The following is a 121,896-nucleotide window of genomic DNA, read 5'->3' as shown; positions in this document are numbered from 1 at the left end:
GAAGGAGAAAGGTGTGGGCCTGGAAGAACTCCCCAGTAGGAAAGCCCAGACACTGAAGAGGGCACTGCCCCCACAGGCCTCAGGAAAGGGGAGACGCAACAGCAGGAGGTCAGCTAGGAGCTGACAGCATGAGAGAACTGAGAAATGGCAAATTATAATCCCCAGGAAGGCAAGGGAAAAAAGAAATAGAGCAGCAGGAAACAGCAGAAGGGGCGGTATAAGTGGTCCGTAAGCAACAGTTACAAGACTGAGGCTGGCAGAGTGGATTACAAACACCTGCCACTCCGTGCCGTCCACAAGCAACTCCCTTCAGATAGGACACAGGTGGGCTGAAAGTAGAAGGATGGAAGACGGCACATCACACATCACACAGACATTAGGGAAAAAGAGCTGGGCTTTGTTAGTATCAAAGTAACACTTCAGAGCAAAGACATTAACTAGGGTCCAGGGTCCTAATGACAGATCAGTCCAAGAAGACACGGTGGCCCCCAGTGTGCGTGCGTTGGACATGTCCCATTAGGATGGGGGTGAGGAAGACCGCGGAGGCCCTCGGAGGTGGCCAGCTGCACCTGTAAACACCCCGTTTCTGCACTCGCATCTAACGTCAGAGCCTTTCCTACACTGAACGTGTCTTTACACTCCCATCCTGTGTAATAAACATAGTGAGCTTCAGCTGGGAAAAGCAGCTGCTCCAGCCAAGGAAATCCTGGTCTCAGATGAAAGGCAGAGGGAAATTGGCTCTCTTCTGCAACTCCATCTCCTGGAAGCTCACTGATCTGCCCAGGGGCCTGGTGGTTGCTTTCTCTCCACCAGACAGCCCGTCCCCAGTTGGTCCCGCAAGCCCTTCTGGGTGGAGCTGCTCATCCCTTGCTCCTGGGCTCAAGACTAAAGGGTGACTGCCTGCATCAGGATCCTCTTCACAATCTCCTACCCCATCCTGGGCCCCACAGCCCTCCAGCTCCACCAGGGCAGGGCTTAGCTTCTCTGGCCAGGTATACACTCCAAGGCATCACACGCTTGGCTATGGCCTGTGCTGTAAGTTCCATACACCACCTGAAGGGCCTCTGGCTAAGCCACTGCAGCTTAGGCTGCGTCCTTCCTTCCTGGCCGTCGGCTTCACCTATCTCCCTCCTCTCCATGGTGGAAACACCCACACACACCTTCAAGAGACCAGCAGTTTACTCAGATCAGAAATGGCCTGTGCCCAATCAGGTCCAGCAACACACGTGGTCCTTATTCAGTTGTTCAATCCACTGCTTTAGAGGAAAACAGGATTTTAGCACTATTAAAAAATGTGGCTAGAGCAAGGAATGGAATACAATCCCAAACTTTTGGTGGAGAGGGGTGGCATGAAGTATGTAAACCTTTAGGGTTTGGGTCTTACACATCTCCCGACAGCCATGAGGAGACTAAGCCCTGGCTCTTTTGTGGGACCTGCTGAGTCCAGCAGAGCCCTGCAGCCAATCCACAGATACATGGTGTTCACTACCAGCCAGGGAGTTCGGGGTTGGGGGGTGGGGGATCTGTTATGTGGTAATAGCCAATCAATACTTCATCCTATTTCTTCCCAGGGCAGTGCTGTGCACAGAGAAGACACAAAGTATACTCCATTAACACACATTTACCGTGTATCTGCTGATTTTCAGACATCATGCTAAGAGGAGGGAAGGCTGGTGATCCAGAGGACATAATTCCTGCCCTCAGGGAGCACAATTAATCACACTGTGATGAGTTCTACGAAGGAATTTCTCTGCAACACAGGATGACAGGTGAGTTAAATTCTATGGTGCTAGGACAGAAGGGGAAAGAGAGAGGCAATGCAGAACAGAGAGCCCAGGGAGAGACCCATGCACACATGGGAAATCTGTAAGTAACAAGAGCGGCACTGCAGACCAGTGGAGACAGTGAACTCACTGGTAAGTGATACTGGAGAAAGCATCTTTCCAAATGGCAGCAAGTAAAACTGGGTTCCTGTCTAAGCACACACACCACACACACATGATCAAGCCCAGCTGGATTAAAGGCACACACACCACACACAAAATTATCTTTATGACTCTGGAGTAGGAAAAGCCTTCTTAAGCAAGTCCAAGACACTCAAACAATAAAGGAGAAGACTGATAAATATTACTACATAATAATTAAACATCATACGGCCAGGCGCGGTAGCTCACGCCTGTAATCCCAGCACTGTGGGAGGCCGAGGCAGGTGGATCACGAGGTCAAGAGATCAAGACCATTCCTGGTCAACACGGTAAAACCCCGTCTCTACTAAAAAATACAAAAATTAGCTGGGCATGGTGGTGCACGTCGGTAGTCCCAGCTACTAAGGAGGCTGAGGCAGGAGAATTGCTTGAACCCAGGAGGTGGAGGTTGCGGTGAGCAGAGATGGCGCCATTGCACTCCAGCCTGGGTAACAACAGCGAAACTCCGTCACAAAAAAAAAAAGATTAAACACCATAATAGATACTATTCTAAATAATGTTAAGAATTAAGACAACTGGTAAGTTGAAAGAGAGTATTTGTAGCATATATAACAAAGGATTAGTAGCCTGAACAGATAATTAATTCCATCACAAAAAAAAAACAGTGAAAATGGGAAGAGAACATTAAAAAGCAATGGTCATTCCATCATCTTTATCAGACCCCTGTCCACTCAGTGCCTGGCACAGGAGGGGCCCGCCTCCCGCCAGCCTCTTCCTAGTGCAGGCATCACCGCTGAGGATGAGTCTGTCACCACGAGGACCCAACGTCAGTTCCAAACAGCTTCAGGGACACAGCTTTGGAGAGAGTGCCATTTTCAGAAAACCAATGAAAGCCCTGACACAGGAACATCTAATTTGTGGTAAATCTTGGCGGTCAGGGTAATGACTGTCTCCCCACGAGCACTTGATGTTAATGCCAACTCAGAACCCCGAAAACACAAAGGGTGAGCCCCGTGTGCCACAGCCAGCCCCAACGTGGGTGAGAAGCCTTTAGGATCCAATAATACATGAGGCCCGTCTTTCTTTCTTTCTTATGCACACTTATGGGAACAGACAAAAAACTATGTTTAGAAAAGATGCATTCTTGAAGAAATTTTAATTAAAAAAGAAAATCAAAAGAAAAATTGAACAGTGCCTAAATCTTTATTTTCATAACCTACATTTTTTTTTCAAATTAGACAGTTTTACACTGAAAGACACAAAAGGAAACTTAAATTACCAATAGTTTACATGTAAGCTTGATTCCAGTCTTAAAGAAAAGAAACAGAACAAAAACAAAACCCTCAAAGAGTGTCCACGCGGCGCCTCTGCGCTGTGAGCTGCCGGCGGCCAGCGCCCTTGCCTGGATTGTCTGCAGCCCTGTAGTGGGCCGTGAGGCATGCAAGCCGCAGCTACAGCTCACCAGCGGGGCACGCTGACAGGCATGCACCACACTACCCATCGCCCAGGTACACTGAACTGGTTTTAAGCCTGAACTGCAGAGATCCTGACTGACACAACAATGCAAGACGTTTACTGCCAGTGCCAGCGACAGCGACAGCAGTGATGTGATGACAGACAGCTCGGGTGGAAACGTCAAGACTCTAACTCTCAGAGAACAACTACTCCACTTGAAATTCATGTTTGGTGAAATGGCCAGGTTTTTATTCTTCTATTTCAAAATGATAAGCATCATCACACGATTTTACAAGTTAAAATGCCATTTGTCATTGCTGCATCTCTGATTCTATAACCTGAGATACCGCTAGGGATAAAGGAAGGCGTTAACTTAAAAATAAAAAGTATGAAAGACACTCTCATCGCTTTGTGTGACACAGCACAGTCTGCATGCACCATCACAGCTTCCTGTTATAATTCCCATTTTCTTCTCAGTGGAAACGCTCAAAGTACTATCAGGTTTTTTTGGACATTATATAGCTATCTGGTATTTCACCTTCGCTTAATTAAAAACGATGCTGTCAAAATGAGCAAGGTTTCAGTTCTTGAGCAGAGACTGTTGCTGGCTGGGCAGTAACTACAGTGTATTGTCCAGATGGCAGCAGAGCCCTCCAGCGGTGACTGGCTATTGCACGCACTGCCCTCCTCACGCAGCTGGTGAGCTCACACTTCAGCTGACAAACAAAATGAAGGACTAAGCTGGCTCTAACCACACACACTGCGCTGCAATGCTCACACCTTGGGGGAAAGGACTTCTCATTATTAAAAACCAAGGACTCACTGGGGGTGGGGGTGGGGGTGGGGGTGTGATCTGGGAATGGCTGATGGTGCCCTGGCCCTTCCCTAGCAAAGATGCACCTCAAAGGCCCAGGCCTCAGGCTTGCCTCCTAGCTTTTAGAGTATTGAATTTGGGTTTCAGAGATTAATTATTTCTGATTTTTTTTTGGTGGTGGGGGGGGTCAGTGAACTGACAACTACAAAAAAATAAATCCCCGTGTTTTCTAAAAATGCATTTGATAAACAGTAGCCCTGTGGCTATTTCTCTGTATCTGAATAATGGCAATTGCTTTAAAGGAAATGGTCAAATATGTCAGGCATGTTATCCTCTGGCAGGTAAATCATGCTTAGCTGCAGGTGATCCTAACTAGATTACTTTTTACCTTTACTTATGATCCTGCCAGGTTTTGCTCTCTATATTATACTTTAAAACTCTTTCACATTAGATATGATTAGTATGCATTTCATACTTTTTAAGAGTACGAAAACATCTGGAGGCTTTTAATAAGACTTTCCAATTCCCTTTTGTAGCAAAGAGGCAGAATCAGTTCAACACACCCATGTAAGAGAAAAAAGAAAATCTCAACAAGTCAAAATAATATTCAAACCACAACATTTAGTTTATCTACATCCAGCTCAACAGCAACATTTATAATATATCAATAATTTTTATCAGAATTTTCTCTGTAGGGTACCTTTTTAATATGTTCTGATTATTTACAACTGTACAAGCAAAGCACACTCCCAAGTGCACATATTTAATACAGTATTGACTATTTGCATTTACAGAATTTTCCAACATTCTGAAAAAAAGATCAACTGTTTAAGATCTTTAAGGTATATTACAAAAACTACTGCTAGCTCTTGTACTACAGTATGCTTACTCAGTAAAACTAGCGACAGGAGATCCACACGGTAACTGAGTAACTCTGACCCACTCACGCCAACCCAGGGCCGGGCTCCATGGACTCTAAGCTGTCTTATACAAAAGTTAAGGCAAAGTCATTTTCAAGTTTAAATAAAATTCAAGTCTTTAAATATTGGATGGAAATAATTTTTTCTTAAAAAAAACCCTTAGTCTTGTTAAATATCATTTTGTGGAATAAAGTATATGGTTACATTTAGCAGGAAATATTCTTATTTTAATGTTTGCTGCTTAGAATACTTAAAGAAAAATTTCAGGCATTTTAAAACAAAATAATTTATATTTAACTTTATTATAAACTTGCTAACTTTAGTGCATCCTTGTTCTTCAGAAGTGCAGCACTTCTGTAAGTGAATCAATGAGGCCCTCGTCTTGGAGGTAAAAGAGCAGTAACTTTAACCTCCACCAGCCAAAGAGGGGAAAAACCACAAACACCATTCTCTCACAATTACATAACTCTTAAATTCATGTGCTGATGCAGAAGTACAGAAGACGTCCACATGGAGCTGACCAAGACGTGGACTCTCTCCAACCAGGGTGCTGGGGAACACGGACAGAAACGTGCACAGAGCAGGGCCAGGGCTCAGCTCACAGGGGCCAAAACATCATGGTACAACTTCCAGTAACACGTCAGTGGGCAACAGTTTATGTTTTCATTTAGGTTCTATTCACAATGTGCTTTGAATTTATATTACATAATAACCACTTGAAACTGGAGTGAGAAGCTGGTTACTTGCTTGCAGTGCATCAAAACCAAGGTTCCGCGTTTCCCTGGGGTGGCCCCTGCAGGTTCGCTCTGCCCACAAGATCAAAAAGGACGCGCTCTCTACATTCTTAAATGCCAGAGTCCCCTACTAACGGCTTAGGTGGAAGCACAGCTCCCACATCAGCACTGATGCCCTGGCGTGGCCAGCACTGCCTCTGCCAGGGCCACTGGCCCTCATTCATCTGAGGGGACGTTCTAGAGATACGCACTTGCAGACTAGTTACGAAAAAAAAAGTAAGCATAGTTCCCTTAATTTAGAAAAACTCACTATATATAGCTTGCTGAAGTTCAGAGCCACATGGAGGCTTAATAAAAAATATCAATTTGTTAGGATAAATGCATTTTCTATCTTGGAAAAAAAATCAGACTTATGCATCACCTCCAGTTAAGCACCAACCTAAAATAAGGTTTGTATTAATTAAATCCTGAAAAATTGATTTTTTTTCAAGAGGGGGAAAATCCAACTCACAGAAGAAAACCAACTTGAGGATCCCACGGGCCTCAGACACTGCAAGCTCCTAACCAGCGGCTCGCCCTCGCACTGAGTGGGAAGAGTGTCTCATTTGTGGTTAACACAGCGTTCTGTGACCCCTCCCAGACATACGGTTTTCACTGAGGAGACTTGGGGGGAGTGCTCTGCTCTCGGCTGAGACGCTTCCCCATGGCTGAGGGAGAGGGTCGGCCTCCTGCTGGCCGCCTCTGGTCTCTGGGGGCTCCAGGTGTGGATTTGAGGGCTGGGGGCTCCCGGTATCTATCTGCGGGGTCTGCCAGCTTCTTTTCCTCCTTCCCACAACCAGCAGTGTTTGGCTTTTGTTCTTTTTGGGGTTGCAATGGGGAAGAAGGAGGCTCTTTACTCGTTCTCTGACAAATCTCTGCGTAGCTGGGCTTTCGCAATTCCTGAAAACAGACAATTCTGGGTTACCTGTGTGAAACTGTGCCTCAAGGGACAAGAGAGGAAATCAAGTTCACTTAAGATAAAAGAGTTTTCAACTGTAACTAAGTATCCATCTTCACTAGTGTTTTTAACTTCTAGAAAGTTCATAAAATTCAATGATTTGGTGTCCTCTGCACTGTAACATTCCCTCTGTGCTACTCTAATAATACCTAAAAAAATGGATAAAATTAGAAAAGGCACGAGAAGAAACGGGCTGACTGAATGCCATGCCCTATCCAGCCCTATGCCTGCTTGCGTAATGTGGAAGCCTAGGAGGAGTCCTGATGCTGCCTGCGCTCGCCACCCCACCTCACGACAACAGAGGGCTGTCCTGGGTGCCCACAGCGGGCAATGGACTCTCACATGGTACCCAACCTTGAAAGGTAAACTCCAAAAAATCGTCTTTAAATAAAAATGGTCTGAACATTTCAAACTACAAAGAACTAAAAATGTGTAAGAATGATGAAGGCAGCTAAAATCTTCACAGAAATGTGTAATAGGGTTTTCAGATAAGTGGAAGCATAAAGGCTAAAGTAAAATATTTCATTCACCTACAAAAACTATTGCCTTAATAATATTTTGGCAAGGGCAGGGAACAACAGAGTCTCGCTCTGTCACCCAGGCTGGAGTGCAGTGGCACGATCTCAGCTCAGTGCCTCCCGAGTAGCTGGAACTACAGATGCATACCACCACGAATGGCTCATTTTTCATATTTTTAGTAGATATGGGGTTTCACCGTGTTAGCCAGGATAGTATTGATCTCCTGACCTTGTGATCCCCCTGCCCCAGCCTCCCAAAGTGCTGAGATTACAGGCCTGAGCCACCACACCCCGCCCAGCCTTTAATAACTTTACCTTATTAAAAAATCATTTTTAAGACTCAGCCCAGGGGACAGCAATGGCTTAATCTACCAAATTCAAGGAAAAAGCTCATCCAAGATCAAACTACAGAGGACACAATTCAGAGTAAGTGAGGCCATGGTTCACCCAGTAGGGAAACAAGCAGAAAGAAGTTGCTGAGGTTCAGGCCTGCTGGGCCCACAGGGATCAGAGGGTGGTTAGGCCACCATCTTATTCTCCCTTTCTCTTCATCAGACACACAACCTGTGTTTGCACACACACACAGACACACACATGAAATGCTGAAATAATACTAAAGTCTAAGAAGAAACAGGAGCTGGGGTCTTGTGACTTCTCAAGAAACCTCTACTGACCAACACTGAAATTAAGGACTACGTTGTGGTCCAAGAACAAACTGGAGCAGTGGGAAATTATTAGCAAATATTAAAGGTATTTTGTACAGGAAACACAACACAGACACAGATGCAAATAAAAACCCACCAAATTAGATGTGATTAAAAAACGAGCAGGTGCAGGAGTGCGCAGCATCTGTTCACACCAGAGCCTCGCGGCTGTCGTGCAGGAAGGCAGGCACGAGGTACGTACCGTGGCGGCTCCGTTCACCTGCACCGATTTACATGCTGTCGCAGTGAGGGCAGGAGGAAGTCTGTCCACACTGTGGGCTTCCCTCTGTTTCTCCGCCACCTTGGAATCACTGTAAAAATGCCACCCAATATTTGAATCTCATGCAACATCACAGGCCACTCAAGTCAGTAAACACCAAGGTGCTGGTAGAATACCAATACTCACTCAGGTAAATGAGCTGGGGAGGGGGATCGCTCATATGTTGCTGATACAGCACAAGAAGCCGGCACCGAGAGCTCTCTGGAAACCACTACAGGAAGGGTATTCATGCTCGAATCTGCACTGAGGGTCTGAAACAGGGTCAAGAGTGTTCATCAGAGTCCTGCCGGCAGTAAGTGGAGCTGGCATCAGTGCCCGTTCACCCCACCTGTGAACAGCCTTGGGAGAGAGGCACGAGGACAAAGGGAAAGAGTCTTCTAGCAAAAATGTCACAAAGAGCCCAGGACTGTCCTCTGCCCCACAGAGCACTCACCCTTCTCTTTCTTGGCAAATGCCCCATTGTTCTTCCGTCATAGGCCCCTATCTGCTCTCCCGAAATGATGATCTACAAGCTTATTTCTTCTATATATATATATAATTGCACTTTAGGTTCTGGTGTACATGTGCAGAACATGCAGGATTGTTGCATAGGTACATACATGGCAGTGTGGTTTGCTGCCTCCATCCCCCCATGACCTGTATCTGGCATTTCCCCTCCCCAACCTCCCTACCCCTCACTGTCCCTCCCCTATTCCCCCTCAACAGACCCCAGTGTGTGATGCTCCCCTCCTTCTGTCCATGTGTTCTCACTGTTCAACACCCGCCTATGAGTGAGAACATGTGGTGTTTGATTTTCTGTTCTTGTGTCAGGTTGCTCAGAATGATGGTTTCCAGATTCATCCATGTCCCTACAAATGACATGAACTCATCATTTTTTATGGCTTATTTCTTAACTGAACAGTCATCAAACACATCTTACCCACCTGGTACTTTGGGCCCGGCACGGTGTGGCACAAAACCACACACACACCTCCAGGGTGTTGAGTCCTAACACAGTTCAACATGACTCATTCACACAGCTGATAAAAACCGATCAGTGTCTCCGCATCTGCATAAATGTGGACTCCCTGAGGCAGGTGGCAGGCACTGACAGCAGCTGTCCCTGAATTCACAACAACCCCAGGAAGCAAGGTGGGCTAATGCCCCCATCTCAACAGATGAGGAAACTGAGGCCCAATACATCTAAGTTAATCCATCCAAGGTCAAAAAGCTAAGGACTGAGTGAAACTTATTCTCTCCTTATTCCAGCCAGTGAGCCTCTGTGCAGTGGCTATTTTATTTGTGCTTCATCTTATTCACACGGGACACCATGACACACTTGTCATGCAACTTAAAAAAGGCAGGAGGGCAGGTGATCTTCACACTTCTGCCCTTAGATGAAGGCAGACGACAGACTGAAAACCCTTCAAGCCTGAGAACCAGAATCTGCTGCGACTCCTGTGCTTGAGCAGCAGGAATCCAGCTTGGTGGAAACATGATGGCAAAGGACTCCTTTTGTAAAAGCTCATTTTAAATTCAGGGTAAGGGTCGGGTGGCGCAGTAGTTCATACCTATAATCCTAGCGCTTTGGGAGGCGAAGGTAGGCAGATCACCTGAGGTTAGAGGTTCCAGACTAGCCTGTCCAACAAGGTGAAACCCCCTAGCAACACAAAAATTAGCAAGGCATGGTGGTGCCTGCCTATAATCCCGGTCCCTCGAGAGGTTGAGGTGAGGCAGGAGAATTGCTTAAATCCGGCAGGCAGAGGTTGCAGTGAACCAAGGTCACACCACTGCACTCCAGCTTAGGTGACAGAGCAAGATTCTAACTTAAAAAAAAAAATCAGGCTATGTTCCGTCCCAGTGCAATTGAAATGCAGATCCACAACTGCACTCATGAAGCAAGTCAGGGTGACCATCACAAGGTCCATGTCAATAGGGGAAGGGCTGAACCCCATCATTTCTGGAGTCTCCACCCTACTTTGAAACTCATGGGCCATGCTGTCGACTTAAGAAGCTCCCAAGCAGCAGTAACAGCAATGGAGCCTGCTGCACCTGGCTGGTGGCATGAGGCTCAGGGTCAGGCTTTTCAAAGCAGCAATTCTTTTTTCAAGAGAAACCTTACATAGAAACTCAAAATGGGCACGGCAGTAGCTGCTGTTTCTGAAGCAGGGGTGGAGGCCTGCGACTCTGAAGCACAGCTGGGGAAAGGGCCCCTGGGACAGGAGACGAAGGCAACCATGAGTGCTTAGCAGATTCTTCCTGTGCACAGCAAGTAACTGGGCAGAAAACTTTCTCTGCACCTTCCAGAGTCTTCAAATGCCAGGTGTGGCAGCTGGACCAGTCCCACTTTCATCTCGCTAAGCACATTAGAGGCCAGGAGCGATGGGCTAGGTGTCCTCTGGCATCTGCAGCTCAGAATGGCTCCTGGGATGCTGTTCACTGCCGCGGAGGGAGCACCCCATGGGGCAGCCCAGGCCTCACCAGAAACCACCAACACTACAGTGAGGTCCTCCCGGGCTTCTTGCTCCTGTCTCACATAGATCACTACACATCTTAATGATTTCCAATGTAATTCATATTTTTCTATTTCATTCTGCTTTTTCTGTAAAATAAAGGCAGGTCTAAATGAAAATGACAACAATGCAATCTAAGTTTCTGGGTGAGAGAAAGGGTCTATACAGCTTATCACGGCACAGCTTTCTAACTCTGACTTCATCAGACAGCAAGGTTCAGTAGGAGGCCCAGCCCTGGGTTCAAGGCTGGCCTTACTCCAAATCTGTGTGACCTCTGCAATCACCTGGCCTTCAAGCCTCTTCTGAGTATTAAAAACAAACATGTATAAAGAGCCCAGCAAAGAGCCTGACATAGAACCCATACCTAGACACTACTGACAACCATTAGACATGTAACAGATCCCTCACCCTTTCTTTGGATGATCCTATTATCAAGCTAGATAGCCTGTTTTCAAACAAGTCCTCTGTCTTCAAATTGCCCGCAGCTCCAGGTAACGGAGGGAAGTTGGATAGCCCCAGCTCGAAGCTTGGCGACGGAGGCTTTGGTGGCGTTGGAGACTGTGTCTGGCTGCTCTGCAACAGAATGACACCCCAGGGTCATGGTATGGAAAGAGAAGGCCAAGCAGCTTCTCATTTCCACATCTTTGGGAAAACATCTGTAAAAACAATGTGCAGATCATTCAACCCAGACAAGAGCTTCCTTGCCCAATCAAAGGTCCTCTCCCTAGCAACTTCAACCATCTAGAGCAGAGCTGTGAAACTGAAATCTCAAGGCTTCTGCTGCCGCCCAAGAAACGTGTCAAAAAGGACACAGTAAAGCTAAGGTGCCATCCAAAGAGCCATCCACCCATGGCTGCCAGCACTCACGAACAGCAGGGGCAGCTGAAGGCAAGAGAGACGCTCTGGAGTGACTCCAGCCCACCAGATGGAAAGCAGGGCAGACTGAGTCTAGACATTAAACTTTCCCATTATCAGACAAGTATTGTTATTACAGCATAGCTTTTCATGTAAGTCACAAAGATAATTGTAAAAAACAAAATATGACACTTTCTCCACTCTCTACAACCTGTGTACGAAACGTTACACACATTTGTACCCAAAAAGTGGTTTAACAAAAGGGGAGCTTAAATTCTCTGAAAATCAACTTAAAGGTTATATATATATATATATTTTGAGACAGAGTTTCACTCTTGTTACCCAGGCTGGAGTGCAATGGCGCGATCTCGGCTCACGGCAACCGCCACCTCCTGGGTTCAGGCAATTCTCCTGCCTCAGCCTCCTGAGTAGCTGGGATTACAGGCATGCGCCACCATGCCCAGCTAATTTTTTTTTTGTATTTTTAGTAGAGACGGGTTTCACCATTTTGACCAGGATGGTCTCGATCTCTTGACCTCGTGATCCACCCGCCTCGGCCTCCCAAAGTGCTGGGATTACAGGCGTGAGCCACCACGCCCGGCCTATTTTTAAATAATTAAAACCACAGTATTTGATAACAAATTCTGATTCTTTGACTTCAAGAAAGCAAACTCAGTATAATAAGAAGTGAGTATAATTTGTAAGCCCAAATAAAAAGGCAATGATACCTTTTTATTGGAAAATGATCTATCAACCTGCTTTAACAAGCTTGGCAGTCATTTTGTGAGTAAATAGTTCCTTGGCTGAAGGACACGTGGCACAGAAAGCGGAAATGAGTTTCTGTTTAGTTTAGAAATGAATTTATATCAACTAAAGAATACAAGTATTTTTGGTTGGAACAATGAGCTACTTCAACTAGGATGCAAAGCTCTCATGGAATTCACCTAACTTGAGAGTGTCAATATTTTTCCAAAATTTATACCACAGGAAGGTGATTCCCTACATTAGTAGATTCTAGAGAAAATATGCATGCCAGAACTCAAGTGAAAGCAGGTCAAAGGACGAAAATGAATTCAGGCTGATCCAAACCCCAGTCTGGGCTGGGCATTCCTCTTGTTTCTCTGCTCTGTGGTACTGGGGCCTAATTTTAACTTAGCTTTTCCCAGTTAGGTGCCCTTGGAAATAAGTTTGTACCTACTAAGCAGCTGGCAACTGGCTCTATAATCTAGTATTGTGAACACGATGCTCAAAGTAATCCTGCAAAGCTGTAAGTTACACATGGTCACTATGATGGCAAAGCAGTTTCAAACATCTGCACGTTGCTGAGGTGAACATAGCTTTTCAGAAGATAAGCATTCTTAGAGACAACCTTCCCCCAAAATGTATTTAAATCTCAACTCGTAGAAGTAAAATTGGCAGGCAACAACTGCCCTGATGTTAGGGTTACAAAATGCCATCATCTGCAGATGGGGCTTCACTTGGAAGGCAGTGTTAAAATTCTCTAGAATCTGAGTGCATCTAGGTGAGGTCCGAGTACTGCTCAGGTCCCATGAGCGTGGTCAGACCCAAGGCTCACACACTTCTCAGCATCTGTACCTTTCTGAGGTCCTGAACGCACGTACTGAAGACAATGAGTGTACGCTCTGTCATCAGTACAACACAGGGCCACACGCTGAAGCTTCTACACAGGTCACAGTCATGAACACATGTATCAGCAAAGCAAAGCAAAACAAAATGGAACAGAAACGGCTATGGGAAAACATCACGGCAGGCACAACAGTGCCCCTGCGTTTCACAACCAATGTTTAGATGCTCGCCTTGTTAGTCCAGATGGTTACAGGAATTCATTAAATCCAACTGGAATTAACTGATAAAAACCCTACCTTACCAGGTTTGTTTGGTATAAATTAGATTTAAATATCTTGTGAGGGGGCATATGCTTTATGTACTCACTGTAAACTTCTCCTCCCTTTTCTTCCGGTAGCCAAAGGAATTCTTTCTAGAGGAGTGAAAAATGAAAGATTGTTATTTTTTTTCCCCACTTGGAGAATTTATTGTTGAGCACGTTTGTGCTCACATAATCAAAGTACACATTAATTCAGGCTTTAACACTATCAAAGATGACTTTTGATTCTAAAATCCCAACTTTAAGAAGCATAAGCAGAACAACACAAAGTTTACAGCAACAGGATAACACAGGAGTCCAGGCAAGTAACAAAGAAAGGAAAACACTGACTGGAGCCATCTCCCTAGTGCCTCTTTGGGATGTCTGTTGAGACATGAGTACTGAAGATCTACTGGGTTGAAAGGACAAAGACACATAAAATACGAGCCTGAGTTCCATCAGTGAGTTGTTTAAAATGGTGGTGAGAATTTCTCCAATGTATATTTGCTTTACATCAGAATTTAAAAGACCCCGAACACCCTGTCCCATCCCTTCCTTTGCCCTCTCAGCTTCCTCCACCACTACCTCAATGATCCCTTCCATGAAAAGCACGAAAGGACCTCTGTGCCCCAAAGACTTCCTGTCCCCTCCTGCCAGCCTCAGCAATCATGTTCCGGACTTGCCCCTGCAGGCAGCAAGGCCGCACCACATACACAGTTGTAACCACATGGACAGACACTGATTAAGTGGTGACTTCACATGGAGCCCTGAGAAACTAGGATGGCCAAGACATTCTCATTTCCCTGGATAGGCTTATGTAATCTAACAAGTCACGTGACACATATTAATTTCACTTTATAATTTAATAGAGTGCAAAGACTCCCCCATGGGTCTTGTATTACATAACCTGGAAAGGAGTTAAGAAACAGTCTTAACTAATTCCTTCATTTACAGAAAACCAAAAAGTAGTCTTGCCTAAGATGGCCAAACACTAGAATACTCCATGGAACCTTAGGCCAGCCTCTCTGAGGAAGGAAGCACAAACCTTTAGGATTCTAGAGCAAACCCACATTAGCTCCTACAGAAAACATTATAGAAATAGCTCCTGGCTTTCTACTGGGCCCCTGAGGAGACTGCAGGCTAGAGTATGGGATATGGATGGGTACTGAGCCACAAGTGGGGCACAAATCCTGGCAACCCTCCCTCCTGTAGGAATAGGTAGCTTGGTGCTCCTTGTCCTGGCCTGCATTATGGACAGCTACCGCAGTACACACCTAGCTCAGCACCACTCCCAAATTGAAAGTGCTCCCAAAACGCAGGGAGCTGAACTCCCACTCCACTGTGCCAGGACTCAGAAGTATTGGAAAGGTGGGGCGACACTGGCTCATGACCAGAGCTAAAGTAACACCCGGATCAGAGTCTTGAGTGGGACAGGACTCAGCTGGCCACGGGGACCTGGGAGGGGTGTGAGATGGATGGTGCCAGCACCTGCTTGCCCAGAGTCATCACCCTGAGTGCCAAATGGAAGGATACCAGTCACATGGGAGAAGGGCTTGGCACAGGGCATCCCTCTGCCAAGGGCAGCCTGCTCATCACTACTGACTGGAACACAGGAGCACCATCCCTTGGAATGCAGTGGTGTCCAGGACACATACCTGCCTGCCATGGGGTCCTATCCCACTCACCATCAGTGGGCCCAGCCAACACTCCCACACCCTCACTGGGCTCCACGTAACAGTCTGTGTCAGACTCAGAAGCCCACCTGCGGCCTCAAAACACTGTCAGCTGTCAGTGCCCATTCATGCAGAGAGCAGGCTGACCGAGCCAAGGCTCAGTAACAGGGCCATAGTGGGTTCCAGCTCATAAGGGGCAGCAAGGGACCCATGGTGGACCTGGCACCACAGAGGAAACATCACTGTGACACCTGCGACTCTGAACGTGGTGCTGTGAAGGCCTGAGACCCTGGAGAGGCATGCTTCCCCCAGCTGAACCTAACGGTAGCTCCCCAAGGAAGCAAGACACCTTGCGCCGGGGACGACTCATGCTATTCAATCCAGCTCCCACACAAGGGTAGGGAAGTGTGTCTGGACTCTAAGGGGTTCTCCAGGGCATCTTAGCACTTTGGTCCAATAGAGGAAGTTAATGGAAACAGAACAAAACCTCCCAAAAAGGGGAGGTTGAGGCACAGCTACTGTGGATCAGGTTTCTCAGAGGAAGCAAGGCCTGGAGCACCTCCCTGCGAAGCAGCACAAGCTCTTTCTAAAGACAGAGGGAAGGAGGAGGTTACAAAGGTCAGCTCTGGCTTCATGACCCAGGCTGTGGGAGCTGCATGCACTTTCCCCTCCCATTGTGTCCATGTGATGTATGCTTCCTAAACCACTCCCTGCTACAGTGCTTAGGTTTCAAGTGGGAGAACAGTCATCCTCATTTGGTGGGGAGACAGAGGGTCTCCACTGGTACAAAATCTGCACCTGTTAGGCAAAAGCATAAACCTGTTACAGCTGCATTTGGAAGTTCAAATATTATTGAAAGGCATCCTGTGTAGACCACATTCGTTAGCAAGGTTTGGCCTCCCACCTTCAAAGCCACCTGTATACACTTTGCGAGGTGGCTGGAATTCAACAAACCCTACTCTCATTTGCCAGGAAGCTTCAAGTGATGCTCTTATGAACAGGGCATGCTGAAGGGCACAGGAGGCTGAGGCCAAGGACCTTGTCAGTCCAGTCTGCTTCCTTTTACATCATGCCCACAACTGATGCCCCTCAGAGGGAGCCAGATGGCTGCCCCAAGTCTGAGACCCAGCTCTATAGGCCCCCTTCCTCCAAGCTTCTGGGCCCTAAGAACCCCAAACTAAGCCCCAGGGATAACAGCTGCTCCCTGAAGTCACCGACTCTGCATGACACAGTGGGCCCCTTTTGGCTTTGAGTCTCCAAGGCCTGTTAAGCCAATCTGACGCTGCGTTTCCTGTGAGACACAGCCCAGGGCCGGTGCTCCCCGACCATGGTGCCTTCCTATGCCACTGTGCAATCCCCGCAGGGCCTGTCATGTGCTCATTTAATCATCACAGGCAGGAAATGAGATGCTTCTGATGCCTCTTTATGTTGAATTCTCACTGCACAGAGCATGTGCACTGTGGCAGGTGGGAAGAAGAGCTTGTGCATGAGGCATGGTGCTGTGCACTTTGTGTACAGAAAACTTAGCAAAGCTCAGGAGGTCGAGTCACTTGTCAGTTGTCACTTAGGAGAGGAAACTCCTGACGATCCTTATCAAGGCAAGGACTGAGAAGACTAACTGGCCTGATCAACAATGGTCACATGAAGTGGCTCACGCCTGTTATACCAGCACTACGGAAGACCAAAGTGGGAGAATGGCTCTAGGCCAGGAGTTCAAGACCAGCCTGGGCAAAACAGTGAGACCCTGCCTCTACAAAAAACTTTAAAAATAGCCAGACAAAAAAATAAAATAAGATAAAAAATAAAAAAGACACAGGGTGGGGGGCTGGGTCAATCAAACAAACGAAAATAGGCAGGCATGGTGTTGTGGACTTGACGTCCTAGCTAATCAGCACGCTGAGGCAACAGGATTGCTTGAACCTAGGAGTTCAAGGCTGCAGTGAGTCATGATCACACTACTGTACCCCAGTCTGGGCAACAGAGCAAGACCCTGTCAAAAAAAAAAACGAAATCAAAAACCTGCTAGTCTTGATGCCCACCAAAATTAAACAAAACCAAAAACAGTGGGCAGAGAGCACAGCCACGACCCATCCTGGCTAATCTCAACGTGGATGAAATGGGACTTAAATGCTAATCTGCCTGGTTACCTGCTCCAATCTCCACCTGCAGTGCTGCTGCACACTCAGCTGGAGGGTGCCAGGCTAGGAGCCATGGGGCAGAGCCTGGACGCCGCACTCATAGAGGGGCCTTGTGAGCCAGGGACACTGCCAAGTGAAGACTGCAGGCACACAGGGTGGAGTCTATGACTGCTGAGCTCCCATGTTTCTACAAATAATGATCTAAAATATCTACAGTTCTCACCGAGCTAATTTATATTACAAAGAAGATGAAGACATTTAAATCTCAGCAATTACATAAATCCCTTTATGTTTATAGCCTTCTACTAGATTCTGCGATATTTAAAGACAATTATAAAACATAACTAAATTAAGGAATTTCTAAAATATTAGTAGTTTATGATGGTACACAGTAGCTGCTCAACGACTCACCTTCCCCTCCCTAAACCAGGAGAGGATTCGAGACTGCTTGGCTCCACACGCCCAGGTGCAGCCTCTCTCTTGGCATATGCTGAAGGGTTTTGTATCCGTGTTCTAGTTTGACCTGCTTGCCTTGTTTGTGGACTCCGGACACCATTAATTAATCGATCTGCAGTGAAGTTAAATATTGAAGGACTTTCTAGTAACCCAGGTCCTCTCTCTGCACTAGGAATCACATGGCGCAGATGAGATTTACTAGGATTCCTGTAAATAAAAATGGTTTCATGTGTTCAGTTATAAAACAATCAAGGTATTATATAACCTGACACAGAATATTTAAGCTGAAATCTGCTGTTTAATAAAAACAGGCTTTGGAATGGTTAACTCATAACGTATAGGACAATGCAAATCTATTAATGATGTGCCAACATCCTGCTTAGCTGTTTTTCAGTCCAGGCCCAAACTAAAAGCAGGCACATCTAATGTGTACAAGCTGCCCCAAAGCCTCCTCTGAGAGAATTTATCCTTTGAGCAGGAACCTATGGCAGACTGTGGTGCTCAGTCTTTACAGAATGCAGCTGTGTGCTTTCGGTGGCTCTGTCTGCAAGGAGCAGGACTAGTGATGAAAGCTCCCTCATTCCGGCTCTGGAAGGGCAGTAGGGTAAAGCCCAAAACCGCTAAGACTACCTTGAAACTTGCCTGCTTCGAGGAGGATACTGTCTGAGAGAAGTCAGAGGAGACGCTGCAGGCTTGAATGTTGGAGACGTAAACCCATTTATAAATCCAGTATTTGGAAATGGAGTTACCTAGATTCATTTGAAAACAGACAAGTAAATAAACTATAAAACAGACTTCAATTTGATTGATACCAACAAATCTGTGGAAAGCAAGGACATTTCTTGATCTTGTCAGGGTCACAACCCCTGTTGAGACATGTATCTTAAAATTTTAATGGATGTTGTTTAGAACAACCAACGGGTGTTGTTTATAAGTAGGCTAGAGCTTTTCTACATCTGTCAGCCAATCCTTGCAACAATCCAGTGAGGAGGAGGAGCGACAGACACATGCAGAAGCTGGCACTGAGAGAAAAGATGTGGTCAAGAGTGCGTGGGCTCCAACAGGTGTTGTGACCTTTAATACAATGGTCTGAAAAAGTCCAAAGGCTGTACTATCTCCATTACTGGCAGGCAGTCAACAGTTCTTGATTCCTGATGGCTTTAATACAACTCATCAACGTCCTGAAGCTCAGGAAACCTGCACACTTACTTACTGCTGCTCATTCAGCTTTATACACCCACAGCCAGGGACGGCACTTTTACCTTGACCTCGACATAAGTCCTGCTCTGCAGATCAGGGTATTTTCAGATCATCATTATTCCCTAAGTCACAAGGTAAGTATGGCAGGCAAATATACCGACATAAGATTCAGAAGAACTTTAGAAAGGGTCACAGAACCTCTAAAAGATCTTAAGTAGTTAAAAATATTAAGCATAGAATTTTAAGTATTGGTGAACTATTTCTAAAATCTAGACATACAAAATGAAATAAACTTAGAGTTAAAACAGTTCCTTTAAAAAGAAAAAGAGATCAATCACTCCAATTCTCTGGCTTCTGGACCCATGGTTTCCAGTACGTTCTGAATCACTGACATTTTGCTCCTAATGCTCCTGACGCAGGGCACTTAGTTCCTGAGGGCCTTCCAGTCCACACCTTCCACGTCACTAAAGTGACAGAGATATGCATAGACCCCTTCTTGTTTGGGAAAAAAAAGAAAAAGAAACACAAAAGGAAAAAAGGAAGTAATTCTTAATTAGAGGTAACTGGAAGATAGAACAGAAAAAGAATACTACAGATAATTTAGGACCAAAATAAAATCATACAAAAGGGAAACACTTAAAACTTCGTTAGAATCTCCAATGTGCTACTTGAGAAACTCTATATTCTGTAAGAATCAAAGTATTTAAAAATAAATCACACAAGAAGAGTCATTAATGCAGACTAAGATATCAGGCTGTAAATCATGGTAAGAGCAGTGAAGACTAATTATTTCATGAAAGGCATTTTACAGACAGACCCCTGATATTCAAGTAATTTTGCTCAAGCTAAAAAATAAAATTGGTCATATATAAAAAATAAAGTTGATTATTAACACAATAACTTCCTATTATAATTTGTTGGGGATTAATAGACATGATCTCTTCAGCTGCAGAACAAGGGAACGCACGTTTTAGAGCAAGTAAAAGGCTGCGATGGAGAACCCAGTTTCACAGACCCAGAGCAGGACTGGGCGGCTGTCACACACCAAAAGCAGAACGCACAACATGAGACAAGGCCGTAAACTGACCCAGGACCCCATGAAATCCCAGTCAGGGTCAACCATGATTAAAGAAATGAGAGAAGCAACTGCTGCAGGAAGAACGAAATAGGATAAGCATGGCAAGCCACGTGCAGGGATGATTCTTCAACAGCCAGAGCCTATGGACTCAAGTCCCTCTGAGGTTCTCTCGTGGTATGTTTTTGGGAAAAAGAAGTATTCAGCTATGGGTTCACTTTTACAGAATGAACTACTTCAAAAAACCAGAAACTTTTCTTACCATTAGGATTTACTCAAAAGAGCAGAAGGAACTTTGCCAAAGGTTCTTCCACTACAGTTGTTCCAGACTCAGGAGGAGACGGGGAACCTCTGAAAATCTCTCTTGACACATCCTGTCCCTGCCTGCCCTTCACATGGCCTTAGGACCTATTTTCTATTTTTTTTTCTTTCATTTTTTAAGAGGGGGGGTTTCACCATGTTGGCCAGGCTGTTCTTGAACTCCTGACCTCAGGTGATCTGCCCGCCTCAGCCTCCCAAAGTGTTGGGATTACAGGTGTAAGCCACTGCGCCCGGCCAGGACCTATTTTCTAAATGGAGTATGGTTTCATTTCTCTGCTTAGAAACCTTAGACAACTTCCCACAGTACCAGGCCAAAGCACACATGCCTCAGGATAGTTAAGCACCTGCACGGTTAGGCCTGGAAACATCCAGCTGGCTCCCCAACTCCCTGCCACTGGTCTATGCTTCAGCTCAGACGCCCACAAATCCAGGACCATCTTCTGTTCATGCAACTTCTCTTTGATTCCTTCTGAAAAAACTCAACCTGAAAAGCTCGACTTAAGATTACAACATGATCCCTGATGACACTGTCAGTTTCTGGCATTCTGTACATGTGTCTCCCTGGCATGCTTGATTTTCCAGCCTGAGTTGTTTCATGGACCCTTATCTTTACTTTACAGTGTATACAGGCACTGTTTTCTCAAGTTCTCTGCTCTGAACCTACCCTCCTTTTTTGCCTGTCAGCAGCGATGTCCCTGCACATCAGGGGTGCCTGACTCCCAGCCATCCGACCCTGAGGGCCCACCCAGTCTTTCCCTGACGTAGTCCACAGCAAAACCCCGGACATGAACTCTTTTCAGAGTCAGTAACTCAATTTCTGCTTTCTGACCATAACCTTCTACGTGTTCTACCTTTCAATCTCTCTAATTCCAACTAACCTGCATTGCTACCTCATGCAAACCTCTAGTCCACAAACCATCTTCACTTCTTCACCTACACTTCAGTTTTAAGGACATGTTCATCAGTGTATTGCTGACTCTCATACATCCAGGGCCACCAAACTCATGCTAATTCCTACCCAAGACCCGTCTGATCTTGCAAGCATCTACAGCAGCACACACAGAGAAAATGTCTAGACCCAGTACAGACTCAGGAATTCCAACCATAGGCCGTGAAGGCCAAAAATCTACAAAAATTAATCATGTCAACCAACCCTAAGGCTGATGAGGAGTGAGTAAAATAAGGCTGGTGAGACAGCAGGCCTTCTTGTCCTTGCTGTCAGAAGCCTATTCAACCCCTCTTCCTCCTCAGTTAACCCCCCTTGCACTGTCCTCCGTGTAGTGGACACCAGGTACACTACAGCTCTTATCGAATTCTGTGTCTTGCTAAGAGCTGCATGTCAAGAGGGGAGAAGGGCTGGGCAAGGACTATGATCCCAGCAATCCAACGTTCTTTATGCACAAGCTCTGTTCTCAGCTAAATTTAAAATCCCCCACATAACTTGAAGGTCTATTTTACTATGTCAGACACACATGTGTCTGGCTTCCTATTAGATGAGGATTCAAGTATCTGGCATAGTGTCTACAACACAAATTCCAAGTAAAGAAAAGACGTACCAAGGGTGGGTCGAGATAGCTGTGCGTTGCTGACCACGTCTGGGGCGTGATCAGGCTGTACAGAGGGAACTGCTGCTGGGGGCTGTACATGGGAGGGAAGTAGAACGATGTCGCATAGCGCTGCTGGGCGTACAGGCTCACGTCCAGAGGTCTAAATCCATTCTTTGGCAAAAATGTGTTTATAGCTATCGCCTTTGCTTTTATCCGCGCCTGTTTGAAAATATGCAAGTTTCTATTCGAATACTTAAGAACACCAATTTGCAAATAAACTAAGTATAACCAATGGTCTTGCTTACCTTAATTGGTTTTCCTTGAAAAGTTTTGACTTCTTCTCGAAGATATTTATAAGCCTAAGGGCAAAATTAAGGGTAAAGTTCCATTCAATTAACCTCATGAATAAGATGCACCAATAATTCACTCAGTAGTTCAAACAGGGAATTATATAATTAAATTATGGTGAACAGAACCTAGAATAATGATTCTTGACACTCTCTGGGTCACAGATCCCTTAAAATAATGGTGTAAGAGCTATATAATGTATACCCCAAATTCTCACGAACAAGATTGTATACAATTTTCTAAGTATTAATAGATACCACAGAAGTCTCCCAAAGACCACTGGCTAAGTATCTTGACCTGGCAGAAAATGAATACTTAGTCCTAGCACGAATCCCAATTTCAGGTTAGGAGTATGCAGTTCAGGAAATACCAGACAGGAAGGAAAAGGATTATGATCATAACATTCAGAAGTCATTCTTTACATATCTCCTTGTTCTTCTCCACATTAATTCTACATTAAACTCCTATAAAACTGTGAAGGCTCTGCATCTCTGATGCAATCTCATCCGACCACATTCGCCATGCAGGCTAGCAGAGTTCACACTCTGCTCCACAAACATGGTTATCTTCCATTCCCCTTTTCCCCTTCTATCTAATTAAAACCCATCTTTTAGGTTTCTGTGCTTTCTTTTCGGAACCCCAGACATTGTTTATACCATTTAACCCTTTATAATATATGTGTTAGTTACCCCACAAATAAGATGCTTCCCTTAAGGGGAGGAAAACTACTAACCCCTTACATCTCCTTACAGAGCTTACTTCTCAATACCATTAAAAGCGTCTTCCAGCATACAGTGATGTCTGCTGGAAGATGAAGATTAAGTTCAAATTTCCCCCCAAACACTTTGCAATTAGCAAAACTTTTCTGTGCCCAGACAGAAGAACAAAACTGATTTCCAAGGTTGCTTTGCTCACATGTCCTTAGAAAGTCACATGTGTTTTATATTGCTATAAAAACTGTCTATACAAAGACACTCATTTAAGTTTCTACAACTGGATTTCCTCTGCCGATTATATTCCAACTTCCCATCACAAGTCAACTCAATGCCCAAGTGTAGTCCCAACAGGTACCAATACCAAAGACAGGTGAACTATGCACTTCATATGGTGACGGTGGAAAGAACTTACCTGTTGTGCATCAGCTTCTGTTTCAAATGTAATAAACCAATTATCATTATAGGCAAATTCACAGTTTATAAATTTCGGTAAATTATCTCCTTTAAATAGTGCTTCTACTTCCTATGGGAAATAGAGATATTAGCAATTAATTTTCAACAATGCCACTTTTTGTCCTCACCAAAAATGTTTTAAACAAATGCATTCTCTTAAGGAACTATCCTTAAACAAAGTCTAACATACCATGATGCCTAGTAAATCTGTCTTCCAAAAAGGATGAGGATTCAGTGGGGCTTCCAGAATCAGAATCACAATGCCATAGAGAAAAACAGTTACACAACTTAGAGCTTCTCCAACTCTCAAGACACCATTGAGCAAATTAATGTGAAAACTATCACATCATTTTCTGGGCTAACTGCATGACTTTAAAAAATAAAAGGTAATTTAAGAAAAAAAAATTGCTTGTACTTTTGTTTCTGACCGTGATGAGCTAGATTCACTCTCCCAGATGACTCAATTTAAAAACCAAAGAAAAAATACATGAAGTAACGGTTTCAGGCCCTGAACCCCAGGCAGTACATGAATGTGATCCCTGAGAGGGACATGAACAAGAACAAGGCGGGTGGCCCTCAGTGCCTGGGCTGCAGAGATGGCAGGGTGAGCCTGCAGATGGCCTTCCCCCCATCTTCAGCCTGGAGGATGAGAGGAACAAGCCCAGAGGAGGCTCACCCAGAGAGGAATGGTTTGTTTTCCCAGTAGCCACAATGGAAAACTCTCCTAAACCCACAGGATAGCAGGGACAGTACTCAGAAGGGCACTGCTTCAGCAGTGGGGAAAATGAGCCCTAGAGAAAAGGCTGCTCTGATTCTACCTAACATGTTGGTTCCATGTAACTTAACTGCATTTCAAAACAAAGCTCAAGAATGTTTATTAGAATACAAAAATATTCAGTAAAGTGAAATTTAAAATATCAATCATCTCCTCAAAAATTACAAAGCATATAAAAAAAAAGAAAATTTATAATGCAAAAGGTTAGACCTAGAAATGATAGATGATACACTTAATACACATAAAACACGGACTATATATACATTCCATAGTCCATAAAAGGAAAGACTAAGTATATTAAATATATATGGAAGATTTTTTTTAAAAAGACCCAAATTAACTTCACTGGAAATGAAAAATACAATGTCTGAAATTAAAACTATAGTAAGTAAGATCAACAGCTGACTAGACACTTTCTGAAGAAAAGACAAAAGGGAGAAGAAAACATTTAACAAAATAAGGGCTCAATAAATTTCAAGTACCAGAAGCTTGAAAACTATACCAAAGCATATTACAATCAATTTGCTTAAAACCAATAATAAAATCTTCACAGCAGCCAGAGAAAGACTTATTACATACAGAAGGACGGAGGTAACAACAACCACAGAAAACTTTTACCAGAATAGAGAATATCTTTAAAACACAGAAAGGGAGGAAAAAACCCCATCAATCCAGAAATCCATATGCAGCAAACATATCTTTCATAAATAAGGGTGAAATAAAGATTTTCCAAACATATTAAAGCTGAAAAAAAAATTCATCATTGGCAGACCTGTACAAGACACGCTAAAGGAATAACCAGGCAGAAGGAAAGTCCAGATGGACATAAAGCACTATAAATGGTAAATATTGAATATACAACACATTTTTCTTATTTTTAATTTCTTTTAAGAAATGACTTGTTTAAAGCAAACATAACAACGATGTATTGTGAGGCTTATGACTACATAGAATTAGAATGTACGACAACAGCACAGGTCAGAAGTGGAGAATGGGAGCGCATGGCTGGACAGTAAAGAGGCAAAGTGCTCTGTGAATTACAGACTCTAGTCAAGTTAGGGAGTCAGCTAAAAACCCTAAAGCAGGGGCGTCCAATCTTTTGGCTTCCCTAGGCCACACTGGAAGTAGAAGCACTGTCTTGGGCCACAAACAAAATATACTAACGATAGCTGATGAGCTTTAAAAAAAAATCTCGTAACATTTTAAGAAAGCTGATGAGTTGTGTTGGGCCGAATCGGGTTGGAGAAGCATGCCCTAAAGCACCATTAAAAAACAAAAACAAAAAATTATACCTAATAAGCCAAAAAAAAAGAAGACAAAAATACACATTTAATCCCAAACAAAAGGAGGGAAAGGGGAAAGAAAACAAAGAACAGAAGAGACAAACAGAAAACAAACAGCAAGATGATAAATTTAATCACATCATTACATCGTTAACCTCTTAAATGCAGATGGGCTCCAAACCCAACTAAAAGACAGAAATTTTCAGATTGGGTAAGAAAATCAAGACTCAATTAAATATGAAAACACAAATGGGTTAAAAGAGGACAGAAAAGACATACTATGCTAATGTCAATCAAGGATAGCGAGAGTGGCTATATTCATACCAGATTCCAGAGGAAAAATAGCACCAAGAAAAAAAGGGCCATTCCATAAAAAATTACTAGCCAGGTATACTCCAAAAAGTACAAAAGGAATTGAACAACCAAATGAACTCCAAAAATGATTTCCAGGGATTCTAATGCCTTAATTTGTTGTCTCATCTCTGGCAAATGCTTACTTGTTAAAAGATAAAATACACACACACACATCAATGCAAAAGTCATACTTGACTAATGGTAAATTAGGATTATGACTTTTAAACTCAACCAATAATGCTTCAAGGCCACTAGACTATCAGTCTACTGGTGGCAAAAATGGTTTACTCCTCTGCCTCTGGGAAAATCCTACTTTTAAGAAAATCAGAATCAGTATTTAAAATGTACTAATCACTGACAAGCACCTAGTTACATCTAAGGAAGAATTTTCTGGAAACTCCTAGCCTACACTTCTAAGACCCAGTAAAAGGGTGTTATAGAGTCTTTGGGAACTTACTTTCTTATGTGGATTGTTTTAGCCTATTTATTTTCCTTCCCTTTTTCCCACAAATTTTAATTTATCAAAGAGTTTTCTTTAAGCCTTCTCAAGACTTTCATTGCTCAAGTTTTGCAACAGACATAAGGTCAGCAGTTTTGAGTAACAGAACTCCAAAATCAATGTCTACTGTTAAATGCAGAAAATTCTTCTTGGTTAAAGTTTTATAAACATTTCAAGTCTTAAAAATTAGGATCTATGTTTTAAGTATTACTTTGAATTAATACAGATGTCCAAATTAGTCGTAAGAAATATGCTGGTCCTTCATATTCAGACCCTTAATAAAAAATATATATATAATCCTAAATTCTTTTTCTCCACATTAGAACTAGTAAAGACAGCCTGTGTTGAAAAGAAGGTAAAACTTGCTAGAATAAGACCATACTTATATGAGAGTAATAGAATTTCTTATGCTAGGCAGACAACATTGTTGGAATCCTAACCTTTGTCACATGCGAGAATTGTTTTCCTTAAATAAACCCTCACACACACTAACCCACTTGTACCGAAAAACTAAATCTTGGAAGCCTGAGCAGTAATGTCTATTTGCTCTGCAGAGAAGGTGTGTGGGAAGATGTAGCATGAATGACTGAGGCTGAAATCACGTGAGATGTAAGACGAATAACAAACCAGGATTCCTGTGTTCTGCAAGTCCCCAGAGCAGGCAGATTCCGTTTTCTGAGGTAGAATAAACTATGTTCCCAGCACCTTACATGAAGACTTTACTTCATGATCTCAAGCGTTACTAACCATCAGTGTGTTTACTACATAAAACAACTTAGTTTAGTCATTTGGGCAAATAGCCGATTTCACAGCAACATATAACAGTAGATTGCTTTTCATTACTTTTAAGCTATCAAATACTACGGTTCCCTAAAATTACTGCCCAAGTTACTGGTTCTCTAAGAGTGGCTGTGCTGGCTTGGACTAGGCCACACTGGTGGCTCAGAGAGTTATTCACAATGCCCTTCTGTCATAAAAATACTTGTTTTGAAAAGTTATTGATCACAAAAGTGCTCTTTATCGTGTTTTGTGCGTTTACTAATCTTATTTTTAAATATTTAAATGTATTATTTTTAATTGCCGTAGTAATGGATAAACCCTCACTATCTTTAGTATAAAGGAGTCCTGAGATCAAAAGGTTTGGGAATCGTTCCCTCCTACTCTGTAACTGTCAGTGTGTGTAAATCCTGGGAAAACAGTATTAATGTAAGAATTCAGTCTACAAAACATACAGCCCCAGAAAACATAAAGGTAAAAAATAAATAAATAAATAAAAATAAAAACCAACAAAGACCTTCGGGAAAACATCCAAGTAACCTTCAGAGGAGAAATTACTTACTTCCACAGGGGTAGATTCAGATATTTCACGCAATATTACTATGCAGCGATTTTGATTTGGCCTTACTTTTTCTCCCTTTTCATCCACTTGGACTAAAGGTAAAGCTATAAAGAGAAGAAAAATCAATGGTAAAACAAAAATACTAAAAGGTGATATGCCAGTGGAATGTATTACACTGTATTACTAAATAAACTAAAGAATTCTGCAAATTCTGGGCAAACTGTCAAAAATTTTGCTAGCCTAACACAAAAGGTTTAAACCAATCTCACCTGTTAAATTTTTCAAAACTATGGACATTTAAAAATCCTACAAGAGCTATAATGTATGCAACAGTATGAAACAAAGGTTCTAAACAGGTCAAGTACTAAAGGCAGATTAAAATATAGGGTTGATGGCTTTCTCCTTTCCACAAGTACCTAAAATGAAATAATCTTGTCTTATTATAACTGATTCGGGAAGCCCGTTGCTGGCTCCCTGATGATAATCTCTTACCTAACAGTCATGCATTGTTTACACTAGGATGCTCATGTGGCTGCAGTAATAGGCCTAGTTTAGATTTTGCCAGTTTTTACGTAAACCTTTATTGTGTTCTGGTATCACATCTATGAAATTATGCAATGCACAGATTCGAGTCACGGCACGAAATGATCATAATTAGGGCTCAGAGGTGCCCAGTATTGCAAAGACACAAACTACCAGCATCAGGAATGGAAGTGGGCGACATCATTACAGGTTCTATCAACAGGAAAAAGATAACAATAGAATATTATGAAAAAGTTCACACTAATAAATTACATGAAATAGAAACATTTCTTAAGACATAAAACACCAAAGCTTACTCTACAAGAAAGGTAACCGGTGCATGACTATAACTTAGTTTTTATATCTTAGAATCTGACAAAGGTATCAAAGACTTGAATGCTGAAAAGTGCAAAACACTGCCAAGAGAACATTTTAAAGACCAAAATAACAACATACTCTGTGCTTGTGGGTTGTAAAACTTAACATCGGTAAAATGGGTAACTTCTTCTCAAGTAAATTTACAAAATCAATGCAATCCCAATAGAAACAGAAACAGGACTTTTTGAAAAACTGTCACAATTATTCTAAAATTTATACACAAAAGCAAAACATTTAGAAAAACCACAACAAAGCTGGAGGTTCCGTACCTACTTTAAGACTTATTATAACATTACAGTGATCAAGATACTACAATGTCTTTACTAAATCAGACAAGTAATCAAGGGAATAGAACACATGTTCCAGAGATCAGCTCCCAGGTGCTTGGGCAATCAATACAAGGGCCCAGACACGGGTGGTGCTATAACAGATGCACTCAGGATCCACACCCCACACTATGTACAAACATCAGCACAACACAGATCACAGACTCCAATGTTCAAATGTAAAACATAAAACTAATATAAGGAAAACTATCATAACCTTGGGCCAAGCAAAGATTTCTTATGTGCAACACCAAAAGCAAGATCTGTAACAGGAAAAAAATTAACAAATTAGACTATATAAAGAATTACTACTTCTGCTTCTTGAAAAACACTGATAGAACAACAAAAAAAAAAACACCAGTTGTAGACTGAGAGAGCGTATTTGTTAACCACGTGTGTGATAAGGACTTGTATCCAGAATACCTGAAATACATATTAACGTGCACACACATACATCGTTGACAATGTGATCAAGGAGCAAAGCAGCATCTTTTTCAGTAAGTGGTGCTGATCTACTCAACATCCATATGCAGAAAATTAGTCTAGATGCAGACCTGGTGCCACCATTCATAAAAATTAACACAAAATGAATCATGGACCTAAGTGTAAAATGCAAAACCATAAGTCATAGAAAACATAGGAGAAAATCTATAAGACCTTGGGTCTAACAATAACGTTTTAGATACAACACCAAAGGCTTCATCCATGAAAAACTTCATTATCATTTAATACGTCTGCTCTGTGAAAGGCAATGTCAACTGGATGAGAAGACAAGCCATTGACAGATGGATTGTTGCAAAAGATACATCTGATAAAAGACTGTTAACATCAAAATACAAAAAAATCTAAAAACCTCAACAATAAGAAAATGAACAAACTTGGCTGGGCGTGGTGGCTCACGCCTGTAATCCCAGCACTTTAGAAGGCCAAGGTGGGCAGATCACGAGGTCAAGAGACTGAGACCATCCTAGCCAACATGACGAAACCCCGTCTCTATTAAAAATACAAAAATTAGCTGGGCGTGGTAGAACACAACTGTAGTCCCAGCTACTCAGGAGGCTGAGGCAGGAGAATCGCTTGAACTCGGGGGGTAGAGGTTGACGTGAGCTGAGATGGCGTCATTGTACTCCAGCCTGGGTAAGAAAAGCAAAACTTAGAGAGAGAGAGAGAGAGAGAGAGAGAGAGAGAGAGAGAGAGAGAGAGAGAGAAGAGAGAGAGAGATAGAGAGAGAGAGAGAGAGAGAGAGAGAGAGAGAGAGAGAGAGAGAGAGAGAGAGAATATGCAAATTAAAACATCAATGAGATGCCACTGCATAACTATTAGCACGGCAAAAATCCAAAACAATGATACCAACAAATGCTGGCAAGGATGTAGAGCAACAGGAACTCTTTTACTGCCGATGGGAATGCAAAGTGGTACATCCACTTTGGAAGACAATTTGGTGGTTTCTTATTAAACAAATCATATTTTTAGCATATGATCTGGCAATTGTGCTACTTGGTATTTATCTACAGGTGCAAAAAAATTTATGCCCATGCAAAACTCTGCACACAGAGTTTATAGCGACTTTACTCATAACTGCCAAAACTTGGAAGTAATCAAGATGTCCTTCAGTGGGTAGATGGATAAACAAACTGTGGGACATCCAGACAATTAACTATTATTCAACACTAAAAGAAATGATCTATCAAGCCGTGAAGACATGGAGGAACCTTCAACATATATTGCTAAGTCAAAGAAGCCAATCTGAAAAGACTATGTCCTATAGAATTCCAACTCTACGACATTCTGGAAGAGGTGAAACTATGGGATCAGTGGCTTCCAGTGATTAGGGGAGGCAGGGATGAACAGGTGGTGCTCAGAGGATGTTTAGGTCAGCACAATTATCCTATATAATTCTGTAATGGTAGAAACCTGTCACAATACAGTTGTCCGAATCTACAGAATATACAATATGAAGTGAACCCTTATGTAAACTGTGGACTCCAGGTGATAATGATGTGTCAGTGTTTCATCAGTTGTAAATGCTCCTCTGGTGGGGAATGTTCTTAAGGGAAGAGGCCATACATGTGTGCAGGTACTATATGGGAGATGTCTCTACTTTGCTCAGTTTTGCTGTGAGTCTAAAACTGTTTTAAAAAATAAAGTCAACTTCTAAAGAAAGGACTCAATTGTTACTAAAACTAATAAAGTATGTGTGGGACATCTAAACAGACATTTCTGCAAAGAAGAAAAAGGAAGGCAAATAAGCACATTAAAAAAATGCTCACCTTCATTAACCATTAGAGAAACAGAAGTCAAAACCTCAATAAGATACCACTAACCAGTTATTAGAAAACATAAAATTAACATGACTACATACCAAGCATCAGAAGGATATGGGGCAACTGGAGCTCTCATCCCTGCTGGTGGTGGCCAACTGTAAAATGGTCCAACCACCTTGGAAAACAGATGGGCAGCTTCACAGTTAATCATATACCTAACCACACAATCCAGACGTTCCGCTTCTGGTTATTTACCCGAGACAGAGGGTAGCACATGGTTACACAAAGACTTTTACACAAGTGTTCACAGCAATTTGTAGTGGTCAAAACCTGGCAACCTAAATGCCTGTAACTAGTAGGTGTGTAAACACTACAAACTAATCTGTAGTGACAGAAAGCAAATCAGTGGTTGCCAGGAGAGGGAGCAGAGGAAGCTTGGTGGGGGCAAGCTGTGGTGGCTATGTTTGGTATCATGATAGTGGTAGTTTCATGGATGTATAAATATGTAAAAATGAGCAAATGTACACTTAGAATGTACAGTTTATGGTATGTAAATTCCACCTCCATACAGCAGGGGTGATAACCTCTGCATTTCACTCCTCGCCCAACTCACTTTCCCATGATGCGACAATGAATCCCATTCATGCTTTCACATCACCTCTGTGCTCCTCTGAACCCACAAAAATCCCTGTGCTTCAGCTTTACACATCCCCAAGCTTTATATACACAGTATCATCTTGCACAAATTTGGAAATATGCTTTTATAAACATTCTCATTTTAAAATTTATTCTTGTTGGAATATGTAGTTCTAGCTCACTGTAACAGCTCTGGTACTCACTGTGTGAATGTAACACAATGTATTTATTCTGGTAACAAATATTTTAGCATGTCTTTTTAATTGGCAGTTTCAGTTATATTAGGGGTAAAAACAGTACTTGAATCAGACATACTGGGACACACACTGTATGTGCATTATGATATTAAAAATAATCTAGAAATGTAACTTACACAAAACTTAATATAAGAGCTGCAGTATTCAAATTAAAATCATTCAGACAGTCTTGAGTTTAATTTTTTAAAAGATAAAATTAAATACTCATCGAGTATCTGCTATGTGTCTGAGTCTTTGCTAGGTATTTTGGGCACAAGATTTAAACATAAGATGAGACCAGGCACGGTGGCTCTCAGCACTTTGGGAGACCGAGACGGGCAGATCACTTGAGGTCAGGAGTTTGAGACTGGCCATACTACATGGTGAAACATTGTCTCTCCTAAAAATACAAAAAATTAGCTGGGCATGCTAGGGCACACTTGTAATCCCCAGCTACTTGGGAGGCTGAGGCACAAGAATCACTTAAACACGGGAGGCAGAGGTTGCAGTGAGCCAAGACGGCACCACTGCACTCCAGCCTGGGTGACAGAGTGTGATTCCATCTCAAAAATAAATAAATTCATTAATTTAATTTAATTTAAAAAATATGAGAACTTTGCTCCTGTGGACCTACTGATGACATCTCCATCTTCTTCAGAACTACAATTAATGTGATAAACTTGCTAACTATGTTCTTATCACTCAGGTTCTTACAAAGGCATGTACATTTCTGTTCAAAAATTGAGTGAAAAAAGACAAAATGAGAAACTAAAGGGCCGAGTGCAAATGGATAAAAGGTTAACAGTCATAAAGAAGGTGGGAGCAGCTGGCGTAAAACAGGTGATGAGGCTGCCCTGGATCGCCCATGGGAAGGTGGGCCCTCTTAAGCAACCACAGAGAGCAATTTAATATCTTCATGGTTGGTGGAAACATCCCTTGCCAGTAACAACTGAGAAATCATTCCAGTAGGGTAGCAGCGTTTGCAAGGTCTGTTCTAAAAGGAATAACTAAACCTGGAACTCCTAATCATAACCAAAAAAACTTCAGAGTATAAACAGGGACAAAAATGCTGCTGGCCTTTCAAAGACAGAGCCAAATTCAGCTGGCATAGACAACAGCTTCTGTTCTGCACAGTGACACCAGGGAGAACAGCGCCATCCTGGGAGACGGCAGTGCCACTCTCAGAATTCACAGTCAATGGTAATTATGTTTGCCAGTTTCCTCGCTGTCTCCAATAATTTAATAACCCACAACATTTGTCTAAAAACAGAAAAACAGAAGATTTTATTTGTGGAAAAAAAAATCCAACTAAGTTCTAAGGTAAGATGCTCTTTTTATACTACATGTAAAGTCAAATCCACACAAGAAAAAAAATCTGCAGTCTTCAGTACAGCTGCTAAGCCAGGGACAATGTGAAAACCTTCCATGTTAGTGTAGGCAGTGGACTTAAATGAGACTTCAAGTCAGGCTTAGCGATGTCCAATCACTCAAAACTTAGTAGGCACCATCTGCACTTAATGCTTAAACACTGTTTGATATTGCCAAACTTCAAATAAACAACTTCATCCACAACATAATTTTAAGAAAAATGGAAAAATATTTCATGAAAACATTAACGGGAAGTTGTAATTTGAAAGAAACTCCTTTAGTGGTAAAACTGTAATTAAAATGTATTTTACTTTAACTATAAATGTTATTTTTATTTTGTTTTAATGAATGAAACATCTATCTCTAAAATCCCCATTAAAAGTATTCCTTTACTACTTCATATAACCAAAAACTTGCTTGAGGTTTCATGATGGATTCAATTGGTACTCCCCGGGACTATCAGGCACTATTCCAGAATTACTGGACCTAGGCAGGAAGGAATGAAAGTCCAGAGAAGGATCTGATTTGCCATCAAGAACCTTAACATTTGATGGCTATAGGTTTAAAGGTTCACACTGATAAGACAAATGATCTAAAGATAAGTACTATTAATTTAACGTTATCATTTACTTACATCTTAGCACTTCCACAATCAAGTCCACATCAGTGCTGAGCTTCTTGATGTGGTCCAGGTTAGCCACCGTTGTGATTGGCACATACTGGTCACTATCCATCTGTGATATAAGATACATGTCACTAGCAAGGTTCTCCCTGTTGAAAGAAAACAATCTCCTTTAATCAATATTTCTTTAAAAGGAAGTTGCACCTATAGCACTTCCAGTTTCACAAGAGACGTAAGTGTGGCATGGTATCACTTTGGAGTTAAATCTGAGCCCAGGCTTCATCTGTTATTTGCTGTCTCTCTGGCCTCAGGTAAACTTTTTCAAAATCTCTGCCTTGAAGAGGCTGGGAGAGCAAAAGTAAAAGTATACTGTACTTTCTACAATCAAAATTCATGAGATGATGATTATTTTTAAATAAGATGTAACTATTTATAGCTCTGATTTTTGTCCTAAAAAGTATTTGAGGAGTTTACTAAAAACACAATTTCGTTAGGCCAGGCACGGTGGCCCATGCCTGTAATCCCAGCACCTGGGAAGCCAAGGCAGGCAGATCACCTGGAGTCAGGAGTTTGAGACTCACTTGGACAATGTGGTGAAAGCCTGTCTCTACTAAAAATATAAAAATTAGCCAGGCGGGATTGCAGGCACCTGTAATCCCAGCTACTCGGGAGGCTGAGGCAGGAGAATCGCTTGAACCGGGGAGGCGGAGGTTGCAATGAGCCAAGACTGTGCCATTGCACTCCAGCCTGGGAGACAAGAGTAAAACTCTGTCTCAAATAAAAAAAAAAATTTTTTTTAAAGTAAAGAAATCCAGCTGAATGAACAAGGGAAAACATAAAAAGCCATGTGAAACAGCATGGGCCAGGATAATTCCCAAAATTCTTCCTGTAGACTCTGGAGTACTCACTAGAGAGGTTATATCCAGCCCTGGTTTCCTAGCAGCCAGAATTCAAAAGAAGGAAACAGAATCAGTAACTTTACCCACAAAATCCAAAGGTGAGCCACAAATAATCAGCAGTTTGGGCCAGGATGAGCTATTTTCTGGTGTTTTGGCCAAAGATTAATGTTTCCTGTGATTTCTCAAGAAAAGGCATTGTGTAATGTAGTGGACACGGTCCAAAAAAAAACACTTCAAAACTGAGCATAGTGCTGGGTTCCTGGGGCCTCTGCTCAGTGTCCCTCGGTGAAGGCCCATGACTGCCTGCCCATCAAAAGGAGGACATGCAGAAAGAGGTCCTGCTCCACCCTTATCTCCGGGGCCTTCCAGTTGTAGCTGATTCTGGCCCCGTGGGACTACAGACAGGCGTGAGTGGCAGAGAGCTCACACTTGGGCTCCACTAGGGTGCTCAACTGGTGCCCTAGGACCTTTTGTGTCATGGTGCGGGTTCGCTACGGCTCCAAATGCGGAACAGCATGGGCATGGGGAGGAGGCCAGCAACGCCCCACCCACCTCCAACCTCACATAGCCACATCAGCTTCAAGGAGCCCCTAGCAGACACCTGTGTGGAATCCTCAAGGCTCCAGAGGAAACACGTAGAAAATCATCATCACTGACAGAAAACCTTACACATGGCCAACTGGTTATCATCATACTTGGAGAAATTACATTAAACCCAATCCCATTTTCCTTTATGTCTAGTTCTGCCATTGGAACTTTAAAGGTTTTACTAAGAAAAAGGTATTATTCAGGTGAAAAATTATTAAAAATGAGTGTTACATAACTAAAACAACTTGCTATCTCAGTATGAGGTGTGTTTTCAGAAACAATGTAGCACATTTATCCTCAAACTTCAGTGTGATGAAGAGTCTGATTCAGCAGCACAGGCCAGGCCAGGCACGGCACTTCAGACAGCACTTCAGACAGTGACCGCCAAGCTCACTGTGGCCTCAACTCTGGGGACCACTGACATGAGGGTTACCTTTCATTCTCAAATGTCAAAAGACAGTTATTACTCAATATTCCACATCATATATATATAGATATGAGTAGATACATACTCTTTCACAAAATCTTACATTTGTATATAACTTAACTATTTGTACAATATCAGAAAAATCAGGTACTAGAAAAACCATCACCAGCCTCACCTAGATAAGCAGAATTCCAATGTTTTTTTAAGTACTTCTCGGGGGTCTTCCTGGTTTTCTGGTTGAGACTCATTTCCTCCTACAGAAAAGTAATGATCAACTTAGGAAAAATAGCTTAAAATTTAGGAAGCAGATAATTATTCAGTACAGCAGTTCTAATGCTTTCAACTTCTGACACAACTACATATGTGCATACTGAGTATGAAAAATGCTATTTTGCCTATCAAAAAGTAAATCATGTAAAAAAAAAAAATCTATCCCTTTATTCCCCAAAACAAAAACAGCACAGTTTAGAAGAATAATCTACATCTCATAAGCAGTTTAGCAAGGGCTTTTTTTTAAAACGAGAAATCACAAGTGTAAGCTTAATGTCTTGTCTCAAAAAGAATTTTCAAGTAACCTACACAAACACAGACACTAAACAATAATAAAATATAGAGGAAAAAATTGAAACAATAACAAAACAGATAACAGGCAAAAACAAACAAACAACAACAAAAAAACCCAAGGCTGGAGATCATAAACACGGTCCCTAGGACCAGATAATTTCTACAACAGAGGCTTAAATTTGTCTTTAAAACTTTCAGATAGTCAGAGGAACAACTGAGAAATTGTTGTGTTATAGAGTTCTTATAAGAGAATGATAAATAAACCAGATCTTCAAGAAGAAACAAAAGCTGGTTCTGAATCCGGGAAGAAATTTCTGAGAGGATGCCAGAGGGCATGGTGTGTGTGGTCACGGGAAGCATGGGGCTGTGGATGTAGGAGCTCTAGAAGATGGAGCTGAACTCTGGACACTGAGTAAACAGGTACTTTAATAATGTTGAGATGACAGGCATTGAAATGCTAAGAACTATGTTTTTTCCTATGTTCCTATACAAATTAGCATGGTACAATCATACATGAGCCATTCTAACACAAGACAGACTTGTATCTTAAAAGTCAAAGCTAAAGACCATGAAAAGGCAAAGACAAAGTGGAGAGTTCAGGACAAATAAGAGGGACAAGAGAGTTTGCATAGTGTTATACAATGAGCTAAGTAAAATCCACACCATCAGCAAAAACAAACAAACAAAAAACTGCTAAAGCAATCATAACACAAAACCAAACCATGGGACTTAATGACACCAAAAACTGAAAACACAACCTGATGCAAACTGTCCATCTAGAAGGTGTCTCTGGATCACTCATTTAAATTCACACTCCACGCCCCCATATTTAATAGGTATTCACTAAGTATTTCTATGTGCCAGGCACTGTGAATTCAGCCTGAATAAGGCAAAACCTCTGCTCTCATGAAGCCAACACTCTAATGGGAGAGGCAGATGACAGACAGTTAATCAGCAACTATACACATCATGTCAAAGAGAAACTGACACTGAGGAAACAACCCAGAATGAGGGGAGGCAAAGCCTGGTGCCCTCTGGACAGGAGGTGCCATGTGAGCTGATGGAGGAGGGGTGGGACATGCAGGAAGGTAGGAAGTGTGTTCTAAGTGGGGTGCTTCAAGCACAGGGATCAAGTCCAGCAGTAGGAGACCGGCAGAGCTGAGAAGAGGGGTGACGGACACAGTAAGAAATGGGGTCACAGAGGCTGATGTATATGAATGAGATCAAGTAGAACACTAGAATAACCTAAACTTAATAGAACACCAATTCAGGGCTGACATTTTGAAAAGATCTCTGGGTCTAGGAAGAAAATTCTTGAATGAAAAAAAAAAATGAAAAGATCTCTGGTTCCATGGTATAGACAGACAGCCAGAAGCTAATGCAATCATCAAGGACAGACCACTAGACAGGACTCTCCAAGTGACAGGTGGTGCTGAAGCCACGAGGGAATAAAGAGAAGCAGTCCACGAACGAAGCCAGGACACTCCCACCTTCCGCAGGAGGCAAGCGCATGAGGGCCAAAGGACACAGGTTCACAGTCAGCAAGGTGGGAACACCATTAGGGTACTGTGCAGTTAGAAGCCAAGAGAATCATCCACAATAAAATAACACAGTAGAGCCAGGTAAGTAAAGAAGCTGGAACTACTAGATCTTGCTGCACCAGCGTCATTAAAGAGCTTGACGAATGCCACTTAGGACAACGGTCTACCTAGATTGGATTCAAGAGAATGGAAGAAGGAGATGGGGAGAGCAAGCAGATAGCTGAAGTGTTCTGCTGTGAAAGACAGGCTGCCCAGGGTAGTTTCACTTAAGATGGGCGATAATACCACCTTAGAAAGATGGGGAATGACCCAACCATGCAAGTAACGCCTGGCACTGCAGACAAGACCGAGAAGCAAAGTCAATGACAAGGAAGTGAGGCGGGCTCTCAGGGAGACTGGAGATTCGGCATGCGGTGTCACCAAGACACAGGCAATCTGCCTCCAGGCAAGATAGGATCACAGGGACTAGGTTAACTTTCCCTTTAAAATCACCAAGAAACCAAGTAAGATAGATGAAACGATGGTTTTCCAGATGTGGGACATAGGGCAACAAAGGACATGGATTCCTATGTAACATGAGACACTAAAGTAACCCCCACACATCCAGCCCCACTCCCTTGGGGGAAGTCCCAGGCTGTGCCCAGGGAGTGAGAAGTCAGGTGGGAACCCAGCTTATAGCTGTGATGAAGAGATCAAGAGAATGCGGAAGATGGAGGAGTGTACAGGACAGCAAGAGAAGCTCCAGAGAACCGCAGGGGCCCAGGCCCCACCAAGTAGTCAGAAAGGTTCTTTGCAAAGCAAGGATGTGATGAACTACCCCACACTCATGGAAGAACGACCCGAGAGGATCAGAAGTATAACAATATATGTCATTCACGAGCAGGGCCTAAAATGGTAACTGTCCCCAAAAGAAAATCCTGTGATTCCCAGAGCCCTGCCTCTGCAGTAGAAAACAGGCCCCACACAGCATGGCTCCACGCACGCCTAACACATCTTTAAAAACAAGATATGAAAGGATCACACTGTTTCCAAGAAACTTAGCTGCATCCCAGAACAAAAATCAAGTATTTAAAGTACTACAAAAATGCTAAGCCCCAAATAAAGTAAGATTTGATCTAACTAAAACTTAGCATGCATGCAAATAAAGCAGCAAGAATATCTGACCCATGACATTGAGAAACGTCAACCAACAGAAATCAATCCAGAACTGACATAGATGTTAAAATTAACTGTTAAGGACACACTGAAAGTTACCATAACTGTATTCCATATGTTCAAAAAGTCAGGTAAGGACATGAAACTTACCCAAAAAAAAGAAAAGAAAAAACCGCTACAGATGAAAACTCTAATGCCTGGTATTAAAACTACTTGATGAGATTAACAGGGTGGGCATTGTGGCAGACTCAGGAACCTAAAGATACAGTAACAGAAACTTCCCAAAACTAAACACAGAAATGAGATGTATGACCAACCAGCACAGAGGATCAGTAAGCTTCGGACAACATCAAGCAGCTCAGCTCAAGTGTAACAGGAGACCCTGCCACAGTCAGCCCCAACACAGAGAAAATCTACACACAGGAACAGAGAGCACCAGAAACTACCACGACATGGATAAATACGTACGCTTTTTTTGCTTCTTATAACTTACATCTCTTTTAAAAATAACTGACTTAAATACAAATAAAAACAATATATTGTCAGTTTATAGCATAACTGTAAAATGCACTATGACCAAAGCATCCAGGCCACCAGAAATGATAGCAGACTGCCCTGATGCTGCATTCTACGTGAAGCAGCACGCAGCCATCTGAATGAAGGTAGACTATGTTAACCGAAAGAAGTGGAGTAAAATGCAAAGAAACCATTAAAACAGCAAAACAGGAAAAAGAAGCCTACTCTAAAGGAAAACAGAGAAAGAGCGAAAGAGGATCAAAGAACAGATGGGACAAAAATAAACAGAACACACCTCGTACTCAATCTTGAGTTCTGGTATCACTCTCCAATGAAGAAGCCAGCGCTCCTTGGAGAAATGACCCAATCTAGGGCTGAAGCAAGGAGAACAAAAACCAAACCAAAACAAATAACCACGAAAAACCTACGTTGATGGGGTATGTCAAAGGGAGCCGACCAGAAGAACTCCTGATGGCCAAAGCAAGAACGATAATTTGAACAACAAAATAAAGCAATATTGGATTATAACCAAAAGTATAAAACAAACATTCTTGAACCCATACTGCTATAAATAGTTGAATAAGTAAATAAATAAAGGAGAAGAGACGAATCTCCCATACTAAGAATTTTACATAACTTACGAGCATTTGTGTCCTCATGGAGGGACGATAAACCCCCACCCTTATGTTTGGACTGTATGCAGCGACTTCTCTCCAAACAGTACAACATGGAAACAGGGAGGGAAAGGGTAACTTCAGAGTGAAGAGCCCAGTAAACAGCCAAGTGATCAAGGTCACACCAACAGTGATAAGTCACGATGACAGTGTGCACCCTTGATATATGTGATAGAAATGGTGTTTTACCTTCTCAAACCCATTAATACTGTAATATCATAACGAGAAAAACATATTCTAGCAGAAGGGAATGTTACAAAATACTTGACCAGTACTCTTCAGAACTATGATATCAAAATTACCAAAAACAAGAAAAGCCTGGGAGACTGTTATAGCCAAGAGGAGCCTAAGGAGACATAAGATTAAATAAAATGTGGTTCCTAGCTGGGATCCTGCAACAGAAAAAGGACATTTAGGTTAAAATGTATCACTACTGGTTCAGTGATTGGGACAATGTACCATATTAATATAAAGAGTAAGGAAAAACTGAGTGCCAGCTATAGGGGAACACTGTGTTCAATCATCTCAATTTTTCTGTAAGTCTAAAACTATTCTAAAACAAATAGCAAGATGAGAGATCTAACCAAAGCAATTACCAGACTAAATGTTAACACTCTAAACACTTGAATTAGGAGACAAAAAAGCAAAGCCCAAATGTTATCCATAAAAAATATGGGCGCCACAGTAGCTCAGGCCACTTGTCCTGGCGCATGAGGAGGCGAGGCTACGTGTTGGAGGGCAGCCTGGGCAACATAGAAACCTCTCATCCATTAAAAAAATTTTTTTTGACATACTTTATTAAATACACAAATAGGTTAAAAGCCAAAGGACAAAAGAAGATATACCATGTTAAGATTAGTCATTATAATGAAGTGATTATATTAAGAAGTGATTATATTAATGTGAGACAAAGTAAATTGAGAGCAAGAACTATTACTAAAGATAGAGAGGGGTCAATTAATCAAGAGGCCAAAAATCTTAACAAGGTTTCAAAATACATGAAGAAAAAACTGATAAAACTAAAAGGATAGACAAATGCAAAAATTAACAGAACCCTTCCTTCAATGGTTGACAGAAGAATTATGCAGAAATCAGAAAGAGTACAGTAATCTTGAACACTATCACTCCACTTGACCTCATTAACACTGACAAAATATTCCCCATAGCAACAGCAAAACACACATTCTTATCAAGGGCAAATGAAATATTTAACAAGACAGACCATATTTGGAGCCATAAAACAAGAATTAATACATTTAAAGAAATTCAAGTCATACAAATCATACAAAGTATGTACTTTGACTACAATGAAATTAAACTAGAAATTAGTAAAAACTAGGTCCCTGGAAAATCCCAAAATATTTGGATACTAAATTAAATATCTCTAAATTACCTACGAATCAAGGAAATAAAGTATTTGGAAGTAACTGAAAATGAAAACAATGCATCAAAATTTGAGAGATTCTCTTTCAGCACTATTTATGGGGAAAATAATAAAACTACATGGTTCTATCAGTAAATAAAAAAGGCCTCAGATTAATGAGCTCTGCTTCCAACTTAGTACACAGGAAAAAGGGTAAAGAAAACCCAAAGAAATCAGAAGAAAAGCAATGAAATAGGAAAGAGTAAAACAAATGAGAAAAATCAATAAAATGAAAACACTAACATTTTTTTGGTTTTCTTTTTGAGATGGAGTTTTGCTCTGTCCCCCATGCTGGAGTGCAATGGTACCATCTAGGCTCACTGCAACCTCTGCCTCTCGGGTTCAAGCAATACTCTTGCCTCAGCCTCCTGAGTAGTAGGGACTACAGGTACCCGCTACCATGCCCAGCTAATTTTTGTATTTTTAATAGAAATGGGGTTTCCCCATGTTGGTGAGGCTGGTCTTGAACTCTTGACCTCAGGTGATCCACCAGCCTCAGCCTCTCAAAGTGCACGGGTGAGCCACCGTGCCTGGTCGAAAACACTTTTTGATAAGATCAATAAAACTGAAAAACCTCTAACCAGATTGATTAGGGTTATAAAGAAGACACAAATTACCAATTAACAGGGATGAGTGATGTAACAGGACTACAGATTCCACAGGTGGTAACAGAGCATTATGAGCAACTCTGTGCTTAAATCCCATGACTCAGATGAAACAGACCAAGTCTTTGTAAATATATAAACCAAAGCTCCCAGAAGAAGAAATAGATGAGTAGTACTATGAAAAAGGAAACTGTAGTTGAAAGCTCTCCCACAAAGAAAACTCCTGCCCAGGCAGGACGCAGTGGCTCACAGTTGTAATCTCAGCACTTGAGAGGCTAAGGTGAGCAGACCCCTTAAGCTCAGGAGTTCAACAGCCTGGGAAACCCTGTGTCTACAGAAAATACAAAAATTAGCCAGGCGTGGTGGTGTACTCCTGTAGTCCCAGCAACTTGGGAGGCTAAAAGCAGGAGAACTGCTTGAGACTGGGAGGTTGAGACTGAGTGAGCCATGGGTGACAGAGCAAGATCCAAGGAAAGAAAAGAAAGGGAAGGAAGGGGAGGGAGGGCAGGCAGGTAGGCTGGGCATGGAGGCACATGCCTGTAGTCCCAGCTACTTGGGGGGCTGAGGCACAAGAATCACTTGAACCCAGGAGGTGAAGGACTGTGCCACTGCACTCCAGCCTAAGTTACAGAGTGAGATTCTCTCTCAGAAAAATAAAAATAGAAAGTCTATTGCTGGAAAATGTTAATTTTTATCTCAGCCTTCAGTAAATAAATAATAACTTTTTTGCTAGTCCTTGACTTGATGTTGAGGGCTGATTGTTCAGGATGGTGGTTGCTGGAAACTTCGGTGGCTGTGGCAATTTCTTAAAATAATAAGACAACAGCAAAGTATGCCAAGTAGATTGACTCTTCTTTCGTGAAAGATTTCTCTGCAGCGTGTGACACTATTTGGTATCATTTTGTCAACAGCAGGCCTTCTTTCAAAATTAGTCAATCCTCTCAAACTAGGATTATGCTGCTGCTTTATCAACTAGGATTATGGAATATTCTATATCCTCTGTTGTCATTTCAACAATATTAACAGCATCTTCACCAGGAATAGATTCTAACTCAAACCATTTTCTATGCTCATCCATAAGAAGCACGTTTTACACAATCAAGTTGTACACGAGATTGCAGCAATTCAGTCATGTTTTCAGGCTCTACTTCTGATTCCAGTTCTCTTGCTATTTCTGATACTCTTGTAGTTACTTTCTCCACTAAAGTCCTGAACCTCTCAAAGTCATCCATGAGCACTGGCGTCAACATCTCTTGTTAATGTTGACATTTTGACCCTGCCTCATGAATCACAAATATTCTTAATGACATCTAGAATGGTGAATCCTTTCCAGAATCCATCAGAGGAACCATGATTTATGGTAGCTAGAGCCTTGTGAAATGTATTTTGTAAATAAGAAAATTTGAAACTCACAATGACTCCTTGATCCATGGCCTGCAGAATGGATGTTGTGTTGGGAGGCATGAAATCAGCATTAATCTCCTTGTGCATAGCTCTGTCACAGCTCTTGGGTGACTAGGTGCATTGACAATGAGAAATTAAAATCTGAAAAATATCTTTTTTTATTTTTTCCTGAGCAGGTCTCAACAGTAAGCTTAAAATACTCAGTAAACTATGATGTAAATAGATGTTCTGTCACCCAGGCTTTGTTGGTCCACTTACAGAACACAGGCAAAGCGAATTTATTATAATTCATAATGGCTCTAGGATTTGCAGAATGGTAAATGAGCACGCATTTCAAGTTAAAGTCACTAGCTACATTATCCCCTAACAAGAGAGTCGGTTTTTAATGTTGAAAACAGGATGAACTTCTTTTTTTTTTTTGAGATGGAGTTTCGCTCTTGTTACCCAGGCGGAAGTGCAATGGCGCAACCTCGGCTCACCGCAACCTCCACCACCTGGGTTCAGGCAATTTTCCTGTCTCAGCCTCCTGAGTAGCTGGGATTACAGGCACGCACCCCCATGCCCAGCTAATTTTTTGTATTTTTAGTAGAGACAGGGTTTCACCATGTTGACCAGGATGGTCTCGATCTCTTGACCTCGTGATCCACCTGCCTCGGCCTCCCAAAGTGTTGGGATTATAGGCGTGAGCCACCGCGCCCAGCCTGGATGAACTTCTTTACTTTAGCTATGAAAGTCCCAGATAACCTCTTCTAATATAAGGCTATTTTGTCTCCACTGAAAAATCTGTCATTTACTATAGCCATCTTCATCAAGTATCTTACCCAGATCTTATGGATAATCTGTTTTGCCTTGCCTTTTTTTTTTTTTTTTTTTTTTTTGAGACGGAGTTTCTCTCTTGTTACCCAGGCTGGAGTGCAATGATGCAATCTTGGCTCACTGAAAGCTCCGCCTCCTGGGTTCAGGCAATTCTCCTGCCTCAGCCTCCTGAGTAGCTGGGATTACAGGCACGCGCCCCGTGCCCAGCTAATTTTTTGTATTTTTAGTAGAGACGGGGTTTCACCATGTTGACCAGGATGGTCTCGATCTCTTGACCTCGTGATCCACCTGCCTCGGCCTCCCAAAGTGCTGGGATTACAGGCGTGAGCCACCGCGCCCAGCCTTCACCTTGCATTTTTATGTTATGGAGACTGCTTCTTTTCTTTAACTTCATGAACTTACCCCTGTGAGCTTCAAACTTTTCTTCTGCAGTTTCCTCACCTCTCAGCCTTCACAGAACTTGAGTTAGGGTCTTGGTCTGGATTGGGCTTTGGCTTAGGGGAATGTTGTAACTGGTTTTTCTATCCAGATCAAATTTTCTCCACCTCTGCAAAAAGGCTGTTTTGCTTTCTTATTATTTCTGGGTTCACTGGAGGAGCACTTAATTTCCTACAGTAACTCTTCCTTTGCATTTACAACTTGGCTAACTGGCTCCAGAGACCTAGTTTTTGGCCTATCTTCTTTAACATGCCTTGCTCACTAAGCTTAATCATTTCTAGTTTTTGATTAAAATTGAGATACGAGCAACTCTTCCTGGAACGCTTAGAAGAGGGAATGTAGGGTCATTAGTTGGCCTAATTTCAATACTGTCATGTCTCAGGGAATAGGAAGGCCCAAGCAAAGAGAGAGACAGCGAACAGCTGGTCTGTGGAGCAGGAACAACGCAAACATCATTTATAGATTGTTTGCCATCTTAAATGGCTTAGCTCCTGGTGTCCCAAAACAATGGCAGTAGTACAAAACACTGAAGATCACAGATCACTGTTAGCATGAATAATTATGAAAAGGTTTATAATATTGTGAGAATTACGAAAATGTGACACAGAAACATGAAGTGAATACATGCTACTGGAAAAATGGTGCCAATCACTTGCTTGATGCACAGTTGCCACAAACCTTCAGTTTATAAAAAACGTGGTAGCTGCAAAGCACAATGAAGACTAGCACAATAAAGCAAGCTATGCCGACAATCCAAGCCGTGCACTATTGGAGTCAAAGCAGGCTAGCGGATCAATGAAACAGAAGAGACAGTCCAAAAATAAATCCAGACCTACACAGACAAATGACTTCTGACAAAGGTGCAAAGGCAACACAGTGGAGAGAAGACTTTCAACACATGGTGCTGGAATAACTGCAGATTCATATGCACAAAATGAAAATAACTTTGATCCTTATTTCATAACTTTTATAAAAACTAACCTAAAATGGACCTAAAAATGTAAAATCGAAAGCAATTAAACTTATAGGAGGAGACTTTTGTAACCCTGACAGATTTCATAGGTATAAACCAAAAGGAAGATCCATTAAAGAAAAAAATGATAAACTTGGTTATAATTTAAACTACTTTTCCAAAATACTCTTAGGAGAACAAAAGACAAGAATATATCTGTACAGCACATTATCTGATAAGGACTTACATCCAAAACATATAAATAACTATCAAAACTGAGTAATAAAACAACCCAATAAGAAAACACACAAACAGGCACAACACCAAAGAAGACACATGCATTACACAAAGACGCTGCAACTTCAGGTTCTGTGTGTGAGAAGCCTGGAAGTCACCACTCTGGATTGACAAGTAAAAAATCTAGAAAACAGAAAATTAACAACTCTTCTTAGATCATAAGATAAGTAAGGTCACAAGGAAAACAACTGGTACCAAATATGGACAGACAAACATATGAATAGAGAAGCAATCACAACGTAACGTACAGAGCAGACACCATTGCAGGAATCAGAGCCAGGACAGAAAACACTGCACTCTAACTGATGAATTGCTGGAGGTTCACGGTGGACAAGTCTGAGAGTTAAAAACTGCAGGAAGTCCTAGTCATTGGGGGGCGATGGGGGACGCACACTTTTGTGAGTTATACTTTCTGGAGCTCAATCAGGTCCAGACAGTGCATACTAGAGAAAAATCCCTTTGTGCTTCTGGCAGTAGTAGGGAAAAGTAACCATTTTGAAAAATACCAGAGTGCTCGTTCTTCTTGACAAGGTCTGCCCTCAGGAAAGACAGTTTAACCAGAGTCCAACTTGGTGGGGTTTAATCAGAGCAGAACATACTTAGAGGAAGGGAAATACACAGCTCCTGCCTCCTTTGGCCATCCTGCCCCCTCTAAGAGGGGAGGAAAAGAGAGAAGCTCCTGTGAGCTTCACAGTCCAGGGCCCCAGCTCACTACAGACTGAGACTCCCAGGCCTCCTGTAGAAGGTGTCCCCTGCCCACACCTCACCCCACAGCACTGAAAGCCCAGTCACCACAACAGTGCCTTTCACCAGCACGCCACCGCTGGCTCTCAAGAAAGATACAAGGCATACACAAGGAAAAAAACACAGTGTCAAGAGTAGAGCAAGCATCAGAACCAGGCATGACGGATGTTACAACTATGAGACAGGGAATTTAAAACAACTAGGATAAGATGCTAAGGCTCACATGGATAACAGAGACAGCAGGTAAGAGCAGATGGGCAACGCAAGCAGAGAGATGGAAATCCCAAGGGAAAAAAAAGAAGGGTGAGAGATCAAAACTACTCTAATAGATAAATAGACTGCCTCTGATGAGCTTATTAGGAGACTAGACATGGATGAGGAAAACAACCAGCTTGAGGATCTATCAACAGGAACCTCTGTTGAGACTCAGAAAACAATATCCCAAAATGAAGGCCTTAGAAACAAAAGTGTTTTGGGTCTGGTTTAATGTCCTTGGGAGCTTGAACTGTGACCAAATGGGAGCACTCTTTGGTCTCCACCATCAGGGGAGGCACAATTTTCAGATCAGGTCAGGTGGCTGGTCTAAAAACAGGAACCCAAGACTTTTTGTTCTGCGTACGTCAAGCACTCGGGAGTTTGCCTTAATAAGAGGTCCCATGTATATGGGGCTTTTGTCATCTCAGCTCTTATTGCCTGGTTATTCTGTGTCAACAAGAGTCTTTGCTAATCGAGCCCATTCCTGGGAGTGAATGTTTTGCATGAGGTATCTTTGGAATTGCTTCTTCTATGTCCTCTCCAGGATCTATCCTGGACTTTCCATCAAGTGGCTATCAGACTGAGTCACTAATGGAATAAATACATCACTGAAAATTCTAATTGTCCAAAAAGATGGATCCTGTAAATGAGAATTCTAAATTTAAAAAAGGATTTTAGAGATCTCATCCTAAACAACTGATAAAAACATCAAATTTCTAGAAAGACCCAATAGTGTGCTATGGCTAGCCTTAAAAATTCTCTTTAAAATTCAAAAATCTGACCTACGACAAAAGTAAAATCTTTTTTTTGTTTGTTTGTTTTTTTGTTTTTTGGAGACAGAGTCTTACTCTATTGCCAGGATGGAGTACAGTGGCGTTATCTCAGCTCACTGTAACCTCTGCCTCCTGGGTTTAAGTGATTCTCCTGCCTCAGCCTCCCGAGTAAGTAGCTGGGATTACAGGTACCCACCACCACACACAACTAATTTTTGTAATTTTAGTAGAGATGGGGTTTCACCATGTTGGCTAGGATGGCCTCGATCTCTTGACCTTGCGACCTACTCGCCTCGGACTCCCAAAATGCTGGGATTACAGGCATGAGCCACTGTGCCCAGCCCATTTTTTTTAAAGCTTAAACTGACAACTTTGGATCCCCTTTGGGTTAAGAATGAAGGCGGCTCTAGCTTCTTGTAGAATGACAGTTAAAATTTTAGGCTCTCCCTACGGTGGCCTGGTTAGACATAGAGCAATGGAATAGAATAGAGAGCCCAGAGACAAATCCTTGCATATATGGCCAATTTCTTTTAACAGGAGTACCACAATTGTTCTATAGGGAAAGGATAGTCTTTTCAACACACGGTGCAAGGACAACTAGATACAGACATGCTAAAACCAAGTTGGATCCATACTTTATACCACAGACAAAAATTAACTCAAAATGGATCAAAAATCTAAAATGTAAAACAGGAAACTATAAAACTTAGATGAAAACATAGAAAAAACCTTCATGATATTGGATTCAACAATGTTATCTTAGCTATGACACCAAGCGCATGGACAACCAAACAAAAAATAAACCGAACAAACACGAAAATTTTAAATTTTGTACATCAAAAGACAATTATTTGAACAAAATAAAATGGTAACCCATATAATGGAAAAAGATATTTGCAACTGATATATCTGATCAGGAATTAACATACAGAATATATTGAGAACTAAAGATATTAACAAAAACCTGATTCAAAAATAAGGCAAAGGACTTCAATAGACATTTATCCAAAGAAAACATACAAATGGCCAATAAGAACATGAAAGGGTGCTTGGCATCAATAACCATTAGGGAAATGCAAGCCAAAACTACAAAGATATACCCATTAGAATGGCTATTATAAAAAAAAAAACATCAGAAAATAGGCTGGGCATGGTGGTTCATGCCTGTAATCACAGCACTTTGGTAGGCCAAAGTGGGCAGATAACCTGAGGTCAAGAGTTCAAGACCAGCCTGGCCAACATGGTTGAACCCTGTCTCTACAAAAAATGCAAATGTTAGCTGGATGTGGTGGCTCACTCCTGTAATCCCAGCACCCTGGGAGGCTGAGATGGGCAAATCACTTGAGGTCAGGAGTTCAAGACCAGCCTGACCTACATGGTGAAACCCATCTCTATGAAAAATACAAAACTTAGCTCAGTGTGGTGGCACATGCCTGTAATCCCAGCTACTTGGGAGGCTGAGGCAGAAGAATCACTCAACTCCAGGAGGTAGAGGTTGTAGTGAGCTGAGATCACACCACTGCACTCCAGCCTGGGCAACAGAATGAGACTCCATCTCAAAAAAAAAAAAAAATCAGAAAATAACAAGTACTGGTAAGGATTTAATAAAACTGAAACCCTTGTACACTGATGGAGAGAATGTAAAATAGTATGGCCTGAGTGGAAAACAGTATGGTAAAAAAGTTAAACATAAGAATTACCATATGATCCACAAGTTCTACTTCTAGAAGGCAGTTTGGCAGTTTCCTATAGAACTAAACATACTCTGACCATATGATCCAGCAATTACACTCTTGGGTATTTACCCAAGGAAGTTAAAACCTTCCAATCATATAAAAACCTGCACAATGAATGTTAACAGCATCTTTATTTGTAATTGTCAAAATCACAAAACAACCAAGATGTCCTTCAGTGGGTGAATGGATAATCTGTAGTATATCCAGACAATGGAATGCTATTGAGTGCTAACAAGAAATGAGCTATCAAGTCATGAAAAGACGAAGGAAACTTAAATGTATGTTACTAAATGAAAGAAACCAACCTGAAAAGGCTACATCCTGCAGGATTCCAACCCTATGACATTCAGGAAAAGGTAAAACTATGGAGACAGTGAAAAAACCAATGGCTGCCAGGGGTTGGGGGAGGGAGGGGCGAGTAGGCAGAACACAGATGATTTTTAGGGCAGGGAAACTACTCTCTATGATACTATAATGGAGGGTACATGCCATTACACATTTCTTCAAACCCACAGAATGTATAACACCAAGAGTGAGCCTTCATGTAAACTGTGGACTCCAGGTGATAACGATGTGCCAATATAGGATCATCAATTACAACAAATCTACCCTCGGGTGGGGAGATGTGAATAGTGGAGGAGGCCATGCACATGTGGGGTTAGGCAGAGGGGAGTATATGGAAGATCTCTATACCTTCCACTAAAATTTGCTGTGAATCTGAAAGTGTCAAAAAAAAATTTTTTTTTAAAAGATGTTTGACATCATTAGTCCTTAGGGAAACATAAGTTAAAGCCACAATAGGATTCTACTGTCTACATTTCACAACAGCTAAAATTAAAGACTGAGCCTAAGTGTTTATAAGGATGTGGTGCTTTAATCTACCATTGGTTGAGAACAGAAAATGGTGCCACCACTTTGGAAAATCGCTTTACCATTTCTTAAAAGGATAAACATGTCTACCAGCAAATCAAGCTACTCCATTCCAAGGTATTTACCCAAGAGAAATGAAAGCATGTTTATATGAAATATTGCTTATAAATGTTCACTTTGGTAAACACTTTATTTATTGGTAAAGCCACATTTTGAAAACAATCCCAAAATCCATGAATATATAAATGGAAAAATAAACCGTTAGTATGTCGATTTCATTAAATATTTCTCAGCAATAAAAATGAGTAATGTATGTTACAACACAAATCACTAACCTATGTCAGACAAAAACAGTACACACTGTCAAATTCCATCACAGGTCACTGTCCAGCAAATTGGGGTCTGAGGCAGGAGGATCGCTTGAGCCCAGAGTTCAATTTTTTGTTTTTTAAAGAGAAAAAAATCTACAAATGCAAACTGATGTATACTGATAGAAAGTAGACCACTGGTTCCCTGGAGAAAGGAGAGGGCACAGGAAGCTCTTACTGGTGACTGGGATGTTTGTGATCTCAACTGTGATGAGGATTTTAGAGGTGCTGAAAAACTGATCAAACTGGGTAAACGAAGCAATGAGGAATGGAAGAGGCAATAAATCAACAATGTATTGAATATTTCCTCAATTCTCTTTAAGCTATGGAAAATCTGGAGTACACCTGAACTATATGATGTTTATTGTACATCAGTTATGCCTCACTCTCGCTTTAGAGGAACGGGGAAAAGAGTAGAGGAAGGGAGATGAAGGAGAAAGACAAGAGCAGAAAGCATTCTTTTTCTTTTGAAAATATTTTTAAATACGCTTGTTAAAAAGAATCACCTTCTTTTGAAATTAAACTTTCGAGAATATACTTGAACATGTTGCTATTTCACTTTTGATAACGTTCCCTATCTTGTATCTTCAGACAGATTCTCATACGTTATTTCACTTTTGGTAATGTTATCTATCACCCATCTTCGGGTGGATTTTCACCTGCTCTTTCACTGTTGATAACATCTTCGTCCTCAAGACAACTCTTCACATCTATCTACTGCTTATCTATCTTCCATCTTCTGAATACACTGTGACCCCAGTTCAAGATTAGGCCATTTCAATATAGTCTGAAACTTAAATTGTTTATTTTGAACCCCTTTTACTTCCCGCCATTAGATTCTCACTCCCTCAATGTATAATGCCTTTTTATCTATTGTAAAAATCTGTTTTAATGACTAGCATTCCTTTCCTTTGCCGTCTTAAATTCCAGTGGACTCTAACATGACTCCAATTTATCCCAATGTTCTGCCATTCCCAAGTCATTAACCAGTTATTGGTGAACAAGGGAGATGTAACCAAATTACATTGCTGAATACTGGCACTTCCTCAGATTTAGAAAACTGCTCATGTAGATGGGTAATACACTTTAAGCAAATTCAAGATTGCAAATTTATATTTACAAGGAATGAACATGACTTAATTTTTGTGCCTTTATAAATACTTACTTGATTCATTTTACTCATTATTTAAAGCAGTAAGTTTCACTGAAGTTTAAAAAAAAACTGTTAAAGAATCTCTACACATTTTCCCTCTCCAATGACAGTTTCTGATTTTGACAGCCTTAAGCAAATGACATTATTCTACATGGCTGTACCTTCTAGCATCAAGGCCTGGCCTCTCTGGCCCTACCCAGTGCATTCCCGGGTCACTGGGATAATGAAATGTCTGAGGCAAGTAGAGTGGGGAAGGGACAAGGACTGGTTAAGAACCACTGAGATCATTACATAATTGTGGTGATAAAAATGAAAACATGAAAAAATTCCCACAGAGGTTTGCTCTGACAAGTGCATTTCCAGTAATGTGTGGTATGCTGCATAACTGGGCCTGAACATCTCCTCTTCCCACCTACTCTCTTCCTTTCCATTTTTATAGCCACTACTCCATACTGAGGTCCTTACAACCCTGCACGAGAATAACAGCTTCTAACCAGCTGATTTTAGGTTTGCTTTCCTCCAACTCATTGTCTGACACTCCTGCAAAATTTGTCTTCCCCAAATATCTTATTTTCTTCATGTCACTCACTCCCTCATCAACATGTTCAAATGTGAATGGCTTCTAAGACTCGCAAATGCAGCCTCAATTGCCCTGACCTATAATAAATACCACAGCATTCCCTCTCTATCGCCCTTGCTTTACCTAAACTGTCTTACTCTCAAATCCAACATTAAAGTTCCATCTCTGCATTTTTACTGACACTTCGCACTACTAAACTAAATAGGATTCATCTTTTGAGACCTTACATTCTCCATGGCACCCTCACTATCCAGGGCCTTTCATCCTCTCTGCATCCACATAAGAGTGAGTTTAAAGTAGCATTAAAAGGAGGCAAAGAAAGATATATTGTTTAGAGAAAGTTAATAAGCTAAATAAAAAACAAAAAATAAAGCAGCTCATATTCTCTGTAAAAATGAATCCATAAAACATGTTTACCTGTTTCGCTACTTTCAGGGAGAGAGTCATATTCTGCAGGACCTAGAGTGAGAGCGTTCATGCCTGCTGGGTCCGACTCCTGTGGGTCTGGCAATGCTGCATTCTCATGGCTGTGGTCACCATCACCACTGGCATCCAATCCTACAGTTAGGAGTTTACCCCAAAAGGGCAGGGTAAGAAGAATAACTTTCTCTTAAAACAAAGCTTACTCTAGCAGTTACTCGACTTCTTTAACTGGATTGTAAAAGACCTGTGGGCTCTTCTTAAGCACTGTCAACCATGACACAGTTGTGAATGAACATCTTAAAACAGATTAAAGTGGAAACAAAAGCACAGGCCTGAAAGCAGGGCCACTGCGCACCACAGCCACACTCAACTCACCCTGCCGGCCACAGTCTGAGTGGTGGCCACGCGCCTCCTCCCACGCGGCACTCACATTTGCACTGCTTGCTTCCAGATGTAACACAGGGGCCCCCCACACTTCTGCATTAGGGTTCAGCTCTGAAACCTTAGTTGCTGGTACCTAGAAAGAAATGTGAGATAAACATTTGTATCCAAATGTCAACCAAATACAATTTTGCTCATTAATGCAAAGTTAAGAGACATCTGATTTAGGCTCCAAAGACTGAGTCAATCTGTTTACACACACCTTCAGGGTAAAATCAGGTTCAGAATTTAAAAAAAAAAAAAAAATGCAGTCAAAATTCCTTTAAATTATCCACAAGGTTTAAGTTCCTCCTCCCAATACCAAGACTTGCAGAGATGGGGAAGGACAGGCCTGCCATCAGAAAGATTCAGTGTTCCACAAACTGTGTACCTGAGGAAGAGCTGGTGACTTCCTATTCTACCTAATAAAATCACAATTCACAGTTTTACAAACTTGAATACAATGTAGATGAACACAATTCTAATTAGAAAGCTTCAAAAAGTCAGCCGGACATGGTGGTTAACACCTGTAATTCCAGTACTTTGGGAGGCCAAGGCGGGCAAAACTAAGGTCAGGAGTTCAAGACCAGCCTGGCCAACATGGTGAAACCCCATCTCTACTAATACAGAATTAGCCAGGCGCAGTAGCGTGCGCCTATAATCCCAGCTACTGAGGCAGGAGAATCACTTGAAACCAGGAGTTGGGGGTTGCAGTGAGCCAAGATCACACCATTGCACTCCAGCCTGGGTGACAGAGCAAAACTCCATCTCAGAGAGAGAGAGAGAGAGAGAGAGAGAGAGAGAGAGAGAGAGAGAACTTCAAAAAATCACAAACAAAAGGTGTAGAAAATGAAAATTGCTCCTAAGAACAAAGGTGTTCTAATAGGTCTGTCGGGGGTACTATAGGATAAGAAAGCTCAAGCATCCTTTGAAAAAGATTAAAATATCTCACATTTTTTCACAGAACTACTTATTCCCATTCCCAATAGAGCTTCAGTTTCACCTTGAAAGAGAATCCACAGGTGACCATGAGGCTGCCAGTCCAGCGTTCTGGACACAGGCTCTCAGATCGCTGGGGCTGAAGCCAAAGCTGCCATGGGCAGCTGTGTAACCTGGGCTCAACCTCACCTGGAAGACAAGATTCCCTCTAATGGGGTTGCTGACAGCACCATCTCCCACCATCAACCTGATGGCTGGCACATACCAAGCACTCGTTACATCCTGAGCTCATCAGCCATCATGATAGTCAGGTATGCTAAGTTAGTCCAACAGGGCAGCCCTCTACCCAAAACCCTCCCCCATCAGCTTGGCTCATTTGGAGTATAAGACAAAGTTCCCACTATGGCCACAGCACCCTCCTGTGCTCACTGCTCCCTGGCCACATCCACTTCCAGGCACACTGACCTTCTTGCTGTCACTAGGCACAATGGTACTTGTGCTCTTCCCATCTGTCCAGAACATCCTGACCAGAGATCCGGGACTGGTAGTCCTTCCTGACACATCATATAAACCCACAACAGTCCCCCACCATGTGGAAACTCCCTAAACCCCTGATTTTTCTGACACAAGCTGGGCTTTCTTAATGTTTAAATGAGGACCTATCACTAATTCTTTTCATTTTGTTAAGTACTGGTGATAGGTCAAAGAATCGGGTTCCTTCAAGAATGCTATAATCAACAAACACCAATTCTTCAATTTTCCTGCTTGCATCACATCTAAACTTTGTGTTTGGCCTCTGGTTGTGCAGTGTTTCTTGCTCTCTTCTCTCTCATCCACCCACCTGTCCAACAAGTGCCTCGATACTTGCACCAGCATGGCTGTGACAGGCACAATGCTAAGCAGGCAGGTGTGATGGTGAATGAAGCAGACAGGAGCTCATGGAGCTGCGTGACGGTGCAGATGACAACCACAAGTCACCCATGACACTCCCTCTGGCAGCATTTCCGCCTTTCTGCCTGTTCTGTTGTCTTCGTAAATTCATTTCTCTATTCTGTATCCTACTCTAATTCTTCCACACATGGTCTTTCCTAATTAGACCCACTCTCTTTTCACCACCACCACGCAATGCAGTTTTCCGGCCTTGGTTCCATTCCATCCACTTAGGTGGCTCCCCTCAGTTCATGCACATACTATACATGCTTTAAATTCCCAACACTAACTAACAGTAACCTTCTCTATTATTAGTACCATTTGCAGTTGACTGCCCTATAGTACCAAAATACATTTTGTAGTTTATTAATACAGACCAACAGCACTTTGAAAGCAGTGGCAGCAAGGCTGCTGCACTCCCATAGTTCTTGTGGCTAGAATAGTGTCTCTGTACCTTTCATTCCAGGGTGGTGGTCACCATGGGCTCTTTACTCACTGCAGCACTGCTGATAGCTAGCATAGTCCTGAATTCAGGAGGGAGATGCTCAAGACATATATATCATGAATGAATCAATGTTTAATAAAAAACAGGAATTTTGCACTATCTGACAACTTCTGCAAGGTTCTATGCCATAGATTAATAGGACTCTACCCTTAAACAATGACTACCTCTTAGAGAAGAAGTCCAAATCAAGTGTATGCAGTTAGCAAATGTTCAATAAATTCTGTGACAGAAGAGATGTGACCAGGAATGACAGAATGAAGATGTCTTTTGAGGCTTAATAACATTCAAGGATTTACAAAGTACTGAGCACATTCTATGCACTTACCTGTACTGAATCAGAACAAGTCTTGGAGGTGGTTATTAACTAGACTCATTTCACAAATAAAAAACCAAGGCAGAGAAAGGTTAAGTAACTTGCCCATAAAAACAATGGTAATTGTGTTCAGCAAAATATAACATTCATCAAGAGTTCATTAAACTTATAATTTACAAGAGAAATAGTTTGTATTAAACAAAGATCTGGATCTCCTACTATTTCTATAAAATATAGTAATTCTCTTGCAGTCATATGGAACTCTAAATGATCATCAAGAACTCCAGCGTCGGCGAGGTGCGGGTACACCTGTAATTCCAGCACTCTGGGAGGCCAAGACGGGCAGATCACTTGAGGTCAGGAGTTCAAGACAAGCCTGGCCATCATGGTGAAACCCCATCTCTACTAAAAACACAAAATTCAGCTATATGTGGTGGCACACACCTGTCCCAGCTACTTGTGAGGCTGAAGCAGGAAAATTATTTGAACACAGGAGGCAGAGGTTGCAGTAAGCCAAGATGGCACCAATACACGCCAGCCTGGACAACAGATCAAGACTCCACCCCCCCCCCCCCCCCCAAAAAATAACAAACAAGAAGAACTGCAGTGTCGTCTGCTTGGCTGTAAGTCTTACTTTTCCATTAAAAATGTATGGCTAAGCAATGGTTATTAAAACTGGAGGCAAGCTGACCTTAACAGCCACATTCCTAAGTGAACATCCCTGAGTTCTGATGCTTTAAATAAACTCTTCTACCCCACCCCACCCCAGGCAACACACTATGCTCCACTTTGAAATATAACATATCAATTAGTAAGTGTGTACATTATGGACATGAAACAGGGTCTCTCCGACAAGTTACTAAGTAGGAACTGGAGTGACTGATGACAGCAAAGGGGTACTGGCAGGTGAGGTAACAGAAAGGAGGTGAGAGACTAGGGAAAGACACATGCCATGCAAGCACAATCCACTCCTAAAGTTGCACTAAAAAGTTTAGAAATTCAAGGCAATTTGCTGACTTCAGAACCAACCAAGGCTCTCCCCTCAGTTCTTTATTTAGGAAATGGAATTAACAGCTGCTATATTAAGATTTAGTATTAAAAAAAAAACACCTATAACAGCACTTTGAAAATTGAAGTTCTGAAAGGCAAAGCACCATCGTTAAATGTGGTAATGCCTCACAGTAGAATACTGTTTGGGGACACCTCACAATGGAAAAGCTAACTGAAAACTGGAAGCAACCTCTCACTTAGCCATCATTCATGCTCTGTGATGATGGCTAGGCAGTGACACTGACAGACAACTGCAAATTAGGTCACTTCTGTAAAAGATTAACTGCAGATTATCTTAAAGATCCAGTTTTATACTGCTGTGCCTCCACAACCATTTAAGGAGCAAAACGCATGAATTTGAACGTAACTCTTTCTGGAAAAACTCCCAATGGGGGCATGGAAATAAAAGAGGTTGACGGATTATTCCTCACACTGTAGAATGAGATTTCTGCTTATTTATTCCCATACAGAAGTGTTGACACTGGAGTCATCTCTATCTCCTTAACATCAATGCTTTTTCTTGTTTCACTGCCCAAAAAAAATCACTAATAAACCATCAGTTGAATAATGAGATCTTGGTACTCTGAGGATGTGCTTTCAATCACACTGCTTTGATAAATGTCTGTTTTGTAAGCAAAACTAATTTCCTGTTGTTGAATGATGGTGGCATTTATTACAGAATTTCTGGAAAGATGATCAAACTAGCTACCCATAGAATCACTTGCTAAGCTTCTTCCAAACCAGAGGGGCAGCCCCATCTCGGGGTTCTAAAAGAGCTCCACGGTGATTCTAACTGCAAGAAGACAGAACCAACATTTTATAGCCAGTTAAAATCAGCAAATTCTATCTGCCTCAGATACAGACAAAGATATCATGAAGCACCAATTTTTAGCTAAGTTTGTCTTCTGCAGTGTGACTGATACCTTCAATGGGCTCACATGCTTACTGAATCAACTACACTGCTCATGCGGAAAGATGCCCTCAAAGGGCTCTGAACAGCTGGCAAAATTCAGACAGAAAAAAGTCAACACAGAGCTGCACAGGACAACTAGCAGGGCATGCCTTACTGCTAACAAGAGTTTGTACCCAAACTCTGGCTTAAATACACCAAACAAGGAATTCATATTCTCCTATTTGGAAATCATTAATGGTATAGTTATTCACAGCCATATGTAAGCATTCAAACTGCCCAATGTTCAGAATAAATCTGCATTAGTTTTAAGTTAAAAACAATTAAAATGGGCCAGGCCCAGTAGCTCATGCCTATAATCCCAGCACCCAGGGAGGCCAAGGCGGGTGGATCTCCTGAGGTCAGGAGTTCAAAACCAGCCTGGCCAACATGGTAAAATCCCATCTCTATTAAAAATACAAAAATTAGCCGGGCGTAGTAGTACATGCCTGTAATCCCAACTCCTTGGGAGGCTGTGGCACGAGAATTACTTGAACCCCGTATCACTTGAACTCAGGAGACAGAGGTTGCAGTGAGCCAAGATCATGCCACTCCAGTCTGTGTGACAGAGAGAGACTCTGTCTCAAAAAATAAGTAAATAAAAATAATTAAAATGTATAGCCTAGCATACTGTAGCACAACAGTAAACACAGATGAAACATACTTACGAACTGTCCATCTCTATCATGCCATCCCCAAATAACACCATCCTCTGATACCGGTAGCTGAGGAGTGTTTTCTGAAAACGAAGCAATTTCCAAGTCCTGTGGCTGATGGTATAGATCCTCACTAAATATTTTTCCAACTTCTAGTGCATCTTTTGTGACTGTATTAGTCCAGAGATAGCCCATTTGATATCCACCACAACCACGGGCCAGTCTTTCAGAAAATACTGGATTTGCTAGCCCTCCCATTGGGTAACAGGAAAATTCACCCAAAAAATGGGAAACTCCTTCTGGGAAACTCTGCCAATCCATTTTTGAGGGATGTTCTGATCTATTGAGGACACCTTCTGTGAGTGATAAAATGCGGTCACTATTTGATACGACAGCATCTTTGCTGTCCATGGGGACAGCAGGAGTCCCCTGGGCTGTATCACAGTGGGGAGCTGTGTATCTGTCCACTAGGGTGGGATCAACACCAACCAAAAATAAATGCCCATTGGAAGTGCCATGTGACTCCATTTTTTCAAAAATCACCTTAGTTATTCCCATAAAACCCACTTCACCATTTAAAGTAGATTGTTTAAGAGTGGACTTGGCATTTCCTTCTTTGAAATGGTATGCACATTCATTTGTCCCACATGGACCCAGGCAGTCCAAAATTTTGGGGTCAATACTATCTTTCTCCAAATAAAGTCTCTCTTCCTCTTCTTTACATGTTAGTTTTGGTATTCTCAACCCTGATGTATTAGTACCAAAGACAACAGAAGCCTCTTCAATTGATTCAGAGTAAATTCCCTTCCATTTTGGGCTTTCACCACTACTAACAGATTTCTCTACTATTTCTGACTTCTGTATAACTGGATTAAAACTTTGACTTAAAGGTGGTAACACATTAAGACCACTGTATTTGCTGGCATATACTTGGTGTGTTTCATAATTTTTTTCTATTTGATTAGTCTCAAAATCAGGGTTCTCTGTCGTACTAAAACTAACGCAGGAGAGTACATCCTGACTTGGCACTGCCTCACATCCTTGTGTACCTGTTTCCCACTCACAGGTCATTTCAGAATCTGACTTGACAGTCTCTGTGTCATCTTCACTTGTCTCTCTATACTCTGCTTTCTGTGATTCTTTTTCACCACTTTCTAACCTTTGGGGGTCACTCAGCTGGTCTCCTGACACACTGACTAAACTCTTCACACATATTTCACCCTCTGTTTTGTCACTTGGGCTTATTTCCCTCACTTCTTCCTCTGTGCAGGTGAAAATCAATGCGGAGGAAACACAGTTACTCTGAAGAGACCTCGAGTGACGGTGAGACTTGCCATCGGGGGGCACTCCTTGTGCCATGCTAAGCTTCCAGCTGTCTGTCCTCTGCACCGTCCCCTCCATGTCCACCACACGCTCCACACAAGTTAGGTCACAAGTCTGTGTCGAAGCCTCATCTGCTTGACACCAAGATTTCAACTGAAAAGTCCTTATACCATGACCCTTAGCCCCAAAAATGCCAATTTTGTCCTCTTCCTGGTAAAAGGCACTATTTTCAGATTGCAGAGACAGCTCTCCTCTGTCTGCCAGTAAGTGACCTCTGGTCTCCAGGCCACAGTCTCCTCTGCGCTGCGCCTTCCTCAGTGGCCCAGGGACAGATTCCGGCTCCCAGCAGTCATCAAGCTGGCTTGGGGCTGCTTCTCTTGAATTAGTGTGACCTGAGAGACACCCACTTCCAAATCTCACTGCAGTGACAGGCCTCTTGGGACTTAAATCAATGCTATCTAAACCAATGGGAAGGATACTATCGAATTTGCTAATATCCAGGTAGAAACAATCATTGTCTCTTAGTGGTTTGATAGAGTTATTTTCTCCCTCCTTTTTAGAATGTAAATTCTGGTCGACACCAGCCTCCTGGTCATCACTCCCTGCAACACACGCAGTGTCAGTAAGGACGCTAACAGGAGAATGATCCATCTCACTTCCTACTCCTGAGTTACGGCTCTCACGTTCTTCCAGAAGGACACACGGAAGTCTCAGTGAGTCACTGTTCATGTTATTATTTACTTCAGGGAGTAGGTCAATATTATGCAGTGTACTACTTTCTGTGTAATTTTTAGGGAATTCAGTGCAAGCTTCTGCCTGTACAGCCTCCACCTGTGTGTTATGAGCATTTGCTTCACAAGGTGCATGGCTGAATGCCACAGGCTCAGGGCAAGGCTGGGTTTTCCCACTGCATTTCCCTGTCCGTTCACCTGGACCCAGTGTGTCCCGGGGCAGGAGCTCATCCTGCCATGGCTCTGGCTCGTCAGCCCCTGACACGGAACGCAGGGCTGAAGGCACAGCAGAGCGACACTCTCCTTTTGCAGTTACTCTGCCTGCCCAGGTGCCCAGCTTCTCTCCTACACTTGGGAAGGCAGAGTCTGCAACACAAATGCTGTGAAACTCGTACTCCCTTAAATCCAGATATTGCTGATGATCAACACAAACGGGGTTTCTGTCTTTCTTCTCCCTACTGGATATGTCTGAAGACTTATTCTCATCACCGCTACTGAGGTGAATGCTGACCACCATTTCTTCCTCTACTAAAGAGTGTCTACAAATAACTGGGTAATAGTGCAGATGGCCACTCACAAAAGTTTTCTCCTGCAGGCCTCGGTCAGAAGGCACTGGCACACATGAGAAGGGTTCCTCTTCACAACAGCCTTGGCTGCCAGTACCCACGCACAGTGGGTCACAGACTCCCTCAGAATTCTGCTCATTAACAACAGTATCTGAATTCTTGTCACTCTCATCCAAGTTTTCAAACCTTGTTAAGAATGTATATACAAGAGAGGAAATAGGGTTCACCAACTGCGTAGGTCTATGACCCTGTTTGTGCTCAGACTCTGCAAAAATACTTGTCCACGCACTAAGGCCAGCAGCTTCACTGCTGGCTCCAATGCCAACACCGTGAAGCTCCTCACCCTCAGAGGTACCATATAATGAAGATAAAGTTTTACTTATCTTGTTTTCTGGTTCCTTCTCCTCCACAGATTTTTGTAACAGGCCAATTTTTTCACTGTCATTGTCACTACTTAGTCCTTTGCTGAAGCAACAGCCCATGTTTGAGAGCTCACAAGCACACAACACGGGTGCCAATCCCAAGCCTCCACAGACGTACCTCACACTAACTTGCTATGCTTTCTGAGGAGAAGCCAACACCCAGAGGCCAAAAATAACCCCTTGTACAGCAGTCACATGTTCCTGCCACTCAAACCCAAATCCTAATGACAACAGAGTCTGACCGGACAAGGAGCATACTCCATGTGCTCAATTCCAAATATGACCGGGAATCCAAAAACTCAGAACAATAACAGAAGAATGCTGCATTGTATTTTTTCCTTACTCTCATAAACTCAATAAAATGTAACTTAAAATATTATTCCAGTCAGAAAGATTCCAGGCTTATGGTTTTTCTAGTGTTTCAGTATTTCCCAAATTACATTTCATGGGATAGTGGTAACTAAATAGTTCACAAATTCCCCCCAAAGGAAAACAGTATCAGAATTTTGTCCCTTAAAATATATAGGTACTTACAGTTATATCTAATTTTCTAGCTTTAAGAAATAAACAGCAGGGGCTGGGCGTGGTGGCTCACACCTGTAATCCCAGCACTTTGGGAGGCCGAAGCGGGTGAATCACGAGGTCAAGAGATCGAGACCATCCTGGTCAACATGGTGAAACCAGGTCTCTACTAAAGATACAAAAAATTAGCTGGGCATGGTGGTGCGTGCCTGTAATCCCAGCTACTTGGGAGGCTGAGGCAGGAGAATTGCCTGAACCCAGGAGGCGGAGGTTGCGGTGAGCTGAGATCATGCCATTACACTCCAGCCTGGGTAACAAGAGCGAAACTCCATCTCAAAAAAAAAAAAAAAAAGAAATAAACAGCAATTAAGAACTGAAAAAAAAAAAACAAAGGAGACACCCCCCAAAAAAAGCAATTAAAAAAATGTCTGTAGATAAGTGTGTCAGGTATGAAAATGGCATTATGTCAGAGATACATGCTGAAGCATTTGGGATAAAGTGACACATTATCTACAATTTGCTTTAAAATAACCTAGCACATATAGTAAATATATACACACACATAAAAAAGTTAAAACAGTTGTGTGCATAGGGGGAGGAAAAGACTTAAAAACAGTAGTCCACATCAGACATGATAGCACAAGACTTTGGGAGGCCGAGGCAGGTGGATCACCAGAGGTCAGGAGTTCAAGACTAGCTTGGCCAACACGGTGAAACCCTGTCTCTACTAAAAATATAAAAAATTAGCCAGGCATGGGGATACATGCCTGTAGTTCCAGCTACTTAGAAGGCTGAGGCAAGAGAATCACTTGAACCTGAGAGGCAGAGGTTGCAGGGAGCCGAGATTGCACCACTGCACTCCAGCCTGGGTGACAAGAGTGAGACTGCATATCAGAAAACAAAAACAAACAGCAGTCTAATGTGGAGATGGGTAACTGTTGAAGTTCACGATGCTGCATTCGGTTCATTATATTCTTCTCTCCACCTCCGCAGATGTCTGAGCACTCCAATCAAGAGAAAGGAAAACAGAGCTCAAGCCCTAGCACCAGAATCAGAGTCTCCTGAAAGCACTTGATGCAGGAACACACAGTCTGCCATCTGCTGAAAAACAGGTGTCTACAACTAAACAAGTTGCCACTGCACTACGTGGTCTGGGCCCTGACTCTGGACTCACATGATGGCTCCAGATGTCATAAGAAACATAAAACAAGACCTTATGACATCTGTAATACTTTGTTCTTAGTATAAGTAATTCTTTTTCACATTATGATTCTGACATGCTATCTGAAAAACAAAGTAATTCGTTTAATTCCTCTGTAAGAGAGATTTTGCTATTTAATCTATGAGTTATAACCGGTGTCCGATTTTTTTTTTTTTTAAATAATAACATTTTGGCTGGGCACAGTGGCTCACACCTGTAATCCCAGCACTTTCGGAGGGTGAGGTGGGTGGATCACGAGGTCAGGAGTTCAAGACCAGCCTGGCCAAGATGGTGAAACCTTATCTCTACTAAGAACACAAAAAAAATTAGCCGGGCGTGGTGGCGGGCACCTATAATCCCAGCTGCTCCGAGGCTGAGGCAGGAGAATTGCTTGACCCAAGGGGCAGAGGTACTGCACTCCAGCCTGGGAGACAGAGCATGACTCCATGTCTAAATAAATAAATAAATAAATTTTATCATTAAAATATTATTACAGTTTATCATAAAAAGTTTAGGAATTATACTTAAACATAAAGGCAACAGGAACACTTCTGAATATACTTAAATTCAGGTACTGAAATCACAATAATAATGATTATGATAATGGTAGTAAACACTTTATATAGCACTATATGCCCCAAAATATTAATTACATATATGCATCCACTTTGCCGCAAGTGTTAATTTGTACTCTTAACGAACCCCAAGGTAGATACTACTAATCCACTGTACAGATAAGGGAAATGAGGCACCAGGAGATTTACTAGCAGTTTTGGATGAGGAAACAAAACTCAGACCATACACTGACCCTAGTGTTATGCTACTCAAAGAGAATTAAATATCTACATGGGAAAAACATTCCCATGTTTGTATCCTTGTTTGCACTAAGGATACAAACAATTCATACCAGCTGCAGGGGGAAAGGGTACAGTAAAGCAGAGAAGCTCATGAGATCACCTGCTTGGTCTTGAAGTCTCAGCTCCATTTTTACTACACGTGTCATCTCTGGCAAATTATATAACCTCTCTCTCTCAGTTTTCTCATTCGTAAAATGGAGCCAACATCGACACCTATTTCGAAGAGCTGTTGTGCTGACTTTAAGTACTTGGAAAAGAATCCCAATATAACTTCAAAGTCCCCATAATCTGGCCCCAGCCTACCTCTATGATCTCGGCTTCTAAGATACCATTCCCCCAACCTCCTCTGTCTCATGCAAAAAGATCAGCTAACCAACACCAGCACGGCGCCTCAATGCTGTTTTATTCTCCAATCTCCTCCCTGCACTTTTCAAGCCGTAAAGTCCTTTGTGAAACCACTCTGTGCTGCTTTAACAGAATAAGGCTGGAACAATTTATAAAGAACAGAGATTACTTCGCACAGTTCTGGAGGCTGAGTCTCAAGTTGAGAGGCTGCATCTGGAGAGCCCTTTGTGCTGCACATCATACGCACACCTGAGGACATGGAGTCATTCCTGTCACGATGGCACTTATCCACTCATCCACTTGAGAGGGCAGAGCCTGGTGACCTTATCATCCCTTAGAAAGCCCTACCTCCAATGCTGCTGCACGGCAGACTGAGTTTCCAACACATGAACTTTGGGGGACACACATGCAAACCACAGCATTCCACCCCAACTCCCACATTCATTTCCTTCTATAATGCAAGAAACACTCACTCCATCCCAATGCCTCCAATAGCCCAATTGTCTTAACACATTTCAGCATCAACTTAAAAGTCCAGGGTCTCGTCTGAATCAGATATGGGTGAGACTCAAGGCACAATTCACCCCAAGATCATTCCTCTCCAGCCCTGAGCGTGGAAATTAACAAGGTATGTGTATCCAAAATAAAATGGTGGGACAGGCACACACACACAAAATTTGCTTTCCAAAAGGGAAAAATAGGCAAGAAGAGGCAAGAGGCTCCAGGTTAGTCCAAGACCCAACAGGGCAGACAGTATTAAATATTAAGCCTCTACGGAGAATCATCTCCTCTGACTCCATGTCCCAACCCTCTGGGCACACTGGTGAAGGATTGGGTCCCAAGGGCCTCAGACAGCCCCACCTCATGGCTTTGCTATTCAGTTTAATTTCTATGAAGGCATTTTGTTCAACAGTAGATTTACAAATCAACTTTGTGTGGCAGTACTGTGCAAACTGTTGTACTGAGAGAATAGTCAAATCACTGGGAGGAAGTGACAGATGTGTCCGAATTCTCTGCCTGGCAACTGGCTGCTTTCATAGGCACTGGAGTTCAGCTGTCAGGGGCTGGAGTCTCCTGCCCACAGCTCTCCTAGGCTGATGATGCAAGCTGGCAGCTACAGAGCTGAAGGCTCTCAGGCCACTCCCACAACTCCACTAGGCCTGCCCTGTTGGGATTTCTCTGCAGCAGGTTCGACTCCAAATTTCTGCTTGCCATTGCCCGAGTACAGGCTCTCTGCAGTTGTTCTGCTCCTGTGACAAGTCTCTGCCTGGGCCCCCAGACTGTCCATGACATCTTTGGAAATCTAGGTGAAGGCTGCTCCACAGCTCTAGCATTCTTCTTGCCTGAAAATTAGCAACATGTGGATGCCACGAAGGTTTATGATTTGTACCTTCTGGAGCCGCGCCCTGAGCCACCACTGGGCCCACTTGAGCCACAGCTGGGGTGACTGAGAAGCCATGTACCAGACATGGGGAGCAGAGGTCGAAGGCAGCTCTGGGCAGCAAGCCTGTGGAAGGCCCCCAGTACTCATCTACCAAAGCCATTTTGCCCTCCTAGAGGGCAAATATGATGCGCCTGTGATGAGGGGACAGCCTTAAAGAACTCTGAAATGGCCTCGCCAACACAGCAAGACCCCATCTCTATAAATAAAAATAAAAAGTTAGCGGGGTGTGGGGGAACTTGTCTGTAGTCCTAGCTACTTAGGAGGCTGAGGCAGGAGGATCACTTGAGCCCAGGTGTTTGAGGCTGCCATGAACTATTATTGTTCTACTGCACTCCAGCATCGGTGATAGAGCAAGACCCTGTCTCTTAAAACAAACAAAACAAAACAAACAGCTGGGTGTTTTTAATTATTTCCTTCTTGTTTCTCTTTTTAAATGAAATAACAATACCAAATAGAAAGTATTTCCTCTTGAGTTTGGATTCTGAAGCCAGGCTGCCTGGGTTCAAATCCGGGTTCTACCACTTTTTAGTTCAGTAATCTTGGGGATAAATTACTTAAGCCTCTTTGTGCCTCAGTTTCCTCCTTTGCAAAATGGGATAACAGTACCTAGTGGTAAGACAGGTGTAGGGCTCACAGGAATTAATGAGTAAACTTAAGTGTTAGGTGAGTGCATAGTAAGAGCCATGATAGTCTGCAGTGATAACCACCATATGTGATATATTCTTTTATACCGGAGATATTTATGAAGCACCTGTCTGTCAGGAAGACACTAGGATACAACAATAAACAAAACAAAACCCTAGCATTCTAGTCCAGAGAGATAAACACTACGCCTAACAAATAGCTACCATTGTTAGAAGATGCTAACTGCTACACGTAAGGGGTCTGAGGCAAGCCAGAGGAGGTGGATGTGGATAGATAGGGCTCACTGAGAAGGTGAGGCCGAGACTGAGAGAGGTAAGAGAACAAGCCTCGAAGACTGCTGGGAAAGGGGCACACCAGGACTAATTGAGGCAGACAACCCTGTGGTGAGGTGACGCTGGCATGATCCAACGGTCAAGAGCCCACTGGGGCTGGCAGCGTGCCAGGGGAGAGCCAGCAGGCAGGAGAGTCAGAGAGGACAGGTAGGGCCCTGCCAAGACACAGGCTGACTCTGATGTTGAGCACAGAAGTGTAGGTTCTGAGTTGGTCTTCTCGAAGGAATCCTTTGGCCACTGTCTTAGAACAGAAGGGTAGGTTGGGGACATCAGGGAGGAGTGACTGCAGCTGTCTAGGTGAGAAGCACTGGCTTCATGAGATCAGAACTCCAAACAAAGAATCAAACAGACCAATCATCTCAGAAGCTTTGACACCACTGTATGACTCTCTCAAGTATCTCTTTTTCTTTTTTCTTTTGGAGGGGGAGGGAGATGGAGTCTTACTCTGTCTCCAGGCTGGAGTACAATGGGATCTTGGCTCAATGCAACCTCCAACTCCCTGGTTCCAGCAATTCTCCTGCTTTAGCCTCCCAAGTAGCTGCGATTACAGGCACCTGCCACCATGCCCAGCTAATTTTGTCCTATTTTTAGTAGTAATGGGCTTTCACCATGTTGGCCAGGACAGTCTTGGTCTCCTGACCTAGTGATCTATCCTCCTTGGCCTCCCAAAGTGCTGGGATTACAGGCGTGAGCCACCGCACCCGGCCTCAAGTATCTTATCTGCAAAAGTTCCCTGATTTGAAGATACACATTTCTGCTATTTTCACAATTTCTAGAATTGTGACATGTAGTCAAATTGCTGCCAAAAACTCACAGGACTCTTTGAGGATCTTGGCAGTGGATTACCTACATGTGTTTATTTTGCAGAAAAACACTGATTTATACTTTTATGATCTGTGCATGTAGCTATGTGTATATGTAAGAACACTGATGCCTATGAAGGTAGCCAGGTGCCAGGCAGAGAACTCTGACACATCTGTCACTTCCTCCCAGTGATCTGACTATTCTCTCAGCACAACAGTTTACACAGTACTGCCACACAAAGTTCACTTGTAAATCTACTATTGAACAAAATGCCTTAATAGAAATTAAACGAAATCCTAAAATGAAAGAATTTGCAAAAGTTTCTCATATTCTAAATGATGCAAATACTAAGCAGCAAAATTACTAATTTTTTTAAAGAAATTACAAAATGTTCTAAGTTGGAAGATGTTTTTACTGATCCCTGTGCCTTGAAAGACTGCTATTACAATACATCTACAACAAGAGAAGTTTTAGCAGCATATAACTCATTTACACAAGGATAAAACTAAGAATAGTAAGCCAAACAGGGAATGAAGAAATCCCTCTATTTTTAAATATGCCTTGGAACTAAAAAGATCAGGGGTATGTGTTATAGAAAGCATTCCTTCTGCCAATGACCAAAACGCTACAATCAAAATGCTACAATGCTATCTCATCAAAAAGAAATTTTCTACATTAAAAAGGATCTACCAGCCTTCTCAGCACAAATATATTAAAAGAGGAAAAGATGGCACCTGGTCAAAGAGTATCCTTCATCCTGGGGCAAGTTCTAAGAAGTTACCAGAAGACCAAGAACCGTGCATACACTCTGGGGGTAACTGGAGAAGAACTGGATTGTTTTGTAATTAAATCATTCTGATGTAAAGGCAGCTTTACAGTTTCTGGTATAGTAACAAACATATTTCTAAGACAGGAAAAGGTATCAACATCCTTAAGGAAAGTTCTTAGGTCTTTAGTTTTTATTTATTTATTTTTTTTTAGAAACAGGGTCTCCCTCTGTCACCCAGGCTGGAGTGCAGTGGTGATATCACAGCCCACTGCAGCCTTGACCTCCTAGCTCAAGCAATCCTCCCCCATCAGCCACCTGAGTAGCCAAGACAACAGGCAAGTATCACCATGCCTGTTTTTTTTGTAAATACAGGGTCTTGAACTCCTGGGCTCAAGAAATCTTCCCACCTTGGCCTCCCAAAAAGCTGGAATTTATAGGTGTGAGCCACTGCACCCAGCCAAGTCTTTTCTCAAAACAGACTGACAAGGTGGCAACAACCTGCCAAAAGGCTTAACCTGCAAGATAACATGCTAAGAGGAGCCACATGTCATTTGCATACAAAAAGAGTTGGATATTTTCATAGAAATTCAAGTTTTCTGATTGCTAGCCTACTGTTATTCAAAATAAGGACTGCTATAATTAATTTGAACTGCTAATTAATAATTATTCATTCAGAAGCTGTGTCATCAAAAGGCAAAGGTGATTTTCAGGCAAAGGCGACTGAAGAGGAGGCAGCTGAGGCAGTAAAGGAGTTAAAAAAAAAAGATTCTGGGATGGGCACAGTGTCTCACGCCTATAATCCCAGCACTTTGGAAGGCTGAGGCAGGCGATCACTTGAGGCCAGAGTTTGAGACCAGTCTGGGCAACATGGCGAAACCCCATCTCTACTAAAAATACAAAAATTAGCCAAGTGTGGTGGTGCACACCTATAATTCCAACTACTCAGGAGGCTGAGGCCGAAGAATCTCTTGAACCCAGGAGGTAGAGGCTGCAGTGAACAGAGATCGCGCCACTGCACTACAGACAGTCTGGGTGATGGAGTGAGACTATCTCAAAAAAAAAAAAAATTAATTCTAACACAGATTTTTGCTGAACTGTATACAGAGTTTAGTATGAGGACGAGTTAGAGTTCCAATTTCAGCTTTCCAGTTTCACACTATGATTATAGAAAAGACTTGATATGACTTCGCATCTTTCTTCCGAGGAGGTAATTTAACATAAAACACTTCTACCTAGTATTACCTGTCCCTAAACATCATGATTCATTCATATTCCTCTCTCAAACCTGCTGCTGGTTTATGAAAAAAACACAACAGGATCATTCCGATAGAAAATGAATTCAAGGATGATGCAGTGTCTCCAAGGGAAAAGCAGCTGCTTGGCTGGTCATATGCAGGAGTAAGAACTGGAGTCCCTGAGTGGGCTTCAAGAGGGGCAAAAAACCACCAATGAGGTTTGCTATAGAAGAAGTTTGTGGCCCTAACAGGGAAGGTAAAGAACCTTTAACGGAAAAACACTGCTGCTGAATGCCAGTGGTTAGATATTTTTTCTTCCTCAAGAACACGTCATAGTGGCCCACTGCCAGTAGTCACTCCTCATCATACATACCCTCGAAACCCTTTCAATCCCCTCTCACCATCCATCGCCTTACCTTCAAAGCCAAGTTCTTAGGAGGCATGTCACTGTCCAAGTTGTGTCTACCACTGCTGTCTCCTGCCCACTGCAACCTGGCTTTTGCTCATATCAGTCCCAGGAAATACTCTTGCTAAGACCCCAACTGACCCCTCACTTTATACCAAATCCACCTTACTATACTTCACATGAGTTAGCCTCTCTGCCTCCACCCTACACTGTCCTCTGGCTTTCCTCCCATTACCAGTTTCATTCCAGTTTCTGAAATATTGAGGGACTACAGTTTCATCACTGTCCCTGCCTAGAACTCAGGGAAACTTAATGCAAAGTACTATGATCAGTACTATTAGAGTAATATACTTCAAAATCAGTAGATCCTTATTACATCAAGGTGAGAACATTGAAAAATGACCTTCCTTGACTAGGGGCAAGATAAAGAGTGCATCTTCTAGACTCACCTAGGTCTCAGCGCCTCCCTCCTCCAGGTGTATGCTCAGCCTCTACCTAAGGCTCACGCACAACATGGTCATGCTGTGTTAGGGCCCCTTGAAGACATGTGTATCCCACGCTCATCTCAACAACTTCGCCACAGAAAATGTCTGAGTGATCATTACCAATTGCACTCAGTTTTGTTGAATTGCTACTCAAATTTTATGCAGGGAATACTAGCTGCCTGCCTACCAGACAGAATGCATTGAGCTTGCCACAGAAGGGAACAGACTTGGAGACACAGAGCATATCTGTGGCTGCCCAAGGCTGGGGGAAAAGTTCTAAGACTATATTATGGTGATAGTTGCACAATTCAATAAATCTACTAAAACGTAATTCAAAGGCATATTTCAAATACGTGAATTTTGCGGAATACAAGTTACACTTTAATAAAGTTTTATGTTTAATGAACAGAACACAGAACCAGAAGTTTAATGGAGAAAACATATGTACACAAATGTAAGTAATTCTGACAATCACATCACTCATTATAATATATTGTTCTAATACTAAACAGGGAAACTATATTCTAACAGTCTAATAAACATTGCTTTTTTCTTTGGCTAATCCTGTAAATAGTTACTAGCTCAATAAATTTTTGTGAAAGGGCAGGAAGCTGTATAATAAATGCAACTAAATAGTACCAGTGGATAAATGCAAACCTGCTCCTGAATTATTCAGTATTTCTTTGGGTATCTCTCTTGCAAGTCTCTTCCTACTCAAAGCAAATGTAAAGGCTAAACTGTAAACAGCCTGGTTCCTCAACCCTGACTACTAAATATATTCACCTGCCCGTCAGAACAGCTGGAGACTACTGAGCACTGACTGACACCTAATCGCTAAGCCAGTGCAAACTCCTGGTCAACTATGAAGGATGGAACTGTCCCCACTTTTAGGTGCACTACAAACAATGCTAATTAGAACTCATAGCAATGCCTCCAACAGGTTTCTTAAGATGTCTAAATATTATATTGTGCTGCAAGTCAACCATGAGGAGGATAGAACTTGTCGAAACAAATAAAATCTCTTAAAGATTTATATTCAAGGGATATCTAATTTATGTCTTACATAATTTGCATCTTAGACTACCAAAGGTCTCATATTTGGATTTAAAATGACTTTAAAATATTATAAAATTCATTTTAAAAAAATCAATTTAAAACAGAATACACAAAAACTACATAAATAATAAAATTATAAAATATAATAATTTGGAAGATATCTTTTGTTTTTTAAACATTCTTCTCTATTAAAAGCTGGCTAGGCATGGTGGCTCACGCTGTAATCCTAGTACTTTGGGAGGCAAAGGCGGGAATATCACTTGAGCTCAGGAGTTAAGAGACTAGCCTGGGCAAAATAGTGAGACCTCAGTTCTATTTAAAAAACAAAATTAGATAAACAATCCAACTCCTCCTTTGATTCCTACATGAACTGCTATAATGGGGGGAATAAATAAGATTTATTGTAATTTTTGTTTTTTTACTTAAAAATTTACTTTTTAAATTTTATACAATTTATAAGATCCTTAGATCAAACTGAATTTCAAGTAGTAGTTCTCTGAAGCACTGTACATATGCAAATGACGAAAGGCAGGATTTTAAAACCAATAAATTTCCACTTCTTTATTCATCACAGCTAAAATATGAAACAAATTTTCCGAGTAAAAGCTTACTATTCAGGCTGGGTGCCGTGGCTCACGCCTGTAATCCCAGCAGGAGGGGAGGCCAAAGTGGGCAGATCACAAAGTCAGGAGATCGAGACCATCTGGCCAACAGGTTGAAACCCCAACTCTACTAAGAATACAAAAAAAAAAGCCAAATGTATGGTGTGCACCTGTAATGCCAGCTACTTGGGAGGCTGAGATAGGAGAAAAATTTTATGAACCCAGGAGGCGGAGGTAGCAGTGAGCCGAGACTGCACCACTGCACTCCAGCCTGGGTGACAGAGAGAGCAAGACTCTGTATCAAAAATAGAAAAAAGCTTACTATTCAATTTATGTGGTTTAAGGAACACAAGCTACCAGAATGTAATGCTAACCATATACATATAACAGATTATCAATGACACATGAAAATTTTGTGATGAATATTTGACAACAAATTAATCTATGTGGTACACTGTCGAATTTAGAAAAGACATACAGTATTGACAGTTACTGTACCCAGGCGGTGTGGTGATGAATGGATCCCCTACAACTTCTTGAGAAATAGCTACATTTTCTAATTTTTGTTACAATACACATTTTTCTTAAGGAAGTTGTCCCTGAGCTTTGACTGTGATTAAACAATCTTTGATTAATCTCAAAACTGAATTACCTGACTCAAAGGTGGGATGGAACTTGTCTGAGAAGTAGTTTGAGATATAGGACCATTCATCTGTAAAATTGAAAACAAACACAACATCAGTACAATGTTTAAAAAACAAACAAACATATTTTCAACCCACAGTAATTAGGCAAAACTAAACCCTCCAAGAAATGCACATTTTACATGAAAATTTGTGAATTCACAGATATTCAGAATGAAGGAGCCTTAAAATTTTTAAATTCTGAATGAACATCACAGGAAAGTTCTTTGCAGTTTCAATGGGGAAAACTAAGAAAAGCTACTTTTCTCAAAGCTGTTTTGAAACTTTAAATATTACTGCTTGACATAAAATTTTTTTTTTTTGAGACAGAGTTTCACTGTTGTTACCCAGGCTGGAGTGCAATGGCACGATCCCGGCTCACCGCAACCTCTGCCTCCTGGGTTCAGGCAATTCTCCTGCCTTAGCCTCCCGAGTAGCTGGGACTACAGGCGCACTCCACCAGGCCCAGCTAATTTTTGTATTTTTAGTAGAGACGGGGTTTCACCTTGTTGACCAGGATGGTCTCGATCTCCTGACCTCATGATCCACCCGCCTCAGCCTCCCAAAGTGCTGGGATTATAGGCGTGAGCCACCGCGCCCGGCCTGACATAAAATTTTTAAATGAACAAAAGTAGTCAAAAAAATTTATATTAAAACCAAACTCTTTAAATACATTCTACCATAAAAACTATAATGTTTAAGTATTTACAAATCACTGCATTTATTTGATTTAAAAAATAAAAGGCTTTAAGCATCTACAGCTCTAACAAATTTGTTGTTGTTATCACCTACTACTTATCCTCTACTAAGCTACCTATACATTTTTCAGACTGATGGGGCTCAGGATTTGCCCCCAAAAAATATGGAACATTGACATTTGAGGAAACAGCAGAATCAGGCCATGGAATCTAGAAAGAATTCTCCTCACCCTTTTTCCTTGAAGCAGGCCATAAAACACAGCTGACATTCCCCTGAAGACCCTTCTGGAGGGGCTTTGCTTTATACCAGGAGGAATATCACAGAGGACTGTCAAGAAAAACCTGAACACACAGCCTTGCTAAGTTCCTCCAGTTTATTACTTCTAGGTCACATTGCTTTTGTCCAATCATGCTTCTCAACAACTATCAACATCTGCATCACTTAGCAAAAAAAACATACAGTTTTCCCTATTTCTTTGGTTCTTCCTTTCTGGAGGATCCCATGTCATATACAATTTATTATTAAATAAATGTGTATGCTTTTCTCCTGTGCATCTATCTTTTGTTACAGGGGTCTCAGCCATGATCCTCAGATGAGTAAGAAATCTGTTCTCCCCTATAGACTCTAAATTCTATATGCAGATCCTAAGATGTGCCAGTGTTTCTGTTTAGAGCCTCTTACTAAATCCAATATAAAATCCTTTATCAAAAAAAGCAATGGACTCCCCATCACCCCACTCGACAGCACCCACCAGATGAGCGCCGTCCTTGCCCTCCTGGACTCTCTGTGTCTGCGGTTCAGCCACGACCTTAGTGTCCTGATCAGAAGTCATGGGCTCCACTGGGACAAGTTTAATGCTAACCTCAGGATGCTGTAAAATGGCAAAGACATTAGTCATTTGAAGGGCACAGTATGATTCTTTAAATAAAATTAAAATCCTCAAGTTTTCCAGGACATATGTTTACCCCTCTTAATTCAAAATACCTTACTTACCAAGAAGTGATACTTAATTTTTTAAATAAATAAGTTTCTTCCTCACACCATTTTGGTGAGACCACACTGGAAAACTTGAAACCCATGCACTAACACAAAAAAACCCATCTGTGCCTGGAAACTCAATTCTTTTAAAACACAGAAAATTGAGGGATTAATATCTAAGATCTATAAGAAACTCACACCACTTGATAGCAAAAAAAAAAAAAAAAAAGATAAACTGATTAAAAAATGGTCAAAGGCATGAATAGGCATTTTTTCCCAAGACGACATAAAAATGACAATAGAAATACGAAAAAGGTGCCCAGCATCACTAATTACTGGGAAAATGCAGAACTAAACCACAGTGGTATTTCACCTCACAACTGTCAGAATGGCTATTATCAGTAAGACAAGAGGTAACAAGGTCATCAGAGAAACAGAACCTTTGTGCACTGTTGTGGGGATATAAATTGGTACAGCCATTATGAAAATAGTATGGAGGTTGCTCAAAAATTTAAAAATAGAACTACCATATGATCCTTTCCGAGTATATATTCAAAGGCAATGAAATCGCTACCTCATAAGAATATCTGCACTCCCAGGTTGATTGCAGTATTTTTCACAATAGTCAAGATTTACAAACCACCTACTTGTCCATCAATGGACAAATGGATATAGAAACTGTGATGTGTATATGTCTATATATACTATGGAATGAAATATTATTCAGTCTTTAAAAAGGAGAAAACCTCATTGTATGCTATAACATGGGTGAATCTGAAGGATATTATGCCAAGTGAAATAAGCCAGTACCGAAACAAATACTGCATGATCTCACTCATATGTGAAATCTAGTATCTTTAAAAGTCAAATACAAAAAAAAAAAAGAAAGTCAAATACATAGAAACAGAATAAAATGGTGACTACCAGGAGGCTAGAAGGTAGGGAGGAAATGAGGAGATCAATGTCGAAGGTTACCAAGTTACAGATACTATGAATGAGTAAGTCCAGAGACCTAACGTACAATGTGAGGCCTACAGTTGTAATATTGCATTATACACCGGAAACTTGCTGAGAGTATATTTTAGGGGCTCTTACCAACACAAAAGAAGGGTAACTATATGAAATGATGGCTTTATTAATGGGCTGGACTCTCCAGTAACCACTTCACTATATATATCAAAACATCATGCTATATGACTTATATATACACAATTAAAAAAAAAAAAAAAAGCCAGGCACAGTGGCTCACACTTCTAATCCCTGCACCTTGAGAGGCCAAAGCAGGCAGATCGCCTGAGGTCAAGAGCCAACATGATGACACCCCGTCTCTACAAAACATTTCAACATTATCTGGAAATGGTGGCAGGCATCTGTAGTCCCAGCTATTCAGGAAGTTGAGGCAGGAGAATCACTGGAACCCAGAGATTGCAGTGAGCTGAGATCATACCACTGCACTCCAACCTGGGCAACATAAACTCCCTCTAAAAACAAACAAACAAACAAACAAACAGAAAACTGGCCAGGCGTGGCGGCTCACACCTGTAATCCCAGCTCTTTGAGACCAGGAGTCCAAGACCAGCCTGGTCAACATTGCAAAACCCAGCCTCTACTAAAATTACAAAAATCAGCCAGGCATGGTCGCATATGACTATATATAATCCCAGCTACTCGGAAGGCTGAGAAACTAGAATCGCATGAACCAGGAAGCAGAGAGGTTGCAGTGAGCTGAGATCACATCACTGCACTCCTGCCTTGGCGACAGAACAAAACTCTGTCTTAACAAAAACAGGCCACACGCAGTTGGCTCATGCCTATTATCCCAGCACTTTGGGAGGCCGAGGCAGGCAGATCACCAGAGACCAGGAGTTCAAGACCAGCTGGCCAACATGGCAAAATCCCATCTCTACTAAAAATATAAAAATGAGCTGGGCCTGGTGGCACATGCCTGTAGTCACAGCTACTCAGGAGCCTGAGGCAGTAGAACTGTTTGAACTTGAGAGGCAGAGGTTGCAGTGAGCTGAAGATCACACCACTGCACTCTAGCCTGGGTGACAGAGCAAGACTCCATCTGAAACACACACACACACACACACACACTACAAAGTTAATAGAACTCCTGAAATAAAAGGTCACTGATGAATGCCAAATTTATATATATTTAACTGTCCTCACTTAACATCATCAATAGGTTCTTGGAAACTGACTTCAAGCAAAAGATGTGTAACAAAATCAATTTTACCATATGTACAAACAAAAGTTAGGTTCTTAGAGCATATTTCCAGTCATAAAAACATCACCAAACTTCTAAATAAAGACCCAAAACTCCTTCTAATATTTAAAATGGCAATAAATATGAGCCATACACATTTTTAAGAGATTAACAAGAAAGACAATTATGTATGTAATTTCTGGTGAGTCGGAAAGTGACAGTGGTGATAGTGGTGGTGTAACCACCACTAGATTTAACCAATCAAGGAATAAATGTTTTCAAAGTAAAAATTCTAAGAACATTACGGCAGAGTACAGTGGCTCACATCTATAATCCCAACACTTTGGGAGGCTAAGGCAGACGGAACGCTTGAGCCCAAGAGTTGGAGACCAGCCTCGGCAACATAGCAACACCCATCTCTATATGAAACACAAAAATTAGCCAGGTGTGGTGGCATGTACCTGTAGTCCCAGCTACTTGGGAGGCTGGGATAGGAGGATTACCTAAGCCCAGGAGGTGGAGGTTGTAGTAAGCCGAGATCGCACCACTGCACTCCAAGCCTGGGGGACAGAAAAAGACCCTGTCTCAAAAAAATAAAAAAAGAATATTCCTACCATTAAGCAGTTGAAAAACAAACTAATGATAACAAATAGGGCAGGCTTGCTGAGCACTTTATTTGTTGTGCATTTATATTATTATAGTAGACTTTATGAATTTTGTTTCACAATAATTTATATGCATTCATTCATTTCCCAACCTGATTATTCCAGTTCAGCGTGACAGGTGGCCAGAGCCTATCTCAGCAGCTCAAGGAGCAAGATGGGAACCAGCCCCGACAGGATGCCATCCCAACACATGGTCACTCACATACACACCCACACTCAGATTGCAACCAGACAGACACGCAAATCCACCCAACATACACACCTTTGCAATGTGGGAGGAAACTGCAATACCCAAAAAAAACCCGTGACATGCGGAGAACATGCAAACTTCAAACAGACAATGGTCCTGGCCAGGAACTGACTTCTTTCTCACAATGTTGAAATGACATTGAAAGAAATCATGTTTTTCACAGTGGTTCTTCATGAAGCATTTACTCAACCCAATGTCTAGCCACTAAACTTCACATATTACATTTCATTCAATTTTCCCAAACAACCTAAGAAGTAACTAGATCATCAGCACTTTGGGAGGCCGAAGTGGCAGATCACCTGAGGTCAGGAGTTCAAGATCAGCCTGGCCAACATGGTAAAGCCTCATATCTACTAAAATACAAAAATTAACCAGGCACGGTGGCACCCACCTATAATCCCAGCTACTCGTGAGGCTGAGGCAGGAGGCCTCACTTGAACCCAGGAGGCAGAGGTTGCAGTGAGCCAAGATCACGCCTAATTACACTCTAGCCTAAGAGACAGAGACTCTGTCTCACCAAAAAGAAATAACTGAATCAGTAGGGAGTAACTCTCACAATTCCGTATCACAAGGATTCCTAGACATCTAGGCCTGACTTCAAGGCATTTCTTCTTTTCACTGCAAGCTACAATGCTTTAAAACAAGATAAATATTTTAATTTAACCCAGATTATCTTTTAAGGAACATCTGAAAACATCAGACTGTCAGAAAAATACCTTTAAAAGTGAAACTATTTTTCTCTTACTAGGTAACCATACAGGTGTTTCACAGTATAGTGGCGCTCCCTATTCTCAATAATCTGCTTGTGATAAATTCTCAAAAACCTTGTTAATGAAATAATCTGATGATCAAAGGCAATCTCATCCAATTGTGTAATGTGTATCATCAATCACAAAAACATCTAAATGCTATAAAACAGAGCTGGAAATGTAAGCTACCAGAGAAGAAATGGTTGAAGTAAATGCTTCACAGAGGTTGCTGTTTTCCAAAGTATGGGATATATGACAAATGTTAAATTTTAACAAATACATCTTAATTTTAATGTACATGTGTCTTTTTCTAAGCCTGTGTGGTACCAACGACTTTTTATTAAACTACGAAAAAAGCAAATCAATTTAAGAAAATATATTAAGTACTAGTATAAATGCTATCAGGACTCAAAACAACTTGAAAACAGAATGTAACTAAATTTTAAGAGACACAGATTTAGGGAACATCTGGACTGAGATTCTAAGTGCTTGGTTCTCAGTCCTCAGATACACTGAAGAATCACTGGAGAAAATTGTAATTTTGCAGTTTTATAGTTCAGACGTTTGTATTTTTTTTAACTATGCAGATGATTCTGAAACACCTGAGCAAATATTTCCAGGCAATGTTGAAGTAACACACAGGAAGAGTAGCTCCTACTCCCTGAGGTGGTTTTCTAGAAGAGAACAGATGGATTCCGTTGTAAAAGAAACCTACATCTCATTAAACATCAATTCTCAGACAACCATCAAATCCAGAAACTAAAGACATATTAATAGATTAACAACCAAACTGGCAAGTCCCCTGGCTCTTGTATTTGCATTTAGTTTGTAATAAAACTAATCTAAAAGTTATCCCTTCAGATTTAGTCTGTAATAAGATTTAGGGTAATGATCACACATATGCCACTGTTACCACTGATGTCCTTTTTCCTATTCTAGGCTCTGATCTTGGACCTCATGGTGCACTTAGCTGTTCTTCTATTGAGTCTCCTTTATACTGCAACAGTTCCGCAGTCTTGCCTTATTCATCTACACTTTTCCAGAGTACTAGTTAATTACTTTGTGGAATGTACCTCAATTTGAGATGAACCTAGGACATCTTAACGGGAAGCAAGGAAGCCATGAAGACAACTGATCTCATCAGGAAGACACGGAGGCCACAGCAAAGTAAGGGAGGGGTTCCCAAAAGCCATGCAAGGGACATTAGGATCAAGAAATATGAACAGAAAACAAGTCAGCAGCAATCATGAGAGCTACCACCACCACCACACTGCTCACCTTGGGATTGTAGGACACCCACTCATTATTCCAAAGATCACTAAAGGAAAACGATCATTCAAATTGCTGTTCCTGGATGACCTGCATTTCCAAATAACCAAAAAGCTGATCAGGGCAAGAACTACAGTCAATGCGGAGTGAATGACAGCATCAGAAAATCAAAATATCCCAATATCAAATACAATAATGAAGTCAATAATCATTGATGTCTGCTAAAATTAATCAAGTAAAGAACTGATGAAAGGTTTCCAAATGGTTTAATGAGACATTGACTGAAGCTATTTTTCAGTATTATCATTAAACCTGGGCCACCAGGCATTGTATTTTTGATGTGATCAAAGACTACCATCCACAAAGCACTTATGCCAAAAAGAGCCTGTATTTAATCACACCTCTACATCTTACTCCCAATTTAAAAGGAATTCTAGGGAAATACATGTTAAATCATACCAGCACAAAGCCATCATCTAAATCCAAAATGTGGGCAAGAGAGGTAACTTCATTTCTATACCAAATAAAAGATACTTAAAAGGAGTTCTTTTTATTGCCACAGAATTGAAAAGCCTTAACCAAAATAACCCAATGTAATGTAAGAACTGTGTTTGGATCCTGAGTCAAATAAATGAGGTCTAAAATGGCATTTTTTTTTTAAATGGCATTTTTTACATAGGAAAACTTGAAGGTTGCCTAGGTAATAAAGACCTGATAAAATTAGTATTAATTTTATTAAGTTGTAAACATAGTATTGTGATATTTATTTTAAAAGATCTTGTCTTTAAGAGATAGAAACTAAAAGACTCATGAATAAAGATACACATCTGGAATTTGCTTTAGAATACACCAATAATGTTTTTAAGTTTAAGGGGAGCGAAGAAACAAAAAAACATGAATGGTGGCAAGCTGACGGTAGCTAATACTAGATAACTGGTAAATTGAGGATCACTATAGCATCTGCTCTACTTCTGTGTGTTTAAAATTGTCCACAATAATAAGTAAAAAAAAAATCTAACTTGGATATATTATTGGTATACACTTAAGACTTCATATGCTTATTTCTATTTAAAATTTGTATTAATGAAATAATACTAACTGTACAAACAAATTTATCAACAATGTTAATGGAAGCTTAGCAAAAAAAAAATGTTGGAAATAAAAACATAGGAAGTAGGCTCATGCCTATAATCCCAACACTTTGGGAGACCAAGGTGGGGAGGTTACATGAGGTCAGGAGTTAAAGACCAGCCTGACCAACCAGGCTGGTGAAACTGTCTCCACCAAAATAAATACAAAACTTCCCAGCTACTAGGGAGGCTGATGCATGAGAATCGCTTGAACCTAGGAGGTAAAGGTTGCAGTGAGCTGAGATTACACCACTGCACTCCAGCCTGGGACAGAGCAAGACTCTATCTCAAAAAAAAGAAAAAAAAAAGTAGAAACTAATGCAATATATTACACTTACTTAAAATATTCACAAAGACTGCATAAAGATTAAAAAAAGACATAAAACTGTAGATACTAAAGTTGTTACATATTTATAAAAAAGTCACACAACAAAGTTTGCAAGTACTTAAAAACAAAAGAAACTGGAATATACCAAAAGACTAACAATGTGTGGTACTTTTTACTTCACTTCATCTCCCAGAGTACCAGTTTTTTAAATAACGTATTATTCTTATTACACATCTTAATAAAACATCCAGCTTGCTGATTCCACCAGTCACTGAGTTCCCTGCCATCTTTCCTACAGAAAGGGCACTGCTGCCCAATGCAGAAGCATCTAAGTCAATTTGCAGTTGTTTTTCAAAATAGATAAATCAAGTGAAATTCAGTGGGCCAATTTTCTTGTGAAACTACACTGCTCAGTCCTGTTCAGTAAGAATGGTTCTCAACATGTGGTCTAGGCATAGTTCAGAGTCCCAGAAGCCCTTCCAGTGGGGCCACAAAGTCAAACTATTCTCAAAATAATCCAAAGATGTTATTTGCTTTTTTCACTCTCATTCTCTCCTGACAAAAGCACAGTGGAGTTTTGGTATAGCATCAGAGAATACTCAATATTCATTTACATAAAATTACTACTAAAATAAATTACCTGTGTGAGGCCAGATTTCCTTCACACTTCAACCAAAATAACACCCTACTAAAAGATGAAACGCAAAAGCAGGTAAGAATCCAGCCAAGATCCTATTAAGTCAGACATTAAAGTTTTACAAAACATGAAAAAACAATGCCACTCTTCCCACTAAATTATTTTTTTGTTGCGGAAAAGTACTGCTACCTTTCATAAACAATGTTATCTACATTGCCTAATGGGTTTGTTATTATTAAAAATGTATATTTCTAATATTACTGATTCTTGATCTCTAACACAGTAAATACAGATAGAGATAAACCATAGACGGAGACAAATCATATGAACTCAAGCTTTTAGGTGTCTTCTGTAATGTTTAGTGGCACAAACAGATCCTTAGACTAAAAGCTTGAGAACCACTCCTCTAATATAAACTCTTAAAACCTAGTGTGATCACAGCTCACTGCAATTTTTACCTCCTGGGTTCAAGCGATTCTCATGCCGCAGCCTCCCTAGTAGCTGGGAATTTTTTATGTATTTTAGTGGAGACAGGATTTGCCCTTCAAAGCACACTATCAAGAAAGTGAAAAGATAATCCAAAGAACAGGAAAAAAGATTTGCAAATCATACATACAATAAGGGACATACATCTAGAATATATAAACAATTCCTAAAACTCAGTAACAATGAGACAAATAACCCAACTTAAAAATTGGCAAATGAAGGCCAGGCACAGTGGCTCACGTCCGTAATCCCAGCGCTTTGGGAGGCCAAGGTGGCCAGATTAAGATCAGGAGTTCAAGACCAGCCTGGCCAACATGGCGAGACCTTGTCTCTACTAAAAATACAAAAATTAGCCCAGCATGGTGGTGCACGCCTGTATTCCCAGCTACTTGGGAAGCTGAGGCAAGAGAATCACATGCACCCAGGACACTGAGACTGCAGTAAGCCAAGATCACACCACTGCACTCTAGCCTGAGCAACAGAGCAAGACAACATCTCGAAAAAAAAAAAAAGGTAAATGATCTGAATGAACATTTTCCCAAAGAAGATATACAAATGCCCAGCAAGCACATGAAAAGATCTTCCACATCATTCATCATGAGGGAAATACAAATCAAAACACAAAATAGCACTTTGAAATGAAATTAAATAAAATGAAGTAAATACAGAAAATTAAAAAAAAAATTCCACTTTGCATCCACTTGGATGACAATCATAAGACAGGTAATAGCAAGACTGGTGAGTACATGTAGAAATTGCAATCTCCACATACTGCTGGTGCAAATGTAAAATACAGCAGCCTCCATGGGAAACACTCTGACAGTTTCTCACTATGTTAAACAGTTACCAAGTGACACAGTAATTCTACTTCTAGGGATATATCCCAGAGAACTGAAAACACGTATCTGCCCCAAAAACCAGTAAGTGAATTTTCAAAGCAACATTATTCATAAAAGCCAAAAAGTAGAAACAGCCAAACAGTAAACTATTAGGTTAAGAGCCTCCCTTTTGTACGTGTGTCTATCATAACTCTTTGGATTTTCAAGTAGCAAAATCATAATTTCAGACCTTGATAATTTCTAAGAAAATCAAAGAGGGGATTCTCATAAACAGCATATAATTCTCTCCTTAGTATGAAAGGATAATGTGGAAACACAAATTATTTGTATCTGAATCAGAAACCTGCAAAGAAAGAGTTTGGTAAGAATTTGGTAAGGATTATTCTAAGTGCTTTCTTCCTATGTTAGCAAATAAATTTAATTCTGTTAGTTAGGTTCCATGCCCATTTGGCAGAGTAGGAAACTAAGATCAGGGATGACTTAAGGTCACAAAGCTAGTAAGTTCAGTGAGGCTAAATCAATGCACATAATTTTGCTACTCACCTATCTATGTTTGGTTATCATTTAAGTACTACAGGCAATTCACTATGAATTCCTGCAAGTAGGTACATGTTCTATCATAACATGATCTCAGAGAAGTATTCCTACAGTTTCCTTAGCTGGACTTCACTCCTCCTTCCCTTTTACTGTGATATGCACTGCACCAATGTACAGATCATGATTTTAGCACGTAAACCATCCTTTTTCTTACAATATGGTACTTAAATATAAGCTAAATACTTACCTTTTTATACAACAAAAACATTGATGTGATTCAATGACAGAATAAAACTGGTATTGGATCAATTGTATCAGTGATAATATTAAATATATTGTACCTTACATGGGGATCTTCAAGTATATTGATAAATTTTACATTACAGGTTGACCTTAGAATATACATTTCACATGAGAATGCATTATATGGGAGCCAAATATAAAACCTCTCTCCTGAATCTAAAAACATTATTCTGATATCAGGAACTCCCTACTCCCAAAAGATTACTTCCAGTTCCATTTGCCATGTTCTACACATTCTATTCCCCTTTCCTGGAACATGGGTATCCGTGTGTTTCATCTTCTTATCTATAGCGCATAGTGATACTGAGAACAGGACTGATATATATCCTACCCATGGTATATTACAACTTACCTCAATGATCTTCCTTTTGTTAGTAATATCCAAATACATACGGTTTTACTATAGTATTGTTTAAGTACTCCATTTCTTTATTTGTAAAATTTGCTAAGTTCTCTTGTAACTCTAATTGTCTGTGATTAGGGGCAATGAGTTAAGGGATGGAGCATGAGCAGAGATAGCACAAGATGCTCCTAAACAGACATGTGTTCCAAGAACTCCAACATAATTAAGACCATTTTATAAAAATCTGTAAATAATCAACTAGGTAAGTAAACAGAGATTATCCCAAATAAGGAAAAAAGGCTGTTAAGAATTGCTCTAATTAAGTACTATATAATCTCCTTGGGAATCAATCAGATAAAGTCAAAATGCCTTACTTTCAATGTCCAAATATAATTTGTAGAAAAGACAGTTTACCATCCAGACTTTGATCCCTTTGAAGCTACATAAATTCATCAGAAAAAAAAAAAATCAAAGCAGCTAAATCAAATCATTAAAAAGCACAATCATGGCTGGGCAGAGTGGCTCATGCTTACAATCCCAGCGCTCTGGGAAGCTGAGGCGGGCAGATCATCTGAGGTCAGGAGTTTGAGACCACCCTGGCCAACATGGTAAAATCCCATCTCTAGCAAAAAATACAAAATTCTTTTTTTTTTTTGAGATGGAGTTTCACTCTTGTTGCCCATGCTGGAGGGCAGTGGCACGATCTCACAATCTCAGCTCACTGCAGCCTCAACCTTCTGGGTCCAAGTGATCTTCCTGCCTAAGCTCCCTAGATGGCTAGAACTAGAGGTGCACGCCACAAAGCCCAGCTAAAAAGAAGGATATATTTCTTAATAGAAACATTTGTCATGATTCCCACATGTCCATCTCTAAATACAGAAATACAGAAAATAAAATATAATAGAAATTACAGTTCCTCATTTATCTGCCTTGTGCTGTTGGTTGGATGGTATGGTTTATCTCACAGCTGCCAGCACCACTCTATAATTTTTAAAATGCACATTCTTAACTTACAACAGAATAATTCGAGAGTATCTTAAGGTAGATTATGTACCTTATATAGATTATATACTCAAGTGAATCTGTATGCTTGAATAGTGAGAACATTTACAGAACAGACTGCTGTTTCCAACGAAGCTGTTATTTTACTCTTTTGTTTTTTCAAAAATCAGTATCTCCATATAGTCCATTCTTTTCATTTCATGTTCTTATAGTAAATGCGTCACTCAAAGATACTGATGGATAAAAGAAATGAGTCTAATCTCAGAGTAGCTGTTTAATTATACATTTAAACTGGCACTCAGCACTATAAACATACAAGAGTCAAATACAAACTGATGACACTAAAATTTTTAATTTGATTTTTAAAACAAATCACTAAAGAAGTTCCTAAGGGGCAAAAACATACTAAAACACGTGAATACAAAACACATCTGAATTGGTACAAAAAAAAAAAAAACCTGGCCGGGCGCAGTGGCTGACACCTACAATCCCAGCACTTGGGGAGGCTGAGGCAGGTGGATCACGAGGGTCAAGAGATCGAGACCATCCTGGTCAACAAGGTGAAACCCCAACTCTACTAAAAATACAAAAATTAGCTGGGCATGGTGGTGCGCGCCTATAGTCCCAACTACTCAGGAGGCTGAGGCAGGAGAATTGCCTGAACCCAGGAGGCAGAGGTTGCAGTGAGCTGAGATCGCGCCATTGCACTCCAGCCTGGGTAACAACAGCGAAACTCCGTCTCAAAAAAAAAAAACAAAACCTAAAACAGTTATCTGCATTGGGGGATGTGAGCTTGTGAAATTTGTATTTGGTCTTCCATTTCATGGCATACAATTCCTAAATTCCTTGGAATCTCCAAATAAACATCTTTCTGTACATTAATGAGATGACAGGGCTGGTAGTCCTAAGGTAGCTTCAGGATAGGGACTAGTCACACCACAAAGACCAAGGCACAATTAGACAATTGGGACTTTCAGCCCACTCCCAATCTCCAGGTAGGGGAAAGTGACAGAAGGTTACATTGATTACCAATGGCCAATGATTTACATGCCTATGTAATGGAGTATCCATAAAAACTGAAAAGGAATGGGTTTGGGGAGCTCTGATAGCTGAACACATGAAAGTTCCTAAAGAGCAGCAGCCCAAAGAGGGCATGGGAACTCCTTGCCCTTCCCCCACACCTTGCCCTACGCATCTCATCATCTGCTCCTTTGTAATATCCTTCAAAATAAACCAGGAAACATGTTTTCCTTACTTCTGTGAGCCGCTCAAGGTAAGTAATGGAACCCAAAGAGGGGGCAGCCATGGAGATTCTGATGTGTAGCTGGTCCCTTAGAAGCATGAGTAAACCACTTGTGGCATGGGAGTGGCATCAGAAGGTGCAACTTGTAGGACTGAGCCCTCAACCTGTGGGATGTGACACTATCTCTAGGTAGTGCTGAGATTGAGGGGAGGATGCCCCACTGGTATCTGCTGTAGAAAAGGATTAGTTGCTCATGGGGAGAAATCCCTGCACACTTCTTGGTGACTAGCAGTCTGTTGTGATGTAAGAGCAGAGAAAAAAACTGTTTTTTCTTCAGGAAGGAAAGGTCAAAAAATTATTTTCAAAATCCACTGAAAGCTACGATATAGACTAAAATCTTCAAATATAAATTCAGAAGTTCCAGGACTCCTCCATGTCCATCTAAACAAGAAACGGAAATGTCAAGGAATGCAGTATGCAGTACGGGGCCTCCCTTGCCAGGTGGTGATGGGGCCAACCCACTTCTCCCCCTTCCGAGGGCACCAGAAGCAGACAGCACAATGCCTGGCATACAGCACGTGTTACAACACCTACTCATGGGTATTAACAGAGCCAAATGGCAGGCAAGAAAGCTATGAAATTCCAGGTTGCTGAGATAGTCAAAGTCACTGATTCCAAGCACAGAATCTTCAAATATTAGGCATTACACCTGCAGACAAGAATTATTTCCAGACAACAGGGCAAACTGTTAAACATTAAAATATAATGAATATCCCCTAACAAAAGCGAGACTGCTTTTTTAAAAATAGGCAGGGCATGTGCTGGCTCATGCCTGTAGTCCCAGCACTCTGGGAAGCCGAGGTTTATGCAGGCATTGTACTGTCTGCTTCAGGTGTGCCCCGAAGGAGGAGAGGTGAGTTGGTGCCATCACCACCTGGTAAGGGAGGCCCCCATATTGCATCCTGCATTCCTGACATTTCTGTTTCTTGTTTGTAGATGAACTTGGGAGTAGTCCTGGAACTTCTGAATTTATATTTGAAGATTTTACTCTATATCATACCTTTCAATAGATTTAGAACGCCTCATCTGAGGTCAGGAGTTCAAGACTAGCCTGGACAACATGGTGAAACCCCGCCTCTACTAAAAGAACAAAAATTAGCCAGATGTGGTGGCTGGTGCCTTTAATCCCAGCTACTTGAGAGGCTGAGGCTGGAGAATTGCTTGAAACTGGTAGGCGGAGGTTGCAGTGAGCTGAGATCGCGCCACTGCACTCCACCCTGGGCAACAAGAACAAAACTCCATCTCAAAAAAAATTAAGAACTTTTAAAAATCTTACTTTGGTTTATTATTCCAAATGATAAAGTATCTGAGACATAGCAGTACCATCTCCATTCTATAAATAAACCGAATTACAACTATAGGCCAGTTATGGTTATATGCCTACTTCAATAGACAATGTGACTGAGAAAATAAAAATAACTGAGAGCAGTTGAGCTACGTGAGGTATGCAGGCCCAGAGAGACATGAGCGTGGGACTTCTGTCATGCCTCCCGCCCCAGATCCTTGCTGGACTAATTGTTTAACGTCACTGTGTTCCAAACTGGCTGCCTTACCCTTTTCTTCATGTTCCTGAAATCTATAACAACAAACAATGCCCAGCCAATCAACAGCTTATGTTATTTTGATGTAAATTTTTTTGTAAACAACTCAGGAACTGCCTTTTCTTCCTTTAAAAATCTACTCGCAACTTCTGCTAACTGAGTGTATACTCAGAGCAACCTGAAGCCACACCTGGGCTGCAATCCTCAGGCTTGGCCCAAATCAACTTTCTACTTACATTAATTTTGCCTCAGCTTCTTCCTTTTAGACTGACATATCTGATGTAAGACAGCAGGATTCAGAATGTCTCCCCTCAATCACTTGGTTTTTCTGAGAACAGCGCTGGGAACCAGTGTGAAACTCCATCTTCATAGGTCTCATGTGGTGTTTTATGTGAGGTCTCCTGAAACTGAAACTCCCAATTTTGGCTGAACATCTAGACTTCACTTGAACTGTTTTTCAAACTCCCTCTTTCCTTTAAGGGTAGGGCTTTGCTGTTTTTGGACAAGAGATTTGGATAAAAAATTCCGCAGACAACTGCCTTTTTTCTGCCATTGCTTCAGGGCGAGGATTTTGAGCCAAGGTTTTTCCCTCTGTCTCACAGCGGAGGTTTGGGATGAAGGACTGGCAGTTAGATACTGGTGGTTACATTTTACATAGCATGCCTTTAAGACTGCAGCCTTTCATTTGTGACCAATTCCTGTTAGTTCGCAACCGAAAATGCAGTCTTTTTGCTCCTCCAGACAGGTGTGAGGGTCTGGTCCCCTGCACCTTGCTTGAGCAATTCCCTGCCACCTGCCAGTTAAGGACAATTCAAGACACATCACACTTAAACCCTAAATACATTCCCAGCCTTTGTCACTTTTCAAAAGTTACAAAATTATACAAAATCAAGACTTTACAATTTGAGCACTGTTTGTAGAAACATCAGCTGGATTTATGTGCACTTATGGGGCACTCTCTTACAGATACCTAGAAAGTGGACCCACCTAATACAGGACAGTTGTAAGCAGCAGCAGCCAAAATGAGGATCCTTTGAAGTGTCTAAAATAATTCATTTGCATACCTAATTGGGAAACTAAATGGGAGACTACTTTATGTTTGTGCTGAAATCTGACAGTAAGATGTGAAAAGATTCTTTTCAGAGTTATATGGTCAGAAGTATAAAAAGCTGATATTTTGGCTATCATTTTTTTTTGGAAGAAAAGCCTTTCCGCTTTTTCCTCTTTTGGATCTTGTTTCTGAGAATTTTTTTCAGTCAACTGAAACTCATCTTAAAATGTGCTTGATCCATATTTGCTTTCTGTCTTGTTGGCATGATTTTTGCTGAGGAAAATACGAAACCTCATTAGCGCCTTTCAGAAAGCTTTGTATCTCCCCAAAATGGCACCTCTAAGACTCGGTCTGTTTCCTTCCACTTCTACTGCTTCTTCCTTTTGCCATATTTGATACAGGAAGAAATCTAGACAAGACTTCTAATGATTCTGAGACTCCCTTAGGTACGCAAAGAGGCAACACTCACCCCCTCTTCGGGGCGGGGGAGGTCTTCTGTTTTCCTTGCCAACTCTCTAGAGTTGTAGTAGTTTCCTCTCAGGTCTAAAGCGCTCTGTTCCCTTTTGCATTGCACTGTCCAATTTCATTGGTTTTGGGGGGCTTTACGGATTACTTTATGAGAGAGAACCTGACTTTTGTGTGTTAAGATGGTGGACTGCTCACTAGGGAAAGCTGCAGTTTGGGAAGTGGCTGACAGTGAATGGGTGCTATTGCAGGATGTCTACTGTTTCTTCATACATTTAGATAAATGCAGTTTGAACACTTGGAGGCTGTAAGAGTGCTCACCTGCTTCAGGTAATGGAGGAGTAATATAAAAAATTAATATTAAAAAAAAAAGAATGCTCACCACCAAGTGATAAGATTCCCATGTGGGATGAGCTGGTCAGAGTGGGCTGACTGGTCACTCATCAGCCTTGAGGTACCATCCCTGCAGTAAGGAGCACTGTGGAAGCTCTGCATGGCGGGTGTTACAGCGTTTCCCTCCTTTGGGGAACACAAGATTCAATGTATTAATAAAAGTGGAATCCCTGATTTTTAAAGATCTAGATCAGGAGTGTCCAATCTTTGGCTTCCCTGGGCCACATTGGAAGAAGAATTACCTTGGACCACTCATAAAATATACTAACACTAAAGACAGCTGATGAGATGCTTAAAAAAAAAGGAAAAGAAATCACCAAAAAAACAAAAAACCTCTCATAAACTCGTAAGAAAATTTTTTTTGTTTGTTTATTTGTTTTTGTTTTTGTTTTTTGAGATGGAGTTTTGCTCTCGTTACCCAGGCTGGAGTGCAATGGCTCAATCTCGGCTCACCGCAACCTCCACCTCCCGGGTTCAGGCAATTCTCCTGCCTCAGCCTCCCAAGTAGCTGGGACTACAGGCATGCACCACTGTGCCCAGCTAATTTTTTGTATTTTGAGTGGAGACGGGGTTTCACCATGTTGACCAGGATGGTCTCGATCTCTTGACCTCGTGATCCACCCACCTCAGCCTCCCAAAGTGCTGGGATTACAGGCGTGAGCCACCGCGCCCAGCCAAGAAAATGTTGTAAGAACATTTACCAATTTGTTTTGGGCCACATTCAAAGCCTTCCTAGGCTGAGGGTAGGACAAGCTGGATCTAGATGCTCTGTCTTTCATCTGTTCCTGCTTTTCAAATTTAAATATTAGGCCCCTGGAAACTGCAAATACTTTCTTTTTCCACTCATTAAAGTCAGTTATCTAATCAAGAAGCAAGGTAGGTTGGAAGACCACCTACCTAACCAGACTGCTCTGCAACATACCACTTTCTATGACCAAGCGCACTGCCTCACATCTGTAATCTTAGCACTTTGGGAGGCTGAGGTGGGCAGATTCCTTCTGCTCAAGAGGTCAAGACCAGCCTGGGCAACATGGACAAACCTCGTCTCAACAACAACAAAAAATACCAAAAAAAAAAAATTAGCGGGGCATTATGGTGCACGCCTGTGGTCCCTGGGACTACGGAGGCAAAAGTGGAAGGATTGCTTGAGCCTGGGAGGCAGAGGTTGCAGAGGTCATACCACTGCACTCCAACCTGGCTGAGTGTGAGACTCCCTCAAAAACAAAAACACAAAATGTAACTTTCAGACATTTAGCTAAATAACCTGAACCTCTTTATAAAAACTTACACGTGTAGAGTAAATGTCCTTTTGTAAGAGCATCTCCTTCCCTGCACTCAAGCCACTATAAACTTTTACAATGGGAAAAACATTGCCTAAAAGTTTACAGAACCAACCTTACATTTGCTTAATGCTTTTCCTGGCAATTCCTAATTATCCCTTTTTGATTCAACAAATAATAGTGTTTAGATCTAAGTTCTCTGCTTTTGGGATGCAAGTTTTCACCAGAGTTTCATGTCTTTGGAAGTGAAAATTTAGGGTTGCCTAGCAACTTGAATTGTTTAGAGCAATGGAACAGATAATCAAGAGACTGACAGTCTAAAGGAGGGGGGATTATTTTAACATTAGCAAATGAAAAATCGTATTAAAAAAACTCCAAGATCTGCTGTTAGTGCATCTGCATGTCTTTACTTTTATGTATCATGTATATGTAATATTTCACTACCAAAATATGTGAAAGAGCTATAATTAACTGGCTTAAAGAAAACACAAGTGCTTAAATCAAATATTTTATCAAATAGAAACTCAAATGTCTTTTAATTCATGACTTGAGTAAATCTCTGGTAAATAAAGACTAGTTTGTCTGTTTAATGAAAGCAGCTGTGTCTTCTCATCAGCAAATATTCATTTAACTCTAGGGTTCGAAGGCTATAGAAATGGTAAACAAAGAAATAACTATTCAAGTACAACTGTTAAGAGTGAATAAATTAGAGCCAGGTACAGTGGCTCACACCTGTAATCCCAGCACTTTGGGAGGCCAAGGCATGCTGATCACTTGAGGTCAGGAGTTTGAGACCAGCCTGGCCAATAGAGTGAAACCCCTCTCTACTAAAAATACAAAAATTAATTCGGCATGGTGGCACACATGTAGTCCCAGCTACTCAGGAAGCTGAGGTGGGAGGACAGCTTGAACCCAGGAGTGAACATTGTAATGAGCCAAGATGCCACTGCACCACTCCAGCCTGAGCAAGAGTTGAGGCTGCATCTCAAAAGAAAAAAAAAAATGAATATATTACATGAATGTAAATGAGATATTTATAAACAAACTTTTCAAAGTTTCACACATCCTTTTCAAAAATTTAATCGTAAAGTCATGTTATGTGAATTAACAGATAATCACAAAATACATCATTCATATGGTACAGGAGAAAAGTTAAATATATTTAGGTCTGTTAATAAACAAAAATTGAGGAAAAATTGCCAGGCGCAGTGGCTCACACCTGTAATCCCAGCACTTTGGGAAGCTGAGGCGGGCGGATCACCTGAAGTTCAGAGTTCGAGACCAGCCTGACCAATATGGTGAAACCCTCTCTCTAAAATAAAATAAAATAAAAATTAAAAATTAAAATTAAAAATTTGAGGAAAAATTAAATTGTTTTCATCTCGAATAAAACAGTTCAAAGTTACTTCCTTGGTTTTTCACTAAAAATTAGAGTTACTAAGAGTTAAAATTGAAGTTATTATATGTAATTAAGACTATTAGGTATAAGAAATAATGTCATATACAGAGCATATTTTAAAAGTAAGATGTAAGTTGAAAAGAGAAAGTAATTGTTTTTCCCTTTTACACGACAGATCTTTATGTGGTCAAAATGATAAGGCGGAAAGGAAAGTAAGTTTTTCTCTTAAGGTAAAATGTCAGTATAAAAAAGAAAGGTATAGGTCAAAACCAAAGGCTTAAGCAAGTTGTAGAACATTTGTGGAAGATTAATCTTGTGGAAAAAATGTTGTGTGCAATCAAGTCGGCTAAATTAGAAGAGAATTATTTAGTTTTGCTAAAATCGAACGTTAATATACAATGCACACTAATGCAGGGCCAGAGTCTGGGCCTGGAGCATTGATCTGCTCTTTAATAAAAAATGTTAAGTAGTTGTAAGAAGTTTACAGAAATTTTATCTTGCATGGTCCAAGCTGATTGAGATTTGATGGACAGTGTTATTAAAACAGCTTTATACTTAGGGGTCTGAGGTGGGAGGATCACCTGAGCCCAGGAGTCCAGGATGCAGCAAGCTATGATCACGCCAATACACTCCAGCCTGGGCGACAGAGCATACCCTATCTCCAACAACAATAAAAAAGGCTCTGGCATTGATAATATATGATGAAATGGTAAAATTTATTTTTCTCTTTTGAACAAGATGTTCATATAAATCAACGAGGATAACAAAAGATTTTGTTCACTTTTTGAATAAGCTGCAAAATGTTGGTCTCATGCTGTCTTTGTTAGGTCTTTTGACTGTTTAGAAAACTGAGTATCAAAGAGTAAAGGTTTTCGTTTCTTGAAATCTTTCAATTATCTGCTAAATAAATGACTATTATAGTGGCCTGTAATCCTATTTTGAGCAAGTATTTTAAACCTTTAATATCTGACATATTTTCCAAAATCAACTTTCAAATTCTAAAATTAAGTGTTTTCTAAAAGAAACCCCTGGAAGTCCAAGAGAGACCTATTAGGCTTAATTGGCATGTTAAAATCACATGTGAAGGTTTGTCAAATAAAACATGGTGTTTAACTTTGGGTTATATTTATATGAATGTTACTAATGTGTGTTCCAAAATTACATGAGATTTCTGAAATCCTGGTATGTCTTGATCTGTCAGACATAATTACAGTTATTATTTAAATTGCTGTGTGCCACAAAAATAACCAAATTTCCTTGTAAATTGTGTCTTTAACTGTAGCTACTCTAAGTCTTTTGGCATCCAAAATTATTGCTCTACTTTAACTCTTCTCAAAAAGCAGTTTACAATGGGCTACAGTTGAAAGTTTGCTTTTTCTTCAAGGGAATTCAGGGGAAAAAAAATTTTTTTTAAAGAGACAAAGTCTCGCCCTATTGTGCAGACTTGAGTGCAGTGGCACCTTCTAGCTCACTACAGCCTCAAACTCCTGGGCTTAAGCGATCCTCCCACCTCAGTCTCCTGAGTAGCTACAACTATAAGCAGGCACCACCACAACTGGCAAATTTTTCCATTTTTTGTAGAGATGGGAGACTTGCTATCTTGGCCAGGTTGGTCTTGAACTCATGGCCTCAAACGATCCTCCCTTCTTGGCCTCCTAAAGTGCTAAGATTACAACCATGAGCCAGTGCTCCTGGTGGTAAGTACTAAGTATACTTGAATACAAGTTTCTGATAATTTTGGAGATTGTATCATTGGACTTAGTAAAAAAAACTTTCAGAACTCTAATAAACTGTGTTCATGAAGACTGCTAACTGTATGTATATCAAGTAGAACAAAACTTAATTACATGGGACTAAAATTATAGATGACTGAAATAATTTTTATGACTTTTTGTTTGAAACATTGCTGATTCTTTTCATGTTTTGTTTTCCAGAGTAAAGAAAAAGCTTTTTATAGCTTATAGAAAATGGGTAAAATACACCTTTATGGGCAAAACTGAAACATTATTTGCCTTTCTACCTGATTCCTCCAAAATGTGTAAACTATTCATGAGTATTCTTATTTTATGACAGTCTAATTATATGCATAAGTTCAATAAGAATCTGTTTATTGTAACAGGACACAATTAAAGACGCTGATTATTCTACCAACACTCTTGACTGGAATGGTGTATTTTAAGATATGACCAGACTGACTTAAAGAACTGAAGTTGACTGTGTAGAGCCAATAAGAAGCCTGTTGGAAAGACTAGCCTGGTAACTTGTTTACATGGCTCCTATAGGTTCCTGATGTGTAGCAAGTAAAAGAATCTTACTTTCTGACATGCCCAGGAACCTCCAGATATTTTGGGACCTCAAGAAAGAAAGGAATTCACCCAATACATGCAAGTATTACCTGCACAGACCTTGGCTTGGCTTCCCAGCCTTGAGGCCTTATAGTTCAATCCAAAATTCCTTAGGAAAGTTCCAGCAAAGAACAACTTAAAAGAACCTATATGGCTAATCATTATTCTTGTTGTATTTTACGCAAATAATCAGCCCAAGTATAATACTAAAACTCATTTTACAAGTAAGCTGGTCCTCATAAGATTTTTATCTTTGGTAAAAATGGGGACTGGACAGAGAAAAAAAATTATGCTTCATAAGAAAACTATAGTACCCACGTTATTAGATTCCAGGCTTGACCACTGTTTTATGAGTTTTTATTGTTTTCCCACAATTTGGAATGAATCCCCAATTCAATAGGTTTTTTACTATGTATCTTATTATTTTACCTCTAAGAAAACCAAAATCATGAAATTCGAAGACTATGGATGATTTAACAAGCAATGACAGTTACATAAATCAGTGACTTGGGCTGGGTGTGGCAGCTCACGCCTGTAATCCCAGCACTTTGGGAGGCTAAAGGCGGTGGACCACCTGAGGTCAGGATGATTTATCAAGCAATGACAGTTACATAAATCAGTGACTTGGGCTGGGTGTGGCGGCTCACACCTGTAATCCCAGCACTTTGGGAGGCTAAAGACGGTGGATCACCTGAGGTCAGAAGTTCAAGATCAGCTTGGTCAACATGGTGAAACCCTGTCTCTACCAAATATATAAAACTTAGCCTGGCATGGTGGCAGACGCCTGTAATCCCAGCTACCCGGGAGGCTGAGGCAGGAGAATCACTTGAACCCAGGATGGGGAGGTTGTAGTGAGCCGAGGTCAAGACATTGCCCTCCAGCCTGGGTGACAAGAGTGAAACTCTGTCTCAAAGAAAAAAAAAAAAATTCAGTGACTTGACTGAGGACTATCTAAGAATGAGCCTTCCCCAGCACCATCATACACCATTCCATCACAAAAATCCATCTGTAACTGCCACTAATCAAGATGTATATATATTCAGAGCAACTTGAATCTATGCTCCTGGTTTGCAGTCGTCAAGCTTGGCCCAAATAAACTCTCTATTCAGCTTCTTCATTTTAGGTCAACACTAACATCACAAAAAATATTCAGACAAGCCGGGCACGATAGTGCATGCCTGTAAACCCAGTCCTTTTGGAGGCCAAGGCAGGAGTACTGCTTGAGTCCAGGAGTTCGAGACAAGCCTAGGCAACAAGATGAAAACCCATCTCTACAAAAAAAATACAAAACCTAACCAGGTGTGGTAGCATGTGCCTGTAGTCCCAGCTATTCAGGAGGCTGAGGTGGGAGGTTCACTTGAACCTGGGAGGTCAAAGCTGCAATAAGCCAAGATCATGCCACTGCACTCCAGCCTGGGCAAGAGTGAGCCCCCGTTTCGAAAACAAAAACAAAAAAGTTTCAGGTAAGCTATCAGAATCAGCCATTGAAAATTCCAGGCCAGGCGTGGTCACTCACGCCTGTAATCCAAGCACTTTGGAGGCCAAGGCAGGTGGATCACCTGAGGTCGGGAGTTCAACACCAGCCTGACCAACACAGTGAAACCCCATCTTAAAAAAAAAGAAAGAAAAGTTTTAAGGGGCCAGGCGCGGTGGCTCATGCCTATAATCCCAGCACTTTGGGAGGCCGAGGCGGGTGAATCACGAGGTAAAGAGATCGAGACCATCCTGGTCAACATGGTGAAACCCCGTCTCTACTAAAAATACAAAAATTAGCTGGGCATGGTGGCGCGTGCCTGTAGTCCCAGCCACTCGGGAAACTGAGGCAGGAGAATTGCTTACACCCAGGAGGCGGAGGTTGCGGTGAGCCGGGATCATGCCATTGCACTTGAGCCTGGGTAACAAGAGCGAAAACTCCGTCTCAAGAAAAAAAAAGAAAATTCCAATCAGTTCCAATGATTCTGAATTACTGCTCAGAAAGGGAGATAATTTTTCTCAATCTTGAAGTATAGGATAACTCTGGCTTCAAATATAACCACGATGAAAATTACTATTAATACTTTAATAGTAATTATTAAACTATTATTAAATATTTAAACAATTAACTTATTAACTTATTAAATACAGAGCCTGTATCTCTGATGCTTAGCTATGATATATGACTTAAACCTCCAAACACATCATGTTATTTGGATCCAAGGTGCTGCACAGAACGCTGACCCTTTCTAAGAGTCAAGTATTACTTGCAACAGGCTTAGAAGCAAGAAGCTAGAAAGATCCCGTTTTCTGTTTTTCCTGTATTGGATGATGTAAAGCAAACTGTCACCAGGACTCAGTTCCCCCAAACAGTAAAACAAGTGTTCTGAAGAATGAATGTGGGAAAATGAGGGCGGAGGGTGGCGGGTGGCTTCAGTCCTCTGAATTACAAGTCAAATACATTGCCGAGGGTGGGAGCTGTTGCAATTTGCAGTCAGTTCTTACTGTGAGAAAGCTGTGTAAGATCCTGACACACACCAAGTTACCTGAGGTCAGTAACTCAAAAGCCAGGAGAGCTCACAGCAAGTCACATTCTCTCTAGCGTGAGTTCCTCTACACAAAGGTGATGGGTATGAACACAGGTGTTGAAGCTGGATCCAAGCCTGAACACAGACTCCTGTGTTAACAGCATGGACACTAAAATAACACCCTCTGAATGTTTTAGGAAGAAAACCATTTAATTTACATGAATTTCTCTTAGACTTTCTCAAAGATGAACTGTAAGCTACAGTCTGATTACATGATACAAACTGGAAAGTGTTACCTACAACACCAATTAGCAACTCCCTATCTCGATTAAGGTTAATGGATTATCTAAAATTACAAAACATTTAATTTTCCTGGAGTAAATACATTTCAATCTTTTAAAAAGTATACTCTAATAACTGCTTTAAAAAAATCGACCTCAAAAAATTGAAACACTTACTTAAATTCTTTGACATAAAGTTAATGCTTTCACCAATTTATTTTGATATAACCACACAGTGGAGGATACACCTTCATAGTGACCACAGTAAGCTCTAAAATTATAGTGCAAAGGGATGCTGGGCTTACAGTGGAAACCCATTACAGTCCTAGCTCTGTCACCAACTAGCCAGCTGTATCTCTAATTAATTTTACCTCACGGGCTTCAGTTTCAGAGTCTTTAGAGATCTAAAATCCTAAGACTGCAACTGCAATATTCCACTGCTTTTCTGACAATTATTTTCAGAAACTAGTTACCAAATCTCAGTTGACAAAATAATGTAGAACAAAACTCAGTCTTAGAATATAAATGTCCTACTTCAAAAATACTACTTAATTCACACCTAACACTGTATGAATTAAGAATTAATCAGGCCAGGCATAGTAGCTCAGACCTGTAATCCCAGCACTTTGGGAGGCTGAGCAACGCAGGTGGATCACTTGAGGCCAGGAGTTTGAGACCAGCCTGGCCAACATGGAGAAACCCTGTCTCTACTAAAAATATAAAACTTAGCTGGGTGTGGTAGTGTGCCTGTAGTTCCAGCTACTCTGGAGGTTGAAGCACGAGAATCACTTGAACCCAGGAGGCGGAGGTTGCACTGAGCCAAGATCCAGCCACTGCACTTCAGCCTGGGCAACAGAGTGAGACTTCTGTATCCAGGGGAAAAAAAAAAAAAAAAAAAGAATTAAAAGTTCCTTCAGTCTTGTAATTCCACACTGATAACAATGGCACTGATACATATATATATAAAAAAAATACTCCATGCAACTGGGTTAAGGCTGATTAATGTTCACTATTATTATTAAAAATTTTGTAAATATATGCTTTTACAATAAATTTACCTAACCACACCTCCCAAGATCAAACTGAAAACTGGAAGTTAACGATCCAGCATTTATTTGCCTTGATCATATAATTATCTAATACAATTTGTGGCCATATAATGACTTTGGGAAAACATGTGATCTATAGCTATTCACATTGAGCTGTAACTTCATGTGATTTCATGAAAAACCTATTCTCAACAACAGATTAAAACTACCACTTGTTTCTTTCCCTTAAGGTTGGCAGGGGGTTGGGGGAACTACCACAGTGACAAACACACTTCCACCATTCTGAACTTATAGGAAACAGTATGCCAAGCGTCTGTGTGGCCTTGCCTGAAAGAAACTAAAACTTGTGGTCACTCAGAATCCCAAGGCACACTGCAAAAGTTTACTCTTAACTGGAATTTTGCCAGGTCATGGAGATTTTTAAGTGCCTCAATGCTTCTACAGTTAATTTGGCAGTTCTATGTCCCATTTCCAGTCCTTTCATGCTTAGGTTTAACCCTCCTGCACTGAGTCCTAAAAGATAATGACTTCAGCAGAAGAGATTAAATTCATCAGCATATATAAAGAAATGGGAAGAGTGTGAAAAACTGAAGACCATGTGCACATACAGCACCACTGGTAATAATGCTTCCCATCTTTGGTCTTCACTGACAGTGTGAAGAAGCAACTACTGCTGATTCATCAGTTACTCACTTTCACAATGGTCAGTACTCCAGGTCAGCAGTACCTAACCTTTTTGGTACCACGGACTAACTGGTTTCATGGAGGACAATTTTTCCACAGAGCAGAGGTCAGGTGGTGGCGGATGGTGAGGAGGATGGTTTCAGGATGAAACTGTTCCACCTCAGATCATCAGTCTTTCTCATAAGGAGCACGCAACCTAGATTCCTCACATGTGCAGTGCACAATAGGGTCCGTGTTCCTATGAGAATCTATTGCAACTGCTGATCTGAGAGGAGGTGGAGCTCAGGCAGTAATGCTCACTCACCTTGCTGCTCCACCTCCTGCTGTGCAGTCCAGTTCCTAATAGGCCACGGATGGGTATGGATCCATGGCCTGGGAGTTGGGGACCCCTGCTCCAAGTGACCCACTGGAAGGCAACCTGAACTCACACTTTAGCCTGGTAACAATTGTCACTGGAGCAAGGCACAGAGGCTCACACACACACTCCCAGAAACTCAGGAGGATGAGGCTAGAGGATCACTTGAGGCCAGGAGATGAAGATCAGCCCCGGTAACATGGCAAGGCCTCATGTCTCAAAAAAAAAAATTTAAATAGCCAGGAGAATTGCTGGAGCTGAGAAATTGGAGGCTGCAGTAAGCAATGGTCATGCCACTGTACTCCACTCTTGCAGCCTGGGCAACGGAGTGAGATCTCTCCGTTGTCTCTCAAATAAATAAATAAATAACAAGTATCACTGGAGGTATGAATATTAACCACAGAGGAACATGGAACATAGAACTTAAAATCATGCCACCCAAAAATCACCCCAAAAAGACTTTCACAATAAGCTGCTGCATTTAAGGTACTCAAGAAACACTAAATGCCAACCAATGCTCTATCAATGGTTTGACTGTTTTTAACCTCCTAAAAGCACAAGAAACAATGCTTTCATCCTTCCAAACGTCTAGATTTTTAGAAGGTAACTTTCTTTAAAGTCAGGGCTGAGTGGTTAAGGCAATAAACTAGAAATCCATCAGAATTTCCCAGCACAGGTCTGAATCCTACGAACTATGGTGTCTTTTCCTTTGCAAAGGTGATCTACTGACCGCCCCACCCCCCAGATGGAGAACCTCACCTCTCAGGAAGAAGTCTGAATGCTCCCTAACCTGACTAACCTTTCGCTCTTTATGGGCCCAGTTAAAAAAAAAAAAAAGCCTGTACTTGTCTCCTAAAGGTTACTTGTATTCTCTGATAGGCAAAAATTACAGATGAAAATCTCAAGAATGAAATACAAAGATGTAATCAATAAAGAGAAAGAAAAATAATGTCAAGAAAAGCATGAAGTCTTTAAAGAAAATGTGAAAGGACTTAATTTTTTTAAAAAAGAGAATGTTTCAGATGTTAAGAGAGATAACAAGCCGGTCACGGTGGCTCACACCTATAATCCCAGCACTTTGGGAGGCCGACACAGGCAGATCACGAGGTCAAGAGATCAAGACCATCCTGGCCAACATGGTGAAACCCCATCTCTTAAAAAAAAAGAGAGAGAGAGAGAACAATCATTGAAGCACTTTGTGAATCTATGTGATCAAATTGGTCACTAGGTTTATATCACTGACAATAAAGGTTCTCTGAAATGTGAAAACAAATGTTCTCCTTTTTTAGAGACATTCCTAAAAAAGGAATGTTAGTTTCAATATCTGAAATAAATATACTTTCAACAAATGGCAAATATTAGCAAATTTAAGACATTTTCTAAACTATTTTTAAAGTATTTTTAGGCCAGTTGAAATGGCTCTCACGCTTATAATCTCAGTACTCTGGAATTGTTTGAACCCAAGAATTCAAGACCAGCCTGGACAATACAGTATTACCTCCACCTCTATAAAAAAAAATATATTTTTCGGCCAGGCGCGGTGGCTTAAGCCTGTATTCCCAGCACTTTGGGAGGCTGAGGCGGCTGGATCACGAGGTCAAGAGATTGAGACCATCCCAGTCAACAGGTTGAAACCCCGTCTCTACTAAAAATACAAAAAATTAGCTGGGCATGGTGGCGTGTGCCTGTAATCCCAGCTACTCAGGAGGCTGAGGCAGGAGAATTGCTTGAACCCAGGAGGCGGAGGTTGCGGTGAGCCGAGATCGTGCCATTGTACTCCAGCCTGGGTAACAAGAGCGAAACTCCGTCTCAAAACAAACACACAAACAAACAAATTTTGTTTTTAATTAGCCAGGTGTGGTGGCATGCAACCGTGGGTCCCAACTACTCGGGAGGCTGAGGTGGCAAGATCGCTCAGCCCAGCAGGTCAAGGCTGCAGAGAGCTGTGCATGTGCCACTGCACTCCAGCCAAGGTGGCACAAACTGTCTCAAAAAATATTTTTTAAACACACACCATTATATGTAATACAAATTATAGACATTTTAAGAGAGCTGGTCTCATTTAGACTAGGGATTGGCCTTTTCAACTACGAAGAGAGACAATACAGAAGAAAGAGGTTCCCTACCTTGCCGCCCAGTAACACCCACCTTATGCACCACTCCCTGCTTCCATACCACTCTCTACAAAGCAGATCATTTTAAAATAACAATTCTATCCTGTAAAACCCTCCAACTGCTTCCCCTGGTCTTAGGATAAAGGGCAAAATAATCAACCCACATGGTGACCATCCCAGACTCTGTAAAATAAAGCTCCCCACCTACCTCCCACCCTCATTGTCTTCCTTCAGCCTTGTTCACACTAGTTCCTTCAGAGCACTCTGCACCTGCCCACCTGGGGCACACAGCTAACTCTCTCCGCTGACTGACCTCTAACTCCACCACCATCTCTCCAACCTCAGTGTCACCACCACATCCTTAGAGAAGCCTCCTGATCCCTCCAGGGTGGTTCTTAGTGCACTGCACTTTCCTACTGGATTATGTGATTGTTCACCTGTCTCAATGGACACTAAACTCCAAAAGAGATGGCAGTTTATCCCTTTTGTTCACCATAACCCTGGATTTACTCATCAACTATTTAGTGGATGCTATGTATACCAGATATTGAAGGCCTAGGTTCATATTGAGGAGCAAAATATAAATCTTTATTTCATATCAAGTATGAGAAGATGAGCATACATAAAATAAGCAAATTATATGGCACGTTATACAGTATCATAAGTACTATGAAGAAAATACAGCAAGGAAGGGAGACATGGAGAGTCCAGGGCAGGATAATATATGTGACTGTTGCAGCAAACTATCCAAAGAAGCATGGAGCCGAGAGCCACCCACCTGCAAAGGCCAGCCTCTATGGCTTTACACAGAATAGTGCACTTTCCTATTCCTTCTGGATGATGGATCTTACAGGAAAATCCTGTTGCCTTTCATCTTTGCATCCCTGGTGTTCAACTGGTCAGAACACTTGCCACAGGAAGGAAATAAACCCTTTTCTTACCTCTCAGTGGCCCTCCTTTATGCCAAGCCCTGTAGCAATACTTAACAGAAAATAAAAAAATGGAAAAACACCCATTAATGTTTAAGAGATACATTTTCAATATTGCAATTGTTTTATTTTGGTTAATATAATGTTTTCACCTTAAAGCAAAATAAAAGTAAGAAATTCTTATGGCTATCACAAGGGGACTTTTTTTTTTTTTTGAGACAGTCTTGCTCTGTCACCTAGACTGGAGTGCACTGGCATGATCTCGGGTCATTGCAACCTCCACCTCCCGGGTTCAAGCAATTCAACTGCCTCAGACTCCCAAGTAGCTGGGATTATAGGCATGCACCACCACACCTGGCTAATTTTTGTATTTTTAGTAAAGACAGGGTTTCACCATGTTGGCCAGGCTGGTTTCCAACTCCTGACCTCAGGTGATCCACACGCCTCGGCCTCTCAGAGTGCTGGGATTACAGGCAGGAGCCAAAGCGAGCGTGTTTTTAAAGACTGAGAAACAGTATAATCTAGAGGTCACGTGGTTAAATTACTCCACCTGAAAATACTTCATGCACTGTATGTAGCTATGAAAAGTCAGTTGAAAATTTGCAAATATAGTTTTTATGCTCTATAAGCAACTTTCTAACGCATACTTTTTGAGTAAAGGTTTTCCTATTTGTTTACAGAACCATCCAAGTATACGATCAGCAAACAATTTCTCTGGAACACAGGTGCAAGATGTCTTTAAGCATTCTTATCCCTTTACTTGAATTAATTTCACTAAACATCTACAGGTTACCTGGCCATGGGCTGGGCAGAGGTGACAAGCATAAAAAGAGATCTCACTCACAGGGAGCTTACATTATGTGCTAAATAACACAAAGGTACACTTACGTTGCTACAGAAACAGAGAAGTATAACCTCAGAAGTTAAGGCAAACAAGCTTGGAGGACTCCTAAAATATCTTTTTAAGGTTGGGTTAAGGAGCTAAGTAAATATTTTTAAATTTTTTTTAAAAGGAAGAGGATATTCAATCTCAGGCAAAAAATCTACCAACAGCAATGGCTACAATGTTTGCAACACCAAGGTAGGAGGAAGACAGGGAGGGATTGTCCTGCCTGAAAGGTGGGGCAGGGCAAGAAGGAAGATGCAGAAGTAGACCACACACAGGGCAAGACCCAGGGCAGTCCTGATGAGTTTCTGAAAAGAGGCCAGCCATCAAGCTATGCCCGTAAAGTAACCTCTGGCTATAGTTTTTATTTACACAAAACGATTTGTGTAAATAAAAGTATTTTATCAGGCAAATTTATGCACATCAGACTTCATAAAGATTAAGTCTCATCTCTATGATTATCACACTCCCCCTAAAAAAATCAAGTAGTATACTTTCAAATTTGTGTTAAACATGGCCGGGCGCAGTAGCTCACACCTGTAATCGCAGCACTCTAGGAAGCCAAGGCAGGTCCATCACTTGAGGTCAGGGGTTCAAGACCAGCCTGGCCAACATGGTGAAACCACACTCATACTAAAAATACAAAAATTAGCTGGGCATGGTGATGCACACCTGTAGTCCCAGCTACTCAGGAGGCTGAGGCAGGGGAATCACTTAAACCCGGGAGGCAGAGATTGCAGTGAGCCAAGATCACACCAGTGCGCTCCAGCCTGGGCAAACGAGCAAGACTCGGTCTCAAAAAAATTGTGTTAAACATGAAATTCTTTCAAATATTACAACATACTCCATGGCTTAGGTCTCCTAACTGGGCAATGGGGCTGATGGGAAATAAAGAACAAGACTACGAAAGAAGATGTAAAACCAGTAGCATCACTGAACTGCAAATGCTTTATGGTTGAAATAGGAGCCATGACAACTTCGCCAGAACAATTGTGAAAAGACAGAGTTTATAAAGCCATTGAGGGGACAAAAGGTATTAGGTATGGGGTTAAGGGGGGGGGGCAATGAGAAGGAAGAGGAAAGGAAAAACAGCCGAGTTAATAATTTTCCCTGTTCCTAAGGAAGACATTTACACACAGGAAAAACAAAGCATTAGAATGTTAGGGGAAAAAACTTCTAAGTTGGAATTTATCTTCCTTCTTTTGAGAACCTAGCAGTTTTCTACCTTGCAATTCCATGTTCTAAAAAAAGAATTCATTTCTAATCAAAATAACTCTAGAAGTAGACTAGTTCCAAAGATATCAACAAGTATGAGAAAAAAATTTAAACTGAACTAAACTTAGGCCGGACAAGGTTAACCCTGAGTGCTTCATTTACTTCATTCTCTAAAATTAGCTTTTAAGGAAAAAGGAGTACTCTTCACATCAGTAAATTTTACAAGAGTATAAGCAAGCACACCCTTAAAGTGGTGTCTGTTTTTAACAAGGCATTTTCCAAAAACATTACTTCAGTGTTCATCTCTTCTATTAGAAAAAGGTTTTGAGAATTTTGTATAAGAAATTACAGGAATATACTCCAAGATTTTTGTGCAATTTATCCATCTGAAAAGAATAACCCTAAATCTGAGAGAATCTGTAAGACTACTGCATGAATGATAAAAGCATATTTAAAACTTGTACCTTTGGCCAGTGCAGTAGCTCACGCATATAATCCCAGCACTTTGGGAGGCCAAGGCGGGTGGATCACTTGAGGTCAGGAATTTGAGACCAGCCTGGCCAATATGGTGAAACCCTGTCTCTACAAAAAAAAAAACACCCCACCAGGCGTGGTGGGAGGGGCCCATAATCCGAACTACTCCCAAGGCTGAAGCAGGAGAATCACTTGAACCCAAGAGGCAGCCGTTGCAGTGAGCCGAGAACGCCCCATTGCACGCCAGCCTGGGTGACAAGAGTGAAACTCAGTTTCACAAAAAAAAAAACTTGTACCTTTAACACTAGGATAAGAACGTTTGGCATTGATGGTAACACAGCTATACAGCTCTTTTACAACCTCAAGAGACCAAAACATAGACAATACATTACTAAAATTGAAGACCTAGATTATAATCCTAGTTATCACTATTTTGATGGAAAATAAGCATTTTAACATGACAATGAAATAACAGAAAGGAGTTTGTCAGCCACTCCTTGGCTGGTAACATCTACCACAACTCACTACAAAAAATTTGCAATTCTATGTAGAGTAGCTGCAGCTACCGAAGGCACAGTTCATTGTAAACACCATTAACAATTTAATGTTCTAATTTGCATGTTTTGGGGGTGGGGAGAGACAAGGTTTCCCTTTTGTCCAGGCTGCAGTGCAGTGTGACAGGATCACTGCAGCCTCATCCTCCCAGGCTCAAGTGATCCTCACACCTCAGCCTCTCCAATAGCTTAGAGTACAGGCATGAGCCACCATGCCTGGGTAATATTTTGATTTTTTGTAGAGATGAGATCTCTCCATGTTGTCCAGGCTGGTGAACTCCTGGTTTCCCAGATAAACTCACCTAGGCCACCCAAAGTTGGAATTACAGGGATGAGCCACCCCACCCAGCCTGTATGTATTTTAGAACAGTATTTTAAGATAATTTGAAGACTGCTTCATAAAAACAGCTTAAATGTATACTTGCCAAAACTTGTGCTTACCTACAGAAATTGGATTAAATTCAATAAATACTTTAAGTATTTTTAAAAGGGCAATCTTGACCAGGCGTGGTGGCTCACGCCTGTAATCTCAGCACTTTGGGAGGCCAAGGCAGGAGGATCACCTGAGGTCAGGAGTTCAAGACCAGCCTGGCCAACATGGTGAGACCCTGTCTTTAAAAAAAAATAAAAATAGGCCGGGCGCTGTGGCTCAAGCCTGTAATCTCAGCACTTTGGGAGGCCAAGGCGGGTGTATCACGAGGTCAAGAGATGGAGACCATCCTGGTCAACATGGTGAAACCACGTCTCTACTAAAAATACAAAAAATTAGCTGGGCATAGTGGCGCGTGCCTGCAATCCCAGCTACTCAGGAGGCTGATGCAGGAGAATCGCTTGAACCCAGGAGGCGGAGGTTGCAGTGAGCCGAGATCGCGCCATTGTACTCCAGCCTGGGTAACAACAGTGAAACTCCGTCTCAAAAATAAATAAATAAAAATAAAAATAAAAAAAATTAAAAGGGCAATCTTCTCAAATATTAAATCAAATTGCATTTCTCTCTGAATTTGCTGCCACTTAATTTCAGCTACCTACAGAACTGTACTCATGTTATCTTTTTTCTCTCTGGTTACTACTCAAAAATAGTGGAACTGCTTTCTTCAAATACACATTCTGTGCTCAGAACCTGTTTTCTCTGCCCAGATACATGTAAACAAGCCAAAAACAAACAAACAAACATAAAACTTTCTGCTAATAAACTGACAGCTACAAGGTAGAATATTTTAAAAATTCAGTAAACTGGGCAAGGTGGCTCACTGGAGGCCAGGAGTTTGAGACCAGCCTGGGCAACAGGGTGAAATCCTGTCTCTTCTAAAAATACAAAAATTAGCAGGGTGTGATTGGCAAGTGTCTGTAATCCCTGCTACTAGGGAGGCTGAGGCAGTAGAATCGCTTGAACTAGGAGGTGAGGCTGCAGTGAGTGGAGATCACATTGCTACACTCCAGCCTGGGCGACAGAGCAAGACTCCATCTGAGGGTGGGGGGGGGGGGGATCAGTAATAGCAAAAAGAGCCAACATTTTCATGTTTGTGTTACAACAGTCCTAAGAAAATGAGATTATCATCATCCCACTTTTTTTTACAGTTGACAAGATGTAAGCAACACAAGGATAACTTCTAATGAATAAGCCATGTTTCTGTTTCATGTAAATAAGTCAACTTACACTAACTTTTCAAAATATGGGATAAAATTTGTTTCTAACCAATGCCAGTTTCAAAGAGAAGTATACAAATTAAATTTATGGTTAAATAATAAGCTTGTTAATCTGATGCCTTTCGGAACGTATTTCACTTAGCAAACCTCAACCTATTTCTTATAAGGTTTGATTACAAAACTGCTTTTCAGCATATTAAATACATGGGGAAAAAACTGAAAAGTCACAACCATTTCAACTTCTGTAAATTACCCTGACTGTAATGAGGGGCGCCAGGCAGGTTGGGGAAGTATGGAAATTGCACACTGCACACATCACCTGACCACGAAGGAAAAAGAGGACACCAGTCTTCCCCACTGTGGTCTTCAGAAACTACAACTGAGCGCCTATTTCAAGTGCCTTTAAATATTCAAACAACTGAAACTAAGAGGAAAAAACTTTTGAAAGGGAAAATAACTTGTATGTTCACTTCAGTGTTCATCTTGGAGTAGTTCTTATCTCTATAAAAGGCCTCATGCAAACTGTTTATACTTACAGACTAACTCCACTGCCCTGTCAAGGAAAACCTTCCTGTTTTCTCAGTTATTCAAAACCTCAAACTTCCAATTTTCGATTAAGACAAGTTACTGCGCATACACTTAAGAGAATCTCAAACGAAAGCCAGATAAGAGGTAGTTTTCTACAGTTAGCTTTCTCAAGTTTCATCTCAGACAAGTTTTAAGATCGTTTTACGTAAAAATAAGGAGAAAAGCGAGATGATATTCGCATGAAGTTTCAAAACACAATGGCACTGAGGCGGAATGACTCCTGACGTTCCCAAGCGCACCCCGAGAGGCAGGTGCAGCAGCTTCCCGACCCGCTCCTCCGCCGCCCGCGTATCCCAGCCCTAAGACCAACACCAGCAATCTTCACATCCGGCTGTTTTTTTAACTCCTTCAGAATCTACCTCTGCTCAAGTCTAACAAGAGAAAGACAGGAGCGTTCCAAACACACACCGAGCAACAGGATCCCAACTTCCTGGTTCTAAAGGAATGCGATGCCCTGATGACCCGTCCCGCCTCGCACGGCCGCCTACCCGGGACCGAGGGGCGAGGAGCGAGGCTGGCTCCGCACTGCGGGTGCCGGCACCCGCCGGGCCTGGGGGCGCTCGCGGCCCGCGACCCCGGCCCCGCCCAGGCCCTTCCCGACCTCAGTCCTCGCCGCCTTGGCCCTGCCCCGGCCGCCCGACCTGACCCCGGCCCAGTCTTCCGGGCACCCAGCCCTGTCGTCTGCCGCCCCGCCTCAGCCGATCCTCACCCCGGCCCCCACCTTCCCCGGCCCTGGTCCTTCCTAGCCGCCGCCATCCCCTACTCTGGCCTGGTCCTCCTCAGCCCCGCCCTTCCCATGCCCCAGCCCTGGTCCTCCTCAGCCGCGGCCCTGGCCTTCCCCTGCCCCGACCCAGGCCCGGCCCTGCCCGCCGCGGCAGCGTCCTGCGAGAAGATGGCGGCGCGGTGACAAGCGGCACCGCGCGGGTCCGAGCTGGGCCGGGAGGGGCCGCCTACCGCAGCCCAGGGTGCCTCACCTGTCAGCGCCGCCGCCCCGCCCGACCGGCCGCCCGCGGGCTCCTCGCCTAAGCCCCGGGGCCCGGTGGCCGCGCCACACGCGGGGACGGCGAGGAGAGAGACAGCAGGGAGAGGCGGCGCGGCCGGGCCGGGCCGGAGATAGGGAAGAGGACGGGCGCGGGCTGACGGCGGCGGCAACAGATTCTTCCCCTTTCGGGCCTGAAAATGTCTCAACCCCGGGACTCCAGATCCCCAACGCTCCTTCCCGTTCGCATGAGAACACACAGATCCCACTTCCGGGGCCCTACGGAAGTCCCGCCCCCGCGCGGATCCGCGCCCCGGCCCTACCCCAGCGCACTCACCCTACGGGATCGCGGACTGGCGCTCGGCACCCGGGAGAGCACCGCATCACGGGGTTGCGGCGCGCTGATTGGGCGCACCCAACGCCCGGCCCGCCCCTCCGCCTTCCTGGCCTCTCTGCGCTCACACCCTGCTCGCGGCCCTGCGATTGGCGCGCGCGCGCACATCGCCCCGCCCCGCGCACGCCATACACCCCCGGGGCGCGCACATCGCCCCGCCCCGCCCACCGTCCCCGGCGTGACCAGTGCCTGACGCTGCGGAGCCGTCCGGGCCTTGACTTCCGGGGGGTGGGTCCTGGGCCTCCGTCACCGCGTACTCTCTTTAAAGACCCCTGCTGGCCGCCCAGGACGGACGCGATCCCAGCCCTGCCACGAACTCCCCACCCACACCAGGGATTAAGGCCCCGGCCCTGTCCCGAACCCCCACCCCACACCCGTGACCAAGAACCCGGCTCTGCCCCCAACTCCCAACCCACACCCAGGATTAAGGCCCCGGCCCTGCCCCGAATCCCCACCCCACACCCGTGACCAAGGCCCTGACCCTTCCCCGGACTCCACCGCACACCCGTGACCAAGATCCCGGCTCTGCCCTGAACTCCCCACCCACACCCGGGATCGAGGCCCCGGCCCTGTCCCGAACCCCCACCCCACCCCACACCCGGGATCAAGGCCCCAGCCCTGTCCCCAACCCCCACCGCACACCCGTAACCAAGGCCTTGGCCCTGCCCCGAAACCCCCAACCCTACACTCGGGGACCAAGGCCCTGGCCTCACATTTCCCAGAGGCACTGAGTTCGGAGGGTCCGTCTGGGGTCCGGCATGCGTTGGAACGTGTCAGATGCTCAAGGAGGTGTTCGCACTCCCTGCCATTTCTTTGTGGATGGTGACGACTCTGAACTGTAGCTGTACACTTTCCCTAGAAAAGGAAAGCAAAGTGTTGCATTTCCCTTAAGCTTGCCTGATTTCCGGATTCTTGCTCTTGAAGGACTACATATACACATATATCAGTCATTTCAAAGTTTAGGTTTCTTCTCCCATTAAAAAAGATTTTCAGGGATACTATGTTCATGGTTAACTGTGTACCTGTGCTTATAACTGCTATTTATTTTTATTTTTGATACAGGGTCTTGTTCTATGCACTATCATAGCATACTGCATCTTCCCCACTCCTGGGGTCCCCAAGTCTGGGATTATAGACGAGAGCCACCCTGCCCAGCCAGTGCTTATAATTTTTCCTACTGACAGTGTTCAAATGCTGACAATTCTGCGTTTTGGAAGAAAGCCTCTACGATTTCCCGTAGTTGGTAGACTGTGTATTGCCGTCAAGGTTGGGTGCCTTCTTTGTGAAACCTTGTTGCATCCTAGCTTTAAGGCAATTTGCAAGTTAAATAACTATATCCATTGCAATGTTTTTAAAGAACATTTAACCACATAAGACTGAAATTTCCTTTAATATTAAAAGTAGGTACATACTTCAGAAAACTTGCTTACCTGGACAAGCTGCCCTGCCCAGTAGCCATAATGTACCTGCTTAGGTGCCTGGTTCCTTTACCTCCACAGGTAACCTGCAGAGAGCTTACTCTTGGTCCATAACATTGCTAGGCCCATTGATGTGGTATAAGTCTAGGAATTCTGCCCAAAAATTGGTAGGTTGAATTTCTATCTTTTTCATCTGTGTCTAAATTCTGGCAGACATATATGTCTATTACAAAAGAAAGTAATGGGACGGGTTTCCTGGCCCATGCCTGTAAATCCCAGCACTTTAGGAGGCCAAGGCGGGCAGATGGCCAAGGCAGCCTGGGAAATCTGTCCAAGCCCCATTTCTCCAAAAAAAAGAAAAGTACAAAAAATTAACCGGGCATGGTGGGGCATGGCTGTGGTCCCAGCTACTGAGGAGGCTGAGGTGGGAGGATCACTTGGGGTCAAGGCTACAGTGAGCTGTGATTATGCCACTGCACTCCAGCCTGGATGACAGAGCAAGACCCTGTCTCAAAACCAAAAAAAAGAAGAAAACCAAAATCTAAAATGACTACATGTCTTGCTTTCTCTTCATATCCTGTGATCCTTTCCAACAATCTCCACTGGGCTTTTTGTTCCCTCATGATCTTTTTTTTTCCTTCCAAACCCGTTTTTCAGAAGCAACATCCATTTTTCACCTTGGGATGTGAGGTTAGAACATGATATACATGTTCATGGCATTTCAACTTAGACAAGATCAATTTGAAAAAAACATTTTAGTCAATACTTCTCAAGCTATGGTCAAATACTCCCTCATTTTCCATGTCAGGCAATTAAAAATTCTATCAATCCTACCTAAGATCTCTGTTCTTCTCCCCACACCCAGCGTTTTTGCCTGTTCCTACCACTCCCTGCTTTGTTTCGGTAGCACTGCAGTTGGTCTCTGCTGCAGGTCATCACTCACACTCTCCTTAGAGAGCCTCCTTACCATCCTGCAATGGGCCTGAACCAGCTCCCTGCTGCCTGCTCGAGGTCAAGTCCAAGATCTGCCTGTGGAAACAAGGCCCTTCACACCGGCCCCCGCGTGTCTTCGGCCCTTCCTCACGCGCCGGCCCCGCCTGTCTTCGGCCCTTCCTCACGCGCCGGCCCCGCGTGTCTTCGGCCCTTCCTCACGCGCCGGCCCCGCCTGTCTTCGGCCCTTCCTCACGCGCCGGCCCCGCCTGTCTTCGGCCCTTCCTCACGCGCCGGCCCCGCCTGTCTTCGGCCTTCACGCGCCGGCCCCGCCTGTCTTCGGCCTTCACGCGCCGGCCCCGCCTATCTTCGGCCTTCACGCGCCGGCCCCGCCTGTCTTCGGCCCTTCCTCACGCGCCGGCCCCGCCTGTCTTCGGCCCTTCCTCACGCGCCGGCCCCGCCTGTCTTCGGCCTTCACGCGCCGGCCCCGCCTGTCTTCGGCCCTTCCTCACGCGCCGGCCCCGCCTGTCTTCGGCCCTTCCTCACGCGCCGGCCCCGCCTGTCTTCGGCCTTCACGCGCCGGCCCCGCCTGTCTTCGGCCCTTCCTCACGCGCCGGCCCCGCCTGTCTTCGGCCCTTCCTCACGCGCCGGCCCCGCCTGTCTTCGGCCCTTCCTCACGCGCCGGCCCCGCCTGTCTTCGGCCCTTCCTCACGCGCCGGCCCCGCCTGTCTTCGGCCCTTCCTCACGCGCCGGCCCCGCCTGTCTTCGGCCTTCACGCGCCGGCCCCGCCTGTCTTCGGCCCTTCCTCACGCGCCGGCCCCGCCTGTCTTCGGCCCTTCCTCACGCGCCGGCCCCGCCTGTCTTCGGCCTTCACGCGCCGGCCCCGCCTGTCTTCGGCCCTTCCTCACGCGCCGGCCCCGCCTGTCTTCGGCCCTTCCTCACGCGCCGGCCCCGCCTGTCTTCGGCCCTTCCTCACGCGCCGGCCCCGCCTGTCTTCGGCCCTTCCTCACGCGCCGGCCCCGCCTGTCTTCGGCCCTTCCTCACGCGCCGGCCCCGCCTGTCTTCGGCCCTTCCTCACGCGCCGGCCCCGCCTGTCTTCGGCCTTCACGCGCCGGCCCCGCCTGTCTTCGGCCTTCACGCGCCGGCCCCGCCTATCTTCGGCCTTCACGCGCCGGCCCCGCCTGTCTTCGGCCCTTCCTCACGCGCCGGCCCCGCCTGTCTTCGGCCTTCACGCGCCGGCCCCGCCTGTCTTCGGCCCTTCCTCACGCGCCGGCCCCGCCTGTCTTCGGCCTTCACGCGCCGGCCCCGCCTGTCTTCGGCCCTTCCTCACGCGCCGGCCCCGCCTGTCTTCGGCCTTCACGCGCCGGCCCCGCCTGTCTTCGGCCCTTCCTCACGCGCCGGCCCCGCCTGTCTTCGGCCTTCACGCGCCGGCCCCGCCTGTCTTCGGCCTTCACGCGCCGGCCCCGCCTATCTTCGGCCTTCACGCGCCGGCCCCGCCTGTCTTCGGCCCTTCCTCACGCGCCGGCCCCGCCTGTCTTCGGCCCTTCCTCACGCGCCGGCCCCGCCTGTCTTCGGCCCTTCCTCACGCGCCGGCCCCGCCTGTCTTCGGCCTTCACGCGCCGGCCCCGCCTGTCTTCGGCCCTTCCTCACGCGCCGGCCCCGCCTGTCTTCGGCCTTCACGCGCCGGCCCCGCCTGTCTTCGGCCTTCACGCGCCGGCCCCGCCTGTCTTCGGCCTTCACGCGCCGGCCCCGCCTGTCTTCCACCTTCACGCGCCGGCCCCGCCTGTCTTCGGCCTAGCTCATTTCCTTTCTTTCCTTATCCTAAGACACCAGTCACACTTTCCGAGCATTTTTGGAGGCATCGGGCAGTAGGTGAGTCTACTCTTGAGTAAAATACGGACTTTACCCTCTAGACTGCACAGCTGACAGATAAGTCCACAGTTCATCGTGTGCAAAGTCCTGTACAAAGGAAGTGGAGAGGTGCCGCGGCTCCAGAGGCTGCACCGGAAGTCGAAAGCCGACTTAGGGGCAGTTGATTTCCCCTCTGGGTCCTATTATTAGCACTCTGTTTGTAGCCCTGTTGATCGTCAGCACATCATATGATTTTCAGCCAACCGTCATCTCAAATAAATGGTCGTGGCCCCAAGGACAGAGACGGCAAACGCAGTGATCTTGGGACAAAGTCTCTACCTAACAAATACAGCGTGTATATTTCTCTAGCAAAGGCCCACATGTCAACCGGTATCTGAGAACATCCTTTTTTCTGTTTTTTTTTTTGAGTCTCCCTCTGTGGCCAGGCTGGAGTGCAGTGGCGCGATCTCGGCTCACTGCAACCTGCGCCTACCAGGTTCAGGCAATTCTCCTGACTCAGCCTCCTGAGTAGTTGGGATTACAGGCATGCACCATGACGCCCAGCTAATTTTTGTATTTTTTTTGTTTTATTAGAGACAGAGTTTCACCATGTTGGTCAGGCTGGTCTCGAACTCCTAACCCCAAATGATCCACCCACCTCAGCTTCCCAAAGTACTGGGATTACAGGTGAACATTCTTTTCTTTTATCCCCAACCATTTTCTATGAAAAAATAAACACTACTTCTCCATTGTGTACCACACTGCTCAAAAAATTATTTCTAATGAATTAGGACAATTCCTTTGCCCATTAATTAAACAAATATTCACTGAGCACCTACTTGGTCTCAGGGACTGCTGAGACCAGGGGAGAGTCACAGATGAGAAGCAGGTAATCAGACTATGAGGGAGGGAGGACGAGAGTATGTAGAGTGCTTGGGTGGCTCAGAAGCGGGGTCCAAGCCAACTTGGGAAGGAAACAAAAAAAGATGACTAAGCCAGGGCCAGAGACAAACCATTTGTGAGAAGGAACACAGGTGGAAAGAAAGAGGCAGTGAGTCAAGATTTTACTGTGAGGCAGGCCAGATGCGGTGGCTCACACGTGTAATCCCAGCACTTTGGGAGGCCGAGGCTGGTGAATCACCTTAGGTCAGGAGTTCAAGGCCAGACTGGCCAACATGGTGAAACCCCTGTCTCTCCAAAAAATACCAAAAAATTAGCTAGGCATGGTCATGGGTACCTGTAATCCCAGCTACTTGTGAGGCTGAGGCAGGAGAATCACTTGAACTCAGGAGGTGGCGGTTGCAGTGAGCCAAGATCGCACCATTGCACTCCAGCCTGGTCAACAAGAGTGAAACTCTGTCTCCAGAAAAAAAAAAAAGAAAAAAAGATTTACTATGAGACAAGAGAGGCCTTCAGAAGGTTTTGCTGTAGAGTATCTCCGGCCACAAAAGCCACTCAAATAGAAACACAATAAGGAACTGGCCTAGGCAAATTAGGTGGAAGTATTAAAATGAAGAACGATGATAATACATTTGAGTACTTTGAGTAAAAAAGAATGCATGAGCTTTTACAGATACTAAGAAATATGCATGAGTGGGTAAGTAAAAAAAATAGCAATGAGGAAGGGAAAAGGAAAGCTCTTCTTTACAGTAAAATGCTGACTAATATATGAAGAGTTTTTTTAATTTTTATTTTTGGAGAGAGTCTTGCTCTCTCACCCAGGCTGGAGTGCAGTGGCGCAATCCAAGCTCACTGTAGTCTCAGCCTCCTGAGCTCAAGTGGTCCTCCCACCTCAGCTTCCCAAGTAGTCAGGACTATAGGCATGCACCACCATGCCCGGCTAACTTTTGCATTTTTTGTTGAGATGAGATTTCGTCATGTTGCCCAGGCTGGTCTTGAACTCCTGGGCTGAGGCAATCCACTTACTTCAGCCTCCCCAAATGCTGGGATTACAGGCATGAGTCACCACACCTAGCCAGAATTATCAGAATTCTGGCAGGAGTCAAAAATGAGTGATAAAATCAGTGGGTGAGATTCTGTGCAGGATATAGGTTATGTACACCACCTCAAAGCTTATTAATTTCTTGTTGCTTATTAGTTTCAAAGGGAAAGGAGCATTTTTACAGTGAAAAAGTATGTTTGACCCCCCTCTGAATCAAGTAATCAAAGTTAGCATTACTAATAATGGCAACCTGACCCCTCCTCCCCACACCACTATGTGCCTGCCTCAGTTATGCAGTATACTGGCTAAAATTCACAAACTTATGAGAAACAAACAGACAAACTCAAATTGAAGGACATTCTGCAAAAAAAATGGCCCATAATCTTTAAAAATGTCAAGGCCATAAAAGACAATGAATAGTTGAGGAAGTTTTCCAAATTATAGGACAGTAAGGTGACAACTCAAAAGCATGGCAAGTGCAATCCTAGACCAGCTGTGAGATCAGTGTCAATGTTTGCTGTGATTAACATTACTGGAGTTTTCTCTTTTTTTTTTTTTGAGACAGAGTCTTGCTCTGTCGCCCAGGCTGGAGTGCACTGGTGTGATCTCAGCTCACTGCAACCTTTGCTTCTCAGGTTCAAGCAATTCTCATGCCTCAGCCTCCAGAGTAGCTGGGGCTACAGGTGCATACCACCACACCTGGCTAACTTTTGTATTTTTAGTAGAGACAGGGTTTCTTCATGTTGTCCAGGCTGCTCTTGAACTCCTGGCCTCAAGTGATCCACCTGCCTCAGTCTCCCTAAGTGATGAGATTACAGGTGTGGGACACTACGCCCGGTTTGGGATTTGAATACGAAGTGTATGTCAGTCTTCTAACCAAGGCTAAATTTCTTGAATTGGTTTGTTGTTTTATGGCTATCTAAGAGAATGTCTTTGATCTTAGGAGATATCAATGAATTATTTAGGACTGAGGGGTTAAGATATCTGCAAGTTTCTGTCAAAAAGTTTAGTGAAATTAACACACAGATATGAATATGTGTGTCTGTACATATGTGTCTGTATATACATCCCTCTCTCTCTCTCTCTCTCTCTCTGAGAGAACATAGCAAAACTTTATTGGTAAATCCATGGGTAGGATATATAAGTGGTTGCAATTTGTCTGTAAATTTGTAATTCTTCAAAATAGAAAATTATCTTGTAGAGACATATACTGCAGAATGACATGATATTATGTTTAGGGTTTTCTTCAAAATAATCTAAAGAGGAAGCAGGTGGTAGAGATAGGTAAAAAATAATGGACAAGCTGGTGTGGTGAAAATGGTCGAAGCTGGGTGTGATGGATACAGGCAAGGTTCCTGAAACCGTTTTTCCTGCTTTTACATGTTTTAAATTCCCCATGACAATAAAAATATAGAAGAGATGGAGGATTTTAATTAAATCATAGACATTCCATGACAGCGTATGGCTGAAAAAGCAGTCAGAGAAGACTCCACTCTTCCTGGCTGGAGGAAAGAGCTCTGAGTCTCCCAGCCTGGGAAGCCAGGGAGGCTAGATTGGAGTTGAGTGGGTGAGTCCAGCCCAGGTCAGGAAGGTGCAGGCTCAGTGGGAGGGGATGGCACAGGAAGGAGCAGCCAGCGACGAAGGAACCACATACCACATGGGTTCTGCATGAACGTGGAATTTTGGAAAGACCCTCTATAGGGGGAGCTGAGAAACTTTACCGAGGAGTGCTTTGTAACTCTCTGGGGCTACAGCCTTTGCAGAAACCCGCATTAAAGACCTAGGCTGCCCTGAAACAGCTTCTTGCAGCTGGATATGTGTTTCCCTTGAAACTAACACCACTCTGGCCTAAGATGTCTGAGGCTGCAGCTTATATTCATGTGATTTCTCACAGAAATCTGCTGGGGTGTTTACATAGCACCTGTCTGCACATAGGCATAAAATTATCTTCTAGGTCTGAGAAGAGACTGCACTTGCACCTTGATGACCTGCCTGGCCATAACCCTCATAAAGAAGAGGAATGAGTTTATGAGACACAAGATTGGGAAAGACTCCCCAGTTGAGGATTGGATGTTTCAGAAAGAGGAGAGAACCAGACTTCACAAGCTCCTGGAGAACTAGCAAAGTGGACTTTAATTCAATGTCTCTAGAGATTGCACCATTTTTTTTTTTTTTTTTTTTTTTTTGAGACAGAGTCTTGCTCTGTCGCCCAGGCTAGAGTTCCGTGGCGTGATCTCGGTTCATTGCAACCTCCACCTCCCAGGTTCAAGGGCTTCTAGTTGCCTCAGCCTCCTGAGTAGCTGGGATTATAGGCGTGTGACACCATGCCCAGCCAATTTTTGTATTTTTAGTAGAGACAGGGTTTCACCAAGTTGGCCAGACTGGTCTCGAACTCCTGACCTCAGGTGATCTGCCTGCCTTGGCCTCCCAAAGTGCTGGGATTACAGATGTGAGCCACTGCACCTGGCGTCGCAAGTCCTTTCTGAAACCACAGCAGCACTTTGCCTGCTGTGTGTTATTCTGGGACTCAACCAGCCTTCTTCCTCCTGATGCATGTGGAGCGTCTTTACAGGACAGCAAGCATTTGAACATATGCAAGAGGATGACCTGAGGCCAGGGATTGTTTCATTTTATCTTTTGAAGACAGGGTCTCACTCTGTCACCTAGGCAGGAGTGCAGCAGTGCCATCATGGCTCACTGCAGCCTTGACCTTCTGGGTTCAGATGATCCTCCCACCTCAGCCTTCTGAGTAGCTGGGACCACAGGCATGTGCCACCACATGGGGTCAGTTCTTGGCCTCCATTCTGAATGGTTATGATTTCTGTTGAACTCTTTTCCTGAGAGGTGATTGGGTGAACTGAGATTGACATTACAAAGAATTTTTAAAGACAGATTGTGAAGAAGGCAGTGGGCGGCGAGGGTGGTGAAGTGGAGGGGCCAGGCAGGTGAGGCAGGGTCAGGAGGGTCCAGGGCAGAAAGGGTTGGGGCAGTAGGGGCCGGGCAGGAGGGGCAGGGCAGGAGGGCCCAGGGCAGGAGGGTCTGATCAGGAGGGTCTAGGGCAGGAGGGTCTGGTCAGGAGTTCCTGGGGCAGGAGGGGCAGGGCAGGAGGGCCCCAGGTCAGGAGGGCCCCAGGCAGGAGGGGTCGGGCAGGAGGGTCTAGGGCAGGAGAGTTTGGGGCAGGAGGGACCAGGTCAGGAGGGTCTGGGGCAGGAGAGTTTGGGGCAGGAGGGTCTGGTGAGGAGTGCCTGGGGCAGGAGGGGCAGGGCAGGAGGGTCCGGGGCAGGAGAGTTTGGGGCAGGAGGGCCCAGGTGAGGAGGGTCTGGTGAGGAGTGCCTGGGGCAGGAGGGGCAGGGCTGGAGGGGCCGGGGCAGGAGCGCCCAGGTCAAGAGGGCCCGGGGAGCACAGTGGCGTTTCTGGGGTAATTGTTTCTACTTCACACCTGTCTCTGTGATGTCCATGTAAGCTCCACGACATCAGAGCCGCTGCATTATCCCCTGCACCTGATACAGGCACCATCAAACTCACTGCAGTCTCAGTGGGACAGGTACCCTCAGTCCTACAGGGCCACAGAAAATACGGACAAACAAGAATAGCATGATTCAAAAAGAAAAAGTGGTCTTACTGGTGTATGACAAAGGGAATTAGAAAGAAATGAACCAAAGACACGTTGAATTTTGAGGTCAGACTTGTCTGTTTCTTTAGAATTCTCAGTAAAGTACTGAAGATTGGCTGTACTAATTATTTTTTGAGAAGGAGCCTGGCTCTTGTTGCCCAGACCAGAGTGCAATGGTGCGATCTCAGCTCACTGCAACCTCTGCCTCCCGGGCTCAAGCGATTCTTGTGCTGCAGCCTCCCAAATAGCTGGGATTACAGGCATGCACCACCATGCCCAGCTAGTTTTTGTATTATTAGTAGAGATGGAGTTTTTCCATGTTGGTCAGGCTGGTCCTCGAACTCCTGACCTCAGGAGATCGTCCGCCTCCGCCTCCCAAAGTGCTGGGATTACAGGTGTGAGCCACCATGTCAGGCCTGGCTGCACTAATTATTTACTGACTTGTTACCATGTAGCCAAGGACTTTCTAAAACTTCACCATTCACCTGCTACCAACCTCTGAACAATGACTATGTTTGTATCTATAGTTACCTAAATTGTAGGTGGGGAAGTCTAAATATTCCTATTAAAGACAGTTGTATGCAAGGCCTCGCTGGTGAGGCCTGTCTCCTGGTTTTCACCACAAGGAGAACCTGGACATCTTGGTTCAACATCATCAGCTGGGCGTATGGCTCTTAGAAAAGGCTGGAGGAGGGGTCTTGGAACCTGCAGATTTCGGTTTGCATCTCAATCCCCAGCTCGCCCTTTCCCTGTCACCACCAGGTCTCTGCTTCCCCATTTGCATGGGACAGACCTGGCGTTGCCATGCAGCTGCCAGCGTGAACAAAAGCGTGGCCTACATGCCTGCCACTCAGCCAGCGCTGAGGAAGCAGTGCTCCTTTTGTGCCAGTGCCGGTGCCGGGGAAACCCCGGCCATGGGCATCTGCTCTTGACCCCACGCGAGTCGGTGCGCTGCCCCCGCCCCATCCTGGTCTTCGCCTGTGACTCACTTTTCCTGCTGCCTTCAGTTTTGAGTCTCTGTTTCCATCTCAAAGTCCTGGCCCCAAGTTCCAGTTTCCATTTCTGGTGTTCTTTGATTTCTAATTAAATCCATTCCATAAATGGGTGGTCAAAGTCAGCATCTAAAGGCTGATTCTCTGACGCTCTGAAGCTAGGGAGTGCATTACAGTCCAAGTTGTACATACAACTAATGGCCAGTAAACTGCAGATAGTCTTTAATAAATGTTAGCAATTTGGAATTCAAGCAATGTTTGTTGATACTTACATTTATGGATTTTAAAATGTCTCCTTTTTTATATATTGCAAAAAATATAAGTATAGATTATAACCATGTTTGCAATTCATATTTTATAAACTTTTTTTTTTTTGAGATGGAGTTTCGCTCTTGTTACCCAGGCTGGAGTGCAATGGCGCGATCTTGGCTCATCGCAACCTCCGCCTCCTGGGTTCAGGCAATTCTCCTGCCTCAGCCTCCTGAGCAGCTGGGATTACAGGCACGCGCCACCACGCCCAGCTAAGTTTTTGTATTTTTAGTAGAGACGGGGTTTCACCATGTTGACCAGGATGGTCTCGATCTCTTGACCTCGTGATCCACCCGCCTCGGCCTCCCAAAGTGCTGGGATTACAGGTGTGAGCCACCGCGCCCGGCCCTATAAACATTTTAAAACATAATTTAAAGACATTTTAAGGTTGGCTTTAAAATGTAATCCCAGCACTTTGGGATGTCAAGGTGGGCAGATCACTTGAGGTCAGGAGTTCGAGACCAGCCTGTCCAACATGGTGAAACCCCATC

General features: G+C 42.7%; 1 protein-coding gene across 50 annotated transcripts; it reads right to left on the bottom strand.

Annotated features, from left to right (window-relative positions):
- Positions 1 to 3,109: 3,109 nt before the first annotated feature.
- LARP4B (La ribonucleoprotein 4B) lies at positions 3,110 to 113,397 on the bottom strand. 50 transcript variants are annotated; one of them, XM_078329377.1, is made up of 22 exons: positions 109,952 to 110,223; positions 103,626 to 103,665; positions 82,417 to 82,464; positions 80,328 to 80,408; positions 77,847 to 77,945; positions 74,950 to 75,069; positions 73,469 to 73,528; positions 53,685 to 53,826; positions 53,304 to 53,444; positions 36,198 to 36,276; positions 34,121 to 34,257; positions 27,757 to 27,860; positions 23,466 to 23,576; positions 22,295 to 22,348; positions 21,999 to 22,208; positions 18,489 to 18,595; positions 17,802 to 18,053; positions 13,648 to 13,693; positions 11,248 to 11,412; positions 8,474 to 8,598; positions 8,165 to 8,378; positions 3,110 to 6,787 (listed from the first exon to the last, which is right to left on the bottom strand). In XM_078329377.1, the coding sequence occupies exons 6-22, from the start codon at positions 75,028 to 75,030 to the stop codon at positions 6,500 to 6,502; spliced, it is 2,316 nt and encodes a 771-aa protein (XP_078185503.1). In that variant the 5' UTR covers positions 75,031 to 75,069; positions 77,847 to 77,945; positions 80,328 to 80,408; positions 82,417 to 82,464; positions 103,626 to 103,665; positions 109,952 to 110,223; the 3' UTR covers positions 3,110 to 6,499. The 50 variants fall into 50 exon arrangements, 49 of the variants coding, with proteins under 49 accessions (XP_078185503.1, XP_078185504.1, XP_078185514.1 ...); XM_078329378.1 differs by lacking the exon at positions 82,417 to 82,464; XM_078329388.1 differs by lacking the exon at positions 82,417 to 82,464 and having other exon boundaries at positions 8,270 to 8,378.
- Positions 113,398 to 121,896: the final 8,499 nt, after the last annotated feature.

This window comes from Callithrix jacchus, chromosome 7 (genome assembly GCF_049354715.1).
Source record: "Callithrix jacchus isolate 240 chromosome 7, calJac240_pri, whole genome shotgun sequence".
Lineage (NCBI taxonomy): Eukaryota > Metazoa > Chordata > Mammalia > Primates > Cebidae > Callithrix > Callithrix jacchus.
The sequence above is the reverse complement of the archived record's forward strand: the minus strand, read 5'-3'. Positions and strand labels throughout refer to the sequence as shown.

Bases quoted from the DNA above. Each gene is read 5' to 3' on its own strand.
- LARP4B (XM_035306774.3), bottom strand. From the start codon at position 62,173: ATGGGCTGTTGCTTCAGCAAAGGACTAAGTAGTGACAATGACAGTGAA. The intron at 22,349-23,465 runs GTAAGTTCTTTC...TTTTGCCCTTAG, and splicing joins CAGAAGCTGATGCACAACAG to GCTTATAAATATCTTCGAGA. The intron at 18,054-18,488 runs GCAAGTTTCAAG...TTTTATTTACAG, and splicing joins CAGTATCCTCCTCGAAGCAG to GAATCCTAGTAAATCTCATC.